Here is a 134,053-nt window from a genome sequence, read left to right as displayed (position 1 = left end):
TAAGCACTGAATACAATGTACTATATTAGAAATAAACTGAATTAAAAGGCCGATGTTAATTGTTTCTCTTTCCATAGTTGTTGAGTAGTTTAATTTTTAAATTTTTATTTCAGATTTTCAGCATCTACTATTTTGTTTTCCATTAATGGTCAATTGCTTCGACTCCTTGAAGTGTTTGGGCACTGACTGGAGGAAGGAGGGAGGTAAAAGGACAGGTATATTACCTCCTGAACTTACAGAGCAAGGCCCTATTACAAGAGGAGTAGTATTGGTGGAAATGGAAGAGTGAATGTGCAAATGTCTTGGATGGAAATGTGTTGTTGAAATGTTGTCAGTTTCTCATAAAGGTCCATTTTGGACTTGATGTCATACTTCATCAAGTTCTTATCTTGAACTACCTGCCCCAGCTTCTGCAACACTCCTCCTGGTCTTTACACAGCATAGAGCTTTAGGGTAAAAAGATTTGCGATGAGAACAACTGCTTCTTCTAAGAAATTGTGGGTGCTTCAGTTGTTTGTTGTCTCCATGGGCTCTGTTGATTTTACTCAAAAACTAACATCCTCTGTAAATGTCAAATGTGATGGTCACTCTTCAGATATGGGAATTCTGCTACCACTAAAGACTCCTGGCAACCATCCTTAATATGGAAATAGTAAAGGCAAGAAAGATAATGTGAGGTGCACTGATGAAAAAGAGATGGTATGCCCTGATTAGGTCAGAAACAAGGATTTTCCCTACAAAGTGACAGATGTATCTTGGACCCATCTAGGAGGCAAGTAGAATGAAAGAAGTTGTTCAAAGTGAGAGCAAGTTCAGCCAGGCACGAGAGTGTGTTGATGGAAAGGGACTAATTGCACAGAAAAGGAATTTAGGCCTGAATTGTCAACAGACCAGACATCCACAGTGAAAATTAGTCAGCTGGGGCCTGGAGAATTACAGCAGAATCAGAAGTGTTGCAAATATAGGCAGGGAGTGACCAGCTGATAGAAGAAAAAACAAAATTAAGGTGGGAAGAAATAAAATAAAATAGAACATGATGTAAATAATTAGTATCTATGGAAAGAAAAATAAAGTTATTATTTCAAGTTGAAGTCTCTTCATTACGAAGATACGAGTTCTGTTCATTTATTGGACTGAAAACTGAGAATAAATGACTGGAAAGATGCAGCACTGTGATAGATGAGTTAACTCAGGGAGAATGTACCATATTAGCTATTTCCACCCAGTTCTGGATAGTCTGTGAATATCAAATCTAGAATGGTGAGAAATGTATTGAACTTAAAAGGCAATCAAAAAATCAATATGAGCATCTCAGGCTCAGAAATTAAATCAATCAATCTTGGGTGCTTCATTAAATGACATTACTATGGCACAATTTGGGATGTACTAATTCCATTTATATTGCTATTGTGTTTACTCATTTACATTTTCAATCTTATTCTATTAAGATTTTATCAGATTGGTATTCTGTGAATTTCAGCAGTCAACAAGGGAATCACATCAAAGAGCTATAATTATAAACCTGAAACAAACACCGTAGCCAAGCTGATAATATTCACTCATAATACTGCAAGGAAAAACTATGATATTCTTAATTTTAATTGTGCAAAATACTTATGTAAAGGGGTATTCAGAAGATGATAATTACTCTGTAATTGGAGGAGTGAGAGCAAAACATTATTGTAAAATTGTGTACAGTTTTTCTTGACATAGGATTGTTATTTCTTGATAACCAACATTCAATAATAGTTCTTAATTTTTTCATTTCCCTTGTTCTCTTTGCTCCCCAACTTGTCATTTAGGTTTTATGAACTATAGTTGCAGACTTTGCTATTTGTTTCTCTAGAACTATTTGTCTTCTCTCCCTATGCAAATTGGAATGTCACAGATGACTCTCTTGAAATAGATACAACACCTGCATGAATCAATATTAGAACACAATCCCAGTGGAACCATATTGTAACCAGCCTGTTGCCCTCTGACCCTGGGAAATCTGATGAGCGAATAGTTAACTCTGACGTACCTGTGGAAAACAGCAGAGCTGATTCTGAGTTGGAGGAAATCCCATGAAGTATAGGGATCTTGCGGACTCCTGAAACTTTTGACAGCTTATCCATCTGCTGTGCATTGATCTACCAAAGACCTTCTGTGCTTCTGTAGGTAAATATTCATTGTCATTGCCAGATGATTGTAACTGGCACTGGTAATATGAGATATAGTGACAAAAGTTAATGGAATGTCAGTGTCATAGGTTGCCCAAGATCTGGTGCCGTTCTTCCCGTTTTTGCAGCTTGTTTGCAAAATAAGGACTTTGCCCTCTTCTCATTGCTACCATCAGGGAGGATGTGCAAGAGCCTGAAAACACACACTCAATGTTTTAGGAACAGCTTTTTCCCTGCTGCCATCATATTTCTGAATGGCCATCAAACCCATGAACCTACCTCATTTTTTGCACCATTTATTTATCTTTTTATATTTCTTATTGTAAATTACAGTAATATTTTATGTATTGCATTGTAATGCTGCCGCAAAACAACAAACTTCACAACATATGTCAGTGATAATAAACCTGATTTTGATAAAGAGAAGTTTAGAATGAGCTTATTTTCCACTTTTAAGTGGTCTCTCATATACATTACACAAAGCCCATTCTTCTTAAGCAATATGAAGAAATTAAACAAGTGTTACATAAACATGACTGCATTGGAGGCATCACTCAGAATATAGGAACATAAAAATAGGAAAGCATTTAGACTATTGGCCCTTTATGTGTTTGCTATAGCATTCAATAAGATTATGGCGATTCTCCCACCATAGCTCTATTTCTGTGCACTAACTCTAATTCCCTTAATTTCTTTAATAGGTATCCAGACACAAAAAGCAAGTTCGAGAAGAGATCTGAAGTATATGTCACAAAAATTTTACTGTCATTTTATAAGACCATAGTAACACAAAGACAGTAAAATCTGCAGATGCTGGAAATCCAAGTAACACACACAAAATGCTGGAGGAACTCAGCAGGCCAGGCAGCATCTATGGAAAAGAGTAAACAGTTGACATTTACGGCAAGACAAGTCATCAGGTAAGTCAGCCCGAAATGTTGGCTGTGTCCTATTTTCCATAGATGCTGCTTGGCCCACTGAGTTCCTCCAGCGTTTTGTGTGTGTAGACTGTTAACGTAGTGCCTGCTTTGTGACTCAACTAGAAAAAGCTTTCTTGTTTTGTGTCTGCTCATTCTCACCATCACCTTCCACTTCCATTTTCCTATATGTGAGCAAAGACATTGAAACACTCACACTGCCAGTGGTGTGCACTTCAGTTTCTAATGTGGACAGCCTGAGACTGAATGGCGTCCAATGTCCATTCTTAAAGTGTTGTAATATTTGCTCAGGCTCCACTTTATACCATGACACTTTTTTCTCTCAGCAAAATGTTTGATATCAAATATTACTAATCCTATGTGAGGTCACAACTCCCACCTCATGAACTATTCTCTGATGAATATCAACAGGCAAGATTTGAATATTTGCTTCTATTGGTTATGGATCTCAGAAACAAGGTTATCAAACACACTGGTGAGTCCAGGGTGACCTGTTTGCCGGACCAAGCAAGGCAGTTCTTACCTGAAAGACAATAGTGAACTAAATGAGTGTTTTGTGTTAACCCTGTAGTTAAAGGTGTTCATTTCTGTGAATTTCAGATTTGTTTAATGTTTAATTGCCCTGCATAGGATCTGTATGATTTTGACAGACCAAAGTGTCTTTTTCCATGCTGTAACATTCTGCTTATTCTGTGATTTTGGGTGTGGGCACTTGGTCCAGGGAAGAACATATCACAAACAAACAGAACAAAACAATGAAAACAATTAGGCACAGGAGGTACCTAATAACGTGGTCACAGAGTACATATTGTTGTTGATTCGCCACACAAATAGTTGTACTATTTTTATGTTTCCAACCCTCTCTGATATCCTATTAGCCTATATAAACTATTGAACCTATTGCCTTAATCTTATGTTCTGAAACAATGGAGTTCCTTCCATTGATCAAACTAAACCCACTTTATCACATAGCCTGATCAATGGAGTGGAAGGAAACTATTAGAAAGTGTTCTTTTTATTATGGGTATTATTATATCGTGTTGATTACTGATATAATTGAATTATCACCTACGGATTCTCTTTTCTTTGCCCTCCCCATCAGGCAACACGAGGTTCAACGACTACAGCAAGAGCTTGGTCACATTAGACATCACCACGCTCAGTACTTTGGCAGGATGCATGGAAGGTAGCGTCAACACAATCACTCAAAAGGCTGGAGGAACTCAGCAAGTTGTATAGAGGGAAATGGGCAATTCATTTCTGACCTACTGAGATCCTCCAGCATTTTGTGTGTACCTCCATTCGCTGCTGCATAGCCACACACTAAACGTTGCATTCTTATAGTCATATAGCTTAACATACTGAACATCAACATCTGTCAGAATATGGCGAAAGCAATAACGTTCTGCACTTCTTCACTTCTGGAATACCTAAACCCACTTTATCACATAATCAAAATGTATTAACTGGACAGCACAAAGTAGAAAACCTTTCATGCATTTCAGTCTGTTATAATGTCCTTCAGTGTAGCAACACATGACCGTTAAGTGTAAACAATCTCTTCATTAAATTTACACCATTAGGCAGAAGTATGGTAGAAAAAAGCAAACACTGTAGTTTACTCTTTTCACACTTTGGGATCTTTGGGAGTTTCTTTTCTGAAAATAAGTGAAGTAAAACATGAGATTTATTTTCCAGGTGGTCTAACAAAGTTACAGGACTAACACAATGGGAATGCCAGCAATGCAGAAAACCTGCAAATTTTTGCAGCGAGACTAAAGTTTACCTTTAGCTCAGCCTCTACATTAAGACATAATTTCCAATTTCCACATCAATTATGCTGAGTGCACTTATTGACAAGGTGTGCAAGTCAATTCAAACTTCATTATTGTTGGAGATATTGTACTCTTTGACTTCAATCTCTGGTGTATTCTATACTCACATTAATTATAATCCATATTTTCCCTATGTCTAGCATTGTAATCATACATCACTATTAATGTAGAAAAATGGAATGTGTCACAAAAATGTGATTTTATGTCAAGCATGCATCTAAAAGGACTTGGATTATATAATTTACCATCATATTTCCATATTATTTTAACTGCACTTGAAGCTATATTAATTATAATTCCTCCGTAATAATGTTAATAGTGGTCATTATTCCTGGTAGTTAATAACATCTGCATACAAATTCTTCAGATTATTTGTATATAGAAAAAAACAAGACTCAGAAAGTTGATTGAAAATGTATTGCCTGATAGTGTAATGAAAGCAAGATTCAATGATTATTTTTGAAAGGAAATTCCATAAGCACATGAGAATGATTGAAACAAAATTTGCTAGGTTGCTAAGTAAGTCAGAGAACTGTAATAACTTGGCTTGCTAATTCAAGGACTGGGAACAGAATGATAGGCCAAGTGAATTTCCTTAGTTAATATTTATTTATTAAGTAAAGTAAAATATGCTTTCTGCTAATCCTTTGAACTGCAATACCAGTGCAAATTATGCTGAAATGGAACCGCTCCTGTGCTGAATTGTGTGCATGCATAAGATATAACAAAAAGCTGTTATACTAGAAAATCAAAATGCCATGGCATAGAAGCCCACAGGCTGAGTGTTGGAAAATAAGACCAATGTGAAACAGTATTTGTTCGCTAGAATAACAACTTTGTGTGTGTCATATGCTCACAGAATCATACAGCACAGAAACTGGCCCTTTGGCCCAAATAGCACATGCAGACCAAGATTTCTATCTATGTTAATCCCATTGCCCATGTTTGGCCCCTGTTCCACCAAACATTTCCTATCCATGTACCTCTCCAAGTACCTTTTAAATGCTGTTAATGTACCTTCTTTGATTGCTTCCTTTGACAGTTCATCCCATATACTAAAGATCATCTGGGTAAAACTGTTGCCCCCCTAGTTCTTATTAAGTCACTCCCCTCTCCAAGGGGGCCAATATCCTTGCGGGCAGGTTTGAGGGTTTAAACTAATTTGGCAGGAGGATGGGAACCGGAGTGATAGGGCTGAGGATGTGGTAGTTGATTTATAAACAGGGGCAGTGTGTGGTGACACTGCTAGCAGGGAGAGGCTGATGATGGGGCAAAATTGCAGTCAACAGGATGAGTTGCAATGTAAAAAGTGGACAAAATTGAAAAGGGTGAATAGAGAACTGAAGGTGTTGTATTTGGATGTGTATATGCACTAAGGTGAATGAACTTGTAGCACATTTACAGATTGTGATATATGAAGTTGTAGGCATCACTGAATCATGGCTGAAAGAAGATTATAGCTGGGACCTTACTGTCCAAGGATACACATTGTATGGACAGGGCAGGCAGGTAGCCAGAGGGGGTGCCATAGTTCTCTTGGTAAAAAATGAAATCAAATCGTTAGAAAGAGGTGATATAGCGTTGGAAGGTGTTGAATTGTTGTGAGTAGAGCTAAAGAACTGCAAGGGTAAAAAGACCCTGATGGGAGTTGTATACGGACCCCCCCCCCCCAAAAAAAAACAGTAGTAAAGATGTGGTCTACAAATTACAACAGGAGTAAGAAAATATAACTCAAAAGGACAATGTCACCATAGTCATGGGGATTTCAATATACAGGTGGGTTGGGAAAATTATGTTGGAGCTGGATCTAAAGAGAGCAAGTAGAATGCTTACGAGATGGCTTTTTATAGCAGCTTGTGTTTGAGCCCACTAGGGGATCAGCTTTTCTAGATTGGGTGTTGTGCAATGAACAAGAATTGATTAGAGAGCTTAAGGTAAAAGAACCCTTAGGGGAAAGTGACCATAGTATGATCGAATTCACCCTGAAATTTGAGAAGGAGTAGCAAAAGTCAGATGTAACTGTATGACAGTGGAATAAAGGGAATTACAGAAGCATGAGAGAGGAACTGGCCAAAATTGATTGTTTACAAAAAACTGGCAGGGAGGTCAGCAGTGCAGCGATGGCTGGAATTTCTGGAAGTAATACGGAAGGTGCAGGATAGGTACGTCCCAAAGAGGACAGAGTATTCTATAGGCAGGATGATATAACCATGGATAACAAGAGAAGTCAAAGCCAACATAAAAGCCAATGAGAGGGCATATAATAGACCAAAAATTAGTGGGAAGTTAGAGGATTGGGAAGCTTTTAAATACCAAAAGAAAGCAACTAAAACATCATAAAGAAGGAAAAGATGGCATACAAAGGTAAGCCAGCTAATAATATTAATGATGATACCAAAAGTTTCTTTGGATACATAAAATGTAAAAGAGAGGCGAGTGTAGATATCAGGCTATTGGAAAATGATGCTGGAAAGGTAGTATTGGAAGACAAGGAAATGGCGCACAAACTGAGTAAGTATTTTGCATCAATCCTCACTGTGGAAGACACAAGCAGTATGCCAGAGGCTCAAGATTGTAAGAGGTCAGAAGTGTGTGAAGTTGCCATTACTAGGGGGAAGGTTCTCGGGAAACTGAAAGGTGTGAAAATAAAAAAATCACCCAAACCAGATGGTCTGTACTCCAGGGTTCTGAAAGAGGTAGCTGGAACTATTGTGGAGGCATTTGTAATGATCCTTCAAGAATCAATTGATTCCAGAATGGTTCTTGAGGAATGAAAAATTGCAAATGTCACTCTACTCTTCAGTAAGGGAAGAAGGCAGAAGAAATAAAATTATAGGCCAGTCAGTCTGACCTCAGTAGTTGCCAAGATGTTGGATTTGATTGTTAAGGATATGGTTCTGGAGTACTTGAAGACACATAATTAAATAGGCTGTAGATGGCATGGTTTCCTTGAAGGAAAACATGCCTGTCAAATCTGTTGGAATTCACTGAAGAAATAGACAGCAGGGTAGACAAAGGAGAATTGGTTGATGTTGTGTACTTGGATTTTCAAAAGGCCTTTGACAAGGTGCCACACAAGCTTCAAGCCCATGGTATTACAGGAAAGATACTAGCATGTATAAAGCATTGGCTGATTGGCAGGAGGCAAAGAGTGAGAATAAAGGGAGCCTTTTCTGGTTAACTGCCGGTGACTAATGGTGTTCTACAGGGGTCTGTGTTGGATCACTTCTTTTTATGTTATATGTCAATCAATTAGATGATGAAATTGATGGTTTTTTGGCCAAGTTTGCAGACAATCTGAAGATTGGTGGAGGGGCAGGTAGCTTTGAGAGAGAGGCTACAGAAGGACTTAGACAGATTAGGAGAATGGGCAAAGAAGTGGCAGATGGAATAGTGTTAGGAAGCGTGTGGTCATGTGCTTTGGTAGAAGAAGTAAAAGTGTAGACTATTTTCTAAATGGAGAGTAAATTCAAATATCTGAGATGCAAAGGGACTTGGAAGTTCTTGTGCAGGATCCCCTAAAGTTTAATTTGCAGGTTGAGTTGCTGGTAAGAAAGGCAAATGCAATGTTAGCATTCATTCCAAGAGGACTAGAATATAAAAGCAAGGATGTAATGTTGAGGCTTTATAAAGTGCTGTGAGGCCTCACACAGACTATGCTGAGCAATTTTGGGCCTCTTATGTAAGAAAGGATGTGCTTGCAATGGAGACGATTCAAAGGTGGTACATAAAAATTATTCCGGGATTGAAAAGCTTGTCATTTGAAAAGCGTTTAATGGCTCTGGGCCTGTACTCACTGGAATTCATAAAAATGAGGGGTGACCTCATTGAAACCTATTGAACGCTGAAAGGCCTCAATAGAATGCATGTGAAAGGATGTTTCTTAAGTTGGGAGAGTCTAAGACCAGAGGACACAGCCTCAGAATACAGGGGCTTACTTTTAGAATGAAGATGAGGAGGAATTTCTTTAGCCAGAGAGTGGTGGATCTGTGGAATTCGTCACCACAGGTCGCTGGGGAGACCAAGTCACTTCGTATATTTAAGGAAGAGGTTGATAGATTCTTGATTAGTCAGGACATGAAGGGATACAGGGAGAAGGCAGGAGATTAGGGCTGAGGGGGAAAATTAGATCTGTCATGATGAAATGATGGAGCAGATCAATGGGCAAAATAGCCTAATTCTGCTCCTATATCTTATGGTCTTATCTCCTTCTGTTTTACAACAATCCCCAGGGCCCTACTGTTCACTGTATTTTATTAATCTGATTATGCACAGAATTAGCACTCAGGATATTATTCCTGCAATAGTGTAATGCAAATAGAAATTATTGATATCAGAATTTTGTGGAAATGTTCATCTATCCCTATAAGGAATTCCTAGAAAACTGTTGCCAATGGAAAGAGAAAGAATCTATCTTCCTCACTTTTCCTTTCCGAGAACTAAATATTCTCAACTTCACGTGACTCCTATCCCATTATGTCCTCTCTTTTTCGTTGATACCTTCTCTCTCAAAAAAAATGCTTCCACCTTTAGATTTAACTCTTCTTCATCTACTCTCTGAATGAATTAAAAACTCTTGTGTATTTCAAAAGCATTAAAATTTTGTGTCACATTTTCAATAATTAGATTAATTATCCCTGGTAGCATTCAACCTCATCGTACTTTCATTAAATATAATTAATGCCAATGGGTCATTTTCTTCTTTTAGTTGTGGTCTCTCTTTACATCATTATGCCCCTTGTCTAGACAGTGCCCCCTTTGGCTGGAGTGCTTATGGGCCAGAGGTGACAAAAATCAGCTGTTTCATTCACTGGCAACCCCACACTTGGAATGATATATCTCTTGCCTCTTTATCTTCTGCCTGCTTTCACCTATTCTTACCATGGTTTTCTGCTATGGGCAGGTACTTTATGATCTGAGACGGGTGAGTGAACAATACTCTTGACTGTTGCCTTGCTATTCTGAGTAATAAATCTGGTGGATTGTCCACTCAAATGTTCAGGATAATTTATATGGAAAAAAGGAAGAATAATAGACTTTTAAAATAAAATGACCAGAGTGGAGCCTTGCATTTGCATTCATGAATGGTATTTGCTTGCTGGTAGCAACTGGAGAGAACAGAGAATGGAAATGGAAGCATGTCATGTTGTTCCCTTGATAGAAGTTGTCTTCAGGTTTTCAATGGAAGGCGAACAAATTTGCTAAATAAGTGCAAATGAGAGATGGAACTGTTTTATGGTATGTGGTCAGAGACCACTTAATCCAGTCTTCATGATAAAGAGTACAAGTAACACAGCACAAAAGCACTGTAAGTTGGGAAGTATGAGGAACTTGAGATAATGACAATTACCAGGGAAGTGATGCTGAGCAAATTAGAGTCACATTGCACAGAAATAGGCACTATGGCTCTCCATGTGCACGATAGCCATCAAATACTCATCTACAATGCTCTGCAAAAGTCTTAGGCATGTATATATAGCTAGGCTGCCCACGTCTTTTGCATGGTACTGTAGTATTTTATGTTTTTCATCGTACTGATGCTGATGCAAAAAAAACTCGTATTCCATGACATATATGAGAATAATAAACCAGATTCTGATTTGGGTGCCTATTGTGGACCAATGTAGGAATGGGGCAGGGACAGGGGACTGAGTGATAGTTTGAAAACGAGGAAGCAGGATGGGAGGGAGTCAGAAGCACCAGAGAGACATTCTGTAATAATCAATAAGCCAATTGTTTGGAATCAAATGACCTTGCTTGGTGTTTCATGGCTGGGTGTGTCTGCACCCAGGCCACCCACCCATGCCCCTGGTACCCTTTTCCTGTCACCTGTTCCACACCCCATAACATTCCCTAACTCCTAAGTTCCAGCTAGATTTACAAAGTTGCTCTCCGGTCCATGTTGGTAAATACAGAAATGTGAAAATGTCTAAGGCACCTTAGCTATATATACGGTGCCTAAGACTTTTGCACAGTATTGTGTACTAACCCATTGCACTCAGTCCATATCTTCTATGTCTTGATGAAATGTTGTGAGAACACCTGCCTCCACCATCCACTCAGGCAGCGTGTTGCAGATTCCAATCACACTGTGGGTGAAAATTTTCTTCTTTGGATTGCCTCTAAACCTTTTATCTCTGCCATTTCATTGGATCTTCACTCAGCCCAGGATCTTCACTCGGCCCGGGATCGTCTGTAAGGTGAAGATGCATGCGTCAGGATGCTCTTCATTGACTACAGCTCAGCATTCAACACTATCGCCCCCATGAAACTAATTGATATGCTCTAAGACCTAGCCCTCAATACCTCCTTGTGCCATTAGATGCTCAATTTCCTCACTTACAGACCAGTCACTTCAGATTGGCAACAGTTCCTCCCCCATAATCACCATCACCAGCACAATTGCACCACAAAGCTGTGTGCTTAACCTCTTGCTCTATTATACTTGGGCTGTGAGGCTAAGTACAGTGCCAATGCCATATTTAAGTTTGCTAATGTCTTCTTGTGCCCCACAAACGACCAGGAGATGCAGAAGATTCTTTAAGAAGCGTTAAACTTTAATTTGCAAATCAAAGCTGAGACATTCAGTGAGCTAGTCGCTGATTGCCCACCGATCCTTGTGCATAGCATTTTTTATAGCAATCTCCTGGTTTAGTTGTATTAGCATATCCAATCGGTCTATAGTTGCGTATCACCAATACATCAGCTCCCGACTTCCCACTATTGTTTCTACCCATTAACTTAATCATGTTCTAATCTACTTTTTGGGCCACGTGTTACCTCATCCCTGGCCACAGTTATCTCTTAGCTAGCCTCTCATTAACACACCACTATCTTCTTATTTGGCTACATTCTTAAGTTACTGATGAGTTCAATAGTACAGAGACAATACAGAGATTTCATTCTCCTACTAAATTGGATACATACATAGCAAATAGCAAATACAAAGCTGACTACATAGTTTTGGTTACACAGCAAACAATGCAACTTTATACTCCAATACTAACAACACCACTGTTGTTGGCTGAATGAAAGCTGGTGATGAATCAGCATATGGGAGGGAGATTAAAAATCTGGTTGAATGGTGCAACATCAGGTCCATAAGCCAGTCCTCTTTAGTGGATCAGATCTAGAGAGTGCCAGTAACTCTCAATTCCTTGATGCTATTATTTAAGGCCCATAACACAGAAGGCATGGCAGCACCTCGACCTTCTTAGAGGTTGCATATTCAGCAAGTATGACAAACTTCTGTAAGTGCACAGAGGAGAGTACCCTAACTGGTTGCATCATGACCTGGTATGAAAGCACCAATGCCAGAATAGAAAACCCTACAAAAAGTAGTGGATACAGCCCATTTCAGGAATCACCTTCCCCACCACGGAGCACATCTACAAGGAACACTGCCACAAGAAAGGAGAGCATCCATAATCAGGGTCTCCCATCATTGAGGCCATGCTCTCTTCTTGCTGCTGCCACTGAGGAAAAGATACAGGAGCTGTAGGTCCAACATCACCAGGCTGTGGAACAGTTATTACCCTTCAGTCGTCAGACATGAAACCAACATGGATAATTTCACTCACCTTGGCACTGAACTTATTCCATAACCACTTTCAAGGACTTTACAACTTATGTTCTCAATCTTATTTATTAATACTATTATTATTATTATTTGTATTTGCACAGTTTGTCTTCCTTTGCATATTGATTGACAGTCTTTGTAGTTTTTCCATTGGTTCTATTCTATTTCTTTGTTCCAGTGAGAATGCTAGCAAAAATTAATCTCAGGATCGTACTTGGTGACATATACTATAAGTACTTAGGCAATAAATTTACTTTGAACTTTTATCTCTTGCCAAAATCTGATGCTTTTTAAAACACATTTACTATAAAGTTGTTTAATATCAACCCAGTGTAAACCACTATAATTTTGGGTACTTCTATTAGATAAACCATCCCCCCACACAGTCTCTTCTGTTCCAAACTTGCTCTCCTTCCGCTCTCGTCATTGATTTCAGTCTTGCTTGATGCTTTAATCAGTGATATCAGTGGAAAATGGAATTGATCATGAGCTCTCACCCTGTCTCCAGATATCTTGGCCTCCCGGCCGCACACCCCCCTCAAAATCTCACCAAACCCACTCAAAGACAGCAAAGTGCCAGATGGCTCAATCACACCATCAAAATGTAAATCACAGGCTCCAATCACATGCAGTTAGTAGCAGAATCATTTTTGAAACTAGTAGTAATAGGAACAGTTTCATGAACTGTCTGAAGAACATCTCCTTTGGTTGTGTTGTTCACTGGTGTTACCTTCTTCACATAATGCTTTCCACCTGAAAATCTTCATTTTCATTGTAGCATTCAAGATGATTAACAATACCTTAAAATTCTTCATAGTTCCTAACTTGTTGAAGTAGTGAAATCATTTTATTTTCACTCTCTGCCATTCCTCACATCTCCAAGCCTCAATGCTTAAAACTTGGTGAATTTTGAATTGTTTTACTGTTTATTTCTCACCAATTATCAATGACAAAAATATCTGCTTTTTGAATACAAGCACACACGACTAACACTAGTTAGAAACTATTCGGCAATAGTCTCCTATCCCAATTAAGCAACATAGTGTCCTAAATAAACAAAGGGAATCCTGGCTACTTTCTTGATTAGTTTTTGTTCTTTAAGAGTTGTCCCAAATAAGCAGCTGCCCTGATCAACAGATGGCTCAATTAACTGGAGTCCACTGTATATATACAGTATACATTTCTTATTGGAATTTATAGCTTTTTATTTTGTATTGCAATGTGCTGCTGCCGCAAAACAACAAATTTCATGACATATACTAGTGATATTAAACCTGATTCTAATTCTGAAATAATCTAATGTCATCCACTTACTCAGCTGGTCACTTTTGTTTTCCCTTCTAAATGATACTACTTCTTCTCTACCAACATAATTTCTACCATTTGATTTATACCATTACCCAGACATAATACAGTAATTTATACAAATTGTATTTCACTGAAACAAATGCCATGTCAGCTGCAAATGATGTAATTGTACCAGATATATACAATCAGAGCTGTAAAACTCTTCAACTCCTGTCTCCATGATTTCATAAATCCCTAAGAATATTCTGTTGTGCTTGTGCAGATTTATGGCGGTATTAAAAAGACTTGATTTATTTGCAAGCATGACAGGGTGGTGTAAATAAGTGTATTTCAAAAGTAGACCAAATTGGTTTGTGGATTCTCATTTGAGCGGGTTGACAAAATCAAAATGACTGCAGTTTGTCGGAACAAATGCAATGTCATTTTCATGGTGATTACTGGTGGTTTTATTCCTTTGCTCGTTGCATGATGGAATTGTGAGACTCTTGCAAACTTTGGTAAACCAAGCTAAATATCATTCAGAGCCACCATTGCAAAATGGAGTTCTATATATGATCTAATTATCTACATACTGTAAATCCTAATGACGAAGCAGGTAAGTTATATAATAAACAATATCGTAATGCATAAGTAAACTATCCATATATATTTGTAGATGTTGCACCTTTAAAGGAACTTGTGCTTAAAAATACTGAGCTGAAGATGAACTTTTTTTGAAAAAACAACTTTGAACTTTGATAGGTGTTCACATGATTGACAGTTATTTCACTGAGGACAATGTTATCAAAATGAGCAATGCATACAGGTACACAGTAATAAGTTATTAATGATCATGTTTTTTAACATCCATCAGTCCTCAAACTGTTATTGACGGGTAGATAATAAGAGTTTGGTTGATCTGCCAGGTGCTTTTACAATGGTGATGTAAGAAATGATCTCAGCTCAAACTTTGGAAGGACTGTAAAATTCACTGAAATGGGAATCTACTCTCTTGGTGACAACAATATAACAGAGAGAAGGACATAGTGCCACACCCACAATGTATTTTATTCAGTAGTGTACTGAACAGACAACGGTTGTTTGCTATGGAAGGGCAAATCTTCCACATGAGATCCAACCTCAATAAATAGGATGTGTTAAATAAAGTCAGAGGACAGCAGATGATGAGAAAACTGAAAATCACCTGAAATTACGACTTCTCCAATGTAAATATTCCAAGTATACTCTCCTCTGAAAAAGTTGCTATTGGTATACCATGACTAAAGTCATGATGTGCTTAATCACAGTAAAGGCACCACAGTGACATAGCAGTTAATGGTGCTGCCTCAGAGTCCTGGTGGCTTAGGCTTTGATCCTGTATGTGCAGAGTTGGCGTATACTCTCAGTAACAGTGTGGGTTTCCTCCGGGTGCTCTGGTTTGCTGCCACATCCCAAAGATGTGGGAGTAGATTAATTGGCTCCTATAAATGATCCCTTTGGGTAGGAATATGATTAAAAGGAATAAATGGGAAATTTGACTGGTGCATGAAGGAAGATAACTTGTAGGTCTGCAAAGAAATGCAGAAGGAGAATGAGATTACTCTGTTGGGAGCCAGCATGGACCTAATTGACTAACAGCCACCCAGCTCATAGTAAGTTATGTTTGAAATCACAGAAACCTAAAAGCATAACTTATATCAGTAAACATCTGTGAAGAGAACAGTCAAATATTTTGGAAGTAGTCTTGTTAATCCAAAAATGAAAAATAATATATGGCTGCAATCCAAATAAGGGAGAGGGAATATATATCAACAGGCAAACCCATGAAGGAATTCAGAGACAGAACAATGAAGCTTATTAGAAAGACAAAAAATGCTGATTTATTTATAAATAGACGCTTGAAGTTATGCCACTTGCCAAATGCCCTTAGTGAGTGAGAGGCTGCAACATTGAGATGTGTAGACCATATTTTATCGGAATGTTTATAATCATTCCATCAACCCACAGAATCATAAAGTTTACCACAGAAAGGCGGCCATTTAATACACCAAATCTGTGCTTGCTTCATTGAAAAGCTTCAAGACTCAACAATGAATTCATCAGTTTTAGATAATCAGCTTTCTCAGTCTTGTATCTCATTTCAACATTTTTTTCTCCTGTTACATTCCGCGACTCATTCACTTTTTTAAAATTTGCGCCTCATCCAGAGATGTATTTTTATCTTCTTCCAGGAGGCACCCACCTGATGCAGTGTCTCGACCTCTGCCTTCACAGATCTGCTTGACCCTTCAGAGCTCCTCCAGCAGTTTGTTCTTTTGCACCACCCCTCTCTCCTGGTCTCTGCCTCTGTGAAAGCCTCTCTGTTTGACCTCTCCACATTGCCCCACTTGTTCTGCAGTTTAATTTGCTTCATTTCTCACTTTTTTTTCCAAGTATCAATGAAATGATATCAGAACATAGAAAATAGAAACTTACAGCACGTTACAGGCCCTTCGGCCCACAATGTTGTGCCGACCACGTAACCTATTCTAGAAACTGCCTAGAATTTCCCTAGCACATTGCCCTCTATCTTTCTAAGATCCATCTAAGAGGCTCTTAAAAGGTCCTACTGAATCCGCTTCCACCACCACCACTGGCGGTGTATTCCACGTACCCAACAATCTCGTGTGAAGACTTAAAAACTAGCTCTATCCTGCCTCAGAAGGCTGAACATTTACGTCATTTTCTGTTTTTAAGGTTTCCAGCACCTGCATTCTTTTGCTTTTAAATTGTCATCAGAGAATGCTATTTCTGCTGGTTTACTTCCAATTCTACTTGAAAAACGTAATGCACATCTTGTGCCTTGCAGAAATTAGGGAGTATGGTGGCAGATGTTTCATGCCCTTAAGCATATAGATTGGGCAGCCAGTGAGTTTTGTTCCTCATGCGATGGTAATTAGAGGAATGTCTGTCTCTGTCTCACTCACACACTTGTACTATTCAAAAAGATTCTCAATGACCTGCTCATTTGGGGTATTATATGCTGACATCTGTTTGAGTCAATAAATTTTGCATAAAGTGTATGCAGAATGTGGATTTACAGAGATCTTTGGTTGTGCTCATCTAGGATCTCCAAATATTACTTTTTAATGGCACAAATGGGTTTTAGCACATCTTCTAATTCTTAGAAATTCAGCAGCAAAGTGGCAGATGTCCACATGTATGTGGAATGGATTGATAGTGAGTTCCTTCAGGCTTCCTGAAGAAAAGGGCAAATCATAAAGAATAGGAGAGAAGGGTAGAAAGGATCTAGGCAGAAGACCAATGATGTTGGAGTCCTCATGGAGCAAATTGCATTTATGCACCTTTCTTAGAGGAATGCATTCAAGGCCTCACATTCTTTCGGAAACTAATGACAGAGATTTGTCACACAATGCAGGCAGAACTGAAGCCACAGAGCTGGTCCCGGATGACCCTGCTTTATGGCTGTAAAGGTTACTGTGGCCCTTTTATATTGCAGACTTATTCTATGGAGTGAGAATATTTTTTACATGCTGCCACAATTGCTTCATGGTGATTACAGCAGACTCTTGCTCAAGGACATACCGATTCATTCTCTTCTTGAAGTGTGAACATCAAGCAACAGGCATTTGTGAGTTTGCTGATATTGTGGGTTTCCAGATAGATGGTATGCAATTTATTTTATGCAGAACATGTAACTGTAATTAACCAGCAAGAATCTTCACTCCTGAAATTTGCAGGTTATCAGCATCCAAAACCAAAAGGTCCTTATTGTGAATAGCTGACCGAAAGGGAACACATGCAATATCTTCCCCATCTTTTAAACTATTTTAAAATTTACTCATTTATGGGAGGTGGATGTCACCAGCTAAGCCAACATTCGTTGCCCATCCCTACACCATAGGTATTTCAGTTAAGGTATGAGCTATTAAGGTATGGTAAGAGGATAAGAGCTTTCCCCACAAACATCATGCTCCCGACTTTGGTGTCAGCTCCATGAACAAGACTAAAACAGGCTTGTTTTTCCAGCCCTACAATCTCCAACATTGTTGTAGGGGTGACTCAGTGTTTTCAGTGCCTAAGATGCTCTGGAGGTAACAGTAGGACATTTTGATGACCTCTCCTCTCCTTGGTGGCTTGCTGGTTCCCAATGATCTGGTCAAAATGTGATTTCATTCTTGCTGCTACACTACAGGAGGAGGATGCATGACATTTACAAGCAATCAGATAACATTCAATGGTAGCATGGACAAGGGACTGATGATCAGAAATTGGACAATCTAACCATATCCCTTCGACATTTAGTGTCAAAAGCATTGCCAACAATGTCATTACAAATATTAATGATCTCTAAGAGTGTCATGGAATTTCTAGACATCAAAGATTTATTAAGTGAAAGCAAAATCATGCAATAAATAAAAATATAATATTTGCCGAATTTCACTAAAAATTCATGTAGTTGCAAAGAAAGATATTTGAACTCAGCTCAGAGGAAAACTAATTCAAAGCCATTTTGGTCAGTCTACCTTTTATTAACCCATTTTTGCAAGATGGTTAGAACAGCAATTACTGCCCACTTTTTGTTGTTCCAAAGAGGGCACTTGAAGGTGCTTCCACCGGATTGGGTAGGGAGTTCTAGGATTCTGAATTAACAACAACTGTGACATATTTCCAAGTCACAATAATGAATGACTTGGCTAATTTTGTTACTTCATTTTAATTTATCTATTAAACCAAAAAAAATATTAAATACTACCAACTTTAACTGCAAGTAACAAACTAAAGATTATCAGAAATAGAAAGGAGCAAGCATCATGCTTTGAATCTTAATACTTTAGTTCAACTGTGCTACTAATTTTGCTCAACGACGGCACAGGATCTAAGGGGTGATACCCAGCATAACTAATCAGTGCCACTGGAATTTATGGGGTTTCCTTCGCATCTTATTCTGGTAATAAGTATGTTCTGCATAGAAACTTTTCCTTTTTTTAAATTATTTATGTGCCACAGGTCGCACATCTATTGCTTGTAAAGCAAATTTCTTAACAAATAGGAGAGTGAAGATAAAAATGTTTATTAGTTCTATACAGTATATATACATAAAATATATAAAATCAAAATGTAAAAATATGAAGATCAACAGTTTTAGGCTATAATAATGCTAATTCGATACTAACTCAAAGAAAGCAAGTTGAGAATGTCAGAAAATCAAATTTAAACAAAATAATGTGGCTCATATATCTTTGAAATTTGTTTTAAAATGTTACTCTTTTCAAGCACCAAACTTTTTTTACATCAAATATTGAAAACATGACCATAGTATGTATTTTAAGGCTAATTTTGAAATATTTACAGTGCATAACATTTGAAACCGTTACAAGGGTTAATAAACAGAATCCAAAAGATATTTTATGCTGAGCAGAACATAGACTTTCATGTAAAATTCTATAAAACATAATAGAGAGACCAGTTCACTTTCACATTTTGTACTAGTGTCTATATAAGAGCACTCATGAATACAGAACAATACCCACTTTATTGGATTGCTCAGATCAGAGCAATCTGTCACCACAATTTTAACACTAGAAGTTTAAAGTTTCAAAGCAATTATAATATCTAATGCCAATTCAGAACAGCAAAGAGTTTTGAAATCAATGCGTTTCCACGGTGTGACGAAAAGTTGAAATTAACACTTTTGAAACAGCACTTGGAATACACCTCTTAACCCATCTTTCTGTTGTGTTACAAATTTGATTTTGGTTTACAAGTCAGAAACTGTTACTGTTAGAGTAAGTTGGTAGCCTACACTTTATGGGAAAATATCCACAGTTATTCATGTAACTGCTAGCTCTTCTCCATAATCATATTTAGGATGAATACACTGTCCTGAATTTTCTGTAGATAATATTTTAATAAAATGTATTATGAAGTCAGAATGCACATTAATGAAAGTTTTCCAAACTGGTGCAAGAATAGTTTCTTTATTCATTCAATGGAAAGAAACAACCATTGGCACAAAAGTATGTATTAGTTAATTTACATTTTTAACTAGTTTGTTGAAATGTTTATGATTAAGTATTTAAGTAAATTTAAGTTTTTTTGCTTTTCAATTTTTTGTAAATGTTTACATTTAATTTTTAGTTAATTTAGTTTTAATAATGTTGGCTTGATTCTGAGCTACAGGAATTTGGATATATTCAACAGCTGAGTAATATAGTCATCAAAGTCTTGTAAAACTTCATCTTAACCCTGACAACTGGCATTTGCACAAAAAGGCTTCACCTGTGAGTGTCTGGTAAACTTGGGAACAGAAGCTAATACCAGCACAGGTAGAAGATACATATAGGAAGACAACTCACCATGATGATAAAATTCAGTGCATTAGGAATTGCACTGGATTTATTGCTAATGACACTATTAGTGAGCAAATGCTTAACCTTCAGTGGCTCATTTAGAAGAAAAGTTACTCTATTAAAGACAAAGTATACAGTAGAAGGATTTTATGAGAATATTGAGTCTTGGTATATGGCAAAGTCATTTTTATGGAACAAGGGAATAAGAGAGTATAAAATAATGTGGAAATTCAGCCAGGAGTACTAGCAGAACCTAAAGAAATAACTATGATTCTCACATGACCTTTTAAGAATATTGTTGGGAACATAGAGTTTGGGAGCATATGGTGAGGAAGGAGAAGGTTGGACAGATGGTTAAAGTAGATCGACGGTGGTCAGAAAGCCACTAACATCTGCAGACTGTCAACAGACAGACTTTAAAAAAGTTAGAGAGGCTTGAAGTTCTGATTTCATCTACCTCACTAGTGATGGCCAGTTTCCCTCCAGAAACTCAACAGCTGCAGCGAGCTAGGGATAGTTTCAAGAAGGTGGCAACTATCTTCATTAAACTCCTGGTAAGGGAACAGAAGCAGGTGTGCCCTCTGCACCCTCCCAAGCATATCACCAGCAGTCTTTCACCACTCAGACTCGTTCCCGGGTGTTGTAATCTCTCCCAGATTTGGTAAAGAGATGCCTTCTAACACCCAAAGATCATGTTCAACCCTTCTTCCCTTACAGCCCATCCCAACATATATCACGGTCAAGGATCAGAACTAACTACAAAGCAGCCATTTCTCGTGCGCTCCTGATCTGACAGGAACTGAGCATGTCAAGCTGACATCTGGAGGCTTGTCAAATGGCGCAAGAACAACTTGACTCTCAGCATGGATAAAACAACAAAGAGGATTGTGGACTTTATAAAGGCACAGGTCAGCCTCTCTCTGTTGCACATCAATGGCTCTGCTGTGGAGAAAGTGAAGAGCATAAAGCTCCTTGTGTGCACATAATGAATGATCTAACCTGGCCCCACAACACCTGCTTGCTAGTCAAGAAGGCGTAGCAGCATCTACAATTTCTGAGGAGACTGAAGTGTGCAAGGCTCCCCACCCGCATTTGAACAACTTTCTACAGGAGCAGAATCGAGGGTGTCCTGTCTGGCTGCATCATTGTCTGGAACAGATACTGCAAGGTATCGGACCGCAAAACCCTACAGAGGACAGAGAAAACTGCTGACAGGATCACCAGGGTCTCCCTCCCCACCAGTTTTTGACATTTGCCAGCAGCGTTGCAAACGAAGGGCTCAAAGCATCGTTGAGGATCCCTACCACCCAGTTCACAATCTCTTTGACCCACTACTATCAGGAAGGAGGTACAGAAGCATCAGGGCTAGGACTGTGAGACTTGATAACAGCTTCTTCCCTCAGGCTGTGAGACTACTGAATACCATGCCATTACTGAGGCTTCATCACTAGGACAGTGAGCTGATTACTAATTACCTATGCTGTGCTTTACTACATGCATTTAGAACTATATTTTATCAACTTATTTATACTGTGATAATTTGGTTTATGTGCTGTGCGTGATATATGTTGTGTGGGTGCACCATGGTCCAGAGGAACATTGTTTCATTTGGTTGTAGATATTACGGACAGATGACAATAAATTTGAACTTAAGGAATCTGTCAGATCCAAGAGGCCCTCTACTGCATCCTAAACACTGCATTCTGAAAAAAAAACCCCCAGGCATCAAGGTGTTCTGCCCAAAGGTACACCCTTTAAACAAGCAAATCACTGCTGTCCCCCAATACCCATTCAATGCCCAAGTCACTGGTCCAAAAGAGAAAGATGGGTTAAAAAGTAAAAATATAAAATTTCTAATAGTTTAGCAATATCCGATACATTATTAAGAACTAACTTTTTATTATTTGTATGCAAGCATTATATCTGAAAATGTTCTGAAATTTAAGTTTGTTTAAAATCTATTATTTTACAACTACAGACACAGAATTCTGATTTTCTATTCTAGATAAGTATTTAATAATTGGACTATACAAATTTTCAATAACTATATCATTTTTGAGAATTCACCACAAGATAACATTGGAATGTACTGGATCATTTCTGAGGAAATTCTGTAATGAGGTAATTACTGCAATACTCAAAGCTAATGCCATATTGGCCTGTGATGCTCCACGCTCTCATTTAATGCCTTCTATAAATATGAGCCAATACATTGCCTTGCTTCTTATTCAATGTTCATTGTACTGAAGTCGAAACTTGTTGAATTAGCTAATAAAATTATTTTTTTCCAGGCTCCAAAGCCATATAGCTCCTCCTTCTATTGAGACTCCTTTCTATCCCTTGCAAAAGTTATTGGGAGAAAATATCTGCTCCCCATCTACCTTCTCAAAATTTGCATCTTTGATAATGACTCAGCTCAAGGTTATAGCAGTTCAAGATTTCCTAAGAAAATCAATTTTTCTTGATTTCAGGACTGACTCTGAGTACTAGCATGCAACTTTAAGAAAACACCAAGGCTTTTTCTAAAACTTGGAGCTTTTTGTATGTACTTTGCATTAATGTTACATTATTAATCTATTTATGGTTTGAGGTACTTCTGATATAGAAACCAGGGGTGTGTTGTGTGTTTACTTAAGTGAGCATGACATTTGGAATTATGCTGTTATAAAACTTGGGAGAAATAGAATGTTGGTAGTTTATTGCAACTTTGAAATTACATTATTATTTTAATGGATTTCCGGTACTTAAATAATAGGTATTTTATATGGTTTCCTGTAATATGACTAAGAAAATCTATTCACCCGAGCTTCTGCTCCTTCATTTGGCCAGCTATGATATTCCATTGTTTTGAATAAGCAACTAGTTGCTATTAGATAGATCAAATGTAACCTGTCAAATGCACTGAGAAATATGGAAGCCCAGGAATTAACTTCCAGCTTCAGAAGGCTAAGCATACCCTTTCAGGCCTCCATAAAGCCCAGGGGCAGGGCCCATTGTTGCTTGCATTTGCTAGTGAGGCTGCCATTTGGATCCTCCATGATCCAAGACTGTGGAAGCACCTTTTTGACATGTCAGTTGAATGATAAGCTTTTCTCCAACTATACTATTTTCCCATAACACACTTCCACTTGGTTAAAAACCAACGATAATCTCTCCTGCTGTGCGCTGTGTTTTTTTTTTTGGCAATGCCAGGATGCATTACAAGAGCTGTCCTCAGAGAATGAATTCAGTAATATTGGAATTTACTGTACCAGATACTGACATTGATGGTTTAAATTGAGATTTCTCCACATTTGCTATTAAATTCCAATGATAAAAGCTAATTTAGTCTAAATGCAACTAATAAAGTTCTAAATGTGGAAGAAAATTGCATTTTGAATTTTCACACCTTATTCTCAGTAACATGATACAGTAACTGTTTTATTACATAGTTACATTGTGAATTTTACATTCTATGGGAACCCTGTTTATTTCTGATCTTTCAGTGAACACTAATATTAGAGGCATGATCTCTAATGTCAAATAAATCATATTTAATATTTTACATTATACAGCACAATGTAATACAATATATAAAGTGAAATTTCTGGACACACATAAGGGCCAGTCTAATGTTTGGATCTTTCTTCTTTGGTCATTACATTGGAATATAGGGCAGAGGCTGAATAATCAGATCCCACCTGTTTCTCCTTCCAATTGAAAGGCTACCATAAATGTTTGGAGTAGGGATTGATTTTAAACCAAATTCTTAGAGGATAAAATAAGTTTCACATAAAGTACAAGTCAGGCTGATAGCAAATCAGCATTCCAATTTACATCATGCCTGCTATTCTTTTCCATTCAGTGATAAAGACATTCTGCAAGATGTCACTTTCATCTAATAATTGTTAGAGCCTAGAAATAGGTCCATTTGCACGTTTTTCATGTCTTAGTAGAAGTTATTTTGCACAGTTGAAAACTGATTGAAGTTTGCTACAATGTAATTCATCGTAGAAAACTTCTGGAAGTAATTATTGTAAAAGTCAAATATGTTTCTAAGTGTTCCATCTGTTTATAACATCACTAAGCCTATGTATTGAAAGTAAAATTAATGATGCAATTTTACTAAAAGCTACACAGGCCCCATTCAAACAATAAGCTCTTAACAAAATTATGGTGGTACAAAATCTCTACTTGAAATTTGACTTCATTTCAGACAGTCCTTTATGAGTGTGTAGCAACACATTATTCTCTTACAAAATACAAACGCTTCATTATAATGAAACAAAATTGTTTGCAGTCTCCATACCTCATTACCTTGATTTTGCCCAAAAGGTTAATCTTAACTGCTCAGTTCAAGTATTTTATTTAAGTTTCAGTGTATATATATCATGTACGAATCAGTAATTTTCCTGCAACACAAGATTCATTGTTCACTAGAACATTTCATAGTACTAAAACCAGGCAGAATGACCTTGCCTTTTGTATACAAGTCTGCTTCCATCCCTTTATTCATTCGCTGCACTAAAAGTTTCTCATACAGCAATGGGTGGTAGGCACCCAAGGTACAGGCTGCATCATAATATCGTTCATGGTAATGACAGAGATCAGTCTGTCTGATGGAAGGAATATATTCATAGATGTTGACATTATCACACAAAGACATCATAATGAGAATTCCTGGGGAAAGAAATAAAATAAATAATTACCACAGTTTTCATGAAGAAATACTTTTAAAACATTTTAATATAACCAGTCTACATTTAATTAAAAAAATACTTTTAACGGGATGGCAGTTGTGATCAGCACCAATGACAATTTTGATTTACCAAATGTACAGGTTGACAACTGAGTACAGTACCACTTTAACAAATTTTAAATTAATGAATAACCTGTGATTATATAATCCATACTTTCATCACCAGGTATTGGTACGGAAAATATCTATCAATCCTCATCTGTTTATTTCGCAAGTATTTTTTCAATTGATGAAAATGTTAATGTTCCAATGCAAGTATTTCAAAAAGCAAATGAATACAATAAACTGATTGATTGAGGAAAGTAAACAGGAAGGTGGCACTGAGATCATTTACCAGCCAGGACTGTTATTGAATAGTAGTACAAGCTGAAAGGACTGAATGGTTTCCACCTGTTTTTATTTTACTCATTTCATACTGATGTTTATCTGCTGAATTTTGTTTTGAAACTTATTAGTCTTAACTAAAATTTATCTCAAAAGACTGAGCTTGAACTTAATATTTTACCTCGTAATGGTTGAAAAATCCATTAATCACCTCCGGGCAAGTGTTCACTTGTTGCCCAAAAGCACTTATAATAGATGTTATATGATTCAGCTGAAAACTACGGGATGTTTCTCTTCTAGATGAAAGAGAGATTGAGTCACGGCTAGAATCAACGACTGCCGAAGGAAGAGCCTGACCTGATTCAACTTGCCTATCGCCACAATAGGTCTACAGCAGATTCAATCTCACTGGCTCTCCATTTGGCCTTGGATCACCTGGACAATAGTAATACTTATGTCAGGCTGCTGTTAATTGACTATAACAGCATTCAGCACGAACAAACACTCAATTCTAATGAATAAGCTTCAAACCTGGGCCTCTGCACCTCCCTCAGCAAACAGATCTTTGACTTCCTCATCAGGAGACCATAGACTGTGCAGATCAGAAATATCATCTTCACCTTGCTGATAATCAACAATGGCGCACTCAAGGAAACGTGCCTAGCCCACTGCTCTACTTTCTGTACACATGACTGTGTGGCTAGGCAAAACTCAAAACACCATTTATAAATTTTCCAACAACACAACTAATGTTGGAAGAATTTCAGACACTGACGAGGAGGCGTACAGAAGCGAGACAGATCAGTAATGTCATAACAATAACTTTGTACTCAATGTCAGTAAGACCATGGAATTGATTGTGGACTACAGGAAGGGTAGGTCAAGGGAACACACATCAGTACTTATCAAGAGATCAGAAGTGTAAAGGATGAGCAGTTTCAAGTTCCTGGGTATCAACATCTCTGAGGATGTATCCTGGGCCCAACATATTGATGCAATTACAAAGAAGGCATGACAGTGGCTATATTTCATTTGGAGTTTAAGAGAATTGGCACGTCACCAAAGACACAAACTTCTATAGATGTACCCTGAAGAGCAATCTAACTGGTTGCATCACTATCTGGTATGGAGGGACCACTGCACAGGATTGTAACAAGCTGCAGAAAGTTATAAGCTCAGTCAGTTCCATCTTGGGCACTGGCCTCCCCAACATCAAGGACATCATCAAAGGGTGATGCCTCAAAAAAGCAGCAACCAGCATTAAGGATGCCCATCACTCAGGACACGCCCTATTCTCATTACTACCATCAACGTGGTGGTACAGCAAACTGAAGGCACACACTCAGTGTTTTAGGAACAAGTGTGACAGTGGGAAAGTGTGTATCTAACTGGAGGAAGTAGCAGAGGTACTTAATGAATACCTTACTTCAGTATTCACTATGGAAAAGGATCTTGGTGATTGTAGTGATGACTTGCAGCGGACTGAAAAGCTTGAGCATGTAGATATTAAGGAAGAGGATGTTCTGGAGCTTTTGGAAAGCATCAAGTTGGATAAGTCACCGGGACCAGATGAGATGTACCCAAGGCTAACGTGGGAGGCGAGGGAGGAGATTGCTGAGCCTCTGGCAATGATCTTTGCATCATCAATGGGGACGGGAGAGGTTCCAGAGGATTGGAGGGTTGTGGATGTTGTTCCCTTATTCAAGAAAGGGTGTAGAGGTAACCTAGAAAATTATAGGCCAGTGAGTCTTACTTCAGTGGTTGGTAAGTTGATGAAGATCCTGAGAGGCAGCATTTAAGAACATTTGGAGAGGCATAATATGATTAGGAATAGTCAGCATGGCTTTGTCAAGGACAGGTTGAGCCTTACAAGCCTGGTTGAATTTTTTGAGGATGTGACTAAACACATTCATGAAGGAAGAGCAGTAGATGTAATGTATATGATTTCAGCAAGGCATTTCATAAAGTATCCCATGCAAGGCTTATTGAGAAAGTAAGGAGGCCTGGGATCCAAGGTGACATTGCTTTGTGGATCCAGAACTGGTTTGCCCACAGAAGTCAAAGAGTGGTTGTAGACGGGTCATATCCTGTATGAGGTCGATCACCAGTGTTGTACCTCAGGGATCTGTTCTGGGACCTTTACTCTTCATGATTTTTATAAATGACCTGGATGAGGAAGTGAAGAGATGGGTTAGTAAGTTTGCTGATGACTCAAAGGTTGGGGGTATTGTGGATGGGGTGGAGGGCTGTCAAAGGTTACAGCAGGACATTGATAGGATGCAAAACTGGGCTGAGAAGTGTCAGGTGGAATTCAGCCAGATAAGTGTGAGGTGGTTCATTTTGGTAGATCAAATATGATGGCAGAATATAGTACTAATGCTAAGATTCTTGGCAGTGTGTAGGATTAGAGGATCTTGATCCGAGTCCATAGCACACTCAAAGCAGCTGTGCAGGTTGACTCTGTGGTTAAGCAGACATACGGTGTGTTGGCCTTCATCAATCGTGGGATTGAGTTTAGGAGCCGAGAGGTAACGTTTCAGCTATATAGGACCCTGGTCAGACCCCAACTTGGAGTACTGTGCTCAGTTCTGGTCGCCTCACTACAGGAAGGATGTGGAAACCATAGAAAGGGTGCAGAGGAGACTTACAAGGATGTTGCCTGGATTGGGGAACACACCTTATGAAAATATGTTGAGTGAACTCCGCCTTTTCTCCTTGGAGTGATGGAGGATGAGAGGTGACCTGATAGAGGTGTATAAGATGATGAGAGTCAGAGGCTAGTGTGGATAGTCAGAGGCTTTTTCCCCCAAGACTGAAATGGCTGCCACAAGAGGGCACAGGTTTAAGGTGCTTGGGAGTAGATACAGAGGAGATGTCAAGGGTAAGTGTTTTTTAACGCAGAGAGTGGTGAGTACGTGGAATGGGTTGCCGGCAACAGTGGTGGAGGTGGATACAATAGGGTCCTTTAAGAGAGTTTTGGATAGGTACATGGAGCTTAGAAAAATAGAGGGCTATGGGTAACCCTGGTAATTTCTGAGGTAGGGACATGTTCGGCACAACTTTGTGGACCGAAGGGCCTGTATTGTGCTGTAGGTTTTCTATGTTTCTAACTTCTTCCCCTATACTGTTGCCACAAAAGTACAAATTTCACAACATACACTAGTGATATTAAACCTGATTCAGATTTTGGTCTCTCATTTTTCTCATTAAGCAAAATTCAATTGCATTTCCTCCACTTCATCCTGACTTCAATAGGACACACGATACATTCTGCAATCAGGGAAGTTGAAGCACTTTTATAATTGGATATTTGAAGTTAGACAGCAGTATCATGATATAAGCTCACTTCACGGACTGGGGAAAAGTAAATAGTGGTATTTTCCAGGGATCAGTGTTTGAGGTTTAACTATCTTTATTTATATTAATGACCTGGACATGGTGACACAAGTGAAAAATTCACTTGACAGTAATGCTGCCATATATCACTCTCCGCTTTGCAGTTGACAGTATTGTGAACTGCAAAGCAGATGGTGATATATTGCAGCATGACATAAACGGATTAGAGGAATGTGCTGAGGGATAGCAGTTGATGTTTAATGCAGAGAGATGTGATCCATTGTGTAGTGTAAATTTTTAAATTCCTGCATTACTTTTCATTCCCTTCTGCTTTATGATGGTGCTGGTGAAGCACAATGACCACTTGCTGGCAGCAAAAGCAACTATTAACTACTTTATTAATCACACTTTTTCTCAAAAATGATCACTGCAATTATTAGCCCGCAACTTTCTTTTGGAAAGAATTAAAATCCAAGCAAGCATTACAAAATAAAAGAAATCCAGACAGGCTACTTAACATCTTGTCCATTCTGCACCATTTTAAGATTAGCAGATATACTCTTTAAAAATATCTATTCCTCGCTCCTACTCTTTTCTTTCTCTGTTAAAATGAAACTTGAATTTTTATGACAGGCAAGGAAAAATTCTGAGCGACAGAGTTAATGATCACTTGGAAAGTCAGAAGCTAACCAGAGAAAGTTAAAGTGGCTGAGCCAAAGGCAGATTCTGTCTGAGCGATTTGACAATTATTTGAACCAGTGGAAGTGCATTGATAAGAGTGTGATTCACATGACCTTCAGTTAAGCCTTTGACAATGTCCCTCATACAGTAGGAGACTGGTTCAAAAAGTTAGAGCTCATGTCATACATGTTAAGTTGGCAAACTGAACCCAAGTTGGCTTGGCAGCAGAAGGCTACGGTAGGTGGTTACTTTTGAGATTTGGATACCTGTGACTCATGTGATCTCACAAATATTAATGCTAGGACCCTAGTTGTTTATAATGGACATGAATACCTTAGATGTGGATGTGGGAGGCAATATCAGCAAAATCACAGATGACACAAAGATTGTCAGAAATGTTGAGAGTGTGGGAGGTAGTCTTGGAAAATCGATGTTTTGCTCAAATGGGCTGAAAAAACAGGGTCTGATCCGGACAACCACAAGGTGATACATTTTAGAAGCACTAATGAGGCTGGGGTCCAAAACACAATTGGTAGCATCTTGGAGTATTGAGGAATGGAGGGAGGGACCTTGGAGCACAAGTCTATAGATCCTTGAAGGTACAATACAAATAAATATCACGGTTCAGAAGGCATAGATCACTGGCTTTCATTAGCTGGTGATCTGAACACAGAAGCAGTAACTGAATACAGTTCTCCAGAACTCAAATGGAGTATTGTGTGCATTTCTGGTCACAAAAGTGTGGGATGGATGTAATAACATGGGAGAGGCTGCAGGGCAGATTCACCAGGACATTGCCTGGGATGAAGCAGTTCAGTCACAAGGAGAAGTGGGAGAAGCTAGTTGAGTTCTCCCTGGAGCAAAGGAGGTTAAAATGGCACATGACTCAGGCATATAAAATTATGAGTATTGTGATCATATTTTGTGATCTATTCTTCTTGGCTATCTTGAAAAATAATTTTTAAACTATCAGGATTCAGACTTGGAAAAAATAGAATATTGAAAGTATATATGAATAATGTCACTTGGTCAGGCTGTAATAATCTGTGCTGTGCATTCTAGTTTTACCAGCTCATCAAACTCTAATTCAAATATACAACCACCAAACAAAGGAGCTCTTAACAATAAGGATCCAGAAGCACTGAGGGGCTCATCAACATGACGTCAACATTGATGAATACGCGGGATCTGTGACTGGCTACGACAGAAAATGCATTGAAGACATTATCACGATTAAACTGCCAGGACAAACCAGGACTGTAGATGTTCATGCACTGCTTAGGGATTGAGATGCTGTCTTCAGATTGGGGGATAATACAATTCTAAGGTCTACAAGGGTCGTGCACTCTCATGCCATCAGGAAGGAAAAATGAGGATATTCACAGAAAATTTACAGACACCTTTGTGACACCAGGGACACGTGGAACACGTGGCAAGCTACACAAACAATAAGAGATTACAAGTCATCCCTGTGTGTGTCAACAACAGTGACACCTCACCTCCTGATAGGCTGAATTCCTTCTATGTACAACTTGATGCAGAGAATGAGGTGACGTTGAGGAAAGCCCCCTCCTGCCCCCTGAGGAACAGCGACCCTGTCTGACCGCAGTAGAGGTGAGGCATATCCTAGCCAGGGCAAACCCACACAAAGCTGTTGGGCCAGACAACATTCTGTCTCTGGTCAGGTGCTGAGGAATTGAGCGACCCAACTAACAGAGATCTCAATGGACATCTTTAATATCTCCTTGCAACAGTCCACTGTTCCGACAGGCTTCAAGGCAGCCACCAACAAGAGAGCAATGGCAACTGGCCTACCACCCAGCGGCACGGACCTCAGCAATAATGAAGTGTGTTGAGCGGCTGGAAATGCATTGTATAAAATCCCACTTTCCACCTACATTGGACCCTTTCTGCTCTGCCTACTCCTCAAACTGTTCAACTAATGATGCTATTCCCTCAGCCCTCCATTCTGTTCCGTCCCACCTATCAAACAAAGCCTCATACACCAGGACGTTGCTCATCAACTTCAGCTCGGTATTTAACACAATCATCTCTGATAGGGAAACTGTCCTCATTAGGACTCGCTACGATGTTGTGGCCGTTACTGAAACTTGGTTGAAGGAAGGGCAGGATTGGATGATGCAGGTCCCGGCATTCAGGTTTTTTAAAAGGAATAGGATGGGAGGTAGAAAAGGGGGGGAGTGGCATTGCTGGTCAGGGATAGTATCACGGCTAAAGAAAGGGAAGACGCTGCAGAAGGAGTGTCCACGGAGTCAGTCTGGGTGGAAGTCGGAAATAGGAAGGATCAGTCACTGTGCTAGGAGTATTCTATAGGCCCCCAAATAGCCCTCGGGACACCGAGGAACAGATAAACTGGTAGATTTTAGAATGGAGCAGGAAATACAGGGTAGTAGTTATGGATGATTTCAACTTCCCTCATATTGATTGGCACCTCCTGAGTGCAAGGGGGTTAGATGGGGCTGAATTTATCAGGTGTGTTCAATAAGGATTCCTGACACAGTAACCATATAACCATATAACAATCACAGCACGGAAACAGGCCATCTCGGCCCTCCTAGTCCATGCCGAACTCTTAATCTCACCTAGTCCCACCTACCCGCACTCAGCCCATAACCCTCCACTCCTTTCCTGTCCATATACCTATCCAATTTTACCTTAAATGACACAACTGAACTGGCCTCTACTACTTCTACAGGAAGCTCATTCCACACAGCTATCACTCTCTGAGTAAAGAAATACCCCCTCGTGTTTCCCTTAAACTTCTGCCCCCTAACTCTCAAATCATGTCCTCTCGTTTTAATCTCCCCTACTCTCAATGGAAACAGCCTATTCACGTCAACTCTATCTATCCCTTTCAAAATTTTAAATACTTCGATCAAATCCCCCCTCAACCTTCTACGCTCCAATGAATACAGACCTAACTTGTTCAACCTTTCTCTGTAACTTAAGTGCTGAAACCCAGGTAACATCCTAGTAAATCGTCTCTGCACTCTCTCTAATTTATTGATATCTTTCCTATAATTCGGTGACCAGAACTGTACACAATATTCCAAATTTGGCCTTACCAATGCCTTGTACAATTTTAACATTACATCCCAACTTCTGTACTCAATGCTCTGATTTATAAAGGCCAGCATTCCAAAAGCCTTCTTCACCACCCTATCTACATGAGACTCCACCTTCAGGGAACTATGCACTGTTATTCCTAGATCTTTCTGTTCCACTGCATTCCTCAATGCTCTACCATTTACCATGTATGTTCTATTTGGATTATTCCTGCCAAAATGTAGAACCTCACACTTCTCAGCATTAAACTCCATCTGCCAACGTTCAGCCCATTCTTCTAACCGGCATAAATCTCCCTGCAAGCTTTGAAAACCCACCTCATTATCCACAACACCTCCGACCTTAGTATCATCGGCATACTTACTAATCCAATTTACCACCCCATCATCCAGATCATTTATGTATAATACAAACAACATTGGGCCCAAAACAGATCCCTGAGGCACCCCGCTAGTCACTGGCCTCCATCCCGATAAACAATTATCCACCACTACTCTCTGGCATCTCCCATCTAGCCACTGTTGAATCCATTTTATTACTCCAGCATTAATACCCAACGACTGAACCTTCTTAACTAACCTTTCATGTGGAACTTTGTCAAAGGCCTTGCTGAAGTCCATATAGACTACATCCACTGCCTTACCCTCGTCAACATTATGTTGTCCAGGGCAGGGGTCACCAACCTTATTTACACCACAGACCGGTTTAATATTGACAATATTCTTGCGGACCGGCTGACCCGGTGGGGGGGTGTGGGGGTATTAATCACGACAGGAATATAGGTGATAAGTCAACTATGAGTCTAACTTCTTCAAAAAATTCAATAAGGTTTGTCAAACATGACCTTCCACGCACAAATCCATGCTGGCTACTCCTAATCAGATCCTGTCTATCCAGATAATTATAAATACTATCTCTAAGAATACTTTCCATTAATTTACCCACCATTGATGTCAAACTGACAAGTCTATAATTGCTAGGCTTACTTCTAGAACCCTTTTTAAAGTAGGACCGGCTGACGAGAGGAGAGGCTATACTGGATCTAGTTCTGGGTAATGAACCTGGCCAGGTGACAGATCTCTTGGTGGGGGAGCATTTTGGTGAGAGTGACCACAACTCCCTTAGCTTCAGCATAGCTATGGAAAGGGACAAAATCAGACAAAATGGTAAAGTGCTTAACTGGGGAAGAACTAACTTTGAAGGGATGAGGCAGGAACTAGCGAGAGTAAATTGGAAACAGATGTTCAAGGGGAAAGCACAGAAGTAATGTGGGAAGTTTAGGGACCACTTGAGCTGGTTTCAGGATAGGTTTGTCCCACTGAGGCAAGGAAAAAATGATAGGGAAAGGGAACCGTAGCTGACGAAACATGTGAGGCAACTCGTCAAGAGAAAAAAGGAAGCATATGTTAGATATAAGAAGCAGGAAGTAGGAGGGGTTTATGAGAAATATAGGGTAGCCAGGAAGGAGCGAAAGAAAGGACTTAGGAGAGCTTGAAGGGGGCATGAGAAGGAGAACCCCAAGGCGTTCTATGCGTATGTGAAGAATAGGAGGATGACGAGAATGAAGGTGGGACTACTAAAGGATAAAGAGGGCAACATGTGCCTGGAGGCGGAGGAGGTTGGGGAGGTCCTAAATGAATACTTTGCTTCAGTATTCACAAGTGAAAAGGATTTTGATCAGGATGAGGTCGAAGTAGAGCGGGCCAGTGTCGAAGGTTACAAGAGGATATAGACAGGCTGCAGAGTTGGGCAGAAAAATGGCAGATAGAGTTCAATCCGGACAAGTGTGAGGTGATGCATTTTGGAAGAACAAACCAGAAGACTGAGTACAGGATTAATGGTCAATTACTTAAGAGTGTGGATGAACAAAGGGACCTTGGGGTTTCAAATCCATGCATCCCTCAAGGTCGCTGGTAGGGTAGTTAAGAAGGCCTATGGGATGCTAGGCTTCATTAACAGGGGGATTGAGTTCAAGGGTAGAGAGATCATGTTGCAACTCTACAAATCTCTGGTGAGACCGCACAGAGTATTGTGTTCAATTCTGGTCTCCTCATTATAGGAAGAATGTGGAAGCTGTGGAGAGGGTGCAGAGGAGATTTACCAGGATGTTACCTGGATTGGAGAACAAGTCATTTGAAGCAAGGTTCGCAGAGCTGTGACTTTTCTCTTTGGACCATAGAAGAATGAGAGGGGACTTGATAGAGGTCTACAAGATCATGAGAGGCATAGATAGGGTGGATAGTGAGTACCTGTTTCCCAGGGCACCAATAGCAAACACCAGAGGGCATATGTACAAAATTAAGGGAGGGAAATTTAGAGGAGACATCAGGGGTAAGTGTTTGTTTGTTTTTTTTTATAACACAGATGGTTGTGAGTGCCTGGAATGACTTGCCAGGGATGGTGGTGGGGGCTAAAACATTAGGGGTATTTAAGAGCCTCTTGGACAGGCACATGGATGAAAGAAAAATGGAAGGTTAAGGGGTAGTGTGGGTTTAGTACTTTTTTTTAAGGATTATATGGGTCGGCACAACATGGAGGGCTGAAGGGCCTGTACTGTGCTGTAGTGTTCTATGGTAACTGGTTCTTGGACTTCTTGTCATAAACGTTCAAAGCACCAACACAGGGAATATTGCTGCTCCCCAGAGCTGTACGCTCAGTCCGTTGCCATTCGCTCTTTTGACTCACACTGCCAGATCCAGCTCAAGCTGTAGGATCAGATTTGCCAATGATTGGGCTCATTAACAGCAACGATGAGTTGACATACAGAGAGAAGGTGTCAAACGGCGTAAGAACAACAACCTGAGTCTCGACATGGTCAAGACAAAAGACACAATTGTGCACTTCAAGAGGAGGCAGGTCGACCATTTCCATTGCACATCAATGACTCTGCCCTGGAGAGAGTGAAGAGCACAAAGTTCCTTAGTGAGTACATAAGGGATGATCTAACCTGGACCCACACCCCTCCTCATTAGTCAAGAAGGCCCTGCAGCATTTCCATTTTCTGAGTAGATGGAGGCTTGTACCCATTCTAACAACTTTCTACAGGAGCACCATCGAGAGTGCCCTGTCTGGTTGCATCATCGTGTGGTACGCATCCTTAAGACCTGCAGGGAATAGTAAAACCCATTGAAAGGATCACTGGGGCTTCCCTCCCCGTGACATGTTGTATACAACGGGCCTGAAGCATTGTTGGGGAACCCTACCATCTATCCCACAATCTCGTTGACCCACTTCTGTCAGCAAGGATGTACAGAAACATCAGGAATAGGACTGCCAGGCTGGGTCACAGCTTCTTCACCCAGGCTGTGAGACTAATGAATACCCTGCTGCCACTGAGGTCTCGGCACTAGACTGTTTACCTGTGCTGTGCACCTACCTACATTTTGAATTATATTTTATTCATTTATTTGTGGTAATATTATGTTTTATATGCTGTGTGTGATACATATTTTGTGGGTGCACTGTGGTCTGGATGAATGTTGTTTTCTTTGGTTGTATATATGTATAGTCAGATGTTAAGAAACTTGAACTTGCAGTGCTCTGAAGCTTTCATTAGTAAATAGGAATGTGTTAAATCTCTATTATCTGTAAAGCAACTTTACGTACATTGTGTGTTCCTACACAAAAAAAATTCAAACATAATAGATAATTATGGACCTCCTGAAAATAACACAGTGTCCTTGGTTTTCATTTCAGGGCCCTAGTCTCTCAATCAACCTGATTCTTCATGTGACATGGGCATTTACTTAACCTGGCTCTCAACCCCCATCAAACTCCACACCCCCACCCCACATGCAATAAAAACAAATTGCACAAAGAGCAACAAAAAAAACAAAAAAACACAGAAATTAAAACACAAAATCGAAAGAGTCCAGGCAAATTCGGATTGGCTCAGTGTTTGTTATCGGCAAGACAACTGTACCATCAGGTAGGAGATACAGAAGCCTGAAGTCACACACTCAACGATTCAGGAACAGCTTTGTCCCTCTGCCATCCGATTCCTAAATGGATATTGAATCTTTGGACACTACCTCACTTTTTAAAGAAATATACACAATATTTCTGTTTTTTTCACATTTAAAAAATCTATTCAATATACATAATTGATTTACTTGTTTATTATTATTATTTAATAATTTTTTTCTCTCTCTGCTAGATTATGTATAGCATTGAACTGCTGCTGATAAGTTAACGAATTTCATGTTCTACTGGAACGAGCTTCCAGTAGAAGTGGTAGAGGCAGGTTCAGTATTGTCATTTAAAGTAAAATTGGATAGGTATATGGACAGGAAAGGAATGGAGGGTTATGGGCTGAGTGCAGGTCGGTGGGACTAGGTGAGAGTAAGCGTTCGGCATGGACTAGAAGGGCCGAGATGGCCTGTTTCCGTGCTGTAATTGATATATGGTTATATGGTCACATGCTGGTGATAATAAACCTGATTCTGATTCTGACAACCTGATTCAAAAATTGCCTAAAATAGCAACAAAAGAAGGAGCAACTGGAAAGCAGAAACACATCACAACCGGAACTCCAGGGTCCAACCCACAAACCACAGAACCATCCTCCAACAACAATGAGAGACCATTCCAATGCAGGGACCTTCCTTCGGGAGCATCGAGCACAAGGCACAGAGGGTACTTTACACGCAAACACTTTCCTCAGGCAGTAACAAAGATACATAGAAACCCTACAGCACAATACAGGCCCTTCAGCCCACAAAGCTGTGCCAAAAAATGTCCCTACCTTAGAACTACCTAGGGTTACCCATAGTCCTCTATTTTTCTAAGCTCCATGTACCTGTCCGGGAGTCTCTTAAAAGACCCTATCGTATCTGCTTCCACCACCGCCACCCCATTCCACGCACTCACCACTCGCTGCGTAAAAAGCTTACTCCCGACATCTCCTCTGTACCTATTTCCAAGCACTTTAGAACTATGCCCTCTCGTGTTAGCCATTTCAGCCCTGGGGAAAAAGCCTCTGACTATCCACATGATCAATTCCTCTAATCATCTTGTACACCTCTATCAGGTCACCTCTCATCCTCTGTCACTCCAAGGAGAAAAGGCTGAGTTCATTCAACCTATTCTCATAAGGAATGCTCCCCAATCCAGGCAACATCCTTGTAAATCTCCTCTGCACCCTTTCCATGTTTTCCACGTCTTCCTGTAGTGAGGCAACCAGAATTGAGCACAGTACTGCAAGTAAGGTCTGACCAGAGTCCGATATAGCTGCAACACTACCTCTCAGCTCTTAAACTCAATCCCATGATTGTTGGAGGCCAATACACCGTATGCCTTCATAACTTCAGAGTCAACCTGCGTAGCAGCTCTGGCTGTCCTATGGACTTGGACCCCAAGATCCGTCTGATCCTCCACATCACCAAGAGTCTTACCATTAATGCTGTATTCTGCCATCATGTTTGACCTACAAAAATGAACCACCTCACACTCATCTGGGTTGAACTCCATCTGCCACTTCTCAGCTCAGTTTTGCATCCTATCAATGTCCCACTATAAGCTCTGACAGGCCTCCACACTATCCACAACACCCTCAACCTTTATGTCATCAGCAAACTTACTAACCCATCCCTCCACTTCCTCATCTAGGTCATTTATAATAATCCCAGAACAGATCCTTGAGCATTGTGTGTGTTGTCTACAATTGCCAAGATCCTTGTCCATAGTGAATACTGCAGTAAGGTATTCATTAAGTACCTCTGCTATCTCCTCCAGTTTCATACACACTTTTTCACTGTCATACTTGATTGGTCCCATTTTCTCATGTCTTTTACTCAGTGGTCCAAGGCACTGTCCTAAATCTCTCCAGTTGGCCACAATTGTACCATCATGTCATTGAACTATTTAATGTTCAAGAAAATATAAATTAGGTAGGAACGGCAATGTTTCTTGCTCATCTATGACTAAAGTTAGTACCCAATCTCCAGCCTACCCATCCCTCATGCCTCCTTAATTAGTTTTGATTATATTTCAAATATTTAGTTCCAAAGTAACTATCTGAAATACATTCAGTGGCCACTTTATTAGGTACACCTGTACATTTGCTTATTAATATAAAAACTAATTAGACAATCGTGTGGCAGCAACTGAATGCATTAAAGCATGCAGACACAGTCAAGAGGTTCAGTCGTTGCTCAGACCAAACATCAGAATGGGGAAGAAATATGATCAAATGAATCAAATTTCCAATCACTGGAAATATAAACATCAGCAATGGACTGCCACAATATTTAAAAATAGTAATTTTAAATAATTGCAAGGTATTTATTACAAGGGTTTAAAATATTCCATGGTGTATTTTGTTTTATTCCCATCCTTTGGTTGTATGTTTTAGCTCATTTCAATGGTTTTAAAGAAAATTTTGAATTGGGATTTCAATTAGTCATTTAAATTCATGACTGTCAGTCCTCTGAGATGAAGGAAATTGATTATGGATTTAAAAAGCTCTTTAGTATTTGTTATTATGGCTCTGCAAATAACAGTACCAATGAATCACATTACAAACCTGGCTCTAACTGTACAAGTGATTGTTAATCTATTATAATGCTCACTAATCTTCATCGTTGATCTGAGACAGCTTCAATGTGGTGTCATTACCAATCCATTAGCAATCTATTTTTGTTCTTCTGTTACTAAGAATCTTCCTGTAAGGCTTGTTGCTGTAAATGCCAGAAAGGCTTTTCATAAAATGTTCAGTAACAGTGGACCATGTGCTAAGTTTTACACATCTTTTGCTAAAATATGTGATTTGTATGTGGTGCAGTATTTATTTCTGTAAACTTATATCACTTAATTACTCACTTGTTGATAATTCTACAAACAGTGAGCTCTGCGTTTATTTTGCGATGAAAAGTTTGAATAATATTTGGAATAGTGTTTATAAAGAAGGGAGTTTTATGCTTCCATTAGGTTATTTGCTCCTCTTAACCATTCTATTGTCTGCTTTCTGATGATGAATATGTGATCACTGATCTTTTACATCAAATACTAAAGTAAAAGCATTCCAATTAAATGTATCAACATGGATTTTCATATGATGTTTTGAGTCAGGGTAGCTTCCCACCTGATGGCATGAATATAGATTTCTTGAACTTCTGGTAATGCCACCCCTCCCCCCCCATTTCACCATTCCCCGTTCCCCTCTCTCACCTCATCTGCTTTCCTGCCCATCACCACCCTCTGGTGCTCCTCCCCTTCCATGGCCTGTCCTCTCCCACCAGAATCCTCTTTCTCTAGCCCTTTATTTCTTTCACCTATCTACTTCCCAGCCCGAGACATCGACTGTTTACTCTTTTCCATAGATGCTGTCCGGCCTGCTGAGTTCCTCCTATATTTCGTGTGTGTTGCTGCAGGCCAACACTGGTGAGCAGGTTCGGGGAATAAGCTTCTCTAATGCATGTATGTATCTCATAGCACTGTCGTCATTTAAGCAGGAGACTCTTCAACTACTAGTGTTTACCAGAACGGTCAAGGGAACATCTATTTTAGTGGCTCTGTGTATGGCATTTACCACCATCTCCCTACCATCACCTCACTAAGCTTTGAAACAGGTTTGGAAAGGAAATTTTTACAAGGAGATCCACATTAAGACAAATGTGGATAGCATGTGATAGTAGGGAACTCTGACAACTTGCCACTGACCAGCAAAAGGAGTGATATTTATGTTTTTTTTTAAATTCATTTATTTATCCCTGCACACTAAGAGCAATTAACACGCAGCCCATTGTGAAAACAAATACTCAGTGCCAGAGATGGCTTGGCAATAATGACTAAATTAAACATTTCTGTGGTGTCTAGCGGAAAAGTGCTGAACTTCCATGCTGTCCTCTTGTTTGGTGAGCCTCTCCGAGTGATACTGATGCTGCAAAGATCAGGAACACTCAGGGTGAACCGAACAAGAATTTCCTCACTTCTGTGCCATTGTTCTACTGTCTATCTTGCCACAAAACGTTCTTCTGAGGGTAGGAGAAAATAATAAGGGAATCCAGCCATTTTAAAATATGTCAGCTGTCTGACTTCAATGCTCACTTGGAATGTATCAATTGTACAGAGTCATTAAATGGAGAAAAACTGCACCAGAGACGGTAATCCAAATGGTTTCATATAGCCAGGCAGATTCCAAACAACCATAAATGCCATATTGAGAAACTTTTAAGACGCAGTTTGCTGCACAGAATCACAAACAAGACCAATAAAAAAGTCGGTTTGGGGATGTGAATTGCGGTTGATGGGTGCAACATGCTGACTGTATAATGAAGGAATTGTGGAAGCTGTCAACTTGAGTGACTACTGCAGCAGTGATTGCATGGTAGTCTTAATATATACAGATCAGATAATCCACCACTGTCAGAAGAAGTATTTTAAAATTTATTCTAGCATAAATAAAAGCACTGACAAAGAGGAACAAACACACTGAATATATGCAGTACACTGCATGTGATAATTGGATTAAAAATCAGATCCGAAAAGTTTTTATAATCATACAAATCAGAAAAGGTGGCTCAAGTTAACACAGGTCCCTTGGAAGATGAGAAGGTGGAATTAATATTTGGTAATGTGGGAACAGCAATGGCTGTGGAGGACATGTGTAACTTGCCAAAGAGAGATGGAGAGAGAAATTTGATGGAATTCTTCAAAAGAAAAAATAACAACGTCCTGTAATTTCCATGCTGTTAAATATTGTTGGGCAAGAATTTCGCAATTCATAGAGTGCTTGCAAGAAAATAGCATATCATAGAAGTACAGAGATATTAGAGAGCACCGGAGTTGTTCCTTAAGTTGTGGGGATGTCTCAATCTATCCTGACATTATGTTATACTTAACACTGAAAACAGCTTGGGAGCATATTACTTTTGAAGAAAGATAAAGCACATAGAACATAGAATAGTACAGCACATTACAGGCCTTTCAGCCCACAATGTTGTGCCAACCCTCAAACCCTGCCTCCCATATAACCCCCCACCTTAAATTCCTCCATATACCTGTCTAGTAGTCTCTTAAACTTCACTAAAGTATCTGCCTCCACCACTGACTCAGGCAGTGCATTCCACGCACCAACCACTCTCTGAGTAAAAAACCTTCCTCTAATATCCCCCTTGAACTTCCCTCCCCTTACCTTAAAGCCATGTCCTCTTGTACTGAGCAGTGATACCCTGGGGAAGAGGCACTGGCTGTCCACTCTGTCTATTCCTCTTAATATCTTGTGCACCTCTTTCATGTCTCCTCTCATCCTCCTTCTCTCCAAAGAGTAAAGCCCTAAATCTCTGATCATAATCCATACTCTCTAAACCAGGCAGCGTCCTGGTAAATCTCTTCTGTACCCTTTCCAATGCTTCCACATGCTTCCTAGGCTGACACAGTACTCCAAATGCGGCCTAACTAGAGTTTGATGTTCAGAAGAATCACGATAGGGATTGGAGCTAATACAATTCTGTAATTGTTTTTGCTGAAGCAAAGAAGAAATATATAAGTGATTTGATACAGGGGGAATGCAGGGGGATCTCATTGGAACCTACCGAAGGTTGGAAGGACTAGATAGGGTGGATGACGAGAGGATGTTTTCTATGGGTGGGAGTATCCAGAGGCAGAGGGCACAGCCTCAAAATTGAGGGGTGACCCTTTAGAACAGAGATAAGGAGGAATTTGTTTAGCCAGAGAGTAGTAAATCTGCAGAATGATCTGCCACAGACTGCGGTGGAGGCCAAGTCTGTGTATATTGTACAATGTACTGTGTATGTTAATCAAAATGGCTTCTTTGGTTTGCTAGAGCAGGAATGCTTTTATGTCTGGTAAGTGTTTTCTCTTGCAGTTGTTTAGCTTTGGACTTGCTGATATGGGGATTGTATTCATTTGTTAATCAATGGGGAATGTTATTTTGTCTTGTGAGGCTGGGAGCTTGGTGGGTTTCGCGGTCTTTTGAGGGTAGGCAGGAAGGAGACGCCGAGGAAGGTGGACGTGCGCTGCACTGCTCGGTCGACCACCTGGATGGTCCCAGGTCCAAGGACGTGGAGGTGGGAGGAAAGTGACGAGGGGTCGAATGGTTTGATGTTTGAGCTCCAACGATGTGCACTAAACTGACTGAACTTTGATAAGTTGGCGCCTTTTACTTTATTTTCTTTTCCTTCATATATATATTGTATTGCATAGTACTCTTTTTAGTTTTAGTAAAATCTTTAAAGTGTATTTGATAACGGTATCTGGTGTGAATTTGATATGGTGTGTGTGCGCGCAGCATAAACTTGATTCTCACAGCACCTGCATGTACGGGAGGTGGGATTGGTGAGTGGCTGGATCTCCTTTTCCCCTAGACATATACCAGCCTGTTGGGTAAGTGTTACATATACTTAAGGCGGAAGTTGATCAGTTCCTGATCGGTCAGGGCATCAAAGGATATAGCGGGAAGGCAGATGTATGGGGTTGAGTGGGATCAGGGATCTGCCATGATAGAATGACGGAGCAGACTTGATGAGCTGAATGGCCTAATTCTGCTCCTATGTCTATGTCTTATGGTCTAATCGTGATTATTTTCTGTGGTTAGAGTGTAAGGGATTCAATCTGAAGAGCAAGAAGAATAACCTTATAGATGCTGCCTGGCCTGCTGTGTTCCACTAGCATTTTGTGTGTGTTGTAAGAAGAATAAAGGGCCTGTTTTGTTCCCAACTGGTTTAAAAGTAAATCACATATAATGAGGGAATTATATATAATTTCTTCAGTCACATTACAGCATTCCAAAAATGTGTAAGATGTTCAATGAGTAACGTCACAAATGAAATAGGTAAGAAATGGCTATTGATAAAATGAAGCTCAAAAGTGACAGCATTTCTCTGCATTACACAAAGAACACCACTAATTGTTGGCATTTTAAATATAAGCAAGGCAAATTGCCGCAATTCTACCTTAAGATGTTCTTAGTAGAAATTCTATCACAATGCTTCATGCACATCGTATTTAAAGGTTCTTTCAAAAGTTAATTGTAGTGCAATTCTGTTGGAACAGTTTACATCATTGAATGCTTTTATCGTTTGGGTAGCTTTTCAAATAATTTATCTCGAGAATCTTCAGGAACAAGATAAAACAGCTGATGCACAAATGTATTTTATTTTGGTTACTTTGTTCTTTTCTGCTAGAACCTTCAGGAAATAATGTTTCTTGCCCAAAAGCTAGTATACTTGGTGAAATGTTTTCAATTGAGTTTTGTATTCCATTTGAAGGTGGCAAGGAAGACAAATGCAAAGCTATCATTTATTTCAAGTGGAGTAGAATACTAATGCAAGGATATAATACTGAGGCTTCATGAGGCATTGGTCAGATTGCACTGGGAGTTCTAAGAGCCTTTTGGGGCTCTGATCTAAGAAAGGGTGTGCTGTACTTTAGCAAGGTTCCGGGGAGATTCACAAGATCGATCCCGGTAATTAAAGGGTTAATACACGAGAAGAGTGTGTGGCTCTGGACCTGTACTCACTGGAGTTTAGAAGAACGAGGATCTCATTGAAACCTATTGAATATTGAAAGGCCTCGATAGAGTGGACGTGGAGGGATTGTTTCCTATGGTGGGGGAATCTAGGACCAGAGGGCACAGCCTCAGAATAGAAGGACATCCATTCAGAACACAGATGAGGAGGAATTTCTTTAGCCAGAGGAAGGTGAATCTGTGGAATTTGTTGCCACAGGTGGCTTTGGAGGCTTGGTCATTAGGTGTATTTAAATGGAGGTTGATAGGCTCTTGGTTAGTAAGAGTGTCAAATGTTAAGGGGAGAAAACAGTAGAATGGGGTTGAGAGGGATTATAAATCAGACATGATTGAATGGTGGAACAGACTTGATGGGCCAAATGGCCCAATTGTACTCATATGTCTCATGATCTTAAATAGTATCCACTTGGTGACATTTTAAAACTCTTCTTAAAATTAAAAGTTTGGTTGGGACCACAGTTCTATGTGATGTATAGTTTGCAATCTGTGGGAAATTCTGTATGATCCTGTGTTAGCTCCACTTATAATTAAATTTACTGGATATTCAGAAAAATACTTGGGAGAAAATGCTGTTCTTTCTAAAAATTCAGTTGGATGATGACCTACAATGCTGCAATTTTTTTTTACAGTCATCGGGTTACTTCAAATTTGTCTGCAAAATGCCTGTACTTTTCCTAGGCATTGCATATTAAAAAGGTAAATTATTTATTTTAATTATTGTTACATGTTTCAATATTAAGCAAATGTGGTCAGTTTCATATAATTCAGAAGGGGGAAAAACCTTTTAATTGTTAACATTATGCTCAAGGCAATTTGCAGGTTTATTAGACCAATACCTGGAATAAACAGGTTATCTAACAAGGTTGGACAGAATGGAATTTAGAAGTGCTCCTGATTTACTGAAGCATAACCTTCCTTCTGTGTTCAATTTGCATATCAAGAAATAGCATTCTTCTAGCTTCCTTAACTGCTTGCTGCAGCTGCATACCAACATTCAGTGAATCAGCCATTAGGACATCTAGATCCCACTGAGACTCAAAAGATCTGCAACTTCTAGACAAATGCTTCTTTTACTCCTCCCTGCCAAAATGGATAATGTTGGTTCAGTAAACAGTAAAAAAAATAGGTATGTTTCCAGTTGTTTCTAGGTGACAATGAACCATCAAGCAATTCCGGAATGTCAGCTTTGGACTGCATCAATTCACACTCGTCCTCTCAGATGTTGAACAATCTCTACGCCCATCAGACCTCCACCCGCTCCCATACTGGGCTACAAAACTAGAAATATACAGATAGGGGCAAGCTCTGAATATAATAAACAGTGCAGGTTTTGCACAAAGTGGACTCCAGTTGTTTCAAAATATGATTAAAATCATGATTAACTGAATTATTTTTAATCACATGATCAATTGTAATTCCTTTTAATTGCTTTTCAAACTTAAAATTCTACCATAGTAATATTTGAAATGAAAGCAGGAGCTTTCCCCCTTGCAAGGCCTAATATTTTAGCATCAATAAAAGCTAAGCTGGTCATTAGATCACTATTGTTGCTGTTTGTGGGAGCCAGAGAACATGCTTCCCAGAAGTGATTATACTTCAAAAATATGATTTTAGGAAAGGGATTTGCTTTTTATGAATGTTATTGAAAAACATCTTTAAAATGTCTTTAAATGTTAATTACTCAATATTTACTTTGGTACCTTCAAACACAATACCACATATTCCTGCTGACTCACTCCTTACATTTATTCATTCTGTTATCTTGAATTAATTATTATAAATGTTTGGCCACAACTAGGCTATCAGGTCCATTGCTAATTAATGTACCATACCATTCTGTCCAATCTCTTTGATTGACTTGTATATTGAATGAAGCGATATTGATAAATCATGGTTGGAGGTTTTGATATTATCCTTCTTTCAAAATTGTAGGATATGAGTCATCATGGCCTGCCAATTTTGGGTTTCTTTCAGTTTACAGAAAAAAAATCCTCATTAAATTTTACTAGCAACATCATTTGTAAAAACCAAATTTTCCAGTGGCACAAAAATTTATACTTAGCATCAACAGTGTGAAAAACCAGAAGGGAGAGAATTAATAAGACAGAAATGCTGGAGATTCTCAGCAGGGCAGGCAGCAAGTACGATTATTTGTTGGGTTGATTATCTCTCAGTAGAACTCACTTCTAATACAAGATTATCAACAAAGACCAGTCAATTATTTCTAGCATCCCATGTTTTATTTCAGATTTGCAGTACTTGGCTTTGGGGAAGGAGAAAAAGTGGACTTACCAATGAAACCCGACGAGGGGGGGTTTGGCTGTATCTTTTCCTGAGTGTTTTCCTGGATTATATCCCAAAGCTGCCAGACAAATTTTGGATGGAGAATGTAGAAGGGCTGGTCAGGGTTCTTCCTTCGATGTCGCAAATAGGGTGTGAACAGGTTGTAGTCTGGCTTCCTGTACCACTGTGGAACATAGAGTGTGCATTAAATGGGGACCAAAATGCTCATTTTTAAAGCTGCAGTTCAAAACAGGAAGAAAAGTTATTCTTTTTATAAATTTATCATGAATTGTAAAGAAATAAATTTCAGTGAGCTTTGTAAACAACCAGGCATCTGTGCTGCTCCTATGGCAGTTTGCAAAAATTATCCCCTATTGTAGAACCATAGGCAAGGTGAATGTTCCAGCAGTTCTATCATGAGACATACTCTATTTGAGTGGTGCACATGTTATTGAATAATTGATCAATAATTGATTGGAAATGTTTTGTGAGCTTTTGATACACTGCGCATTATCAATACAACTTATACAATTGTTTACTATGCACTCATGGTTCATAATGCAAACCTTGAACACTGGGTGAAGGCCTCACCACCATCATTTCAATTGCAGGCCTTTGTCTGTGGTGAATTGTCTGGGACATGGCACCATCAGTCAACCTTCATGTTCCTGTCTTCGACCACCTAAAGTGAACTAATTAGCTGGAAATGCGAGGTGTGGGTGAGGAGGGGCATAATCCTTGTTCTAGGATCTCACCACTGGGACCACAACGTCCTGTTACCTACTCTGGGTATGTAGTAACCAATTATATAAACACATCTACCCCAAAAACGGCATTACTAGTAGGCTTATTAGTTTCCATCCACAAGGGATTACAGAGGACAATATTTCATAAATATCTAGATGAGCACACCTTTAATTATTTACAGATAGAATGGAGAACAGGCCCCTCCTACCCAACAAACCACACTGGCCAGCAACCCACATATTTAACGCAGCCTAATCACAGGACAATTTACAAAGACCAATTTATCTGCTTTGGGAGGAAACCCATGCAGTCTCTGGGAGAACATACAAACTCTTTACAGACGGTGCAGGAATTGAACTCCAAATTCCAGAACACTCCAAGTGGTAAGAACAATGTACTAACCACAAAGCCATCGTAGTGCCCCAACGTGAACTATCAAGAGTACAGTCCAAGTGCTGGTAAGACAATTTAGTGTTGATGGATACTAATGTTTGATGAGGGCACAGTGGCTCCACAACAGTTTCCACATTGTGCAGCACGGATGAATAGCTAACATCTAAAGGCCCAGGTAGGAAATAATGGCCTTGCTGTAAACGAGTTCAAAGTTCACAATACATTTACGATCAGAGTATATATACATTATACAACCCTGAGATTTGTCTCCTAATAGGCAGCCTGAAACGAAGAAACTGAAAAGAGCCTATTTAAAAAAAGACTGTTAAATGGTGAATATGCAAAGAGAGAAAAAAAAATCATGCAAATAAAGAATAGAAGCAAATAGCTTTCTGAACTGAAGTCCACAGAAACTATCCTGTCTGCAGAGAATAGTTCAGCACAGAAGGGAGCAGCGAGTTGAACCCACCTAACCCTTGCCTATGGTCCTGATACCCTGACCTTTTCAGTCTGGACCAGCACCTAAATCACCACCAAACACTGGGTTCAGTCACTTCGAGACTCTCTGGGGCACAGACCCTGCTGTCTCAATTCAGCCTGTTCCCAACCTTTCCAATTTGGCCTGGTGCTTAAATTGTTCGAAACTCAGGCCTTCCTCACTCTCAGCTGCCTCATATCACCCAGGCCCTGCCACAGTCCAAAGTCCAAAAGGAAGTTATTGACCATTGCTTGTGATCATCGTTTGCCAGAAAAAGAGTGACTAAATAAGTATCTCGTTATCCTTGTTTCATTAGCCATCAGAAGTCCTTGAGATCAGTAGTACCATCTGATACACCATCAATAACTCTTGGAGACGGGAGGTGAACAATAGGCTTTTATTAGCAGCAAAAAGGGAGCACGACATTTCGGAGACTGAGGGGGGAGCAGTGCCCCAATCGCCTTTATACAGGGGACTGTGGGAGGAGCCACAGGAGCAGTCAGCAGAGGGGCGTGTCCAGACAGGTATATGTAGTTCACCATACCATCTTAAACCAGTGTAGGTTCAATAAGCAGAAAATATTTAGCAGATTTCTTTTTGAGGCCAAGGAGTTACCTAACAACTGTTTCAGTTTTGAATAAACAGGGGAAAATGGGCACAAGGTGAATTTTTAAGAGACATTGACTTGTAATGCTCAGGAAAAGATTATGCTAATGTTAAAGATTCTGTTGATAGAGCCTGGCTGATGTTTTGTCTATTTATCCAAATTTATTGTTCACCATCAGGGTAGCATGATTTTAAGCAGCAGCTTAAGAGTCAGGTTCAGATTCTTTTATTTATGACATGTACATCGAAACATACAATGAAATGAGTCACTTGTATTAACAACCACCACCACCTGATGATGTGCAAATGACACATTTTTTGTTATCTTTGCATTTGGGCACATCCTTATTTAAGGGGAAGAAAGTTTTAAGTCTGATTCAATTTTGGCCTGAAACAGGATTTCTGGTGAGATTACTTTTCATTACGGCCATGTAAATACAGTACTCAAGTGAAATGCACCAGGGGCATGTTTAATTCAAAATGCAACTCGTTGCAGCAGATCATGAAAAAAATGAACAGATAGAATTCAGGAATTCCATCCTCACCAACCATGAGGCAGAGCTTCAGTTTTTTGGGCCTAATGGATATAAACTCATTTACCATGTTTTCAGCAGATAATAGGATAAAGGAGGGGAAAAGGAAGAATACTGTGAACAGCAAGAATTGGACAGTCTCTAAAATAATCCAGAAAACAGAGTAAAAAAATGCAGGAAATTATTTTAAAAATATAGAAACTATTGAAACTGGAAAACATATGTTGACTGAGTAAATAAAAATAATCTAAGAATAGTGGTAAAAATGATGGCTCCACAGCAACCTCTACTGAAATCAAGAGGTTAAAGAATGAAGGGGAGAGGACCCCAACACATAAAGTATTAAAAAATGCACAAAATGCACATGTATACAAATTCTTAAAGGGAAAGTGTTGCTATGGCCAATGTAGCTACAGGCAATTCCGTGTGGTAGATGAAATGAAAAATAAATATAGTAACTGAGGAATTATACTTTCCGGAATGGAGATGCGGGGTTAATTTGAAGGGGACCCAACTTAAAATAATTACTGATAACTGTTTTATGCATACATCTTATTTTATTCATTACAATGTTTATCTTCATCTGTGTTCTATATAATCATCATTTTCCTTCTTGAACTACTTTAATTATCAAACCCTATTCTCATTGCATAATTCCTTGTTTACAATATCTCTTAACCTCGCCTTGGAAAATAATTCCTTGGGTACTTCATCATAAACTCCTTTAATAAAAACATGCATTATCTATATTCACCAACAAGAGTTTGCCTTTTTTAATGCTGTTGCTGGGTGTAATTTGTGTGGGATGATGACTTGTCAGATGTGTAGGCTGATGCTAATTTGTGCAGCATTCCATTGTTGCAATGTTGTTCTCCAATATTATAGAGAATGCTGAGGAGAATTAATAACAAACAGCAAATCGGCTAATGGCGAGTCTGCTGCTCAAAATGATTATATTGATCATTTGATTTCTTAAGACAACTTAGCCCTGCTCTGTGAATTAATGGCCTCGTATTTATATATTCTCAATGTGTCCCAAAGCCCATTAAGTTGACAAATCATCTTTAAATGTTGGCAAATATACTAAGGGAAACCATTTGTACATTTCTAATCTTCTTGAATAGTAATTAAGTAAATAGAGGATAGATATAGTCCAGATGGAAAGCCAAGACCCTGCTTCTCTTCAAGTTGCTTGGTCAGGTTTTTTGAAACATAAAATGGGGAAAACAATAAGAGGGCTGGTTTTACAGCTTAACTGAAACAGCTTCATAAATACAGCATTATCAGATTATTATAGTTTCAGAACTGGGTCTCAAATCTAAACCTGTCCAGCACAGAGATCGATGAGTCAGAACTGAACTACGGTGAAACAATGATCAGTCGTGCTGGCCACATTATATATTAACACACATGTGCTTCAACTTCACTCCCAAAATCTCCACTAATGTAAACCATTCCACTGATTAAATATCCAGCACAAAAATTCCATTTGTCCCTCTTACCTTCAGCAAGTTTATTGAGTAAGGTGCAGGATCCCAGGCCACCAGAACCACATTCTTGAATAGAGTGCTATTATTAAACTTGTGCTCCGGGTTAACAAGAATCTAGAAATAAGGAAATAGAAACCATTTTAAAAACTTTAAGTAATAAGACCATAAGACATTGGGCAGAATTGGGCTACTTGGCCCTTTGGGTCTATTCCACCATTCCATCATGGCTTACTTATTATCTCTCTCAACCCCATTCTCCCTGTAACTTTTGATGCCCTGATTAATCAAGAACCTATTCGCTTCTGCCTTAAATATATCCAGTGACTTGGCCTGTACAGCCATCTGTTGCAATGAGTTCCACAGATTCACCAACCTCTGGTTAAAGTAGTATAACTTCATATGCTTAACTTATTCAGAGCAATTGAAGTGGTAAGTCAAATCCCTCAAATACTACATGAAATAGTGAAAAGAAATTATGCAATCTTGTTTAATTATTCAAAAGATAATCAGTGTATGTTGAACCGAAGAGTAATACTGTATAAATTTAATTTATATAAAAATGGATGTATGGATAGCAGAAAAGCAATACATTTCATTATAATAATATAGCAATGGCTACTTTTATTCTTGTACTGTACACCTTAAGCTGTTCATAAACTCTAATGATAAGAGGTTATTCTCGGTAAGAAGTTAACCTGTGTGTGCCAGTTAAAGAACAAGTTCTGATTAAAACCACAACCCTTCTATTTAAATAAGAATCTTCTAGATGATAATTTACAGGTCAGGAAAGGGTTTCTGCTTAGAAAAGTCCCCATCTGGCTTTCCAACATTTTGTTCAACAGTTCTTATTCTTCATGGTCTACACAAGTATGAGTAACCAATCACTGAAATTAAATAAGCAAGGTTCATAACCCATTCTCCACAGCAGCTATAGAATTACCAAGGAGTCTTCATTGAGCACTCGACGATATAGTAAGCTCAGGTACACTTATGAGAATAGCTTGTGAACTGAAACACCAAAACTATAATGCACTATCAGCCCCGTCAACTGTTCCTTTAAAAAGGTGCTTCTGCTAAGATCCTTACGGAATGAGAAAGCAGTGTAGGTGGATGATGTGCATGATGCAGAGACCATATTATTAAGAGGGTAATCTTTTGCTCTAATCACTTGGTTAATTTCTTTCAGACATGGTAACCACCATCACCCATTCAAGACAACATGGAAATGTTGCTGATACTCCATGCTCCTCTAACACATCTGACTCGAGTACATTCCTCATAAGCAAGATGACATTTTGTAATAGAATGCATATGATTTCTATAGAGTAGGGCCTTTAGTGTTCTTCAGAACAGTTGCAATTTGGTGTTTCTGGTATATCAGAGTCTTATATTTACTACATTTACTGTATTAAAAGGATCATTCGAGACAGGGAGTTCAGCATGGTTATGGTGCTTTTAAGTGAGGCTATCAATGAACAAGCAATAAAATTCCCCTGTTTACCCATCGACTTAATGGTGCTGGAATGTGGAAGTGCTGACTGGTCGGTGGAATTTCTGAAGCAGTGAATGAACCTGTAACTCATCCTGATCTACTTCTTTCAAAAACTATCCCAGGTTTAAAGATGGGGTCTTTAATATGTTTCAGTATTAAATATGTTCTAACAGTCTCCACGCAAAATAATCCCATTTAATCCTTTATGCTCACTAATTCCACACTCTGCAATGAAGCTTTATTTTGCAACAATTCGGTAACTATCCCTGCAAAATTAATCCATTGATCATGTCTCCTGCCATTCTGCAAATGTCACAATTATCTTTTGACATGAGATTTGTTCTTGTAATAAAAGGCAGGAAGATAACTGGTGCTTGAACTAATGATGATCTTTGAATTTTTATCTTCAAAATGTGATTTCTAGTTTCTCTGTAAAATGTTTTACATTGGCCTGAACGATACTTACCTATTGTAGATCATTACTTAGAGAACTGTCAGCACATTTGACCATGCTTCACAAATATCACAGAGTCCAAGAATGGAGCTCAGATGTCCTCAGTGTAGAGACCGGATGCATATAGAACCATAGAACATTACAGCACAGAAACAGGCCCTTTGGCCCTTCTTGGCTGTGCCGAACCATTTTTCTGCCTAGTCCCACTGACCTGCACCTGGAACATATCCCTCCATACACTCTCATCCATGTGCCTGTCCAAGTTTTTCTTAAATGTTAAAAGTGAGCCTGCATTTACCACTTCATCTGGTGGCTCATTCCACACTCCCACCACTCTCTATATGAAGAAGCCCCCCCCCCACCAATGTTCCCTTTAAACTTTTCCCCCTTCACCCTTAACCCATGTCCTCTGGTTTTTTTCCCTCCCTAGTCTCAGTGGAAAAAGCCTGCTTGCATTCACTCTATCTATACCCATCATAATTTTATATACCTCTATAAAATCTCCCCTCATTCTTCTACACTTTAGGGAATAAAGTCCTAACCTATTCAACCTTTCTCTGTAACTCAGTTTCTCAAGTCCCTGCAACATCCTTATAAACCTTCTCTGCACTCTTTCAACTTTATTAATATCCTTCCTGTAATTCGGTGACCAAAACTGCACAAAATACTCCAAATTCAGCCTCACCAATACTTTATACAACCTCACCATAACATTCCAACTCTTATACTCAATACTTTGATTTATAAAGGCCAATGTACCAAAAGCTCTCTTTACTACCCTATCTACCTGTGACATCACTTTTAGGGAATTTTGTATCTATTCCTAGATCCCTCTGTTCTACTGCACTCCTCAGTGCCCTACCATTTACCTTGTACCTTGGTTCTACCTTGGTTTTTCCCTTCCAAAGTGCGATTATTGTCTGTATTAAACTCCATCTGCCATTTTTCAGCCCATTTTTCAAGCTGGTCCAAATCCCTCTGCAAGCTTTGAAAACCTTTCTCACTGTCCACTACACCTCTCTGTATCATAGCAAATTTGCTGATCCAATTTATCACATTATCATCCAGATCATTGATATAGATAACAAATTTCAATGGACCCAGCACTGATCCCTGTGGCACACCACTAGTCACAGGCCTCCACTCAGAGTAGCAATCCTTCACTACCACTCTGACTTCTCCCATTGAGCCAATGTCTAATCCAATTTACTACCTCACCATGTATACCTAGCGACTGAATCTTCCTAACTAATCTCCCATGCGGGACCTTGTCAAAGGCCTTACTGAAGTGACCCCTTATGTGGGTCAGCTCCATTTATTTGAGTGTGGATCCCAATCTTGATGGAGAAGTTAATTGCAAGTAGTTTTTATTTCAACCTTTATATTACTTAATCTCAGTGATTTTGATCAATTTATTTCAGTTAAGTGTGTTTTAAATTAATATTTTAACATATACTCAAAGTCAGTAAAACAAAAAGCTGGTCATTGACTTTGGGAAGGAGGTAGTGCAACTGCTTCTGTTGACATTAACAGTGATGAGGTCAAGAGGGTTGAGTGTTTCACGTTCCTAGGAGAAAGCATCACCAATAGCCTGTCCTGATCTAACCATTTTGAAGCCTTTGCTAAAAAAAATCACCAGGACCTCAATGTCCTTAGGAAGCGAAAGGAATTTTGCACGTTCCCTTTGACCCATAACAGTTTTAATCAATTCACCGAGGAAAGCATCATATCCAGATGTATCCTGATTTGGTACGGCAACTGCTTCACCCATGACCGCAAGAAAGCACAGAGGGTTGTGGACACGGCTCAGCACATTACAGAAGCCAGCCTCTCCTCCTTGGACTCTGTCTACACTTCTCACTGCCTCAGTAAGACATCCCACCTACTCTGCCATCAGGCAGAAGTCACAAAAACAGATACACATCAATAAAACGATGCCTGTGCTGAAACTCATTGAGAACAATACCACGATCTCTCCTATTTAACGTGTACACTTGGGAATATGCAAGTGACTGGTTGCGTGCCAGAATATGTCTGAGCCTGGTTTTCTCTGACAGTAAAATTACTCTAAGTTCTCTCTGATGAAATGAAAGAGTAAAATTTTGCTAGACCCTACATTTTATTGCACTACTCAAATAGTACAGATAACAATTCTACTTTACTGTCATCCTTGCCCTTACATTCTTGACAGTTATGTACATTTATGCTCTTGTTTCAGAAGAATGAGGTGGGAGAGTTTGCCAGGTGATGACTCATTCCTCTTGCTGTTGTTTTTAATTGTTCAGTCAGTGTGAATAGAAGTTCAGAAAGGGGTTCTCCGCAGCGAAGTTCTGAGCTGACTGTACACCAGCAGTTCAGCGAATATGGTAAGTATAGACTAGGAATAAATAAACGAACACTACATGTGAACGAGAACCAGAAGTCCCTGCCTCTCACTGAAATGGAGGGGCAGGGAGTGCTGTCCTCAAACCTGCAAAAGTTGGGGGGGGGGGAGGGTCATCACTTCTCCCTGCCTTTCCTCACAATCAGGGATGTAATCTGTAATATTTTCCAAAGGAAAGTTGCACATCTAGCAGCTCCAGCATGCTGGGCTCAATTCTAACCTCTAGTGGATTTCACATGACTACATGGGCTTGCCCCCAGCTGCTGCAGTTTCCACCCACCTCCCAATCACGTTCCGACTGGTGGATTGATTGGCTCCTGTGTATACAGATCATAGCATCCGAGGGGAGTTAATGAGATTGCGAGGAAGATAAATTGGAAGTAGTATAGGATTAGTGCAAGTCGGTGCTTGTTTGATAGTGTCTTTGTGGGTTGTGCTGTGCGACTCTGTTAGGGAAGAAATAAAATGACAAAGCTTGCCTTGCCTATTGTCTTATTTAAGTAGTTAGAAAACATAGAAACATAGAAAACCTACAGCACAATACAGGCCCTTCAGCCCACAAAGCTGAGCCGAACATGTCCTTACCTTATAAATTACCAAGAATTACCCGTGGTCCTCTATTTTTCTAAGCTCCATGTACCTATCCAGGAGTCTCTTAAATGACCCTATCGTATCTGCCTCCACCACAGTCACCAGCAGCCCATTCCATGCACTCACTACTCTCTGCATAAAAAACTTACCCCTGACATCTCCTCTGTACCTACTTCCAAGCACTTTAAAACTGTGCCCTCTCGTGTTAGCCATTTCAGCCCTGGGAAAAAGCCTCTGACTATCCACATGATCAATTCCTCTAATCATCTTGTACATCTCTATCAGGTCACCTCTCATCCTCTGTCACTCCAAGGAGAAAAGGCCGAGTTCATTCAACCGATTCTCATAAGGCATGCTCCCCAATCAAGGCAACATCCTCGTAAATCTCCTCTGCACCCTTTCCATGTTTTCCACGTCTTCCTGTAGTGAGACAACCAGAATTGAGCACAGTACTGCAAGTGGGGTCTGACCAGAGTCCGATATAGCTGCAACATTACCTCTTGGCTCTTAAACTCAATCCCATGATTGTTGGAGGCCAATACACCGTATGCCTTCTTAACCTCAGAGTCAACCTGTGCAGCTGCTTTGAGTGTCCTATGGACTTGGACCCCAAGATCCGTCTGATCCTCCACATCGCCAAGAGTCTTACCATTAATGCTGTATTCTGCCATCATGTTTGACCTACCAAAATGAATCACCTCACACTTATTTGGGTTGAACTCCATCTGCCACTTCTCAGCTCAGTTTTGCATCCTATCAATGTCCCACTGTAAGCTCTGACAGGCCTCCACACTATCCACAACAGCCCCAACCTTTGTGTCATCAGCAAACTTACTAATCCATCCCTCCACTTCCTCATCCAGGTCATTTATAAAGTTCATTCACGAAGAGTGAAGGTCCCAGAACAGATCCCTGAGGCACTCCACTGGTCACGGACAACCATGCAGAATATGACACATCCACAACCACTCTTTGCCTTCTGTGGGCAAGCCTATTCTGGATCCACAAAGCAATGTCCCCTTGGATCCCAGGCCTCCTTACTTTCTCAATAAGCCTTACATGGGGTACCTTATCAAATGGCTTGCTGAAATCCATACACACTACTCTACCTTCATCAGTGTGCTTAGTCACATCCTCAGAAAATTCAATCAGGCTCGTATGGCACGACCTGCCTTTGACAAAGCCATGCTGACTATTCGCAATCATATTATGCCTCTCCAAATGTTCATAAATCCTGTCTCTCAGGATCTTCTCCATCAGCTTACCAACCACTGAAGTACTACTCACTGGTCTATAATTTCCTGGGCTATCTCTACTTCCTTTCTTGAATAAAGGAACAACATCCACAGCCCCCCAATTCCCCAGAACCTCTCCTGTCCCCATTGATGATGCAAAGATCATCGCCAGAGGCTCAGCAATCTCCTCCCTCGCCTCCCACAGTAGCCCGGGGTTCATCTCATCCGGTCCCAGTGACTTATCCAACTTGATGCTTTCCAGAAGCTACAGAACATCCTCTTCCTTAATATCTACATGCTCAAGCTTTACAATCTGCTGTAAGTCATCCCTACAATCACCAAGATCCTTATCCGTAGTGAATACTGAAGCAAAGTATTCATTAAATACTTCCACTATACTTGCACTGGTTCCATACACACTTTTCCACTGTCACACATGATTGGTCCTATTCTCTCATGTCTTATCCTCTTGCTCTTCACATACTTGTAGAATGCCTTGGGGTTTTCCTGAATCCTGTCCGCCAAGGCCTTCTCATGGCCCCTCCTGGCTCTCCTAATTTCATTCTTATGCTCCTTTCTGCTAGCCTTATAATCTCCTAGTTATCCAGTTGAAAAAAATAGAATATACAATCCAACGCTACATGTTAATATCTCAAGTTCCGATGATTGCTACAACCATTCCCTCCTTCTCCCTGCTGATGGTTGCCAGAGCAGTAGCAGGATATCCACAGGAGTGGCGAAGAGGCCAGACACTGATATTTTGTATACTGCTCCTCTGGTATCCATCACCGGTATCTTGCTGAAATTAATAGACATTAAGAGAAACTCCAAGGAACTTTAAGAAAGCAATCTCATCCCATAGACAGGTATATGGAGGAATTTAAGGTGGGGGGGGGGGGTTATATGGGAGGCAGGGTTTAAGGGTCGGCATAACATTGTGGGCCGAAGGGCCTGTACTGTGCTGTATTGTTCTGTGATCTATGTCAAGTGACTCTGGGGATAGAAAGTTGATCTGCAAGGATCTAACTAAAGCCCTGAAAGAACGGTATGACAGTAAAGCTCGGAGTGACTGAGGTTAGGTTGAATACTGGAAAAGTGTAGCATGGATTTTACAGTCGCCTTTTTATTGCAATTTACATGATCTTATCTGCAGGAGTGATTAGTGAAACAATTTCTCACTCATACATCTGTATAGGTGTAATTATTCTGGTGAATTACATGAGCAATGCTGATGGCAAGTGTCAACATAATCAGAGCTAATTAGCAGTTGTAAAAGCCATCACAATTTATTCCTAACATTGGCTTTACACTGCAGTAAAAAAAACTCAGCTCTTACCTGCAGCCACCATAGGATGCTATAATTCTTATAAACTGCAGGACCGTGCAAGTTCTCTGAGGTTTCACACAGGAAAATTTGTTCAATTTGTGTTCCTTCTTGTATAATTTTGTCTAATTTAATGTTTGTAATTTACGATTTTCTCGTGTATCTGATGCTATGTGCATGTGATGTTGCAGATTGTTAAACTGTTATTTCAGTGCACCTGTGCACACATGTACTTGTGTTTATGACCAAAAAAACTCAACTTTGATTTTAAACAGGGAGTTGGTTTACCACTGGTTAGTTATGGAACACCACGACACAGAAATAGGCCCTTCAGTCCATCCAGTCCATGCTGAACTATTATTCTGCCTAGACCCATTGACCCGCACCTGGACCAGAGCCTTCCATACCCCTGCCATGCATAAGCTTATCCAAACTGCTCTTAAATGTTGGAATCCAACCCACATCGACTTGCTTGCTCCACACTCAATACCCTCTGAATGAAGAAGATACCCCTCAAACATTTCACCTTTCACCCTTGACCCATAGGCCTCTGGCTTTTTAGTCTCTTTCACCCTCAGTGGAAAAAGCCTACTTGTATTTAGCCCACCTACATCCCTCAAGATTTTGTACACCTGTATCAAATTTCCCCTCATTCTCCTCTGCTCCTTCCAGGGAATAAAGTCCTAACTTGGTGGAGTTATATAAAATTTGGTTTCTTGGGATTGTGGTAAAGTTTTTGATGTGAAAAGCAGAAATTGATTTCCATGCATGCTGTGGAGTATTAACTGAAAAGCATACACATGTTGATTTGCTTTGAGAGGGGACCAGCCCTGAAGCCAGCTCATTGCCAGAGTTTGCTTCCAGTCAAGTGCAAAGCATGATGGATGATCTACACTCAAGTTCTGACCTGGGAATGGGAGAGGGGAGTGGTTCTGAATTTCATCTCTGAATCTAGATGGAGGGGCTTATCTGATGCAAGAAAAGGTCTTCCTTCCCCAACTCCTGGCAGGAGATTAAACCCAGATTTCTGGGGATCTTAGTTCCACAAATCTTGAGGGATTGCACTGGGATTCAATTAATCTGAGGGTTGAGGAACTCTGATTGCAACCTGATATTCAGATCCCAGGATCTGGTTTGTTGGGAATAGTGTGTGAAAGGATGCATTCTTGCTTCTCCCAGTCTACAGAGGAAGCTGGTTAGCCTCAGTGTCTTACAGTATCCTTTGCACAATCCTTGGATTTTAATTCCCAACCCCAACTGCTGAAGGACATTGAACATACTCCTAAAAGATTCAGTGTAGATAACCTGTGGAACATACAGAAGTACAGCACAGAAAGAGGCCATTTGGCCCAACATGCCGATGCTTGTTTAACTAATCCCAGCTGCTTGCAAAATGGTCTGTATCTATTTCCTGCCCGTTCATGTGGCTCTTAAATGTTGCTATAGTATCTGCTTCGACAGTGACCCTGGCAGCTTGTTCCAGACATCTAGCACCTTCTGTTCAAAAACTTGCTTTGCAATTTTAAAAAAATTCCCTCTTTACATTAAATCTATGCCCTCCAGTGTTTTATAATTCAAACCTGAAGTCTACACTTTCTACACCTCTCATGATTTTATGATTTTCTATTGACTGCAGGGCTGCAGAGTAATTAATTCAGTGTATTCAGCCTCTCCAATCCTGGTGAATCTCTTCTACACTCTCTCCAGTGTCTACTCCTTCCTGTACTGTGGCAATAGAACTGCACATCATGCTCCAAGTGTGGCCCGACTGAAGTTTTAAAGTCAAAATTTCAAAGTACGCATGTTATCATAAACTACCTTGAGATTCATTTTCTTGCAGGTATTTACAGGAAAGAAATACAATAGAATTTTACAAAAAAAATTAAACATAAATAAAGAATGACCAACATACAAAAGAAGAAAATCTGAAAATAAATAAATACTGAGAACATGAGTTGTAAAGAGTCCTTGAAAGTAGAGCTGTAGGTCGAAGAATCAGTTCAGAGTAGTGGCGATTGAAGTCATTCACGCTGGTACATGAGTTTGATTGTTGTAAGGTAATAATGACTTAAAATAGACAGTAACACAACTCTCAGCTTTTATACTCTCACTGATTAGAGCAAACATGCTGAAGACCTTTATTATCACTTACCCAATTGCAGTGCCACATTCAGGGTGCTATGGATTTGCACCTCTAAAGATATGTGATATATCAGAGGGACAACAAATAGATGAGGGCCAAAAATAGGTCCAAGGTTACATTGCTAATGGCTCCAGACAACACAGAGCTAAAACGTAATCAATTGTTACTACTTTCTATCTATGACTGGTTCAGCTGATGTCAATCTCACCAGCAGGCCTCACCAAAAGAGAGATCCAATGGTCAAACGTGTAAAACCAAAACCTTTCCCCTATCAATGGGATCAGCACATTATGTTTCTGTTATTTGTGTTAGAATACATCTTTGGTGTAATTTTTTAAAATATGTTTCAGAAAATTTGAAGCTTTCATAAAACATTTAACAATTATCTACATAAAATTGGAGAGCTGCCAAAAGTGAAACACTGACAATATTATGATAAATGCAAACAATAAAATCCCTCTATGTCCTGCCTTTGACTGTAAATTAACAGATTTCTGCTCTATTCCATCCTTAGCCATAACACCGTTCCCTCTGTGCAACCTCAAGCTCCTTAAAGGGACGTGCTAACAGAAAGTTTCTGACTATAGAAGAATTTACTCTGATTTGCCTTAAAAGAATTTCGTCGCCAATCACTGTGAGAGACTTTACTCTGTTAGCGAACAGAAATAAAGACACAGACCTCAGTATACAGTTAACCCTTTTACTACGTGATCATGGGCAGCCGTTGTCTTATGACTCTAACAATGTCAGGTTATATCTTAGATTTATACAGGAAATTTTGGGCAATAGCCAACAGCTAAACATACTTGGTCAACGATTTTCAAGGCACTTGTTAGGTATCAGCAAGTTTTTTAATGTTCCCACGTGACACACAAAATCCGAGATACACGTCTACAGTTAGTTCCTCTATTTGCTACTTGCTAGACAGCTCAGCAGTACCTCATTGTTGGCATGATCTATGTCTGACTATTGTCAGCTCACAAGTAAGGCAGTGTCTGTCTCTTATCCCGTCACCCTCATGATGCAGGTCTTGAGCAATACCTAGCTCGTCAAGCTTGACAACAACACTTAACTCAAAATTAATCTTAATTTTACCATTTTCTTCCACACCGCCACAGCAATAATTTCATATTTGTAATAACCTACATAAAGATATTATTAATAAATAAACTGGAAAAGAAATTATTTTAGTTTACATGTGATTGCTGTCGTGCAGGTGAATATTTTATAGTGTAAAGCAAATATAGCTGAAACAAGATACAGAAAAGTGGTGATCACTCACTTGTGAGTTAATAACACGGATCGTGGTTTTGCTTCCAACGTCCTTCTCATAACCTTGCGTAGGGGCTGCATTAAATCTTAGAACTGCATCATGGGAATCTGGAAAACATAAAGCAAAACTACCTTCACACTTATTCAGGAATTGTAGAGAATGGAATTGCATTGGTCTATTTATTTGACGTGCTTTCTGAAAATGAGAACTAATAATATATATTTAGTCTTTACCTTGGCATTTGTAGAGATACCATTAAAATAGCCATCAGAGAGTATAGTTGCATTCTCCTGATTTATTTCCAACTTTTTACACTGCTTACTGATCAAGCCAAGCAGCTATACAAAAACTTACTTCATCATTTGCAGAAATGTATAAATGTAACAAGATTTAAAAAACACAGGCATAACAAAGGTACTTAAAACACAACTGAAGAAGCCTACCAACACAACACAATTGCTTCTAGTAATAAAAATTGTGATTAGACAAAGATGCCACCTGAAAATTTTACCTAATTCACTTCTCTTTCCACCTCTAAAAGTGAACGGTACCTACACCAATAATTGACCGAAGTTTTGAAAATCCAGGGTGGAATTTAATAAAAAATAATGGAGTGAGATAAGTTAACAAATAGTATGATGCTGAAATTCATTCACATGTTGCTAAGTTCTTATCAGACCAAACAAGTAAATTTGTATCATTAAGCAATTGTGATGGATTATAAACATGAGAATGCAACATGACAACATTCACACTAATTTCATACCAATTGACTACTGTGGATACAGTGCATTACAAATATGTATAACCCTTTATTGTCCACAAGATGGCAGAATAGATCTTTCAGTTCTGGCACAGAGGGCATCAGATCTTCCACACAATACATGGAAATGCACTTGTTGGCCGCCCCAGCATTTTTCCACACTATACTTAATATAACTATGACACTGCATGAAATTTGAGGCAACCACCTAATAGAGTTAATATTCCTCCAGAATTAGACAGAAAAACACAATGGAGCAAAGCAAAATACAAACAGCTGTTAGAGAGCTGGTCTAGCAGCGTCCCTGGAGGCAAAGCGATGATCATTGTTTCAGATTCAGACATTGCATCAGGAGCCAGTGTGCAGTTTGTGTTCGGCTTCACCGTGGTAGTGGAAAGGGTGAAATACAGTATGGGAACGGGAAGGGGGATTCAAATGACATGCAACCAGAAGTTCAAGATGCTCATTGCAGAGAGATCGCTTTGCAAAGCCATTCCCCAGTCTACAATTGGTCTCGTCAATGTGGAGGAGGCCATATTGAAAGAACTGAATGCAACAGACTAGGTTGAGGTGCTGGGTGTGAACAACTGCCTCACCTGGAAGGGTTGTTGTGGTATTGCGAGGGGAAGTGAAGGGATGCATGTTGCATTTTTAATGTTTGCTGGGGAAAGCGTGAAGGGATAGGACGAGGAGGAGTGAGTGGACCAGGGAGTCATGGAGAAGGTGGTCCTGCTGAAAGTACAAAGGGGAAGATGCAGCTGGTGGTGGGATCTCAATGGAGCTGGTGGAAGTCATGAAGAATAATGCGCTGAATGTGGGGAGTATCAGGAAGAAAGAAGTGAAGACCAAGGACATTCTTTCTCTGCTCTGTCCGGTGGGTGGAAGAGGTCTGAGAGCAGAAGAGTAGGGAATGGAGGAAATGCATATGAAGTCTCCAAACAATGTAACAGAGGAGAAACCATGTTTGCTGAAGAAGGGATTTCAGGAGTCCAGGATAGGAAAGCCACAACTTAGCAACAGATGCTTGACCTGCAGAATTCTTCTAGCGGTTGCTATTTTGCTTTAGATTCCAGCAACTGCTGTCCTTTCTGTTTATAATGGAGCAAAGAAAGCTGTACCTTTCAGAATAAAATTTTAAAATATTTCCAAAACTGCCACCACAAAATGAGAAAGGAGTGGGGTCAAGCATGCTGTGACTGTTTCACTCTTGCTATATTGAAACCCAGTTTACATTTTTTAACTCCTTATAGTTGCAGTTATGTAAAGCAAAGGTTTTTTTAACAGACTCTCTGTATAGCTCCGGTAATAAGGGAAGCCTTTGGAGTGTAATTGTTGATGTACATTTACTACCTTCAGTGTGGTTCTTAGTACCATTTACAACACGTATGTATAAGGATCTATGACAAATAAACTCTTTGCGGGCTTCCAGCCTGGTACAGGTGTCGATTATAACTGATGTTTTGATGACAAACTTCCAGAATAATAAGCACTCAAAGAAAAGAGGGTTTGAAACAAGATTTAAAAGCCAGAACCACACTTGTGGTCTAACAAGTATGTTGCAAAGCTTCCACAAAATCATCAAATCCAAACGTGGTATGGATGAAGCCAAGTCATTATCCTAACATTCAAGCAATGGTCACCAATCACCCCAAAAGGCTGGGTAAATTAGTCCACGTGGCTCCCGAAACAAGTGCTTTACTCTGATCTTCACTGTGGCATGAGATTTCCAAGAAGACATAGAAGCTACTTCGTATGCTCTCAAACTCTCCGGGGAAAAATGCAATCTTTTCTACCACTGATGGAAATACCTGGTGCACGATCACAGAAAAATGGGAAGGTACATCGTGGAAGGCGCTAAGCAGGAGGAAGCCACGTGCTAACAGAAGGATCACTTAGCCATAACCACAATCCCATCAAATAACACCTACACGATGCAGAAAACACGGGGTGGGCTGCATCATGGGGTGTGGGGAATTAAGGTCCAGGCTTTAACAGATGGAGTGAAGAAGCCCAAAGCATAATTCCATTCACAAAATGATGACTGGATGCAAACCACACAGATAAGCCATGTTCTATAAAAAATTAACCACTTGAGTGTTAGAATTAGGTAATGTGTTTTTGGTAGAGCTACTAACTCAGGAAAAAAATGCATCAATTGAATCATTTCTTACAAAAGCTATAAAAATGCCTAAAGAATGAATAGTTCTAATTTTACAGGTTTATTTTACCTCTGAACTATTTGTTAAGTAATGGGAAGGATCAGTAATAAGATTGGAAGTTTTCATCATTACCAAGTTTGAAATTTCTTTCTTCCATCCTAGTCTGCTCCAGGATTCTAACTCTAACCTGCTCCTAGTTCTACTCCAATGCTGCACTGTATGTACAAACTCAGCTAGCAAACATAGCCATCTGTCTCTCCTGCCTCTTGCCTCTTCATATCTTCCCCCAAATATTAAAAGCTCTCATTCACAGGGCTTTTCTTCCACCTCTTGTATGAGCGGGCACAGAAACATAAGATTACAAGTTATCGTTCTCCAGTCATCAGCCAACAGACATACGTCAAAGTTGTGTCTCACAAGGTAATTAACCTGACTCATGGACTACAAATTCCAGATGTTATTGGTGAAAATGTCACAGTCACAACAATGTGGATCTAAGTAGCTCCCTTCATATTTACATCCGACTAATATATAACCTATACTTGCGATTGAGCATTTGGGAGACTAACAGTATGGATTTGCTAGCCACCATGGAGCCACTGTGAACTGTTAGGGTATTGAACAGATTGCAGGAATGGAACCCAGCTGTAACCCAGGAGGACCTGGAGCAAGCAGGGCAGTTAGACCGAGCTGTAACCTGGGAGGACCTGAAACAGAGCAGTTTGACCCAACCATAACCTGGAAGGACCAGCAGCAGTCGGGCAGTTAGACCCAGCTGTAACCTGGGAGGACCTGCAGCAGCTGAGCAGTTAGACCCAGCCACAATGTGGGAGGACCTGTAGCAGGTGAGCAGTTAAACCCAGCTGTAACCTGGGAGGACCTGCAGCAGCTGAGCAGTAAGACCCAGCCACAATGTGGGAGGACCTGTAGCAGGTGAGCAGTTAGACCCAGCTGTAACCTGGGAGGACCTGCAGCAGTCGGGCAGTTAGACCCAGCCACAGTGTGGGAGGACCTGCAGCAGTCGGGCAGTTAGACCCAGCCACAGTGTGGGAGGACCTGTAGCAGGTGGGCAGTTAGACCCAGCCACAGTGTGGGAGGACCTGTAGCAGGTGGGCAGTTAGACCCAGCTGTAACCTGGGAGGACCTGCAGCAGCTGAGCAGTTAGACCCAGCTGTAACCTGGGAGGACCTGCAGCAGCTGAGCAGTTAGACCCAGCCACAGTGTGGGAGGACCTGCAGTAGTCGGGCAGTTAGACCCAGCCACAGTGTGGGAGGACCTGTAGCAGGTGGGCAGTTAGACCCAGCTGTAACCTGGGAGGACCTGCAGCAGCTGAGCAGTTAGACCTAGCTGTAACCTGGGAGGACCTGCAGCAGCTGAGCAGTTAGACCCAGCTGTAACCTGGGAGGACCTGCAGCAGCTGAGCAGTTAGACCCAGCCACAGTGTGGGAGGACCTGCAGTAGTCGGGCAGTTAGACCCAGCCACAGTGTGGGAGGACCTGTAGCAGGTGGGCAGTTAGACCCAGTTGTAACCCTGGAGGACCAAAAGGTAAACAATCAGCATAAATCTTGTTGAAATTAATTAACCTTGTAAGCTGATTAATAATGTGGTTGCAGAGTTGATATTTCCCCTGACCCTGGGGTAGAATATCATACTTTGCCTGTTTTGTGTCATTCAAACCACCTTGAGACAGCTTTGGAGCAGCTTGCCTTTGCTTTGCTGAGGATGGGCTATAGGTGACTTGATATAGCTGGAGATATTCTTCACTCCGTCTGTGCTGATGGTCCAAAATTCCTCTCCATAGAATCTGCCTAACCTGCTGAGTTCCTCCAGCATTTCGGGTGTGTTGCTCAAGCTTCCCAGCATCTCATGTTATGACCCATTGGTTCCTACGTGGACTACAGCATTTAGATCCCATTCTTCTCTCGCTTGGAGTTATTTGGCCTCAGCAGTCAGACACCACAGAGGTTGGTCCCCCAATACTGCCCATCTTTCAATCATTACCTGCCAGCCTCCCGTACCTGGTCACTAACCCAATCCATCAGTCAATGAAAACAAACAAAAAAACTGCAGGTTCTTGAAATCCAAAACAATAGCAGAAAGTGCTGAGAAATCTCAACAGGTCAGGCAGCATCTTTGGAAAAACAGACAGTTAGCATTTTAGATCCGAGACCTTTCAACAGTCTCTTCATTTGCTGGAAGCTCCTGGGCTGGAAACATTTTCTGTTTTTCTTTCCAGAGATGCTGAGTTTTCCCAGCACTTGGCTTTTATTACTAAGGACTGAGTCAGGGCCTTGAATTAAAATCTCTAATTAACAAACCTCCTACTCATTTTTTTTTTGCAGCATCTCCAAACAGACTCAAAATCAAAGTCAAAAATTCTCTTATGTGCAAACAATTACCAATGGTTTGGTTTCACTGGATCACATTGCTCTCTACAAATACCCACTTTCTACAGGTGTCCATACTGCCTGCAATACTGTGCCTGCTTAAAATTGTTTTACATACCAAATTGATTTAACATTTTGTGTAAACAAATCCACCTGACTTGCTTGAAAATAATTCATTTAACTTAAAGAAAACCTGCTTCCCCTTACACTTGGGCCAGATCTTCCACATCCATTGCATGTAGGAGGAACTTTGATGATTGGGTTGGTTCTTGCTGGCTTAACTGCAGATTATTTGGTTGCTAACTACCTATGCAATTTAGTCTTAAAATTCTGAATTAAATTATAAACACTAAGACCAAATTTCAGTGCTGCATTTCTATCTTTGAGTGTGCCATTCTCGCAAATTTTTCCAGCACATCCCCCAGCCTGAGATTGTTCGACTAAGTACACATCAGTCTTCCACTCTGCATTAAAGCTTAGTTTACAGCCAATAAAAAGAAATACTTTTATTTTCACCAACTGTTTTGTTTTTCTCTGCCCCTAAACATTTTATTTGTTTTTTTATACACTAGTGCCGCAACAAAAATTCCCAGTCAGTAACCGAAAATGCATGTTAAGTGATAAAAATTTTGTTCTTACCTATTTCTTCTCCAAGGGAGGAATTCAGTATTGCACCAGCAGATGCAACAACAGCACAATTCCTGAAGGCCTGTGGGTTAACCCTGATCTTGCTCAGAGGAATTTTAGGAATGTGCTTTCTCCAACCAGATGTAGAAAATGGAGCCTCCTTTCCATCAAGGGTTCTTAGTTTGACTTTGTTTTTCAATTGGCAGAGGAGATCTTCTCCAATCATCCTTTCAGCTTCCCCTTTCTTCTGATAGTTGACACCATGTCTGTTTTCATTCACATACTCCCTCATTGCTTTTTGTAACCGAGGATTCAGCATTTCAGATGACATATTTCCCCTCCACAGTTTGACAAGCAGTGAACTGGATTTTGAAAACTCCATGTCCTCTAGGTCAAATGAATCTAGATTTTCATGTAAAGGGTCAAGAGGGTAATTTGAACTTTCCTTATTCTGAATAACTGTTTCATAAGGCCTAGACTTTGCATTTTGAATAATTATTTCTTCATAAGAATTGTCATCTTCATTGATAACTTTAATTATCTTATCCATCTCCTGGTTTTGAGTTTGCAGCTGTCCACCGATCTGTCTTTTCCTCACACTTTTCCAGACTTCAAGTTCGCCACTGTCCTCCTCCTGGGTCCATTTTAGACTGGGATCATTCAAATAATCTAAACGCAATGAACGCACAGAATCTTCATCATCCTCAAAGAAAAGACTATTTGCCTTGTGACTTGCTGAGACCCTGGGATTTTGGAAGGCCCCCATAATGGCTCTCAGTTTACCCTGTATGGGGAAGAGCCTTCTTGCCTCAGTATTTGTGAAAAAGCTGGCTGGACGCTCATCTGTTTTGAAGTCTGTGAAATATGTAAAGAGCAGCAAGACGACGAGTGCCCATGCCAGTATCCCAATCAGCACTAGGTGCTTCCATTGCTTGGCCTTGGCTTTCATTGTCCAAACTGCACCAAACTCCTCTTGGATTCAGCACAGCTGGAGTGTGAAAAAGCCAGCTAAAAAAAAGTAAAGTAAAATTACATATTTGATTAAAACAAAAACATCAAAACCAGAGAAGTAAATCTTAAACAAATCAAATTTATCTTAATCTATTTTAAAGAATAAATCTTTCAGAGTTGCTCTTTTAAATGGCCGATACTACTATTTCCCAGGAAGAAAAGCCTCTAGTCAAAATTCTATCACAGACCACAGTTGGTAATGATACTACAAAGCAGTGACATATGAATTAAAATATCATTCTCTAGTCTTGACATCATTTTGCAATGGAAATTATTCATCTTAAAAATCACCGCTAACAGCTTGAATGAGGATATCTTTGTGGGTCAGAGGATATGGTACCCTCTCATGTACAGTAGTTTTGGTGATAAATATGCAGAGCTAGGTGTTGACAATGATCTAATTGATGTGAATTTTAATAAGTCACAAAAAAAACCATCTCTGACCACACAGTAGTACTGGGCTGAATTGTTAAAGTGAATTTATACTCAAGTCTTAGGAATGGGACATAAATCCTTGGACATCTGACTTGAGAGACAGGCGCTATCATTGAACTACGCTAAGACTTCTAAGTGATCCAAAACAGTTCAACAACTTTAAAAGAAGGCTTATAAGGCATCCTTCAATGGTCAGAAAGCCAAAAGGAGAAAAGCACCTCACTGCAGAAAAAGACATATCTATGCTCGTTTACGAATAATTAAAAGGCTTCCCTTACCTTAATAATTCAATCAGCAATCTACATTCACAACTGTCAACAAAATCACTGTGCAACACTCCCAAGAATGTTACTAGAACCAGTGAAGTTAAAATTCTGGTCCTGAAACTCTGCTTAGAGAGAACACGCCGCAGAGACGCAAGTCTTTTCCTCCAACTCCTCCCATTCTTCCTGACATATGTATCTGTAAAAGCTCTGTGGCCTTTTCCAACAGGTAGCTAATACATCTATAAAATTCACTGCAGTCAATAGCAAATTCCAAACTCATTTTATAAAGGAGTTTCTTTTGAAGTCACTACTTAGTTTCTAATTGACTTTTGATAGCTTTCAGTTCTGCTCTGCCATTCAAGTCAAAACACCATCTCCGAACCTGCAATCAAAATCTTTCAAAAGATTTCAAAGCCTATTGAACAATCCCCTAGTCTAGACCCTTGAGCTCATTGTATACCGTACGTCATTATAACCTTGCACCCTCTTGTCCGTCTGCACTGCAAGTTCTTTGGAACTATAATACTTTATACTGCGGTTTGTTTGTTATTGTTTTCTCTGATGCACTCTCTAAAGAAATGACAATTTGCACAGTTGCTTGAATGCTTAAAATTGGTGCAGCCTCTCTCTGATTCTGTTATAGTTATTATTCTATGGATTCATTGTAGGTGCCTGCAAAAAAATGAACTTCAGGGCTGTTTATGGTGACACATATACGTACTCTGATAATAAATTTACTTTGAACTATATAGATAGCATGCAAAACAAAGCTTTTCACTGTAACTCAGTAACTGTGAGAATAATAAATCAATTTACCAATTTAAAATCTCCACTGAATAACCATTTATCTTTTTTCCCCCTGATGATCCTATCCTTTTATTTCTTGAATTATCCTTCTCAATATTTGCTGTGCCCTGTTCAATTCCTGCATAACCTCTCTATTATTTGGTGACTGGAACTGGAAATGATGCTTCAAACATGACCCATTTGAAGTCCGATACAGTTTAAGCTCAGCGGTTCTACTATTCAATTCTATTCCTTTACATATATGTACACTACTGATTCAGGATTTATTGTTCTTTGTAGCTTTATTACCTTGTGTTATTACATGGCATAATTTGTGTATTCGTACTTCCCAATCTCCTACCCATTTAGATTTTCAGTTTTCAAATATGGGGGGGGGGGTCCACATTACAGAAGACCCCATTTACAAATATTCAACTTTAAGGAATGTCTCCCGTACAATTTTTTTTTAAAAAGCTTTTTTTTTAAGATCATTCGTCATAATAAAATGTTTTGTGGTACTCATTAACAACTGGATACAATTAATTAATTTAAACATGGGTAGTGTGAGGGCGAGTAGGAAGTATAAGCAGAAGCAATATGATGTGGCCAGGCTGACGATTTTGATATAGATAAATCAGCTTATAGACTGCTCACAGAAACTGAACTCTTAAGTAACCCAGGGACTGCCATTTGGCTACTTTTCATAAGCATTGTTGGACTTGTAATAGAAAGTTAATGTATCTTTCCGGGGGACATCAAGAGTGGGAGCCAGGTGAGGAGAGATGTGTTGAAAACATATCAGTTAGCAAATTCATTCATGGAGTTTACTATGATTTTGTCAGTTACCAAAAACATTACTTCGATCTTTGGCATTTCTTACCAAAATGCAATGATTCATTCCATTTCTGTTGATGTACAATTAAATGTCCAGTCTTCAAGTTTATTAGTAATGTTTCCCTAATTTCTAAAAATTTAGAAACTAGTCTTTTTGCTTCCAATGTTGAAATCTTTAAAATAGGTGGTGATTAATTCCACTTCCTAGCTCTAACTACCTTAGACCCCTCTTTATAGAGTACAACTCAGAAACAGCCCCTTTAGCCCATCTAGTCCATGCCAACCCAATTAAACTGCCTATTCCCATTGACTTGAACTCAGACCAAAGTCATCTATACACCTATTATCCACGTACCTATCCAAACTTCTCTTAAACTTTGAAATCGAGCTCACATTTGTTTTCTGTCTTGAAGGCAAATTCTTATTCATTCTGCTACTTGATTATTATACTAGACCTATCAAAGGCCATTTGGAAATCTACACAATGAACATTTACTTTGTTACCAATTTCCAGTTATCTTTAGAAAGAACCCTTTTGAAAAGTCACTAGAAGAATTTCCCTAAAGGTAATCAGGTTGTCCACCAATTAACAGATTTTTACTATCTATATTCATTTCTCATTTTCTGCTTTAGTAAAATTAAGTTGGAAAACCTATTCTCTTCCCATTGTTAGCAAACTACCAGAATTATTGAATGCATAATACTGCCCTTATTACCTTGTCTCTAGATTATTTTATAATTCACAGACACAATCGATCCAGTGCAGGTTTTTTCCCCTCATTGAATTTGATTAGATTAAATAATGATCCTCTCCATTTTATCTTCAATATTGGTGTAAAGTTATCAATCTCACCTTGGGATGTCGTGTATACCTGTTAATAAATGCAGAACCAAATTTTTTATTTAATATGCTTGAAACTTCTCTGTAATTTTACTCTATTTATTCAGTAGTGTCCCTATTCTATCCCTGACCTTTCTTTTTAATATTGCATTAATAGATTATTTTATTACATATTATGTTCAATAATTTAATGTTATATTTTCTCATTGTTTACCTAATATTGTAGGCCTCTTCTAGCCTCATATTCTTTCTTCTTGGCCTTGTTACTCCCTACTATCCTACTGTGCACCTTCTTTGTTTATCTTTATTTACCACTGGTGTCTCAATATAGTTAGTTTATTCCTGCATCTTACAGCAATACATTTTCCTTTGCTACTTTCAATCATTTTTTCCTAATAGTATTTTCATAAATTCCACTACTAATGCTTTAAAATCTGCTTATTCCCCAACTATTATCCTGGTATTTGTCAAACTTATGTTTTTACTTAGTTGCTATTATTAGATATAATTATGGTCACCACTGATTAAAAGATTTCTTGTGGCTTCAGTTCTATTTATCCTAAATCCACACACAAGATAGAAAATCAGATCAATTACTCCTTCAAATAAAAGCTTTTGAGCAATTAATTTCAAGACAATTGAAATTTCACCACGTTTGTACCATTAATTTCCCATGTTTACATCTATTTTTCTTCCTTCAACGTCTCGAGCTGTAAAATTGACCTATAAGCCTATCTCAATAATTGCAATCAGTTTTTTTTATTTCTATCAACACATCTTCTATTTCTCTCAGCTACACTCATCACAGCTCTTGACTGTCATTGCTATCTCTAATAAGTACATCCCCTGCATCTTTCTTCTGCCCTTCTAAATAACGTATGTTGTAGTTTTTACTTCTGAATTTTTTCAAATGCAGCCCCATTGCAGTAGTCCTGCTCTCTCATCTTCACATCGGAACACATACTTCCTCTGGTTCCCTGCTTTACTAAAGAAAACAGAGTGCAAAAAAATACATTGGATTTTCACAAATTCTATTACACTTAACTTTGAGTTCCTGCGAATACCTGCAAGGAAATGAATCTCAGGGTGGTATACGGTGACATATACATACTTTGATAATAAATTTACTTTAAATTTGTCTTTGTATACAACTAGCTTAATTCATCAACAAGAGAAATCACTCTCACTATATTTTCAGCCTCCAGCTCTATTTTATCTTGGCCATTTATATCTTGATCTTCTTAATCATTTTTATTTTAGTAAAGCATCTCATTTCTTCTTAATTTGCTTGCTAACAATTAGAATTTAGGCTTTGCCACTTCTATTTACCTTTGCTGCTATCGCTGCATCCCACTGGTAGAACCCAATCAGGTTCATTCTAATGAGATCTATCTTTAGTTAAAATAAAGTCTCAAAGGATTTCTTTACTCAGCTCTTCACAGATGATTCACCTACGTCTTAAACCAGGAGATGCAGTCACTTCAGTTTCTGAGGGTGGAAGATGACACTGTAGGCGGTGGTGGAGGAGGGTGTAACTTCTGAATCGTTATCAGGAACAATGAAGAGTCCAGAAGAAGCGAGAGGGGACAACCTCTGCCCAGTCAGGCTCCATGGCAGCACCGCCTCTGAAAGAACTGCAAAGCATTGCTGGGGAGCGCTGGAGTAAAACAAAGAAACAGCTGCGTTAGTTACACTGAAGAGCATCGGGACCTAGATTCTCCTAACCAAACACTACTCAGAAATAGTGATTGTTCCCCTGGCTTAACTTTTTCTGATTACACAGGAAATTCTAGCTTCAGCTTTGAGAAATGGTCATTTTTCTTCCCTGACATTAAAGCTCCATCTGTGTACCCAAATACTGTACACAGATTGAGTTTTAACTTTAAAGTCAGAGAAGTGTCCGTATGGTGATATATACCTACTTTAATAATAAATTTTCTTTGGCTTGACCTTGACTTTGAAGAAGTTGAGAAGCAAGGGCTCATTGTTTCAAACTCTTGACTACCACTGGACTTACGTGTACCTTTTGTCTTTTTCCGAAGCTGAGCATTGAAGTCATTTCCTGGTATTCAGCTTACTATCTTGTGCCTTCTCCAATCTATGAAAACCACTGTGTTGCCCCCTACAAAGTAGGTGAAAAGGGTTTCCTTAAAAAAGTGGTCTATTTATGTTTAGGCTAAATCTGCTTCCTAATAGCTCACACTTGAATATTCTTAAAAAAAGATTAAAAAGAGCAACAGTGAATTCAAGGAAGCAACAAAGCAGAAAGCCGACTGAAACTCTGTGGAGTTAAATACCAGTGAGCGCAGATGGAAGGGCAAACACAAAGCAATGCAAGGGAAAATAAATAGACTGAAAGGAAGAAACAAACAAGCAGATAAATAGAAAAGACAGAGAAATGGATTGTAAGATGAGAAGTGGGAGGAGAAAGGAAAGGGAAACAAAAGTAGGTTATTAATTTTGATAGAGGTGGGAGTAGGTATGGTGGTGTTACTTTTAAAAAGCTATTAAATTCAGAAAGCAATTTTTAATATTTGCATTTAAATGCATTTCTGCTCATTTATGCAGAACTAATCATTATCCTTTCCATTTATTTTGACAAAACAGAAATTGCCCAGAGTTACCACTGAACTTGCTCAGAACAATGGCACTGAAGATCATAAGTTTATTGGAAAACTTAAATGTCCTCCATGTGTAAAATGTTGAAAGTTGATTAATAATGATTTTATTTCATACAGAAAATCTAACAACATGATTCTCAAAAACCTCTTCAATTCACCTATAACTTCCATATAGATACATTTCTAATCCCTTTTTTGTATAAATTGTGATATTCTGCTTTTGAAACAGCAGGCAAAAAACTTCACCATGCTCACAATGATTTTCTGTTCTTTAATTTCTGTGCAAAACACTTTATGTGCCCTGTCTTTCATAATACCATGTATTCACATTGCAGTCCTAAATCATATAAAGTGCTTTATCTCTTACAGAAAGAATGCCTAAATTAGGCAAATACACTTCCAATACCTGTATTGCTTGTAATGATAAAATACTCAGAATGTTTTTACATTGAGATGCAGAGTGAAAAGTGCCCTTCCAGCCCTTGCTGCCACACTGGCCTGCAACCCCCGATTTAACCCTTGTCTAATCACAGTGTGTGTCTGTCTGTGTGTGTGAGTGAGTGAGTGAGTGAGTGAGAGAGAGAAAAAAGGGGGGAGAGAGAGAGAGAAAGAGAGAGACTCTTACAGAGAGTGGCAGGCATTGAACCTGGGTTGCTGGTACTGTGTAGCGTTGTACTAGCCACTACACTACCGTGCTGCACAAATCACAGAGTGTGACTTCTGTTTTCCTGTACTTACAGTCTGTTAATGCAGAACTTGGTGTCCGTGGTTCAAGTGAGATTATGGATGACTTGTAAGAAATCAAGAGTTTAAAAACCAATTTTCATTGACTTCTGATAACTTACGGGGCGCACAGAAAGATTCTCCTGATTTTAACCCTCAAGAGGATATTTTTAACGTGAACCCGCACAGTGAATGTCTTGACAACGTAGGAGACATTTTATCCTCAGCAATCATATATTTTCCATATGAATTTGCTATATAATCTTTAGAAGCATGAATATTAGCTGCTTCTCTTAGGAAACACTGGATGATCCTTTTTGAACGCCTGTTTCTCAAGAGGCCTGAGGTTACTCTATCAATTGATTTGTTTCATATATCACACCTTGCACTGTTGGATTGAAATTCTGAGTTTTATTCAGAAGCGAAATGTCTGCAGTGGCTGATGAAATCTAATTTTGTGTATTTTATAGAAGCCCCTTTCTGATTTTGCACAGTAGAGATTGTAATGGATATGAGTGTGTAATATTGATTTCATGCTTGTTCTGCCAAATGCATGACATCTAAAGCTTTGACAAACTTCTATAGATGTGTAGTAGAGAGTATATTGACTGGTTACATCACAGTCTGGCATGGAAACACCAATGCCCTCGAATGGAAGATGCTACAAAAAGTAGTGGATACGGCCCAGTCCATCACTGGTAAAGCCCTCCCCACCAAGAGTTGTCACAGGAAAGCAGCATCCATTATCAGGGATCCCACCACCCACGACAAGTGCTCTTCTTGTGGCTACCATCAAGAAGGTGGTACAGGAGCCTCAGGACCCACACCAGCAGGTTCAGGAACAGTTATTACCCCTCAATCACCAGGTCCTTGAATAACTTCACTTGCCCCATCACTGAGATGTTCTCACAACCTATAAACACTTTCAAAGACTCTTCATCTCATGTTCTTGATATTTATTGCTTACTTATGTAATGCTCTGTAATGTTTCACTGCTAATGTAATGGTTTCTCTGTAGCAGCAATGTTTGGGTTTTGACTAGAGATCACGAGGGCTTTGGAATGTGCACCATCCAATGAAAGGCGTGTTTTTTCTTTCTTATGTGCCTGAGAGAGGGTTTTGCGGGCTTTTCTTTGGCAGAAGATGGAGACAGAAGATGCCAGAATGGGGAGGCCATAGACTGCAGGACAGAGTGGACTTGGAAGGGGGGCGGGAGTCAACACCCAGAGGGAAAATTGATGGAGAACAAACAGACGGGAAAACATTGCGCATTGGACTGTTTCATGAGAACGGGCCCTTTTTCTTGATTGTTTCTTTCTATAGTCAAATTAAAAATTATAAAGCTCAATTGTTTAATTGTGCTGTTTGTTATTTCATGGTTCTGATTTGTAACAGAGGAACACTTCACACAGCATCCACCCAAACAAGATTTGTCAAGCTTGGCGGGGCCGGGGGCTGTCTCTCATAGATTAAGCCGCTGGCCGAACCTGAGGGTTCTTTCTGTTGGTATTTGCGCAGTTTGCTGACTTTTGGACTCTAGTGGAATGCCCAAGTGGGTGAGGCCTTTCAGAGATTCTATTGTTGCTGTTGTTCTATTATGGATTTATTGAAAAGGCCCACAAGAAAATGAATCTCAGCATTGTAGATGCTGACATATATGCACTTTGATAATAATTCTACTTTGAACTTTGAAACTGGAACAACAGCTCTACCGATACCATGCTCAAGACAACTGTGGACGAACTAGTTTATAACTTCTCCTCATTTGCTCCTACTACCCCACAATGACATCTTTATTTTTATGAGAGAGTTATTCTATGAGGAGAATTTGAGTCGACTGGGTCAATACTCGCTGGAATTCAGAAAAGTAGAGGGGACCTTATAGAAACATATAAAATTATGAAAGGCATAGATAAGATGGAGGGAGGAAAGTTGTTTCCACTGGTAAGACTTGAAGTAGGGGACACAACCTCAAGATACAAGGGAATAGATTTAGGATGGAGATGAGGAGAAACTGCTTTTCCCAGACAGTAGTGAGTCTGTGGAATTCTCTACCCAGAGAAGAAGTAGATGTTACCTTATTAAATACATTTAAGACTCAGTCAGATAGATTTTTGCACAGCAGGGGAATTGAGAGTTGTGGAGAAACGAGCAGGTAGCTGAAGCTGAGCCCACTGCTAGTTTAGACATGGTCATGTTTAATAGCAGAGAGACTCGGCAGCCCATCCTCCTGCTCCTCTTTTTTTACTTTACGTTTGTAATACATAACCTGACAGAGGGCGTGATCCTGGTGGGTACCATTGCAACATTTAAGAAGCATTTGGTTAGATACACAGACAGAAGAGCCTGGCGGGTTATGGGCTGAACACGGGCAACTGGGCTAGCAGGGAGGCAAGGACCAGCAGAACCAAAGACCCTGTTTCCTTGCTGCATAATGACTACATACTTATTTTTAATTTATTTTAGCGTTCTTTAATATGATTAATCATTGTTGCCATTTTCTGTTGGACAGTGGATTTTTAAATATAAATTTTATTTAGATAAATCATATATTTTCACAGAAGGTATTAAGTTGGGACATCTGCAATAATAAACATATAAAACAATGATTACTAACAGCTTAAAAATTCAGTGCATCATCTGACAAACAATAACTAATCGGTCTACTGAATTTGCCATAGTGTCAGCCTTTCTCTCTGTCTTGTCCCACCTGGAAAACAATGCTTCACATGCCAAGATGTTATTCAGCTCAGGGTTTAACACAATCACTCCTCAGTGGCTGGTGGGTAAACTCATCATCCCTTTCTGTAACCAGATCTTGAACTTCTTGATGACCCCAGACAGTGTGAGTTGGGAGCAACATCTTAGGCTCCATCACACTGAATATTGGTGACCAAGTATTGAGTATTGAGGACCAAGGCTGCATGCTCAGTCTGCTGCTGCTCACGCAGTTGACTCACAAATGCACTGTCAGGTCCACCTCAAACCTCATTGTCAAGTTCGCTGATGATACAACAGTGGTTGGCCTCATCGGCAATGATGATGAGTTGGCACACAGAGAGGAGCTACAGAGGCTTGTAAAATGATGTGAGAACAACCTGAGTTTCGACATGGACAAGACAAAAGAGATTATTATGGACTTCAGGGAAGTGCAGGTCAACCACTCTCCATTGCACATCAATGGTTCTGCAGCGGTTCCTCAATGGTTCAATGGTTCCTCGGTGTGCACACAAAGGACAATCTAGCCTGGACCCACAACACTGCCTCATTAATCAAGCAGTAGCGACACTTTCTGAGGAGATTGAGACATGCAAAGCTCCATGCCCCCGTTTTAACAACTTGCTACAGGGGCGCCATTGACAGTGCCCTGTCTGGCTGCATCATTGTGTCAAATGGAAGTTGCAAGGCATCAGACTGCAAAACCCTACAGTATGGTAAAAATCACCAGATTTCTCCCTTCACACACTATTTGTGACATTTACTGGGGGGGGGGGTGTTGTATAAGAAGGGCCTGAAGCATTGTTGAGGTTCCCACCACCCATCCCACAATCTCTTTGACTACTACCATCTGGAAGGAGGTACAATAGCAGGAGGACATGGACTGTCAGACTGGGTAACAGCTTCTTCTCCTAGGCTGTGAGACTAATGACTACCCTGCCTCTGCCAAGGTCTCATTACTCGGACAAGTTACTTATTGTTTACCTGTGCTGAGAACTTCATGTGCATTTTGAATTATATTTTATTAACTTATTTGTCATCTTAATTATATACTAATATTTTGTTTATGTGACATGTGTGACATATATACTGTGGGTGCACTGCGATCTGAAGAACTTTGCTTCATTGTTTCGTACATACAGTGAGATGACAATAAACTTCAACTTGAAAAGGACTACTAAGATATCTATGCGTTCAAGGTTGTAAGTCATTCCCCTTAATCAATATAATAGATAGATAGATAGATACTTTATTGATCCCAAAGTAAATTACACAGTCATTACAAGTACAAATATACAAATATTAGAAGAGAAGTAAGAAAGAATAAAAAAATAAGTTACCTCAAACAGTCTAACAGGAGGTGGTCATCACCTCTTTAGATGCATATCATATTTATACTGAGTTAAATACTGTATGTAATTAGTTTTGCTACAATAAGTGTATGGGACACTGGAAAAATGTTGAATTTCCCCTTGGGGATGAATAAAGTATCTATCTATCACTTCCTCGCCTATAGGTTGATGCATTATAGAGCCTAATAGCCAAGGGTAAGAATGATCCCATATAGTGCTCTTTGGAGCAGGACAGTTGTCTTAGTCTATTACTAAAAGTGCTCCTCTGTTCAGCCAAGGTGGCATGCAGAGGGTAAGAAACATTGTCCAGAATTGCCAGGATTTTCCATAGGGTCCTTTGTTCTACCACAGCTTCCCTCCAGTGTGGCCAGTCTGACTCCTGTAACAGAGCCAGCCTTTCTAATCACTTTATTGAGCCTGTTGGCATCACCCATTGCCCCTACACACCACCACATAGATGATGGTCAACAACTCAGATTCAATATGTAGAGCTAAGGAAATTGGCAGATCAAAATCTGGGGAAAGCTAAATTGACCAATAATTTATATTGTGAGTGGCAAAAGTGAAAATCAGTGTGAATGTCAAGTGAGGTCAGGATGAGGCTCAGAGGAGCACAGCTACTGTTCCAAAGTGGAAATATAGGGAGAAATTTGAGGCACTTAAGAGGAAATTGGTTAAAAATGTAATCTGGAAAAAATAAACTGGCAGAAGGCACAGTATTATGATACACTAAAATAACACTTTAAGAATAAAAGTATTTGCTGAAAATTCTCATCAAAAGTCATACCAAATAAACAATGTTATTAGAGCAATCAGTAAAAGTCAACTAAAGAGGTGAGCCCTGCATTACAGGAAAGTTGCATTCCTAAAAAATGAACATTACTGTATTCTCTGTAATGCAAAGTCATGTCAGTTGCATATACATCAAGAAACAAAACCTGAAAAAGAGTTTTGTGTTGATTTAGAAACACAGAAAACCTACAGCACAATACAGGCTCTTTGGCCCTCAATGCTGTGCCGAACGTGTACTTACTTTAGAAATTACATGGGGTTACCTATAGCCCTCTATTTTTCTAAGCTCCATGTACCTATCCAGGAGTTTCTTAAAAGACCCTATCATATCCGCCTCCACCACCGTCACCAGCAGCCCATTCCACGCACTCACTACTCTCTGCGTAAAAAACTTACCCCTGACATCTCCTCTGTACCTACTTCCAATCTCCTTAAAACTATGCCCTCTCATGTTAGCCATTTCAGCCCTGGAAAAAAGTCTCTGACTATCCACACTATCAATGCCTCTCATCATCTTATACATCTCTATCAGGTCACTTCTCATCCTCCATCGCTCCAAGGAGAAAAGGCCAAGTTCACTCAACCAATGAGGCATGCTGCCCAATCTAGGTAACTTATTTTTCACACTAAACCTGTGATAATGAATCTTATTCTGGATCTTGAATATTTGGATAGAGATTTGTGAATTTTGTAGCCATAAATACTTGTGAGCTTGTGCTCATTTACTGTTTCTTAGTGTTGGTACCATCTGTGTCATAGAAGTTCGAGGAGAAAACATGTTCCTTTAAAATGTTGCCAGTTATTGTGAATGGGACAAAGAAGAAATTCATAAATTTTATTTTGTCATCTTAATTATATGCTGATTATTGTCATGGTTATTGAAACTATTAATTATGCAGAGGGTTCTCATTTTATACACTGACCATCTGCCTCAAAAATCACACTGGATATGCGTAAGATGGTTATGTTTAAATGTTAATTCACTGAAAGTAGTTTTATCCATGTATGATGACAGCTTTTAAAAATATGCCGGCTATATTAAAATTTTATTAACATTTTCTATGTGTCATTACATCTCTTTGACTGGATAATTTACTGTATGATTAGGACAAAGTTTCATTGTGATCATGATAATCTGTTTCAGTAATTTTAAGCTACTAGCTATTTGTCCAAAAACTATAGCTGAACTCTTTTCTTTTCCTCTTCGTCTCTCATCCCAAAAATTGCAAGTATAAAACTACACTCACGTACAACAGGCAAAACAAAACAGCAGTAAGTGGTCAGAAGGAGAAAGTGATTTGAATCAAGTGTTTTGTATTCAGTCTTTAACCACTGCTGACATTGAGAACCAGCACTGAAATGTGGTAATAAGATGTAATCACATGCAGATCCAGAAAGTAATATTAGAAAGCCCTGCCCTGAAGGACTGTGTGTTAAACCAACAATCCAACAACATCAAGTCATTTTTCTGATACGAGTTCTCGAATGACAAGATCTACATTTTGTATTCTATTTCTTATTGTAGGATTTAAACTCACAGACATGTTACATTGCATTGCAGGAGGGCTACTAGACAGCACTGAAACAGATTTTGTACAGTACAGCTTCAGACAGACGGTAACACTTACTTGTTCATGCAGGTACGCATACCGGACCTGTTTCCCAAAAGTGCTGCCTACTCAAATTGGTTTATCATTGTCACAGGTACGAAAAATTTCATTTTGCATGCCGTCCATATAGATCATTTCATTACATCAGTGCATTGAGTTAGAACAAGGGAAAACTAACAGAATTAAGTGTTACAGAGAAAGTGCGGTGTAGGCTGGCAATACTGTCAGATACAGATTGTGAGGTTAAGAATCCATCTAATTGTTCTAAGGGTCTGCTCATTAGGACAGAAGCCGTCCTTGAGCCTGGCGATTCATACAGTCAGGCTTCTGTATCTTCTGCCTGATGGGAGGAGGTGGAGGAGAGACTGTACAGAGTGGGAGGAGTCAACACACACAAAATTCTGGAGGAACTCAGCAGGCCAGGCAGCATCCATGGAAAAGCGTAAACAGTCGATGTTTCGGACCGAGACCCTTCATTAGGACTCATGAAGCTATGAGTCTGTGAATTTACAGAAAGGAAATTAGCATGGATAAAGTGGTAGCTGATTGGCAGGAGTCAAAGAGTGGGAATAAAGGGAACCTTTTCTGGTTGGCTGCCTGTGACTAGTGGTGTTTCACAGGGAACACACACAAAATGCTGGAGGGACTAAGCAGGCCGGGCAGCATCAGACATGATGAAGGGTCTCAGCTCGAAACGTCAATGTACTCCTTTCCATAGATGCTGCCTGGCCTGCTGAGTTCCTCCAGCATTTTGTGTGTTGCTTGGATTTCCTGCATCTGTAGATTTTCTCTTGTTTTTTTAAGGTGGGAGGCGACTTTGGTTATGTTGGCTGCTTTACAGAGGTAGCCAGTAATATAAAGAGAGTTCATTTAATATTTGTTTTAACCCTCCAGCTCTATGAACATATTTGCTACATATGCCAAGAGGATTTGATCCCATTCTTCTTGCAGATCTCTTTAAGCCTCACACTTTAGCTGCCATCAGCTCGTGATTGACCTGGGCTTCTGAAACTCCCGTACATCATCAATCCACCATTTATAAGCTTAACAAAGAAATAATCTGCATATGCTAGAGGTAGGCAGCCATACATACTGCCAAAAGCCAACGCAAATCGGGCATTCAAGATATTGAATGCTGCCATCAGCAAGCAAGAAACAGCCCACCTTGACTCATTTCAAGGTAGAGGGCTTTGATCAGGCTTGTTTGAAGAAATCCCTGCCCAGTTTTCATCAGCATATAACCTAAGCACCACTGGTCCCAACTCACTCAACCACTGATACACCAGGATAAGGAATGCCTACTGTTCCATGCCGAAACTACATTTCGGGAAATCTGATCACTTGGCTGTCCTTCTCCTACCTGCATATGGGTGGAGGCTGCAGAGCAGGGCTCCAGTGATAAGGAAGCAGTCTCGGAAGAGAGAGGACTGGTTATGGAATTGGTCTGAGTTTTGTGGACTGGGCCATGTTCAAGGAGTCATCTGTGGATCTGAATAAATACACCACAGTTGTCACAGACTTTATAAGAACAGTCATAGATGAGTGGCATCCCCATAAAATCATTCAGTCTTCCCCAATCTGAAGCCCTGGATGAACCAATTTGCTGAGGCCTAAATCAGAGGCATTCAGATCTGGTAACCAAGACACAACTTTTAAAAGTGGTCCAGGTACAATTTCCATAAACTCTTCTCACATGCTAAGTGGCAATTCCAGACCAAACGATTCCTCGACAATGTGACAGGGCTTGAATGCTATTACTTCTGGCAACATGAAACTAAGCAACGCAGGCAACAACAAAGCTTCTCTCTCAGGTGAGCTCAATGCCCTCTATGCTTGCTTTGAGTGTCAAAACATGGAGGAACCTTCATGGACTCCCACAGTTCCCGATGGCCCAGTGAATTCTGTCTCTGAGGCTGACCTGAGAGCATCCTTTCAGGATGATGAACCTACGGAAAGCATCCGGTATTTGGTTTGTTGTTTTTAACGCATTGGTTGCTCATCCATCCTGTTGGGTGTGGTCTTTCATTGATTCTATTGGGTTTCTTAGAAATACTGAGCATGCCGACAAGAAAACAAATCCCAGGGTTGTAAGTGGTGACATACATGTACTTCGATAATAAAATTACTTTGAGCTTTATGTCACACTAATAACTGCCTGAACAACATGGGAGGGAAAAGAGGCTAAAAAATTAAAAGATTATTACAGGCTAAGGAAAGAAATTATCCACCCTCTCTTCCCTATTATAACACACAGAAGAGAAACATAAATATTATGCTGTACTTAAAATTTCTTCACTCTTTACATAGCTAAGTGCAACATTTCAATTTTTGTTTTGATTTTAGTTAACACTGAAGAAATAAAATAAAAATTTCATCTCATTTTCTCTTTATTTAATAAAAACTTAATAGGCTCCTGGAATGATAAAAATCTGCTGTTCACGCAAAAAAAAATCACACTTTTAAAAATAGTGTATTCATTATAGTAATGTCAGCTGATGTTGAAGTACAGAATAGGGAAAAAAATGCTTGGAACTGATAAAAGTTTTGGAGTCTGTTGTACGCGGAGATGACTCTAAGTAAAAACTGTGTTTGACACATCTGCTTACCATTCTTTCTGTAATATTAGTGATCACAATGTTGAAAAGTGTAGTAGCTGGGACAGGGCAACTAGAGTGATGGAATTCCACAAAGCTCCCTACAAAGACCACTCTATGACACCGTAAGAAAATCTGTAAGGCACTTGAAGATCCTCAGAATTTCCATCCATCAAGGCAGAAACAATAGCTGGAAGTAAGTTGATCTGAAAAAGGCCTAGTGGGTCACCTCCTCATCCCCAAAGATCCTCACCCTACTAGAAATGCCAGCCTCACTTTGACAGTCTCACTACATGTCTATCACACCACTACTAACCTTCCCCCACCAATGCTAGACCCACCCTTATACAAGTCCATCATCAAATGAACTATATTGTTAATACTTTCTCTCTGATCCGACCATTTTAGAATCTGGTTAAAAGGTATAACACTTGAGAACCATTTCTCTCCTTAGTAGCGATTCAACCCAAAGGGAAAGTTGGGATACTTATTTAGTGTTTCCCTACATTAAAAATGCGATATCAAGTAACTTACTTTGTACTGGAACATTGATTTACAATTTGACTAATCAGTTACCTACAGGGATTTCAGTGCAGCTCTTGCACACAGAACAAAAGCACTAAAAGAAACCTGCTTCCTAGCAATTAATTTTCTGCTTTTCATCAGAAATGTCGATTTCCCCAGTGTGAGAGCACAAAATACTTTGCTTCATGCATAGATGATTTTGTTATTAGACACATGACTAACCAGCATGGCCTCCTCTATGTGACTTTCAAACATAAATGATATGCTCATCTATACACTTAATTTCCCAGTTGTGTAGTTTAGAATCAAGGCTGGTGTGGGATTCACTTATGAGCCCCACAAAGCTATTTACAATGATCTAACATTTTAAATTTTCTGAGAATTGACCTCTTCTAAATGCTACTCTATTTCCTCTTTTCTCATCAGCTTTCCTCTCACTCCATCCTCTTCTCCAACTTCGCTTCCCTTTTCTACTCTTCCACTTGTATACCTGTTTTCCCTTATTCACTTTGATCTCCTCCCTACCTATTGATCATTCCTTGCTTTTCTCAGTAATGCCAAACTTAAAAGTGTTTTGTCACAGTGCAGCTAAACTCTAACCAAACTTACTAACAATAGCAACCATTTGACTCTACTCCATCATCCCAAGCACTTCCTCTGCTCCCTCCATAATGGTTTTCAATTACCATGATCTTTGTTTGTCCTGGATGCTGCCCCTGATCTTCTCTATCTGTCCTCTCCTCCACCTCTAACGCTCCTCTATTCTCCCCACTCAGATTTTAACTCTGTTCATGTCTCTCCCTTTACGTCATTAATCCATTTTATTTAACCTTCCCTCTGTGACCACAGTTTTTTCACAACCTTCCCGGTCTTAAATCTGGGTTGACCTATCAAATGTTTCAGGACGTGACTTTCCATATACAACATCATAAGAGACTCACTACAACAGTAACACGACAAAATGGCTTCAGTTTATGTGCCCTACCTGTCAGCATATTACATTATAAATTCAAATATCCATGTTTTTAATGGAAACTGCAGTGCGAACTTGTCATGTTGAAATTACACCCACCTCCAGAAAAGCTGCAGTGTCGCTAACAGAAGGTGGTCATTATTTAAGCATGACAATGATCGAACAGGGATTTTCCGTTATAAATATTCATAATTCAAATGTAGAACTAAGAACAGATTGCATGCCTTCCAAACAGTGACAGAGTTACTTCTTTGCTCATGGTTCCAATTATCCCCTGACCTTTCACTCCACCAGCACTTCTCTGCACTTGCAGCATCCTAGAGGGAACATGGGAAAAGTCAAAGTTCACGAGATGACTGATAACCAAGTATTTTTACAGTACAATATCAAACTCTCAAAACTGGTCTTGAGCTAATGCTGCTAAATCAGTTAATCCAAGCTGGAGAAGGGCAAAGCATCATAATTTGTCTAGTCCTTCTCCAATCAAGAATAATGTACATTGTGTGCATGCATTGGCTTTGGGGCAGAAGGAAAAACATAAAGCGATGGGCAAGACTTCCTAAATCTTGGACTGCTACCACCAGCAGATGTTGGTTCATGCAATATTAATTCTCATGAAGCCTTTACAAGAAACACTATTGTTTTAAAGATCAATAGGTCAAAGCAGTGCCGGAACGCAGCTAATGTGTTTAACACTTTACACTAAAGCAGTCTGTTTCCTTTCAACTGTCAGTTAGTCAGAACATTCATTTTGATGCAACATGACCTTTGCTGAATGAATTATGGGAATTACACAGAATAAGATCCTGTCTCTTGGGTTAAATCTCCATATATAACCGTGAAGTATTACGTGATCCTTCAAATAAATGCACTGGTTCATTCCTTCCAGCAGAATATTCTCCATAGTTGTGTCCAGCTTTACAGATAATATTTGGATTACTGTACTACATCCAGGGTATCACTAAGTTGCTTGCAATATATTGCAAATTTCCCTTTCAATGGGAGAGTTAAACACAAAATTATATAACATACAGGTGTAATTCCCAATGGTTCTGAGCATAATTGCATAATGTGATGCAGTTGTTCCATTCAAATTATGAAAGTAATTTATTAAATCCTCTAAATTTGCTGTAGTTGTTATAGATGGGAGGAATCAACCTGGGCAAAGATATGAGATCACAAGGGACAAAAAGCTCTTGCAGGATTAACTGAGAGCTGCAATTAGACTAAATATTAATCAGAAGGACACTGTAATGAAGTTAATAAAGAAATCACACAAGGGCTTCAGTTTATAATACAAGGTGGATAAATTGAACTGGGAAAAGCTGTTTTGAGGACATGTTACGAGTGGTTTTGAAACAACCTCCTCAGGCAATTTGTCATAGAGCCATCCAGGGAACAAACTGTTTTTGATGATTTTAGTGTGCGTAATGAGACAAAATTAATTAGGGATCTTTTATTTAGGGATCCTCTGGGGAAGAGTTGTATAGCCGTAAAATATAGTGGTGTTCTATTCTAAATTAGCAAGTGACATATTTAAAACAGAAATTAAAAGACAGAGTTAAAGAAAGCCGATATACTACTGAACACAATGTGGGGATAATTTTTCATCATTTAAAGATTAGTAAATGGACAAAAAAAATAGATTGCTTTTAGCTGCAAGCTGTAATTGGCAGGTTCTACATGGGCCAGTAAAGCAGCAGCATTAACAATTGATACTAATGATAGATGTACTCTACATTGAGAATAACGTAGGGATGTTTGCTAAGCACAAACTCGGCTGAAGCTAAGCTGCGACAGAGAATGTAGAATCTGCAAGGTGACATGGACAGGGTAAGCAAATGGTAAAAATACAGCAAATAAAATATATCATGAGGAAATGAGAGATTGTGTGTTTTGTAGCAGTATTTCGCCATTAAGATAGCTTTTTTTCTTTTTAGGTTCTTGCAGAAAGAGCTGGAAAAACATTTCTCTTAATGGTGAAATGTTGCTTTTGAGAATACCTCTGTGAAACACTGGGTTAACAGACAGATACAAGAATCAGTAAGAAAAATAGGATGTTGCACATGAGACCAGTGTAAAAGACTAAAGAAGATTTGCAACAACTGTACAGAGCTTTGCTGAGGATACATCTGGAATAATGTACGCAGTTCAGGTCTCCATAGCTAAGGAATTTTACACTTGATTCAGAAGCAGTGTGATAAGTTTATTACAGTGATTCCTGAATAAGAGAGTGCCTTTAGAGCACTGATTATGCAGGATTAGACTATACTCACTGGAACTCAGATGAATTAAAGGTGATCATACTGAAACATGTAAGAGTGCCAGCTTCATTTAGTTGGACTTGTATCAGGAGAAACTTGTTCACCCATGTTAAATTCTATGTTTCAGAGGGCCAGAAATCTTTATTTCTGAATTTATTCAAATGAAGTTGTGATTTTTCTTTCCCCCCTAGATTATCAAGGGCATGAGGACTGGATTGGAAGGTGGAATTATCAAGTACAAGAATAAGCATTATCTTAATGAATATCACAGATGGCTTGAGAGGCCTTAGGACTAAGTTGTTCTACTTCTATTTTGAGTATTTTTATGCTCATGTGCAACATTATTAATAGGGATGTCCTGAATCAAAAATGGAAAACAAAACTGCTATATTTTTAATGCACACTATTTTCCTTTCATTAAAAAACATAATTACTGTACTATATTCATCCTGTTCATATTTTGATTTAGCATTACAATCCATTTGTAAAGATTGTTTACAAAAATGCTGCAGTACTCCAGCAATATTGAAATGAATATGCATGTAATCAAGAACTATCACGAAACATGAACACACTCCAAAAGGTATCAAGCTCAATAATTACTTTAAAAATAAATTTGTCTCAATTTTTGATTCAGGGTTCTTTTAATTCTTAAGATGCTCTTAAAAACTTAAGAAGTAAACTTATTTTTGAAAATATCAATGAATATTAATACAAAAAAATACTTTTGATGAGGCATATTCAAATGACAATTAACCATACTGTGGAGGCAAAATAAGTTGCCTAAAAAATTCAAAGGTCTTTTAAAAGTGCTTTCCTCTTAAAGTTAAGGGCAAGGCTGTCAGGATGAAGGACCACTGAGGGATATTGAAGTTCTGGTCAAAACAAAGAAACGGGTATACAGTATGTTACGTACACACAGATGGCATCTAGCAAATGCCCCAAATACAAAGAATGTATTAACGAAAGTGAACAGTTAAGACAGATATCACTATGGGAAAAAAGGAGACAAAATATCCTTGGCAGATAAAGAATATCAAGGGATTCTTCAGTACATTAAGAAAGTAAGCGTAACTGGAAGAGAGTAGGTCTCCTTAAAGATCAGTGTATCCAATTATGTGAGATAGGCAATCTCTTAAATGAATATTTCTCATTTGTACATAGAAGACCATGGAAGTTAGGGAATTCAGAAGAGAATAATGATGTCCAGTGACATATCAATATCAGGAAAGAGGAGGTCATGGCAGAATAGATGCCCATCAAGGTGGATAAATCCCCAGGGCCTAATGTTTCACAGGAAGATTGCTAAAACCAGAGACTTGAGTTACAAGATGAGACTGGTTCCCGGAAGTAAGCACCTTGAAAGGGTTTATAAAATCAGGAGGGATATAGATAAGGTGATCACAGTCTTCACTCTGGAGTCCAAACCTAAAAGGTATAGATCTGAGGTAAGAGGGAAAAGATTAAAAGGGAACGTTAGGGGCAAGATTTTCCACACAGAAAACTGTAGGTATATGGAACGAACTGCCGGGGAAGTGATAGGGGTGGGTGCAATTATGAAATATTTGGGCTGGTACATGGATAGGAAAGTTTAGAGAAATACAAGCCAAATGAGGGCAAATGGTAGCAGTGCAAGAAGGCACCTTGGTCAGCATGGAGGAGTTGGACTGAAGGGCCTGTTTTGGTGCTGTATATAGCTATGACTATAGCTATGAGAGAGTAATCCAAAGTTTTGCCAAAAAAGGCATTTTTTAAAATTATGTCTTCACCTACCCGAAGCTGGTTTCAATCACTGGTCTTCTTGGCCTGGGATCTACTCAGGCATTGCATAATATCTGTGCACAAATCTATCACAGGTCCTCTTTTGAATGGAATGAAAAGTTTATAACACAAACATTTCTGAATCTGACACGTTGGTAAGAACACGGGCGGCCACCTTCTCACAGACTGCTCCCCGCCGTCCAGCTCTGCAACTGTGCACACCAGTTCCCCGACTGTCCACACAGATTTCTTTTGGCTGCCCTGCATTTGCCAGCTCATAGAAAGTGACCATAACGGTGCATTACTGAAGCACAGGAACCATTATACTACACAGCTGAATTGATCAGTCTGAGAGTCTGCATAATAAATCCAATCCCATGGGCCTACCTGCCAAGCTGTGAATTTATGAATTTAGAGCTGCTTTGGGATTGAGACCCAGGGTTGATGGAGTGCCTCCAGGCTTTTCACTTTCTCTATGCACGGAGGTCACTCGATTTCCCTTCAGGGCAGTTACTTCATCAATTTAACATGCAAACACAAAATCTTTTTTGAAAAGCATCTTAAATAATTATACTTTCATATATGCATCACTGTGTAATGGATGAAATGCTATTTATAGACAAATATGCTAATTCTAACTGATAGCCATTAGACCGGCCTGCCAGCCTCGCCGGTAACACCAAATAGAGGATGCACTGCTTCCAAATTGAAATTGATAAATGCATTAAAAACTTTTTTTTTAAATTGCATCTTATGAAATGGGATTGGCAATAACTAGACACACACTACCCCTGCAGAAGTAATAGTGATAACTAGATCGCATGAGTAACAAGTTCAGAGCAGAGGTTTGTTTTACAGGAGTTTAATGTGTAAACTTGTGCAAATACCCGAGTCACACTTGGGAGTGAAGCAACGTCCGGCTGCAAAGAATGAGAAAAGCCAGGCAGGAACAGTAAGTGTGCGTACAATAGCTGCCCAATTTTCCATTTGTTATGGGTTTGTATTATCAAGTTTCTTAATGAAACAGATCATTCAAACCAGATGGGCAAAATACAAGATGGTCCTTTTCAATGTTAAAATTCAGGAGTCACAGCAGATCCAGGTTTCTACTCAAAAATAGGAAATACACCTCCGGTTTCAAAAGCAGCAATATCATTGTATGATAAATCCTCCCCTTTCCTAACAATGACAATGAGCTTCTTTCCTCCCCCCCAGCGACTTGTTAGTAATTTGCAAGCGTAGATTGACAAGAGCATGGTTAATAGATGGGCGGGTAGTTGTCCAAGACTGGATTTGGGAACAAGCATTTTGAATGAGCTTGGCTACCTGCTGAGAGCTGTGAAGGATGTCGGAAAAGTACAGTTTGAAAGATAGACCTATTACAGAGGGTTTCGGTGGCCGCCAACAAGCTAAGGGGGAAGCCCAGTAGATCTGGGCAAAAGAGAGATGCAACTAGTAGAGCCACTGCCTCAAAGTGGATTTAATCCAGCGCTAAGAACTTTCCCTGTCAAGTATGCACATGCACCCTATTACCACATGACACTTGTACCATAGGAAGCACCTTATCAGGACAACTGCTCTGCATGTGACCACAAAAAACTGCAGAGTTACGGACACAGTTCGGCACATCAGGACATGGACTCTGTCTACACTTCCCGTTGCCTCAGTAAAGCAGCCAGCATAATCAAAGACCCCATCCACCACAGATATTCTCTCATCTCCCCTCTTCCATCAGACAGAAGATAACAAAAGCTTGAAAGCACATACCACCAAGCTCAAGGACGGTGTCTATCCCACTATTATAAAACTATTAAATTGCTCCTTAGTATGATATGCAAGAAACTGCAGAGAGTTGTGGACACAGATCAGTGCATCACAGAAACCAGCTCCCTTTAGAAATTCTATCTATACTTCTCTCAGCCTCAGTAAAGCAGTGAGCATAATCAAAGACCCCATCCACCATAGATATTCTCTCTTCTTCCATCGGCTGAGCACAAGTACCACCTGGCTCAAGGACGAGTTCTAGCCCACAGTTTTAAAACTATCAACTAGCTTCCTAGTATGACATGTTTGACTCTTAACCTCACAATCCACCTCATTATGACTTTGTACCTTATTGTTTACCTGCACTATATTTTTTCTATTAGACTCTATTCTGCATTGTTACTGTGTGACGCTATTCTATCCCAGGGCACCGTGCAATGCCCTTGCAAGACAAAGTTTTCCAGTTCCAGTGCTTCTTCTTGCTCCTCTTTCTACCCATACCCCAAAGACATGTGGATTAGGGAGTTGGGAATGAGCTACTGTAAACTGCCTCCAACGTGTAAATGAGTGGAAGAACCTAGGAAAAACTTTGGGAATATGGGATGAATAAAATGGTATTTGTGTAAAATGGTCCTGCATGGTAGGCATTACAGGGTGGGTCTTTATGTGGGGTTTTTAAACACAGAGCAACACAGATGAACATAGAGAAAATAAAGTTGTCTTGAAATTAAGTCATTAGTCTAACCATAAGTGGTGTCAGTGGTGAAGTTCAGTCTCACTAACTTCCTAGGAATGAATTTCAGGAGATAAAATTATTATGTACCAACATTACTTTATACCAAATTTCCCATAAATTTCTAGACAACTATGCCATGAAATAGGCTTCAGTATTTTTTCCTCTCTTTTCACACTACTTCTCTAATTTTATATACAGTGTACTTATTGTAATTTATAGTTTTTATGGTATTACTACGTATTGCAATGTACTGCTACTGCAATAACAACAGATTTCACAATGATATTAAACCTGATTCTGTAGTCATCTTTGAACATTCATCTTTAGAGTTCAAACTTACATCTTTTTCCTTATTCTTGATTCATGTTATCCCAGATTCCAGAGGTCAGACAGCATAAATATCTCCAGGCCCCATCCAACCTCAGGTTAGCCATCTCTGCCCTTTGCGTATAATATGCAAAACCTCCGATTTTCCTCCACACCTCTACAACTGCTTCAGCAACCTCAGTCTCTCCTTTCTCCTTAATTTACTCTATATGTGTTCTAGTAGTCATTAGCTGAAATATAGCGCAAGGCTCAAATCATTTGAGAAATATTGAGCACATTTTAGTGATGAGTGGGATTGGCCAGGGGTTGAGGTGGGTGGGAATCAGTCCAGTCATTCACAGGAAAGATTGGGGAATTTTCACTCTTGATGATCTCCAAGAAGTAACTAGTTTAATTTTAATAAGACCTGGAAATTCAAAAATGTCAAGTTTAAGACCCGATTACTGGACAGCAAGGGCCATATGCCATGAGACCAATCAAGTTACTTCTCTTTGAGCTAACTTTTTACTGAAAACTGAAGACTTATTTGCAGAAAACAATATTAGGTTAATAAAAACAATGCAGAACAAACGATACACCTGGGCTTGTTCTGTATTTCTATTGCATGAAACCATGAAATACAGTTCATCAGTCTAACAATAATCAAATAATCAAAAATTGTTTTAAGGTCACCTACTTGATGAACCAGAACTATCACTGCCAATTTTGCAAAACAAAGCAATATAAGGCTCTCCATATACAAACATATTTCTATTATTGTTGCTATGGAAATAAAGATCCAGTCCCTGGTGTTAATAGTTACTCCATAAAAAGCTGCTTAATTGGCAGGGAGCGAGATGCACATGATAGCTGCTAATCAATCATGCGATAATCTGCTTTGCTACATCATAACCACTAAAGACAAAGATTCCTGTCAGTGAATTGTGAGATATAATAGTTCCAGGTCTAAACAACAGAGGTTGAATTTTAAACATGGTGACTGTAATGAACAGGGTAAGCAGTTGATTAAAATGGCAGTCAGGTGTTTTGCAGTCCATTCCCGATTCATTCATGCTGGCTGACATTATAACTGCTGGATATTGAACCGAATTGGGTCCCTAATAGAGGGAAGCAGAGAGCACATAAAAACGTCAGAGATCTGGTGAGCATCTGGATTTTTGCCACTGGAAGCAGGAAGGATGCGGCCAGAAAGCAACGAGAGAGCTGGACATTTTAAGCCTTCATATTTTTGGGGGCAGCTGAAGGAACAGAAACGAGGCTCTATAAGGGAAATGCCTATAAAATGCTGCAAGAACTCAATGGGCCAAGATGGTCCCCTCATAGATGCAGCCTGATCTGCCCAGCTCCTCCAGCATTTTGTGTACATTGCTCAAGATTTCTAGCACCTGCAGTCCCTCATATCCATAAGGGAAAGATGAGATCAACCCTGCCATTGGCTCCTTACCAGGCGCCAGGAACGTTCAAGCGCCTGCAAAGGGAAACGGGCAGGCAGGCAGGCACAGTTCAACTTGTCAGGAAGAGTGATAGCAGGATGACATTTGGGATCCCATCAGAAGGTGCCAGCAGTGAAGGAATTTTTATTTTATGCCCTAACTTCCGTAAACTCAACCACCAACCCCATTTCTAACCCCACAGCCACACATCAACAACTGATAACTGCTGTTGAAAGTTAAAACTAAAATATCCGCCATCTAGAAGTCAGGTGGTACAGATGAAGCACCTGCCCCAGAAAGCTTCAAAAGACACTAAATTGTGAGATGGAGTTCCCAACACTGACAGCTCAGCAGAAAGTTCTACTATCGATGGATCATACACATCTCCAAAGGCAACATTTGACTGGGTGCATCACCACATATGGACACCATCCCAATAATCAGGGACCTGTATATAACAAACAGTGGTGACCTGGTGCTGTCATACCCTGGGAATAGCATTCAGAAACCCACCCAACTTTTATCTGCTGACTGTGTCTGCAGTGACTGCTGACTAAGCTCACTGTAGCCTCAGCGGCCAACTGCAAGGAAATCATACGATTCCGATGCAAGACAGTGACCTCCAGATCTTTCTCCCATCTAGTCTGTAAATACTTCCCATGCAAGGGTGGCCTGGGTCCTTCCTGCTATCAGCTCTCCCATCAGCTAAGCCTTTCACTTGAACATAGGAGAGGAACCCAGCCTCCAAAATCCCTGGAGTTAAAATAGACAGCATCTTGTTTGCACTGCTCACCCACTCACCCTTCACACAACAGTTGTGATTAGATTTCAAATCAGGCTTCCACAACTTTGTTGATGGATAATTTTTCATTTAGCTCTTACATCTTGCAAGAACCAATATTTTAATTTACTTTCTAAAGAAAGGGACATGTTGACCCAATGTTATTCCTTCAAAATTATTAACTTTAGTCTGCACTCATAACAAAAAAAACATTGAATTGAAGAAAGCATATCTTCGAATAACAATAATGTTAATGGAACAGTTGTCTCAAAGCATTTCACAGTTGGTGACCTAGTTCTGTTCTATTTTGATAGCTTATTGTTAACTGTGTCAGAATTCAATTAGTTTCTGATCATGTGGAATGCACAGATTATCATGGTCAATAATATTAATATTCACATAAGATTTTAATGGTATTCTATAGAGTGAATGATACAGTCTGCCCACCTGGTCTATTTCTAATCCATCTCCACTCCCGTGCCTGGTTGCAGAATTAGCCTTTTTTCTAAGATGAAATTACCACATTTCATTTTCATAAGTTTATACACAGATGCAAAAAATGGTGAATCTTTAACAAGCAATTAAAGCAGATGTGTATTTCTTTACAGCTTTTTGCAAGATACATGCTTCCACGACTACACAGATGAGAAAGAAATAAAACCATTCTATTCCCTCTAGATACTGTCAAAAAGTCTTCATGTATTTCACCACCTTCAAAACATGGTGCTTAAGTCGGACTAGTTGCTTACCAATGTGATCAACAACACTGGTGTGATATTTCCTGCCTCTGATGGGCAACAAGCTACTCTCTTGTTCAAAGTAAACGCATCATCAAAATATATATGTTCACCATATTCAACTGAGATTCAGTTTCCTGTGGGCATACTCAGAAGTCCAGGAACCGTAAGAGTCAATGAAAGACCACACCCAATTGGATGGACAGACAACCAATCTGCAAAGAAAAACAAACTCTGCAAACACAAAAGAGAAAAAAATAAAAATATCGAGAACATGAGATGAAAAGTCCTTGAAAGATAGTCCGTAGGTTGGGTGAACAGTTCAGTGATGGGGTGAGTGAAGTTATCCCCACTGGTTCAAGAGCCTGATAGTTAAGGGGTAATAACTGTTCTTGAATCAGAATACTGCGAGTCTTGAGATTCCTGTACCTTCTTCCTGATGGCAGCAGTGAGAAGAGAGCATGACCTGGGTGGTGGGGTTCTCTGATGATAGATGCTATCATCTAACAGTTGTTCAAATGTTTCTTCACGCCTACTACTACGAAGTTGCACGACCCCTAAGCTAGGATTGCATGTATGAAAATAGTTAGAAAGCAGAATGCATTGTTACCATTAGTAATTCCTTTCAACTTATCTATTGGTGGTAATAACTTTGCAGCACAGGATTTTAAATCAAAACTGGGCTTTTCAGAAACAGAGATTTCATCATCTTATTTTAATCATTTGTGATTAAAATAAGAAAAATTGATTCAATGGGTATGTTTAACAATTGGTAGGTTTTACCTGCATAACTCTAAACTAAACAAAAATCAGCATAAGTTTTCAAAATCACTGAGTTATTAGATTTGTTCCTTTTCTCCTTTCTTATATTGAAATATCGTCCAGAGGATTGATTAGCACGATGTTCTAGGTACCATGGTTACTGCTAGCCACTTTGGTCAGTTTTTCTTCACATACTCTCCATCGCATTGACCATGATTTGTTGTCCTTTAACTTAGAGCTAATCAACCAATTTTTGGCAAAAGCATTAATATTTTAGAATGTAATTGTCACCAAAGAATTAAATAATACACAACAAAATGTGGTTGATGATGTATTTGACATTTATTAGATTTATAGCTTTGTTTGCATTTAGGAAATGGAAAGCTGTAAGAATTATAGTTATTGCCAATTGCTCAGTCGGTATCGAGTTTGGTAGCTGGGATATTACAAACTAGCATTGTAATTGTAAGCACCGCAGTGATAGTACCTCTCTAGTCAACCACTGATTCGAGAGTTAATGATGCAGAGGGCCAGATCCTACAGTTATTCTGTAGCTGGCAATGACATAGTTCAGGAACTCTCAATGTACAGACAGTGAAGGGCACAACAATGGTGGAATTGGGGAAAGTCAGCAAGAAGGTTCTGCACTTTGTCCTTGGGGAACATCTTAGTTTGGTACCCATCTAATCCAACGTTGCTGATACTTTTTGGCCCAGTCCCTAACTACAAGACTATTGCTGAATATTAAATACACAACACTCTGTACTACTGTGGCTACCATGGACTTTGTTATTAGGCAAATCATTGTTGGAACTGAATTCTTCAGGTTCGTAACAAGCAACACAATTCTTCACATTTATGATGAAGTAGGTGTGGCATGATAAGCATCTGTTGCAAGTTATTTAAATTGTTTACAATGCCAACTGATCAACATGCATGTGCATTTCGCCAAAATACACTGCAGATTGAGCACTCCTTATCCAAATTTCCAAAATCCAAAAACCTCTGAAATTCTAAATTTTTTGAGCACTGACATCACAAATGGAAAATTCCACATTCTCAGGTGATGCTCAAGTGTGCACTACAGACAGTTCTGAGAAGTGACCTTACCTATGTAATGAGCAGAATTTAATTACAAATAGAATAACATTGCTAAAAGCAAAAAAAAATGAAGATTTCAATTGCAAATTGAAAGAGTGGCTTCATCAGCAGACTGAACATGTGCCTTTTTAATGGTATGCTGGATCATGAAACAAACAGAGATCTACCATGATGAACTGAAAATTGAAGGTAATTGTGAATATTCAGCAGGCTGGTTGCAGAAATTTAAGAAGAGACAAGGCATTAAATTTTAAAAGATTTGTGGTGATAAAGCATCTGCTGAACATGAACCAACAGAAAATTTCATTGACAAGTTTGCCAAGATCCTCTGATGAAAATCTAACACGCTGATTTGTTCATCACTATATATGTGTGAGGAACAAGTGTAAGACAAATACTGTTTACCAGTTGCACATAAATTCAGAGTCAGAAATTACGGCGATCCCAAACTACCTCATTATATATTTCAAAATTCAAAAATATTCAAAATCCAAAACATTTCCAGCCCCAAGCATTTCGGATACATGACCTGTATGAGTAAATAGGGGGATGAATGATACACAATGGCATAGTGCCTTTGTACTTTTTCATACTTTTCACAGTTGAACAAATTGCACTGTAATTATATCTGACAGCAAAGATTAAGGTTAAGAGTTTCTAGTCCACCAGCCTTAGGATCTGACTGGTGCCAGACCAGTACAGACTACAAAAATTGGCCATGAGCAGGAGAACTTTTTTATGTGTATAAACACTCTCTGGGTCACACAAGGGCTCCAAGAACTGTCTATAAAACAAAGTTTCTAACTCTGAAACACTGATAGCCAAGGTCACAAAACTTGCACTGGTAGGTTGTTAGCTACAGATTAGTACAGATTTTAGTTCATTTTAGATCATAGTTAGATCTCAGTTTGAATTAATTAATTGGTATAGATTTGTACTACAGGTTCAAAACTTGCCAGACCACTGGAATGGGGGAATGACAGAATGCTGGACTAAAAAGTTTCAACCAATATCATCTATATTCATCAGCCTATATCTATATTCATTGTATACTTGGCAGTGGCAAATCAATACACATCTTGAATTTCCATTACTCAAATGCACAACTTCTACATTTTCATTTTTATGTTTTGATTGCAGATCCATCTTGCACCAATTTCCAGCCGCAGGGTGACACCTAGCATACTGAACCATTTTTGGAAGTGACTGCAATAAAGGAAGAAAAATAATTATAGCTAATATTTCAATTGGACATCTTCCATCTGATTTTTATTGTGGAGAAGAAGCAAGAAGCTACTCCGTTTAATATCTGGGTTTTTTTACTCGCAAACAAAATATTCTGTCAATGTTTTGAATCACTCACTGTACTTGTGGAGAGATTCTGTTGTTACAGTTCACCAAAAAAGGAGGAAAACATAACCCTTAATTTTCTGGCACAACATTTTGGGCAAAAATATGCAGTGATGTTAACTATATTTACTGAACTGCAATAGTTCAGAAATTATTCAAAACACAGTTACAAATCTGTAACAGGCTAGATGCAGGAAGATTGTTTCAGATGTTGGGGAAGTCCAGAACGAGGGGTCACAGTTTAAGGATAAAGGGGGAGACTTTTAGGACCGAGATGAGGAAAAACTTCTTCACACAGAGAGTGGTGAATCTGTGGAATTCTCTGCCATAGGAAACAGTTGAGGCCTGTTCATTGGCTATATTTAAGAGGAAGTTAGATATGGCCCTTGTGGCTAAAGGGATCAGGGGTATGGAGAGAAAGCAGGTACAGGGTTCTGAGTTGGATGATCAGCCATGATCATACTGAATAGCGGTGCAGGCTCGAAGGGCCAAATGGCCCACTCCTGCACCTATTTTCTATGTTTCTAAGTCAAGCAAAACTCATTTAATTGCTTCTAAAATGACAGTAGCTTGACAATCACTGTTTACCATCTGGTTTGTACAAAATTTGGCTACGGTACAAAATGAATTTGGATTCTTAATACTGCATTTGTGCACATAAATGTACCATAACATTATAACTCTATTTCCTCTTTCAAGTGGGATATGTTTACCTTTTGTTGGGTAGGCAGATTATGAGTTTCCTTGAGTTAACAATACATATCAACCATCATGAATTTGTATCACATACTGTAATTAGTCTATTTGAAAACAGCATGCAATATCTCATCCCTTGTAACTTTACACTGCCACAAGTGTACATGTGAATAGCAAAATTAGTTCCCTGTCCTGCATCCTGGAATGGAAATAAATCCCGGTTCATCTGAAGTGTTTTGTCATGTGTGAATACCGGAAGGCAATGCTTGAATCTTTCATATTTCCCTAAAACCTTGAGTACCATCCATTGTATTACAGAAACAATATTGGAATCAAGAAGTTGGTAATTACAGTTACAAAAGAAGTGGTTTCCAGAATTATCACCACAGCAGGGCTACAGCAGACATGATCTCAAAGATTCTCAACACATCCCTGCATCACCTGAACAAAGCAAGTACCAATGTCACTATGGTTACTGACTATAGTTTGGCATTTAATACAGTAGCTTCATTCCTACAGTTCCTACAGCTACAGAACCTGGGCCTCTGTGCCTCTCTCTGCAGCTGGATCCTCGATTTCCTAACCTGAAGACCACAATCTGTGCAAATTAGAAATAACAGCTCCACCTTGCTGACAATCAACACTGGTGCTCCACGGGGATGGCTGCTCAGCCCTCTGCTCTACTCTCTCTACATCCGTGACTGTAAGGCTAGGCACATCTCAAATGTCATCTATAAATTTGTTGATGCTACAACCATTGTTGGCAGAATTTCAAATGGTGACGAGAAGGTGTACAGGAGTCAGATATACCAGCTAATTGAATGGTGCTGCAGTCAACCTTGCATTCAATGTCAGTGAGACCAAAGAACTGACTGCTGTCTTCAGAAAGGGTAAGTCGAGGGAATTCACACCAGGAATAAGAAGTGGAGAGAGTGAGTAATTTCAAGTTCCTGGGTGTCAACATCTCTGAGACCTAACCTGATCACAACACATCGATGCAGCAAGAAATCAGCTTTGTTTTATGAGGAGTTTGAGGAGATTTGGTATGTCAGCAAAAACACTCAAATTTTGACAGTTGTACCATGCAGAGCATTCTAACTGGCTGCATCACCTTCTGCCATTGGTGGGGGAGCTACTGCGAGGATCAAAGCAAGCTGCAGAGAGTTGTAAAAGTAGTCAGCTCCATCATGGGCACTAGCCTTCATTGTTTCCAAGACATCTTCACGGAGCAGTGAGTTAGGAAGGCAGCGTCCAATATTAAGGATCCCCTCGACCAGGATATGTCTTTTCTCATTTTTACTATCGGGAAGGAGGTGCAGAAGCCTGAAGGCACGCACTTAGTGATTCAGGAACAGCTTCTTCCCCTCTGCCATCTGATTCTAAATGGACATTGAACCCATGAACACTGCCTCACTATTTTATTTCTGTTATTTTGCACTATTTATTTTAACTTAACTATTTAATAGACATTTTAAACTTTTTCTCTACATTTATCATGTTTTTTCATTGCAGTGCTGCCATAGGTTTACAGATTTCACAAGTGCCAGTGATATTAAATCTCATTCTGAACTTTCTAAGAACACAAGGGGACGAATGTGCCAATGGAAAAAAAGTTATGAATCTAGTCTTTTCAGAATGCTCAATTTTTATGTTTAATTCATCTTTAAAAACTCTTAGAACAGACCTCCAACAACTATAGTTGCTGGATCTCATTAACCTGAATGTTCTGAGGTGGAGGTCTCCAAATTCTTTAAGGACATAAAAGCTGAGTTCACACTGTGAAAGAGCAGAGTGCTTCATGCTGCATTTGGGTTCACCAGGAACAGCAAACAATCTAAATCAATTCCATAAAAAGTATTTTAAAGGGTGGAGGTAAGGAAGTTAGGCAGCGATTATATGTTAAGTTCACTGTATGTTATTAATCAGAGTGCAGTTACATTGTGTTAATTACACAGTTACAATTATACTGTGGAAGAGTTTTCATTCTCAATTTTTATACTATGCATGATAACATTATATAATATGTCCTGAATGTTGAGCCTATCAAATAATTTAATAACTCTGAACCAACACAACTTGCATTGTTGTTAATTGCCAAAAAACATAAAAATAATGTTACAAAATATATTTTTAAATCTAATTTCTCCCTGGTACTTTCTACCAGTAACTACTAATTAATTTTAACAATCAATAAAACCTTAACAGCAGAGGCTGATATTAGGATCACTGCTTTGATTATTATAGATAGACTTAACAGGCCATGATACTTAACACTGAGATTTGTGACAATGCAGAATTGGTATTGTGGGTTATTTTACCCATTTTTGGCAAGCAGGGGTCACCAAAAAGTCCAGAAAAATGTACTCATTCTTGACTGCCTTTCAGTTGTTTGTAAGCCTTGCTGTAGTCCTTGTGATGAATGTACGCCCACTGTGTTTTAGTGCAAGGAGATACAAAAATTAGATCCTGTGACAGTTAAGTGAATGTGATAGGAGCAAACTTATGCAGACAGGTAAAGCAGCAGACATGTGGAATGTCCAAGTTAATATAAATGTATGGAATCGTGCCCTTGAAGAGAAACAGCATGCAGAAGCAATATAATCTAAGGGTATTATTTTGAGATGAGACAAAAACAATGAGCAATACTCACAAATTTCTGAAGGTGGGAGGGCTCCTTGAGTACAGGAGAATGCAACATTCTAAACTGGAACTTTGAATACTAAAATTCGGCATCATGCTACACCTTTCCAAATTTCTGCTGGAGGCTTAGCCAGAATACTTTCTATAATTCTGGGCACCATATTTAGGAAAATGATTATGTTTTGCAGTATTGTTGCTGCTGAGAGGAACAAGACAGCCAATTTGTGTACAGCAAAATTCCTCCAAGGAACATAACATTATCATATGATGTAGGCTCAGATATAAGCACTGACCAGGATGTACAGGTATCCTTTGTTCTTCAATTAGCACATTGGGACCTTTCACATCAATCTGAGAGAACAGACAGCCTCTAATTAACTTCCAAACATTTGGAAATTTAGCAGCACAACCTTTATACAGCACTGGAATGTCAACCAAGATTTTGTGCCCAAGGTTCTAGAGTGGAACTTGAACCCACAAGTGTCTGATTCAAAGATAATTATGCCTAATTATGATAATTTGATCCTGACCGTTTAACAGGTTGATACAAGAGATATGTAAACTTAATTATGTGCTGAGATTGGAGAAGCTGGATTCTTTTCCCCTTTAGAACAGGGAGGATAACAAGAAACCTAATAATATACTGAGGGCTGAGATAATTTCCCCACCTTAATACCAAACCCCCTTCAGCTAGTAGGCCAATAACTATCTATTTAAAATAATTGGCAAATTTTTTTTAAAAATCAAGAGTATTTTTCAGTGGGTCAATAAAGTTTTACGTGTATTATCTGAAAAAATGGTAGAAATAGATTTGTAACTATTAAAAGCAAATAGAAAAGGTTGAAGTATAATTTACTGAGAAGCTTCCTGGAATGGGACAGTTCTTTCAACTGCTTCAAGCCCCAGTGATATCTTGTGATGCTTTAAGGTTCTGGAATGGTATGTCACAATACACATTCTACTATGAAGCTCAACACATAATCTTGAACAATAAAGATGAACGCTTGAGCTCTCAGTCTGTGTCATCATGATCCTTGCATCTCACTTGTCTACCTGCACTGCACTACATCCTGCATGCGACAAGGTAATTTTCTTTGTAATACCTCGATGTACACGTTTGGAATGATCAGTCTTGATGGGCACATACTCTTCACACCCCCCTCCCCCCCACTGTTTCCTGGCATGTTTGACAATAATCAATTATAATATAATAATATAAATTCAATCCATTATAAGATTACAGTACAACACATCCATTGAAAATGTGAACGCGAGTTTTGCCTCATAATCATCACACTACAATCCGATTTCCTAAAATTCCTTGAATTATGTGACTCAGTACAGGCCCTTTATGGATTAAAAATGCCTATTTTACTGACACCACTACATACACACAAATTCCCATTACTAAATTCAAAATCTGAGATGCGTACATACATTTATTCCAATGAATGGTAGAACTAGTTTCCTCGCTCTCTCCAATTTTGATAATTGGTTTATTTTTGATCAGTCTTAAGTGTTTTAACGCCATGCATCACAATACCATATACAATTACCATAGAGTGATTTTTGTGTACTTTTGGACTTGTGGGCAAATTCGACTTAGGGATGGCTTTAAAAAATAAAGCCTGCCCTTTAATCAAGGACAGTCTATATAAATAAACATGCTTTCAGAAGCATATAGTCAGGTATTTTCACACCATACCCAGTATTCATTAGAATCAGCATGGGTCCTGAGAAATCCTAGCAACCTGGACATATCAGCTGCTCACACACCACTTTCTATCACTTACAAGCCATACCTTTCCTTATCCTAACTGAAGCAAGATGATTTTCCAGTCTTAAACCACTTCTCCCCACTTCTTTTTTCCAAATTAGGTTGAACAATACTTAAGCAACAACGCATAAAATGCTGGTGGAACAAAGCAGGCCAGGCAGCAACTATAGGAAGAAGCACTGTCGACATTTGGGTTGAGACCCTTCATCAGGACTAACTGAAAGAAAAGATACTAAGAGATTTCCTCAAATTTCTTACTACCTTTTCTTTCAGTTAGTCCTGACGAAGGGTCTCAGCCCGAAACATCGACAGTGCTTCTTCCTATAGATGCTGCCTGGCCTGCTGTGTTCCACCAGCATTTTGTGTGTGTTGCTTGAATTTCCAGCATCTGCAGATTTCCACTTGTTTGCTTGAACATTACTTAATTGTGATGCTTTGAATTAATATTTCAGCAGCATGTACAGTATATTCTGCTCTGGAGTGTGGTGACATAAAGCAGAGCAGACATGGAAGTCAATGTTTTAATGATAAAGGCTACACTGCCCTCCAATATCCTCCTTCTTAACCATACTCTTTACCATTTGAATAGAACTTTCTGCTTCCCCATTTGAAAATCCATGGCAAGGTGATCAAAACGGAAGTTTCTTTCCATTGCCAGTCATAAATTGTTTTCCATCATCCACAACAAATTCATGTAGAAGTCCATGTATACATAAAGACAAAGTTTACCCTCTCTAATGAGTATTGTGGGGTACACATTACCCCAAATGCTTTATCTCTTGCCACATCGAATGGCTGTTAATTAATGCTATGACAATGCCCATTTTACTTTCACAATTAACCAATACAGACCTGCTGGAATGGTATTAATATAGTAAGCCATTTCCATAGCTGGTTGGGTGCTGCAAGCCTGATGTACACATCTCATGAATGGTCTTGTTTTTCAATGCTATGCCAATGAATAAATCTTCCAGCTACTGCCCTCATGTCCTCTATGACTATGCTCAACATGATGTAATTCCATAATCTTCTTTTGCAATTCCTGTCTTACTACCCAGTATCCTCACTTTATACGGGCCTAGTTGTACTGTCTGAATGATTCAATCCAACCTCCATTTGAATCCATCCGTCCAACTGATGTGTATTCATATAATTGCTTCAAAAACATCTTATATGACCTATGCTTCTATATTCCGTTTCCAATGTTCAGTGTAGTTTCTTAGAGTTATCTTGACAAGATATCCAATATTGTGATTTGCTTGGATATCCTATACTTAACCCAGTAGATGTTCTGAGACCAAACAATTGCACACCATGACATTCTAAATGGCACTATTGTTGGATTAGTAAAGCAAGGTCATAAAATGGCCAAATCCAGCTTGTAATCCTCGTCATGGTTTACCCAACAAAAATGAACAAGACCTCATAACTGAACACAACTAATAATAGCTCCCACTACTCTTCTGTGACAAGTATGGGTGATGTCCTCGCCTTCCACTTTGAAAACTATTTCATCCTTTTGAAGGGTTCCTGTTCTTTTGTGTTTCTACATCAAGTGTGTGCCTGCCATTTTGTACCATCTACCACATTAACAAATACCAGACTTGACCTCATTAGCATTCGATTTCACACAAACTACTTTTCTTTTTTAAAAAAATTCCTTGTGCTTAAGTTTGCACCTTGGACTTACCACGACAATCATGGTTTCACAAATTCATTCAGTGTCACATAATCACTCAACCTCCCGGACAATGCTGTCAATTTCAACGATGGTGATCTCTCACATACTCATAATTGCACAGCTCTTAACCTCAAACAGTTCACTGTGTAACATATAGAAGTACATATATAAGACACGAGGAATTAATACAAAGTGTGTGTAGTTTATTCAAATGCTCTATCAAAGACAGAGGTCTTTCTGTCTTCAAAGGCAGACCTCTTTCTGGAACTTTCCATAAAAATTGTTGCAAACCAACTTTCTGTCAAAATCCATAAAGGGCCTCAAGCCTTTAAGTAACAATTATTGTTCACAATCAGTTTACCACATACTTTACAGAGTGAAAATCCTGAAGCAACCGTTAAAGAACATAATAGAAGATATGAAGGAAGTCATTAAGTATGGGGGGGGGGGGGAGGAGATAAATTATGATAGAATTAAGACCAAAGAAAGGATGAAATAGTCAGTGAGAAATAACCACTGAATTTAATTACATGTACCATTACCCTTAGGAAAAGTTTGGCAGAGACTTTTCATAGCACCAATGATACAATCAGGTAATTTAGCCAGGCAATGAAGGCATTCATTTTTGGATCATGTAAGGAGCCAGTCTATCATAACTTCCACTTGCTCTCATTTCAGCACTGTTCTGACTCAACAGGCACAGAACAGACAGACAGACAGACATACTGTGGAATTGTTAGGTAAAGGAAAAATAGGGACTCTATTTAACGGAAGGAAAATCTAGTGGCAATCAAAAATAAAGGAAGACTTCTTTAGGAGGGAAGCGGGCCCTTGGTGAGGAAATAGTGGATAGAAAGACAATGTACAATAAAGACTCCTATGGTGAGGTAAGGTGGACAGAGACCCCAAAAGGAGAGTCAAGGGACAAATAAGTTGCCATGGATGTTGGAGAAGTTACTCTTTTGGTGGATAAGAATGCCATTGAGGAGAAGGAAGAGGCGGCAGAGCAGCAGAGAGGTTAGCGATCAGGGTACAGTTCCCGCTGCTGTCTGTCAGGAATTTGTATGTTCTCCCTGTGGTGCTATGGGTTTCCTCTCTGTGCCATGTTTCCTCCCACAGTTCAAAGATATACGGCTTAGTAAGAGTTAGTAATTAGTGGGCATGTTACGTTGGCACCAGAAGTATGGCAAGATTTGCGGGTTGCTCTCAGAACATCCTTGGACTGCGTTGGTCGATGAGACAAATGACAGGTTTTTACTGTGTTTCTATGTACATGTGACAAGTGAAGTTAACCTTTCATCTTTTTGTTTCAACTAAAATCAAGTCAAATTAAGTTTATTCTCAAGTACACAAGTACAGGGAGGTAAAGGTACAAAAAAACCCTGCTTGCTGTAGCATGTTAGGCACATATTCAAATACACACAGAACATAAATTATACAAGACACCAAAGAAAAAGACTGTGCAAAACAAGACGTGAAAAAAATAAAATCAGAAACAAGTCTGTGGTAGGGCTAGAGACGGTCTGTGATAATCTGTTACTGAGGAAGGTAGGGCTAGAGACGGTCTGTGATATTCTGTTACTGAGGTAGGGCTAGAGACTGTCTGTGATAATCTGTTACTGAGGTAGGGCTAGAGATGGTCTGTGATATTCTGTTACTGAGGAAGGGCTAGTGACGGTCTGCGATAATCTGTTACTGAGGAAGGGCGAGAGACGGTCTGTGATAATCTGTTACTGAGGAAGGGCTAGAGACGGTCTGTGATAATCTGTTACTCCGGAAGGGCTAGAGACTGTGATATTCTGTTACTGAGGTAGGGCTAGTGACGGTCTCTGGTATTCTGTTACTGAGGAAGGGCTAGTGACAGTCTGTGATAGTCTGTTACTGAGGTAGGGCTAGAGACGGTCTGCGATAGTCTGTTACTGAGGTAGGGCTAGAGACGGTCTGTGATATTCTGTTACTGAGGAAGGGCTAGAGACGGTCTGTGATATTCTGTTACTGAGGAAGGGCTAGAGACGGTCTGTGATAATCTGTTACTGAGGAAGGTAGGGCTAGAGACAGTCTGTGATAGTCTGTTACTGAGGTAGGGCTAGAGACGGTCTGTGATAGTCTGTTACTGAGGTAGGGCTAGAGACGGTCTGTGATATTCTGTTACTGAGGAAGGGCTAGAGACGGTCTGTGATATTCTGTTACTGAGGAAGGGCTAGAGACGGTCTGTGATAATCTGTTACTGAGGAAGGTAGGGCTAGAGACAGTCTGTGATAGTCTGTTACTGAGGTAGGGCTAGAGACGGTCTGTGATAGTCTGTTACTGAGGTAGGGCTAGAGACGGTCTGTGATAATCTGTTACTGAGGTAGGGCTAGAGACGGTCTGTGATAATCTGTTACTGAGGAAGGGCTAGAGACGGTCTGTGATAATCTGTTACTGAGGTAGGGCTAGAGACGGTCTGTGATAATCTGTTACTGAGGTAGGGCTAGAGACGGTCTGTGATAATCTGTTACTGAGGTAGGGCTAGAGACGGTCTGTGATAATCTGTTACTGAGGTAGTGCTAGAGACGGTCTGTAATAATCTGTTACTGAGGTAGGGCTAGAGACGGTCTGTGATAATCTGTTACTGAGGAAGGGCTAGAGACGGTCTGTGATAATCTGTTACTGAGGTAGGGCTAGTGACGGTCTGTGATAATCTGTTACTGAGGTAGGGCTAGTGACGGTCTGTGATAATCTGTTACTGAGGTAGGGCTAGTGACGGTCTGTGATATTCTGTTACTGAGGAAGGTAGGGCTAGGGACAGTCTGTGATAATCTGTTACTGAGGTAGGGCTAGAGACGGTCTGTGATATTCTGTTACTGAGGAAGGTAGGGCTAGGGACAGTCTGTGATAATCTGTTACTGAGGAAGGGCTAGAGACGGTCTGTGATAATCTGTTACTGAGGAAGGACTAGAGACTGTCTTTGATATTCTGTTACTGAGATAGGGCTAGAGATGGTCTGTGATATTCTGTTACTGAGGAAGGGCTAGAGACGGTCTGTGATAATCTGTTACTGAGGTAGGGCTAGAGACGGTCTGTGATATTCTGTTACTGAGGAAGGACTAGAGACTGTCTGTGATATTCTGTTACTGAGATAGGGCTAGAGATGGTCTGTGATATTCTGTTACTGAGGTAGGGCTAGAGACGGTCTGTGATATTGTGTTACTGAGGAAGGGGAATTCAAGAACCTGATGGTTGTAGCTATGAAGCTGTTTGTGAACCTGGTGGTGTTGGACTTTTAAGAATCTTTTGCATGAAAGAGTGAATTGAAGAAGTAACGAGAATCCTAATCACTAAAGTCTACCAACCATATCCTAAATTTTTCAGGTCCCATCACCTAATCACTGAAGGAACAATTGCAGCTCTCACCCAGCAATGCCTCTTTTTAAAATTCCCATACCTTTCAAATATCACAGCTTCGTATCTTTCTACCCTTGTAATCTCTGCCAACCTTAAAACCTTGCGAAGATCTATCTGCTTCTCTGATCCTAACGTCTTGCACATCCCGACTTAACCTCTCAATGATTCATCACAGTGCCTTTTATTTCAGAGTCCCCAGGCTCTGCAATCCTCACTATAAATCCTTGACCTAGCTACCAAATTCCTCACCCTTTATAATGTTCCTCAAAAAATGCCTGTTTGATCAATATCTTGGTTAAGTGTTTTACATGTCCTCACACAGCTCTATCAATTTTTCTTTCATAATACTGTTCTGAAGCCTCTTGTGAAAGCTTTTTTTTATTATTAACTGCTATATAAATGCAAATTGCTGCTGCAGTAGTGAAGGAGAGGTATTGGAATATGTCCAGTGTCACTGAAGACAACAGAGTAGGCACATCAGATTAATGCTTCATCCCAAAGATTACACAGAACTTTCTTAGTATTGTGATAAATTGCTACCATAACTGACATGTTCAGATGCGTGGTTAATCAATTCCTGAGTATTTATCCTCTGGACTGAGGGTAAGACTTGAGTCTACCCCCACCACCCCAATCAGTCAGTTAACATTATTCAGGCTGAAAAAGAGGATATGGCCGCTTTGGTGTTGTAAAAAAAAGTTGCCACCTATAACTTCTGAAAAACAGATCATTGGATCGAGCTGTTCAGCAAACATCAAGATGTAATTAAGATTAGAATTTGCTAGAGTGGATATCTACTTTTTAATAACTTAATTCTATTTACACTTTTAAATTTTTTAGTGCAATTGTAAAAAAAAATCTAAATCCAAGCCTTGGTAAAATATCTGCTCTCCAAAAATTCCTACCCACTTTTTGCTTTTAGACTGGGTAATTAATGAATCCTGCAAGGATATCTGTTGGGGAAGTCACCTCATACAGCAGCTAAGAGGAGCAGAAAGGCTTTCTTACATTGCAAACACACCTACTTAGTCTTCTAAATGTCACAAGCATTGACATTTAATGTTTAGTTCTCCAGTGAAAATTGATAACATTTTCTACGTAACGCTAATTCCTGACAAGGAAGGCGAACATCAGCCAAGTTCCACATCTCACAAGTTTTGCTGATAGTAGGCAGTGCAGAAAATGCTCACGGATATTCCTCCGTTCATAATTCTATCCTGGACTAGATCTGACCAGTTGAGAAGATATCAACATATTTCATGTCCCAGAAATGCTGCTGTGAGCAGAAAGTACCGCAATAATCTCCCTTTTGAACCCAACAGAAAGCAGGACTGGCTGCAGATTGTCAGCCAGAAAGCGGAGTCCCTGCAGTCTGGGACAATGGGTCAACATGGGAAGTGCATTATGCACAGAACACTACAAAAATACCGGGAATTCAGAGAGCTCGGTGTTTATTTAAAAAATACTCCGAACGCAGTATCTGGAATATATAGACATAAACAACCTTGAGAAGACACGATCGTATGTTTTGCCCGCAAATTTATTCCTCTGTGTAGGATATATTCAAAGCTTCAAAAATAATTGAAATAGACATTTACAAGGTTGTGGACTAGGAGACTACGGTTCTCGTGGTCCAAATACGATCATTAGTCAAACACCAAGCTCAGAGCCGCCTTTTTTAAATTCGTTCCCCAATATTCAGAAATAAAGAGCACGGAAAGCATTTTTATTCATATACAAGGGAGACGCTGTTGGACTTACCTGCAAATTGGCAACAACACCTTGCTGCTGTTTCAGAGATCAAATCAGCTTTGAAATTTTCCAGCTAGCGTAAGCCAGATGAGCAGGGAAAGTATACCGCTTGGAATGTTACCAGCACAGTTTACTGTTTTGCTTGTCATTTCTTTGTTCGCTTCACACTTGCCTCAGCAGCAACCATGCTGTTAGTGGGTGGGGCTTTGTCTGCATTCAACTTCCTGTTATCTGCCCTAAATAATAGCTCTCTCCCACCCTTCTTTCACCAAACAGATGCAGAGCGCTCCGGTAAGTGTATGCACCATAAAAATACCAGCTTTCTCTCACAGCCGTGTGGTAAATGCCTTGAGGCTGCCTGCCCGTACAATCGGGCATTTCAAAATGACGAATGAGCTCTGATTGACATTTGAGTGTTTCATTCTCCCCCACTACTTCACAGCTTTAGTCTTTTAATGGGCTGAAATGTTCTCCTTTACAGGAAACTGAGCAAAACAGACAATTGCTACTTTTGGTTTGAATTTATTAAAGCAGATGGGATTACTGCTATCACCAAAAGCGGTATTCTTGTCCCCTCTTTAAACAGTGAATCTGAACTGTTGTAAATATGTCCTTGAATAGAAGGTTAGAGGCAACCTGGTATATAGTAAACAAACGACACTTCAACTAATGTCGCGGAAAAAAAAGCGAAATAAAAATCCAGCAGGCATTGGAAATTAAAAACGCAAGTGGAAAACATATAGGAGACATATCCATGGAGCAAACAGATTAGTGAAATTTTCAGATATACACTATGCATCAGCAGTAATAGGTTATTTTTTGTCAAATACTGCACCACATAATTTGAAACCTTTAATTCCATTTTTTAGATGGAATATTGGTGCAGTTATATATTTGTAATCTACAGTCTCACAAAATTTCAGACTTCCCAGACTCAGTTCCTTTGCCTTACAGGTTCACTCACTGGCCACTTTATTAGATAGGTCTGCACACCTGCTCATTAATGGAAACATCTAAGCAGCCAGTTATGTAGCAGCAACAAGGTTAGTTCTGATTTATTTTACAGCTGTGCCATTGCTTCTGAGCAGGAAATTTTTATACGGACTGAAAACTGCACTGCACTTTAATAAAAGCATTAGATAAAAGAAAATGCGTGGTAAGAAAGGCCATGTGCACGGGAATATTACAGTTACGGTGAGGCTGCACAGTTTAGGGGGATCAGTGGCCAGCAGCACAATGCAGAAAAGCATGCAGGCACTGTCACGATGTTCAGACCAAACATCACAATGGAAAGAAATGTGATGTAAGTGACTTTGACCGTGGAATGAATCAGATTCCGAATTGGAATCGGGTTTGATATCTGTGGCATACGTCAGGAAGTATATTGTTTTGTGGCAGCAGAAGATTGCAATATACAATTTAAAAATACATATATTTAAAACATTATATAAGGAGGGCAAAACATGAGCAAAAAGAGGAAAAGAATAATGAGGTAGATTATGTGGGCTCATTGTCCATTAAGAAATCTTATGGCAGTGGAGAAGAAGCTGTTCCTAAAATTTTGAGTGTGTCTTCAGGTTCTTGTACCCCCTCTTTAATGGTAGCAATGAGAAGAGGGCACATCCTGGGTGTTAGGAGTCCTTAATGGTAGATGCCACCTTTGAGAGGCATCACCTTTTGAAGATGCCCTCAGAGCTGGGGCAGCTAGTGCCCATGATGGAGCTGGCTGTATTTGCAGCATTCTGCTGCTTTTTTTGAACCTGTGCAGTGGCCCCTCCATAACAGGCAGTGGTGCAACCAGTTAGAGTATCTCTCCATGGTACAAATGTACAACTTTGCGAGAGTCTTACATAACCAAGTCTCCTCAAACTCCTAATGAAAAATAGCTGCTGTGCCTTCTTTGTAATTGCATCAATATGTTGGGCACGGGATAGATCTTCAGAGGTGTTGACACCCAGGATGTGAAACTACTCACACTTTCCACTGTTGATCTTTCAATGAGGACTGGGTTTACCCTCAGTTTACCCTTCCTGCCATCCACAATCAATTGCTTGCTTTTACTGACGTTGAGTACAAGGTTCTTGTTGTGACACCACTGAACCTGCTGGTCTGTCTCGCCTTAGTCTGCTTCCTCGTCGCCGTCTAAAATTCTGCCAACAAGAGTTGTGTTATCAGCAAATCTGTAGGTGGCATTTGAACTGCTCCTAGCCACACAGTTGTGGGTGAACAGAGAGTAGAGCAATAGCTAAACATGCATCTTTGAGATGCCCCAGTGTTGATAATCAGCAAGGAGGAGATGTTGCTTTCGATGCACACTGACTGTCGTCGCCTGGTGAGTAAATCAAGGATCCAATTGCAGACGGAGATACAGAGGCCCAGGTTTTGTAACTTGTTGATTAGTACGGTGGGTAAAATGATGTTGAATGACTATTAATTGTTGCTGCCATTTGGGGTGGATTGTGTATCTCAGGCTACATACACACTAGACCGGATAATTTTGAAAATGCCGGTTTTGCGTAAAAACGATAGGCGTCCACATCATGTGTTTTTGAAAATATCTCTATCCACATTGAAACGGAGATTTCAGCGAATTTCCTCCTACTGCGCATGCGCAGGACACACCTACCGAAAACAAGCGACATGTTTGGTGTCGGATCTCGCCGTAAAAGTGCACGTTTGTGTAGTTACAGACTAGAAAAACTTAAAACGACAGACAGCTGTTGACTTTCGCGCAGGAGAACTTGAAAGTAAAAAAAAAACAAATACTGGAGTGTATGGAGGCAACCGACAGGGAGTTCACGGACAGGTTGACCCGGCTGATGACAAACATTGAAAAACTGACTGACTCTGTTGCATTAACAAAGCACCTTGTTGAATGTATAAAACATGTCTGCATCAGTATTATCTTGTATTTCCATACAATGTTACATTAGGCTGTTACACATCTATTGTCAGAGAAGTACTTGCATAAATAGGTAAACCACCTTCACATGAGCAAGGACAGAAAACAGGGCAAACTGAGTATACTTATTCATTCAGTAAGTTATGGGTCAAAGTATTTGGTGAGTACATTTCTAACTCTTCTTACTTCAGTCTCTTTGCCATCTGTTCTGAAATTGTTAGGTTGCATTCAAGAAAACAATGAAATAGCGTGCTGCCGTCTGACAGCGTTTTCAAAAGTCTCCGGTTACCCCGTCCACACTGATCTGCCCGAGCAGCGGTTTCAAAAATACCCACCCTGGAAAGCGTTTCTGAAAAGCTCCGGTTTCGGGGGACAAAAACGCCATTTTAGTCTGGACGAAGGATAAAAACAAAGAGAAAAAGCTTTGGTTACGGATATATCCGGTGTAGTGTGCAAGTAGCCTCAGAAACTGGATTTTCATTCAAACGCTCTTTAGTGTTTACAGAGAAGGTGCGAAAAACAAAACAAAATCCAGTGGGTGACAATTCTGTGGGCAAAAATGCCTTGTTAACGAGAGTAGTCAGAGAAGGATGGATAGACTGGTTCAAAATGACAGGAAAGTAAGAGTAACTCAAATAACCATGAGTTACAACAATGGTTTGCAGAAGAGCAGCACTGAATGCACAGCATGTCAAACCTTGTGACTGGGCAACAGGGAGTTCCTAATAAAGTGGTCACTGAGTACAAATGCCTGAAATCCCCTCTTTACTTGATTCCTTTTCCTATCATGCATCCAATTTATTAACAACACAAATAGGTGCAGCTTAGGACAGTGGTGCCTAACAGCGACTCCTTTGCTTGCATCTTCAGAAACAGCTCTATTTCTATCTTTAGTATCTCTATTTTTCCCTTTCAGGGTTCTTTTGAAGACCCTGACCTGGAGTTACACACTGAATTTGGCTCTTTGCAGGAATGGGACCTGCTCACGATTGCTGCTATTCGACACACCAAGGACACGCCTAGAAGATGAGTGTGCCTTCAGGGTTCCGGGATTTCACGGCTCTGGAGACTGGCGGACTCGAGGTCGGTGCCTCTGCAGGAAACTGGTGTGTTGAGGGAGACGGACGATCAAAAGTAGCAAGCTGGCTGCTGGCTATGTGCCCAGAGACCCGAGTTCTTTGGGCACAGAGCTCAATTAAGGCAACACAACAGATTTTTAACATCATAAATCAGCGAGTTGTTCTGTTATGTCTCGCCTCTTGCTGTGAAACAGGGACATCTCTTTCTCCTTTATTAGGGAGAGAGAGAGCCTGTTGTATGTCAAATTACCAGGTGAACAAGTAGTCTTTGGGGTACTACAAGTCTGTGTCTTTATTGATGCTTTGCTGCATGCCTGAGTGGTTGGAGGGGAGTGTGGATGCTTTTTTGCTGGTGGGGGGGGGGGGGTCATTGCCTGCTTGTGCGTGGGAGGGAGGAGCTGGGGGGGCTTTGGGGTTCTAACATTTAACTGTCATTCATTCTTTGGGGTTTTCCTGAATGTTTGCAAAGAGTAAGAATTTTAGGATGCACTTCTCTGACATTAAATGTACCTTTGAAACCTTTGAAATAAATTAGTTGATCATTTTATTATTGTTGCTTGTGGAACCTTGTTTTTAAACTAAATTACCTATGGTTTCACATGGTTAGCATTTATTGTTCATCTCTATTTGCACTTAGGAAGGAGATGATGAGCCTCCACCTTCAGTTACTACAGTCCTTCTGGTGAAAACTTTTAAAAACTGCAGATGCTGGAGTTCTGAAATAAAATTTGAACAAAAATACTCCACAGTTTCAAGCAGCGGAACCTACTTTCTGCTTTCTCTGTTTTTATCCTTTCTAGAATAATTGAGTATGGAGATACAAGATTAGGCCCTCTAATAAGTGAAGGAGAAGTGATGTAATTTCATGTCAGGATGGTGTGTGGCTGGGAAGGGAACATGCATCTTACTGATAAAGTTCAGAAGTTTGCGAGGTGTTGAGTATTGAGTCTGGGGGGTGTGAGCAGACTTGTTGAGCTCCTGGAGTGCATCTTGTAGATGAGATGCATTGAATCTTCATTGCATAGGTGATGGAGGGAGTCATGAAGTTGGCTTCTCCAGAATGATGCCAAACATGTTAAATGTTGCCGGAACTGCATTCATCCAGGCTAGTGGAGAGTTAGTTTGATTTCCTCTCCCGGTTTGTACATTTTAGATGATGGATAGAGTAAGGCAAGCACATTTCCTCAGATAAGAAGCTCCAGACCTGCTTTTCCAACCACAGTTTATATTTCCGGCTGGTCCTATTGTTTCAGGCACATCAATACTGAAGGACCAACACTGGATCGCCATTTAATGTAAAAGCTAGTGGCTCAACCCTGTGTTGATGGAAATTGCCTGGCACTTGTCAGCCCAAATATTATTTACTGATTAACATACTATTCCCACACCTAAATATGGACATAGCTAGTTCATTACATCAGCAATCGTAAATTAAATTTACATTATGCAACCATCAATGATGTTCTTATTTCTGACATACTAAGGAAAGAGACCTGAAGATAGTTTAGTCTGGCCTAAGGAACTGCTGTGGTGGTGTTCTAGAGTTGAGGTGATCAGCTCACAACAGCCACAACTGGCATGATGGCAGCCTGACTAGTTTTCTCTTTTGATTTTGTGGCTTCCTGTTGATCAGATACTTAGTGACCATCTTTACATCAAGTGCCTTTGTCCATATTTAGATAAATATAGAATGCAATCTGGAACTGTGTGACTTCATCAGAACCCAAAATGAACATTAGTGTGGAGAGCCACACACACAAAATGCTGGTGGAACACAGCAGGCCAGGCAGCATCTATAAGGAGAAGCGCTGTCGACGTTTCGGGCTGAGACCCTTCATCAGGACTAACTGAAAGGAAAGATAGTAAGAGATTTGAAAGTAGGAGGACGGGGGGGGGGGGAATGCAAAATGATAAGAGAAGACCAGAGGGGGTGGGGGGAAGTTGAGAGCCGGAAAGGTGATTGGCAAAAGGGATACAGAGCTGGAGAAGGGAAAGGATCGTTGGATGGGAGGCCTAGGGAGAAAGAAAGGGGGAGGGGAGCACCAGGGGGAGATCAGTGTGGAGATGTATTTTAGGGTGACAATACTGTTGTTGACACATTTCATCACCTAACTAGTGGCTAAGAGTATTGAGAATAGAGTGACTGAGTAGTAGCTAGCAGGAGTGGGTTTCACTGGTATGTTGTGGACAATAATTTGCTGCTGTCTTTCTTCTGTTTATCCAAGCACCAGGCCATTGTTTATAAGTCTTAGACTCAACAATCACACGAGAAGGCTCTTCACTAACCTGCCCCTGCTGCATTTCACTGCACTGCAACGATGAAGGTTCAAGGTACGAACTTGCAAAGTGTGCCCCACTTATCTCAGGACACGCAGCAAATGTCGGACATTGATAATGCAAAATGTGCCAGGTGGAGCTTTGGCCAATTGAGGAAATGGATATTCGAAAGTCAAGACCTAAGGCCTGGAGCATAGCTCATGGTCAACGGGCAGTAGAGATCCCTGTCGGGCAGTAGAGATCCCTGTCGTATCTACCTCTGAGATATGCAAACCTGCAGCAGAATCCTCAAGACAATGGAAAGATGCCACCTGTGCATTCTTTGCAAAATCCTCCAGATTCACTGGCAGGTAAGCAACCCAACATCAGTATCCACCCCTGGGCCAATATTCCCAGAACTGAGACCCAAATTACACCCAGTCAGTACAATGCCAGAGACTCACAACAGACTGTCTACTCCAAGCCCTTTCACAAGAAGCATATTCCCAATGAACCAAGGAAACGGTGCAACGATGCAAAATCATTATTAACTGTTAGGAATTCCTTGTCCTTGACTGCTCAAGGTGGAGGAAGAACGTTCTGGGTTACGTTGAGAGTAAGCATCAGGAGTACATGGAAGGATGGGAAAAACACCAAAAGGAGCACCTGAACTCACACACTAACCACCTGGCTGTCTGTCAGGCTCCATCTATGGAAGAGTCAGCACTTCCACAATAGTCTCATTAAGGCTATAAGACATAGGAGCAGAATTAGGCCATTTGGCCCATTGAGTCTGCCCTGCAGAGGATGAACTACCTCAGAATAAATGAAACTGGGGTGGAAGCGGATCATCCTCAGCCCTGAGGGCCTGACTAAGAAGAAGGTGACAGCAGTGACCTTACATCCAAAGTTACATAAAGCTTTGGAAGTTTTATACAAATATTGTAAAGTTACACTGCACTCCTCTGGTTTCACTGTGTAGAATTCTGATTATTTACTTGCCACATTTATAAGATCCTCCTTAAGATCCCCACTTTTACTGAAGCTTAATTTCAACCTTTTGGTCTTTTACTTGATTGCAATTACCTTGGCGTGTGCCTGGATGAAGTGCAAAGATGCCATGTGTGAATTGTTAATGAATGCTGGAAGAATAATTAGGGTCAAACCGAAAACATGCTGAGAATGTATACCTCTGTCTGTATCCATGCTGTGTTAGTCAGCCTACGGAGCACAAAGTACACAAAATAAATTGGCAGGATTATTTTTAAAGTGAGATCATCTGAAAGAATCTTTCACCAGCAAAAAATAAACTGCTGGAAGAACCTAGCAGGTCATGCACCATCTGAAAAGGCAAAGGAATGGCAAATGTGTCAGGTCAAGGCACAGAATCAGGACTGAGTGTAAAAGGAAAAGTGCCAGTGTATATAGGATTGAGGGAGTGATGTGACAGAGGATGAATCAGAATCAGTTTATTATCACTGACAGAGGTCATGAAATTTGTAGCTTTGCAGCAGCAGTGTAGCATAATACATAAAAATTACAAAAAGTTATAAATAGTACAAAAGACAAATAACAAGGTAGTGTTCATGGATCGTTAAGAAATCCAATTGCAGAGGGAGAAGACAGTTCTTAAAACTTCGAGTATGGGTCTTCACACCCCCCACCATGGTAGTAATGTGAAGAGAGCATGTCTTGGATGGCGAGGATCTTTAATGGTGCCTTCTTGAAGCACCACATCTTGTCGATGTCCTCAACGGCAGAGGGGATTGTGCCTATCAGACAGACAGACATATCGATCCCGAGGGAAATTGGGTTTCGTTACAGTCGCACCAACCAAGAATAGTGTAGAAATATAAAACCATAACAATATAAAACCATAAATAATTAAATAACAATAAGTAAATTATTCCAGGTGGAAATAAGTCCAGGACCAGCCTATTGGCTCAGGGTGTCTGACACTCCGAGGGAGGAGTTGTAAAGTTTGATGGCCACAGGCAGGAATGACTTCCTATGATGCTCAGTGTTGCATCTCGGTGGAATGAGTCTCTGGCTGAATGTACTCCTGTGCCTAACCAGTACATCATGGAGTGGATGGGAGACATTGTCCAAGACGGCATGCAACTTGGACAGCATCCTCTTTTCAGACACCACCGTCAGAGAGTCCAGTTCCACCCCCACAACATCACTGGCCTTACAAATGAATTTGTTGAGTCTGTTGGTGTCTGCTACCCTCAGCCTGCTGCCCCAGCACACAACAGCAAACATGATAGCACTGGCCACCGCAGACTCGTAGAACATCCTCAGCATCGTCTGGCAGATGTTAAAGGACCTCATTCTCCTCAGGAAATAGAGACGGCTCTGACCCTTCTTGTAGACAGCCTCAGTGTTCTTTGACCAGTCCAATTTATTGTCAATTTGTATCCCCAGGTATTTGTAATCCTCCACCATGTCTACACTGACTCCTTGGATGGAAACGGGTCACCAGTGCCTTAGCCCTCCTCAGGTCCACCGCCAGCTCCTTAGTCTTTTTCACATTAAGCTGCAGATGATTCTGCTCACACCATGTGACAAAGTTTCCCATCGTAGCCCTGTACTCAGCCTCATCTCCCTTGCTGATGCATCCAACTATGGCAGAGTCATCAGAAAACTTCTGAAGATAGCAAGACTGTGTTGTAGTTGAAGTCCGAGGTGTAGATGGTGAAGAGAAAGGGAGACAGGACAGTCCCCTGTGGAGCCCCAGTGCTGCTGACCACTCTGTCTGAAACACAGTGTTGCAAGTGAACATACTGTGGTCTGCCAGTCAGGTAATCAATAATCCATGACACCAGGGAAGCATCCACCTGCATCACTGTCAGCTTCTCACCCAGCAGAGCAGGGCGGATGGTGTTAAGCGCACTGGAGAAGTCAAAAAACATGACCCTCACAGTGCTCGCTGGCTTGTCCAGGTGAGCGTAGACATGGTTCAGCAGGTAGACGTTGGCATCCTCAACTCCTAGTTGGGGCTGGTAGGCGAATTGGAGGGGGTCTAAGTGTGGCCTAACCATAGGCCGGAGCTGCTCTAGAACAAGTATCTCCAGGGTCTTCATGATGTGGGAGGTCAATGTCACTGGTCTGTAGTCATTGGAGCCACTGGGGCGCGGTGTCTTCGGTACAGGGACAAGGCAGGACATCTTCCACAGCACAGGAACCCTCTGGAGACTCAGGCTCAGGTTGAAGACATGGTGAAATACCCCACATAGCTGGGGGGCACAGGCTTTGAGCACCCTGGGGCTGACACCATCCGGGCCTGCAGCCTTGCTTGGGTGGAGACGTTTCAGCTGTCTTCTCACTTGTTCAGCTGTAAAGCCCACCGTGGTGGTTTCAGGTGGGGGAGGGGTGTAGTCACGAGAGCAGGGTGGGGGGCTGTGAGGAGGGGTAGGAGGGGAGAGTGGAGTATGTGTTGGTTGAGGGCCGACAACAGATGAATCATGTGGGGGGGTGGACAGGGACCACAGTGTCAAATCTGTTGAAGAACAGGTTTAGTTCATTGGTCCTGTCCACACTGCCTTCAGCTCCTCTGTTGCTAGTTTGCCAGAACCCAGTGATGGTCCTCATCCCATTCCAGTCCTCTCTCATGTTGTTCTGCTGGAGTTTCCACTCAAGCTTCCTCCTATACCTGTCATGGAGGTACATGAGTCTCCAATCTTCTACCGCCTCTTGCAATCCTCTGCGTTGGAGGTTCCATACCTAGCCGCAGCATTACGAGTCAAAATGCTCTCCACTGTATATCTACAGAAATTTGCAAGAGCCTTTGGTGACATAATAAATCTCCTCAAACTCCGAGTGTAGTAGAGCTGGTGGCGTGCCTTCTTCATGATTACATAAGTACGCTGGGCCAGGACAGATCCTTTGAGATGTAGATGCCCGGGAACTTGAAGCTCCTCACCTTCCCAATCACTGAGCCGTCAATTCAGACTAGCGTATTGTTCTCCTGACTTCTCTTTCCTGAAGTCCACAATTAATTCCTTAGTCTTGTTGACACTGAGTGCAAGGTTGCTGTTGCAACACCATTCAACCAGCCAATCTCTCTCACCCCGTATCGGAGTCCCCCTCATCCTGAAGTATCAAACCATCTCTTTGCTTTCACAGATTTTCCTTGACTCCCTGAGTTCTTCCAGCAGTTGGTTTTTAAGATTCCAGCAATTGCATTCTCTTGTGTCTCCAGAATGTGTCATAGTCTGAAGTCCCGTTGAAGTACTATACTATCATCAAGCTGCTATTAATATGCAACCGATGATGTAATGTGGAAAATGAGGGGGCCAAACTGCATATTGCAATTTTCCACAGCAAAAGTGTGATAATATTCAGATAATCAGTGGTAGATGACAGGAAGAAAAGATATTTGCCAGTAGGTAGGAGGCAACCACCTTTTCCCGTTCAGACTAGTGCCGCATGGTCTGAAAGAGGAAGCATGGCATAACGTGACACCTTTAGCAGTGCAGCATTCAGTCTGTACTGCAGAGCAAAGAATGGCCAGGTTTCACACGTAGATCTATGGGCAAGTCCCTGCGGATTACCTAGGATGGCATGAAGAGTCCTTGTCTCCATACATTGCAATGGCGTGTCACCAGAGGGCCACATGAATGGCAATGGTTCCGTGTTTTTTTAAAGTAAGTTACAGTTCTGAATATATTGACCATGAATGTAAAATGTTTTACACTGTTTGTTCTTTTTCATTATGAGTCAAATTTAATTTTGAAGTAAAAAAAACCTTAGATCTTTGTGCTGATGTCTTGCAGGTACTGTGGGACAACGACCCAGTGGATAGCGTACTGTCCAGATCATCTGTCCGAATGCCTCGTCACCTGAACTGACCAACAAGCACCGTCAACTTGCTTTGTCGGCAATGTTAAGGGGCGTCCTAGTCAGACCCTTCCTTTATGGTCGAAATATAATGTCCAACATATACTGTACTCAGGAGGAGATAGTCACCCACCTCTTTGCCGACTGTGGATTTGCTGTGAGGGTCTGGAAAAGGATGCAGGGGGTTTCGTCTCAGTTCATCTCAAGCAGGTGTGTACAGATGGCTCTCTGATATACGGGATATTGCCAGGGACAGACACACACCCACCCCCCACCCCCCCTCCCGCTGGAAGATTATTAACTCAGTGAAAGACACTCTTTAACCTGCCCAAAACTCATTGGTCTTCCAGCATAGCAAAATGTCCACCAGGGAATGCTGTCAACTGCCACAGTCCAGGCTGCAGCAACAGGTGTTAAAAGATGCACAGAGGCTTGGTTCAGCTAATGCCCTGTGGGGAAGACCTAAAGTCTAGGGATCTTCTGCTAATGGACATTGAAGGGTTGAGTCTGGTGGGGAAGGCTCTTAAATAATAGAAACATAGAAAACCTACAGCACAATACAGGCCCTATGGCCCACAAATCTGTGCCGAATATGTACTTACTTTAGAAATTATCTAGGGTTATTCATAGCTGTCCATTTTTCTAAACTCCATGTACCATACCTATCCAGGAGTCTCTTAAAAGACCCTATCATATCCGCCTCCAACACCATTGCCAGCAGCCCATTCCACGCACTCATCACTCTGTGTAAAAAACTTACCGCTGACATCTCCTCTGTACCTATTTCCAAGCACCTTAAAACTGTGCCCTCTCGTGTCAGCCAATTGTGCCCCGGGAAAAAGCCTCTGACTATCCACATGATCAATGCCCCTCATCATGTTATACACCTCTATCAGGTCACCTCTCATCCTCCATCGCTCCAAGGAGAAAAGGCCAGTGAAAGAATGTATCTCCCCAGAGAGCCATACATGAGTGTAATAATGGTCCCATGATTAAAACAAGTGCTAACACTACTGAATGCATTGATCAAATGACACTAAGATCATAAAGACTTGCACCGTGTTTCTTTTCAAATGTATATTTTATTATGAACAAAGTTTATTTTGGGAATTAAGAAAATGCGGACTCCCCACAAGTCCATCAGGCAGAGGTTAGCACTAAATGTCCTTTAAGCACGGCAGGAGAAGGATGTGGTGGATTCTATGAGGTTTTATGCCCCAAGTAGACAGTCAAAGCCATTTGGCATAATGCAGCACGAGCAGAACTCACCAATAAGCAATAAGTCTTTGCTTCCTGGCAGTGAGAGGAACTCCACTCATCAGATCCTTCCTGCATGGTTGGAGACTCAGTCCCAATGGACCCTGCCCCTGGAATGGCTGCTGAGAGAGACCTTTTTGTGAACTGTGCATTTGCAAAGGCCTGGAAAGAGATGTAAGGTACTTTCGTTGGGCTTATCCTGAGCAGCTGCATGACAGAGGATATTGTGTTCTGCAGACTTTTCCCAGGGATACCTACAGAGATCGATATCCAGGGGTGCTGGAAGATCACCAACATGGTGAGAGACACACTTTGGTCTTCCTGAAACTTAATTTCTCATTAAATCAAGACATCCATAAGGGAATGCCAGAGTGCAGGAGTTCATACTGAGGGATACACTGGTGCAGCCAACACAAAGGAGGGGAAGGATTGCAGCCTTAGGCCCCTGTACCACTAGGCACTAAGATGTTAAGCCCAGTGTAAAAGCCTCTTAAACACAAGGTGTTTTGTAGCATACGGGTGGGCGTGGTCACAGAGGATGGCAATTGTGCTCCCTGTACACAAAACGTGCTCACATCACAAATATACAGAACTGGAAACTATGAATGTATAGACTGACTGACCCTACCAATGCAAAGGAAACCATTCACTGTGGTTTGTTTTTCTATTTCTTGCTATCTCTTTACAAATAAAATTTAAAATGAAAAAAAAATCACCCATGTGGGTCTAGACCCAACATCCTCTCACAGAGGCAAGAATAGAGTCATGTGACCTATAATGAGATTTGTCATGCTCAGATAAAGGTCAACGTTATATTTCTGATATTAGCTCAAGGTACAAGAGAGATAAATGATAAGATGAGGCAAAGCAGTGATGTGGAGTTTGAAAAGAATGTCAATCATAGCAGAACAGAAGGCAGAGGAATATCATTTTACGTGCTGGCACAGATGAAGCAAACCCCCACTGCTCTCACACAAAAATAGTTCAATGCTAATCGAAAAAAAACAGACTACTTCTTTCTTTTGCTCCCCAACTCCTACAGAAGCCAACTTCTGCACTTAAACAGCATAAATGAATCACACACTCACACACAGACACACTCGCTCACGCACACACACACACACACACGCTCACACACACACGCTCACACACACGCACAGACAGTTTTGTTATCTACATGTTCATGTTGTTTCTGATAACATATGAAGTGTAATTCAGCAACAATTTACAATTACCTGCAGCAAATTGCAAATCCAATCATTTATGATCAGATAAAACTGACTAAAGAAGGAATAACATGAAATGATAATATTTATTCTAGACCAGAACATCTTTGTTAAGTTTTCTTATTTTTCTCAAGGTATTTTCAAAATTCTGAATTGGGAATTGCAGTTTAATCTGAAAATAAACATATCCCCAATTTCATGAGAATGTTGTCTGTGGGTCATGAATTAGAATATTTGGATTAGGGTAAGGTGGGAATATTCATAATGAGACAAAAATCTAAAGGGACTTTGAACAAATAAGAAAAACGGCAGAAAGTGGTGAGGGACGAAGATGGTTTACACCTTTATGTGTCTCATCAGGCAATGAGCCATTGGAAGGTATTAGCATGTGGAAAAGAACTGTAAGTGACAGGAAACCCAAGGGAAGGAACCTTTGCTTAGAAATTAGATTTCAACATAGATCCATTTAGTGCTAAAGCCAAATAAGATCCTCCTCTCAAGGAAATGTAATATCTCAGAGTTGATCAAAAAGTTTTTAAAAAAGTACTGGGGCAGTTAATTTCCAGACTGAAATACTGAAAAGGGATCTGTGATGTTTTCAAGAAGACCAATCTCAATTCAAAGTATCTTTGGACATTAGCATAGTGGCTCAGCAGTTGTGTTATTTCCTCACCGGTGCAGCACGCAGGTCTGATCCCGGTTCAGCTGCTGTCTGTGTGCAGTCTATGCACATGATCTCCATGTTAATGTGTGGGTTTCAACTGTGTCCCCTACATCCTACAGCACAGAAACAGACCTCTTGGCCCAGCTAGTCTGCGGCAAAACCATTAATCTGACTAGACCCATCAACATGTACCCAGACCATATCCCTCCCAGCCATGTACCTATCCAGATTTCCCTTAAATGTTGAAATTGACCCTGCATCCACCACTTTCACTGGTAGCTTGTTCACCCTCTGAGTGAAGAAGTTCCCCCTCATGATTCCCTTAAACAATTCACCTTTCACCCTTAACTCATGATTCCTAGTATGTCTCACCCAACCTCAGTGGAAAAAGCCTGCTTGTATTTACCCTGTCTATACCTATCATAATTTTGTATACTTCTATTAAATCTTCTACGCTCTAGGGAATAAAGTCTGAACCTATTTAACCTTTCCCTATAACTCAGATCCTCAAGCCCCGGCAACATCATTGTAAATTTTTTCTGAACTCTTTAAATCTTATTTCCATCCTTCCTGTAGGTAGGTGACCAAAACTGCACACAATATTCCAAATTAGGCCTCACCAACATGTTATATAATTTCAACAGAACATCCGAACTCTTGTATTCAATACTTTTGATTTATGAAGGATAATGTACCAGAAGCTTTCTTTATGACGCTATCTACCTGTGACACCACTTTCAAGGAATTACAGATCTGTTTTCCCAGATTGCTCTGTTCAACCACACTCCTCAGTACCCTGCCACTCACAGTGTAACGCCTACCCTGGATGGTCCATCCAAAGTGCAATAACACTTGTTTGCATTAAACTCCATCTGCCATTTTTCAGTGCATTCTTCCAGCTGGTCCAGATCCCTCTGCAAGCCTTGATGGTCTTCTAGCTGTCCACTAATTTCCCAGTCTTGGTGTTATCCACAAATTTGCTGATCTAGTTTACCACATTATCAGCCACATAGTTGATATAGATGACAAACAACAATGGACCCAGCACCGATCCCTACAACACACCATTAGTCCAGTCAAAAAGGTATCTATTTACTACCCCTCTTTGGTTTCTCCTGTGAAGCCCATGTCTAATGTAATTTACTATCTCATCTTGAATGCCTAGCAACTGAACCTTATTGACCAACTTCCTATGTGGGACCTTGTCAAAGGCCTTATTAAAGTCCATGCAGACAACATCCACTGCCTTGCCTTCATCATTAATCCTGGTAACTTCCTTGAAACACCCTATAAGATTGGCTAGACATGATCTACCACGCATACATACTTACATATCTGTTTCCTTAGAGTATCTTCCAATAACTTTCCCACTACTTATGATAGGCTCACTGGCCTACAATTTCCTAGCTAATTCTTAGAGCCTTTCTTAAACAACAGAACAACATTAGCTATCCCTCTGGTACCTCACCCATGGTTAAGAGCATTTTAAATATCTTTTCTAGGGCCCCTGCAATTTCTGCACAAGCCTCCACTGGGTCTGAGGAAACATCTTATCAGACCCTTGGAATTTACTTACCTTACTTTGCCGCAAGGTAGCAAACAGCTCCTCCTCTGTAATCTGTATAGGGACCGTGACCTTGCTGCTTTTCCTCACTTCCATCAAATGAGTAAATACAGATGCAAAAAACCCATTTAAGATCTCCCCCAGCTCTTTTGGCTCCACACATGGATTACCGTTCTGATCTTCCAGAGGACCAATTTTGTCCCTTGCAATCCTTTTGCTTTTAATATATTGGTAGGATTCTCCTTCATCTTGACTGCTAGGGCAATCTCATGCCTTTTTTTTTTAGCCCTCCTGATTGCTTTCTTCAGTGTCCTCTTGCATTTAATGTGCTGTACTGTTCTACGTTCTATGTTCTATTCCTTATGCTCCATTGGCACCCCATTTGTTCCTACGTGCCTATACCTGCCATGCACCACCCTTTTTTTTCTTAACCAGGGCCTCAATATTTCTTGACAATCAAGGTTCTCTACACATGCTATTTTTACCTTTTATTCTGACAGCACATATAGCTTTGTACTCTTAAATTTTCACTTTTGAAGGCCTCCCACTTACCAAGTACACTTTTGACAGCAAATAGCCTGTCCCAATCCATACATGTCAGATTCTTTCTGATACTATCAAAATTCGTCTTTCTCCAATTTAGAATTGCAACCCATGGATCAGACCTATCTTTTTGCATACTTGCTTTGAAACTAATGGCATTGAGATCACTAGATGCAAAGTATTCCCCTACACAAACTTCAACCATCTGCCCTGTCTCATTCCCTAACAGGAGATCTGGTATCACATCCTCTTTCACTGGGACTTCTATGTGCTGATTAAGGAAACTTTCCTGAACATGGTTGACAAACTCTTTCCTATCCAGCTCTTTTAGAGTATGAGAATCCCAGTCAATATGTAAAAGTTATAATCTTATGTTTCTTACAACAGTTTGTGATCTTTGTACAAATATTTCTGCTGCAATGTCACTGCAGAATAGTGGTTAGTAGAACAGCATACAGTACAGTCAATCCTGGTTCAATTCCTACCACTGCCTGTAAGGAGTTTGTACATTCTCCCCGTTTCCTCCGGGTGCTCCGGCTTCCCCCCATGGACTACAATATTATCCCATTAACATGGTCATACCTTTCTTATTCCTCAGTTCCACCCATAAATCTTCACTAATCAAATTTCGTGACATATGCCAGTGGTATTAAACCTGGTTCTGATTCTGATTAAGTGAGCACTCTGATCTGTCCTGACTGAGCACTGCCATGACATTTTCCCTGACTAGTAGTACCACCCTTCCCTCTTTAATCCCTCGCACCCTATCACGTCTAAAGCATCGGATCTCTGGAACACTGAGCTGCCAGTCCTGCGCCTCCTGCAACCAAGTCTCACCAATGGTTACAATGTCATAATTCCATGTGCTAACCCATGCCCCAAGCTCGTTCGTCTTTCCTACAATACTCCTTGCATTGAAATATACACAGAACAGAACATCAGTCCACCATCCTCAATCTTTTGATTCCTAACTTTGTTTGCAGGCTTGACATCTTCTTCCACAACCATTCCACTATCTGTTCTGGCTCTCTGGTTCCCACCTCCCTGCAACTCTAATTTAAACACTAGCAAACCTTCCTGCTAGGATATCCAGTTCAGGTGTAAACCATCCCATGTGCAGATCCCACTTACCCTAGAAGACAGCGATGATCCAAAAATCTTATACATTCCATCCTGCACCAACTCCTTAGCCACATGTTAAGCTCAATGATTTTCCTACTTCTTATCTTACTTGGCATAGGTAGCAATCCTGAGATCACAATCCTGGAGGTTCTGTCCTTTAACTTAGCGCCTAACTCCCTGAGCTCATCCTCTTACTCATGTCATTGATAGGCTGGTATATTAATCAACGACTGTAAGTTAGTGTAGGTGGCTGAACTGAATTGACTTTATTTCTTACATCCTTCACATGTGTGAGGAGTAAAAATCTTTATGTCTCCATCTGAATTTGCAATGTACAAATATAGTAATTTGTAATAAATAGTATGTACAGCAAGATATACAACGGAACAGTCAATATAGCATAGAAATACAATTGAATCAGTGTGAATTAATCATTCTGATGGCCTGGTGGAAGAAGTTGTCCCAGAGCCTGTTGGTCCTGCTTTTATGTTGTGGTATCATTTCCTGGATGGTAGTAGCTGGAACAATTTGTGGCTGGGGTGACTTGGGTCCCCAATAATCCTTCAGGCCCTTTTTAACATACCTGTCACTGTAAATGTCCTGAATCATGGGAAGTTCACATCTACAGATACGTGGGCTGTCTGCACCACTCTCTGCAGAGTCCTGCAATTGGGGGAGGTACAGTTCCCATGCCAGGCAGTGGTACAGCCAGTCAGGATGCTCTCAATTGTACCCCTGTAGAAAGTCCTTTGGATTTGAGGACTCATGCCAAACTTCTTCAACCGTCTGAGGTGAAAGATTCGCTGCTGTGCTTTTTTTCACCACACACCGGTGTGTACAGATCAAGTGAGATCCTCAGTGACGTGTATGCCAAGGAACTTGAAGCTGTTCACCCTTTCAACCCCAGATCCATTGATGTCAATAGGGGTGAGCCTGTCTCCATTCCTCCTGTACCCCATAATCAGCTCCTTTGTTTTTGCAACTTTGAGGGAGAAGTTGTTTTCTTGACATCACTGTGTCAGGACAATGACTTCTTCTCTAAAGGCTGGCTCATTATTATTTGAGACAAGGCCAATCAATATAGTATCATCTGCAAATTTAATTAGCAGTTTGGAGCTGTGGATGGTGACACAGTCATGGGTGTACACAGTAAAAGAGGGGGCTCAGGACACAGTCCTTGGGGGCTCTTGTGTTGAGGTCACCTACCGGCAACCCAACAGGAAGTTCAGGATCCAGCTGCGCAAGGCAGGGTGAGTCGGTGGTGGGGCCCATATGACATGGGGAAATTGGAGAGGAACTGGGATTGCACTGCCTGGAGCAGTGGGGCAAGTAATATACTTGGTTGTGCAAATATAACGCGCACACACCTCTGGCATTTGCACTACTGGAAAGTTTATGATCTTTCACCTAAAACTTTTGATAATGTGTGTGTGTGCCGTATGTAACAGATAAAGCTAATCTAAAAAAACATGAACACACTTGCACAAAAGCATGTTTGCCAAGTAATACTGAATGGAGCTACCCCCAGGAAAATGATTGACTCACTGCAGTGGATCAGGTGATTGAGAAAATAATTAGATTCATGCTGTAGGCATCATGTTTTTTTCTGGCAATGTTTGCATCAGCTCCAAAGTGCGGTTGATTATGATACTCATGAATCTTATCCCCTGCTTTTCTCCAACGGCAATGATCATGGCCACCTCCTTAAAGAGACAGAGAAATAAGAGGAAAGCTGTGCGATGAGCTGAGTTGTCCCTTCTCTGAGAGCCCCTTTTATATGAGAAATTAAAAGAGATAGAATTAGTTGAGAGCATTAATGAACTGTGACTGCTGGCACAGGGAAGAGAGACACCAAATTGCCCAGCTGTTGAAAGATAAATGAACAGTTCTTCTGCTGCTGATATTTCATCAGGTGTGTACATCTGTGCACCTTCAAAAGTTCAGTTTACACAATGGCTTAACAAGAACATGGAACATTACAGCACAATACAGGCCCTTCAGCCCATGATATTGTACTGACCTATTAACCCACTCTAAGATCAATCTAACCCTTCCCTCCCACGTGGCCTTCCATTTTCTATCATCAATATACCTCTCCAAGGGTCTCTTAAAAGCCCTAATGTATCAGCCTCTACCAGCACCCCCGGCAGCTCATTCCATGCAATCACCACTCTGCAAAGCACTTATCTCTGACATCCTCACTATACTTTTCTCCAGTCACCTCAAAATTATGCCCCCTTGTACTTTTGCCTGGGAAAATGTCTCTGGCTTCCCACTCAATCTATTCCTCTCATACACCTCTATCAAGTCATCTCCCAACCTCCTTCACTCCCAAGAGAAAGAGTTCAACCAGATTCTCCTAGGCCAGGGGTCAGCAACCTTTACCACTGAAAGAGCCACTTGGACCCGCTTCCCACAGAAAAGAAAACACTGGGAGCCGCAAAACCCGTTTGACATTTAAAATGAAATAACACTGCATACAACGTTTTGTTTTGCCTTTATGCTATGTATAAACAAACTATAATGTGTTGCATTTATGAAATTGATGAACTCCTGCAGAGAAAACGAAATTACATTTCTGCATGCAACAAAAACATTTTGAACTCCGAAAAAAAGACGTTGGGTTGAAGGTTACTTTTAGGTAAAATACTCAACGTCTATTTGAGTCCTTCTTGTATTTATGAAAAACGCCAAACTTAAATTTGCCGCCAGCAGCAAACCAAAAATAACGTTAGCCAGCTGTCAACCTGAAAAATAAAAGGACTATTTCACTGAACAATGAAAACATATGAATATACGTAAAATAATAGGCAATTAAAATATTTATCATACTTGGTCAGGTTGACTCAGTAGGGATGGATCGATGCTTAGGGGAGTGAAAGGGAAGGATAATGTGTTTTTTTCCTCTCTGAACTCACAGAAGCGTTTCCCAAACGATGTTTGCATTGCGATGATTGCAGAACGTAAATACTCCGAATTCATCATGTCATGACCTTGTTTGAACTCTCTCAAATTGGGGAAGTGAGACAATGTGCCTTTCTGTAAATCTCTGGCAAGCAACGTCAACTTGCGCTCGAATGCCAAAACATCCTCCAACATGTGCAGGGCTGTACGTCCTTACCCCTGAAGAGCTGTGTTCAGCGTGTTCAGGTGCGCTGTCATGTCTACCATGAAGTGTAGCTTTTCCAGCCACTCTGGCTGTTCCAGCTCAGGAAAGGTGAGCCCTTTGCTGCCCAGGAAAGTTTTCACTTCTTCCAGACACGCGACAAAGCGTTTCAGCACCTCCACTCTGGACAGCCAGCGATAAAAACACTTTGTAGCGGTGTGCTACACGCAGTCAGTAAACTGCAGTCAAAGATAACTTTATTCGAACTAAACAGCCTTGCTTTTAAGCCTCCCTCAACCTGCCCCTCATGGGCGCGGATGCTGCAAAAGACACGTACTCACAAACCCCCGTAGGCTATCTCCCTTAGCCTGAACGCAGGCTAATTGTGAGCCGGTTCGGATGTGTCAGGAAATGGGTCGCCACAACGTCTTATTTAGATTGTACAAGATCACCATAATCTTCAAATTTAGAATTACATTTCAAAAACTAACAAACTAACATAAAATACATTTTAATTAAATACTGACCAATTATTTCCCAAAGTAACAGGGAGCCACAGCACAGACGTAAAAGAGCCACATGTGGCTCCGGAGCCGCGGGTTGCCGACCCCCGTCCTAGGCCATTTCTCATCACTTAATGGTTGTGCACTTCATAGCTTTGAAATGCTGGCTCTTCAATGTATCTCCCTTCCCATTATATACCATTGCACTCAGCCTAACGAGCTTAAGCTTTTACTGATATTTAGACCTGAAGAATGGAGCTGATCTGAGGAGAGTGCATTTTGTGTTGAAATAATAATTTTAATAAACTGTCTTTTAAGTGGAAGTACAAAAACGTTTTGTTAAGTCATTCATCATGACTTCTTGTGTTTAAACCATGCTGGGAAATTTTCAAAACAGGGCCTGTGAAGAATATTAGGTATCATCTGGACTCCAGTGTTTCAAATCTGCATGTAAATTTGAAAATGGGAAGTGTACAAGCGTTCAAAATCAGGTTTAATATCATCGGCACATGTTGTTAATGTAAATCATTAAACGTGCAATAGTTGTGTTAATCAGCAATAAATTGTAGACCCATGTTTTGAAACTCATAGTATTGATTAAGGAAACTTCCCTGAACCCATTTGACCAACTCATTTTCATCCAGCCCTTTTACAGTTTGGGAGTGCTAGTCAATATGTGGAAAGTCACCTTTCCTTCAACAGTCTGCAATCTCTCTATAAATTTGCTCCTATAAATCCTGTTGACTATTGGGAGGGTCTATTTTCCTAACTGGTAATGTGACCCTTTCCCCTTTAAGCACCCCTGCAAGCTAGTCTCACTAATCACTACAATGTCATAATTCCACACGCTGATCCATGCCTTAAACTCATCTGCCTTTCCTAAAATACTCTTTGCATTGAAATATTCACAACTCAAAACATTAGTGCCACCATGCTCAACTACTGACTTTGTATGAAGACTTAACAACACTTTTCCCCACAACCACTCCACTATCTGCTCTGGTGGTCTGCTTCCCACACCCCTGCAATTCTAATTTAATACCCCAAGCGGCACTTGTAAAGCTTCCCACAAGGATAATAGTCCCCTCCAGTTCAGGTGTAATCTGTCCCTCCTGTATTGATCCCACCTTCCCTGGAAGAGAGCCGAAAGATCTAATTATATGAAGTTCTCCATCTTGCACTATATCCTTAGCCACATATTAACTTGTATGGTCTTCCTGTTTCTCGCCTCACTATCACACACGTGGCACGGGTAGCAATCCTGAGATCACAACCCTGAAGGTCCTATCCTTAAACTTAGCACTGAACGCCCTAAACTCACTTTGCAGGACCTTGGCACCCTTGCTACTCATGTCATTGGTACAGATATGAACCACAAACGTTAGTTACTCACCCTCCCACTTAAGAATGCTGTGGACTCGATCTGAGATGATTCTGGCCATGGCACCCGGGTGGCGACATACCACCTTGGAATCTCGTCCTCATCCACAGAACCTCCTGTCTGTTCCCCTAACTATTGAATCCCCTATCACTACAGCTCGCCTCTTTTCCCTCCACGTTTTCTGAGCCACAGAGCCAGATTCGGTGCCAGAGACATGACTGCTCTGGCTCTCCTCTGCTAGGTCATCCCCCAAATAGTATCCAAAGGGGTATATGTGTAGTTGCACGGAATGGCCACAGGGGTACTCTGCACTGGCTGCCTATTCCCTTTACCCTTCCTGACGGTCACTCGGTGCCCTGCACCTTGGGTTTAATTACCTTCCTGTATCTCCTGTCATCCAACCACTCAGCCTCCTGAATGATCTGGAGTTCATCCAGCTCCAGCTCCAACTCCTTAATCAGATAATTATAGATGCATCTTACAAGCATTACAACACCAAAGTAAGACTGACTTTTATTACGCCTCGACTGGCAGCAAATCAATCAGTATCAGCTCTGCGATAAAATAGTAGACCGAAAAAGAGTTTGGAGAAACGGTACTGGCCACAGGAACTCGGACTCCAAAGTGTGGAGGAGAAAGTGACTTTGGTGGTCAAACTATCTCTAAGCATTCACAGTTTGTCGTCTTTCGCATTGGTTGCTTGTAAGTCTTGCTGTGAATGCCTGCAAGAAAACAAATCTCTGGGTAGTATATGGTGATGTATATGTAGCTTGATAATAAATTTTCTTTGAACTTTGATTTCACATCATTTGTATATAATTTAAATTAAAATAAAAAGACAGACATCAGTTATCTGCAGACCAGAGAGAGATGTTGATAACTAAAGAATGGAACACCAAAGTGAGCATAGGTAGATATGTCTAATGCAGGGTTTTCCAATCTTCTTTTATGCCATAGACCTTTACCATTAATTGAGGGGTCCATGGACACCAGGTTCGGAACCCCTTCTCTAATGTTTTGCAGTCTGATTATTTAGGACAGAAGGAGAATGATATGATTTCTTAGCATAGGTTATACAAGCACCTATATGTGTAAAATCAAGCATTTGAATCTTCCTCACTGTAAATTGATAAGATACCGATTTCTTGATGACTAAGTAGAGTTGAAAACGTGCAGATAGCAAGTAATATTTACAGATTGCATAAACTGGCCGTGACAGAGACTGGCTGTAAGACCTAGGACATGATCACTAATCTTGTAGACCTACAGAAAGCCAAAGGTGTTCCATTGACAAAAATCCTGCAGAAATTGCAGGCTTATTGTAATCCTCCGCTATTTGAAAAAGCTGAGAGTTACAGGTTTAACTCAAAGCATTGAAGAATAGGTGAAACAATCAGCGTTATATTGTGAC

The 134,053-nt window shown here is 40.1% G+C and overlaps 1 protein-coding gene and 1 long non-coding RNA gene across 5 annotated transcripts; one reads left to right on the top strand and one right to left on the bottom strand.

The window, feature by feature from the left end:
* Window positions 1-18,859: 18,859 nt before the first annotated feature.
* On the bottom strand, window positions 18,860-110,423 carry LOC132391329 (beta-galactoside alpha-2,6-sialyltransferase 2-like). 4 transcript variants are annotated; one of them, XM_059964369.1, is made up of 8 exons: window positions 110,207-110,423; window positions 72,799-73,000; window positions 71,219-71,374; window positions 67,183-68,178; window positions 61,243-61,340; window positions 50,351-50,452; window positions 46,101-46,275; window positions 18,860-24,813 (listed from the first exon to the last, which is right to left on the bottom strand). In XM_059964369.1, exons 4-8 carry the CDS (start codon window positions 68,117-68,119, stop codon window positions 24,560-24,562), a joined length of 1,566 nt encoding a protein of 521 aa, XP_059820352.1. In that variant the 5' UTR covers window positions 68,120-68,178; window positions 71,219-71,374; window positions 72,799-73,000; window positions 110,207-110,423; the 3' UTR covers window positions 18,860-24,559. The 4 variants fall into 4 exon arrangements, with proteins under 4 accessions (XP_059820352.1, XP_059820351.1, XP_059820353.1 ...); XM_059964368.1 differs by lacking the exon at window positions 71,219-71,374; XM_059964370.1 differs by lacking the exons at window positions 71,219-71,374; window positions 110,207-110,423 and adding an exon at window positions 73,367-73,417.
* Window positions 110,398-123,888, top strand: LOC132391330 (uncharacterized). The gene is made up of 4 exons (XR_009511175.1): window positions 110,398-110,488; window positions 114,016-114,182; window positions 116,404-116,805; window positions 121,213-123,888. It is a non-coding gene; the product is annotated as an uncharacterized LOC132391330 (long non-coding RNA).
* Window positions 123,889-134,053: the final 10,165 nt, after the last annotated feature.

The sequence above is a fragment of the Hypanus sabinus genome, chromosome 3, assembly GCF_030144855.1.
Source record: "Hypanus sabinus isolate sHypSab1 chromosome 3, sHypSab1.hap1, whole genome shotgun sequence".
Taxonomy (NCBI): domain Eukaryota; kingdom Metazoa; phylum Chordata; class Chondrichthyes; order Myliobatiformes; family Dasyatidae; genus Hypanus; species Hypanus sabinus.
Note: the sequence above shows the minus strand (reverse complement) of the source record. Positions and strands in the feature narration are given on the sequence as shown.

What these genes read in the sequence shown, in the direction of transcription:
- LOC132391329 (XM_059964369.1), bottom strand. Translation starts at nt 68,119, where the DNA reads ATGAAAGCCAAGGCCAAGCAATGGAAGCACCTAGTGCTGATTGGGATA. An exon ending in CTCCCTTGGAGAAGAAATAG is followed by an intron (nt 61,341 to 67,182) that starts GTAAGAACAAAA and finishes TATGTTTTCCAG; the next exon opens with ATTCCCATGATGCAGTTCTA. An exon ending in ACTCAATAAACTTGCTGAAG is followed by an intron (nt 46,276 to 50,350) that starts GTAAGAGGGACA and finishes TATGTTCCACAG; the next exon opens with TGGTACAGGAAGCCAGACTA.